The sequence below is a fragment of the Pipra filicauda genome, unplaced genomic scaffold, assembly GCF_003945595.2.
Source record: "Pipra filicauda isolate LSUMZ 115617 unplaced genomic scaffold, ASM394559v2 scaffold661_size620017_pilon, whole genome shotgun sequence".
Classification (NCBI taxonomy): domain Eukaryota; kingdom Metazoa; phylum Chordata; class Aves; order Passeriformes; family Pipridae; genus Pipra; species Pipra filicauda.
The window spans coordinates 485,221-619,970 of NW_024104822.1; the positions used below are offsets into that span (position 1 = coordinate 485,221).

General features: G+C 51.0%; 1 protein-coding gene and 1 long non-coding RNA gene across 11 annotated transcripts; both read left to right on the forward strand.

The window, feature by feature from the left end:
- Positions 1-27,647: 27,647 nt before the first annotated feature.
- On the forward strand, positions 27,648-108,318 carry TCF4 (transcription factor 4). 8 transcript variants are annotated; one of them, XM_039388538.1, is made up of 17 exons: positions 27,648-27,706; positions 29,272-29,368; positions 53,548-53,612; positions 63,633-63,762; positions 64,239-64,288; positions 94,020-94,125; positions 94,896-95,029; positions 95,695-95,827; positions 96,688-96,755; positions 97,607-97,685; positions 99,082-99,158; positions 100,941-101,138; positions 103,881-104,016; positions 104,927-105,089; positions 106,016-106,245; positions 106,514-106,654; positions 107,896-108,318. In XM_039388538.1, exons 2-16 carry the CDS (start codon positions 29,302-29,304, stop codon positions 106,648-106,650), a joined length of 1,773 nt encoding a protein of 590 aa, XP_039244472.1. In that variant the 5' UTR covers positions 27,648-27,706; positions 29,272-29,301; the 3' UTR covers positions 106,651-106,654; positions 107,896-108,318. The 8 variants fall into 8 exon arrangements, with proteins under 8 accessions (XP_039244472.1, XP_039244475.1, XP_039244474.1 ...); XM_039388541.1 differs by having other exon boundaries at positions 104,927-105,077; XM_039388540.1 differs by having other exon boundaries at positions 100,944-101,138.
- Positions 108,319-114,748: 6,430 nt separating this feature from the next.
- LOC113988166 lies at positions 114,749-120,950 on the forward strand. 3 transcript variants are annotated; one of them, XR_003540826.2, is made up of 5 exons: positions 114,749-114,865; positions 117,690-117,876; positions 118,073-118,237; positions 118,696-118,934; positions 120,911-120,950. It is a non-coding gene; the product is annotated as an uncharacterized LOC113988166 (long non-coding RNA). The 3 variants fall into 3 exon arrangements; XR_005566207.1 differs by lacking the exon at positions 120,911-120,950 and adding an exon at positions 120,846-120,886; XR_003540827.2 differs by lacking the exon at positions 120,911-120,950 and having other exon boundaries at positions 118,696-120,260.
- The last annotated feature ends 13,800 nt before the right edge of the window (positions 120,951-134,750 follow it).

The window sequence follows — 134,750 nt, forward strand, 5'->3', positions numbered from 1 at the left end:
CCCAGCCCTATCCCGGGCGCTTCTGTGGGGGCAGCCAGAGCCCCAGGCTGTGCTGTTGGGAAGTGGCCTGAGCCCCCCCCGGAGCGGGAGGCTGACTTGCAGAGCACAGAGGTTCCTCCGGGGCTCGGCTCTTACTCGCAGGAGCAAACTGAGTGTCACTGCCAAGGCCACTGCAGGGCTGCAGCCACCTGCAGTCCCTGGGCTGTGGAAATCTGGGAGCCCAGGGCCTGGCTGGTAAGGAAAGAGATAAAGCAGCCTGGCCATTCCCAGTGGTAACGGAGGCTGGGAGCTGGAGGTGCTTTGGGCAGCCTCGTTCCACGTTACCTCATCTGCAATAGATGTAATAAATCAGAATCTGCTCCGGGGCCGCAGCCACCCGAATGTCACCTGCAGGGGGGACACCCCTGCCTGCCCTTCCCAAATCCAGCAGCAGCAGGGATGCTGCTTGACGTTATCCCGTGGATATCAGGGGTCTGGGAACAAAGTGGGGCCGTTAAACCAGGCAACTTGGGCCTGGCTTGGACTTCAGTGGGAGCACAAAGCCTGCTCAGGGAAAAAAACTGAGGTACAATCTGGCTTCTTCCCACTGGATTTGTGCTCGTGCCACTCCCAAATTCATATGGATTTTTGTCAGAGGCAAACGCAATTCCACGGCCCGAATTCCCAAGGAACATGGAATAGGCACAAATAACCCCAAATTTTCCTCTTTTACCACTTGTTTCTGCAGTAGCCAAAAAATAATGGGATTTAATTTTTTTATCACTCCCCCTCTGTAATTTAAACAGAATTTGGGAATGACTTGGATATTTTCCTTTACTTAGAAAGTCAAAGGGTTTAAGCCCCTGTTTTGGGATCCCAGGAATGTTGTGGAGAAGCTGCTTGATGTTTTTTGGACAGGATCAGCAAATATCTTTCCTGATTAGTGTTGTAATGAGGAATAATTGAAATAATAGAGGAACAACTAAGCCATAGGAACATATAGAGTGGAATTAAGTCGTGGAAGTTTATGCTGTTAATTGCTGGAATCTTCCTTAAATGCCTGGAATCCTGGAGCACTAAAAGCTGTCCTATAAACAATTTTGCTTTGAGCTCCAAATGATTCCTTTCCCTCTTTTTCCCCCCTTCGTCTGCTCTGATAAACAAAGTCGTTTTGGAAGCTTTACAGATCAAACATTTACTCCTCGTGGTAAACTTGTTGTAGCTGGAAATCTGGAGCTCTGCAATCCCGGGAAAAGGGGAGAGAGTCCGGGTGGCCTGTGGTTTTCAGGGATTTAAATCCTGCTGGGATTTAACTCAGCTCCCATCAGCCAACAAAACCCTGCGGTTGTTCCATAAGGAGCAGTTATGGTTTAAAGTGCTTTTCCCGATGTTTTCCCAGATTCCAGGGCGGTGGACACCAGAGAGAAGAGCAGGAATAACCTGGGAATGTTTCCTAGGATGTAGCATGTAAAATTAATACACATGTAAGAGGATGTGCCATCTGCCAGTGGCCACTCCACAGAGTTCCTCGGCAGCCAGGAGGGATGACGCCAGCACATCCCAGCCCCTGCAATAATTCAATTTGCTCTTATTTCTTTGGAAAAGTGGCTGCCTGAGGCGACTTATTTTTGGGCATCTGGGAGATCCAATGTCCCCAAAATCCACCCCTTGTGCCGCTCGAAGGTTTCCAACCTGGGAATTTGGGCCCAAATCCCTGGATTGGTAACACCAACCTGCTGAATTTTTATCACTGAGCTGTTTGCATGGAAAACTTCCTGCCTGGTGCTTCTCAGGTTGGAATGACCAAATGCTTAATTAATTTTTTAATCTTTTCCACCGCTGCTGTGGAATTTCTTTTCCCAGCAAACTACGGGAACTAGGAAAAGCCTGGAAGAGAGAGCTGGGAGGGTTTATTCCTTCTGCCAAGGAGCGGTTGAGCTGTGCCTCCACCGAGCAGGTGGATGGAAACTTGGGGTTGTTTGGGTGGATTTTGGGGCAGTCACAGCACCGTTGGTCTGAGAACCGTCGTGGCAGTAGCTCCTTAACTGCACCTTTCTGTGCTCCCGGTAGTGATGCCTGTAGGAGCTGCTCCCTGTTGTTGTCTGTGCTGATGGGGATCCAGTTTGGAAACTGCTGCTGGGTTTTCTGTGGGCCCTTGTGGAATTTGGCTGCACTTAGCGACTGTAAAGGTTTTCTTGTCGCCTTCCTGGTGGCTCCGGCCCTTCCTGCCCTTTAGCCAGCTCTGGAATATGTGTGTGTGTGACCCCTGCTCTGTCACGTGTGTGTGTGACCCCTGCTCTGTCATGGAGGTGTATGGCACCCTGCTTTGTCATACATGTGTGTGTATGTGGCACCCTGGTTCATCATATAGGTGTGTATATGTGGTGTATATGTGGCCTTCTGCTTTGTCGTGTGTGTGTGTCACTCTGCTCTGTCATGTGTGTGTATGTCCCTGCTGTGTCATGTGTGTGTATGTCCCTGCTGTGTCACACGTGTGTATGTCCCTGCTGTGTCACACGTGTGTATGTTCCTGCTGTGTCACACGTGTGTGTCCCTGCTGTGTCACACGTGTGTATGTCCCTGCTGTGTCACACGTGTGTATGTCCCTGCTGTGTCACACGTGTGTATGTCCCTGCTTTGTCATGTGTGTGTGTGTATCCCATGTATATGTTCCTTCTCCGTCCTGTGTCCATATGGGATCTCTGTCCTGATGCCCTTCCTTGATCAGTGCTTCATTCCCAGATCCAGGGAGGCTCCCCAAGGAGATCTCCCTTTGCATCCTTCCCCTTACACCACCTCAGGCCTGGAGGTCCTGGAAAAGTGTATGTTAAAAACCCAACCCAAATCCCTGTGGAACATCACGTGTGTGGCAGTCAGGATTTCTGCTGGGATCATTTAGGGGTCCAAAACCGGGAAAGCATTGAAATGCCCGAATTAATTCTTAGGCATGGATGTAATCCCCAGGAAAACAGGGATGCAGCTCTTTTTGTTCTATAGCATCTGCAAACCAGACTCTGTTTTTCCTGAGTAAAAGCCAGGCTTGCTTGTGGAAATTTGGGATCGTGGGGCTGACGTGCTCTTCCCCCCGCCTGTACATTTAAATACGCTCGACCTATTTGAGAAACAACTGATCCGAGGCTTTGGTGATATTAAATCCAGCTAAATAAGATTCCCGATGGAATATCAAGGCTCTAATTGAATCTCGGGGGTTCTGGGCCCGTTCAGACACAGCCTTGGAGTTGTTTTGTGCTTCCTGACGTCAGCCCAGAGCGTGATTGAATTAGGGCCCGGGATTGTGGGAGCACCTGCCAGGGCCGCCGGGCTGGAGGGTCCGGCAGCGCTGCCAGGACAGACCCTGCCGGCAACGTCGGCGCTGGGAGAACAACTGCTGTGGAGTGAAGGGGGCAAAGCCATGGGAGCTGCCCCAACTCCTCTGTCCTTGCTGATGGCCCAACGCTGCTCCTGTTCGTGGTGACCGTGGGATGGGACAGGACAGGCTGGAGTATCGGGATCTAATGCCATTACACAAAAGAGACTCATTTCTTCAGGATTTTGGGAACAAAGACATGCAGGGATGAGGCTGGGACAAGTGTCACTGTAATTCCAGCTCCCCGAGGCTGTTTGGGTGGGATTTGGGAGCACTTGTGAGCTGCACTTCCACAGGGTACAGCCCAGTTTTCCTCATTTTTTTAAGGGACAATTGACAGCAGGGATTTTGGGAGAGGAGCAGGGATGGTTTGCCTTTCTGATCAGGCACATCCACCAGCAGAGCTGGGAGGAAGTGAGAGCCTAAGTGTTACCTGAGACCTGTGTCCGGGGTTTGCCCACAGGAGAATCCCACTCTTTGCCTCTCCTGCTTGTCCTGGATGAACTGTTCTCCTTCAAAAACATAAAATGGAGTGTTAAATCCCAAGCAGAGCCCGGCACATTCCTCATCCTGCAGGGTTGGAGCCGGCAGCAAACACGTCGCTTAACTTTGGGTTTCTGCCTCTAATCCCTTTGTTGATTTTATCCTCCTTGGAAAGATCCACTTACTTAGGAAATACTGGGGCTTGTTGGATAAACAGAGGAAAATTCACATTCCTAAAATTAGCTGTCTTGTAAACACCACAAATTAGAGCATTAATGTAGGAACCGGCACGGTCACTGATGGACAGCACAGTTTTGCCCTCTCCTACTGTTTTCCTTTACATTCCATATATTTTTTTCTCCTTTATATTCCATATCTTTTTTCTGATCTATATTCCGCGTATTTTCCCCTCATTTTTATTCCGTGTGTGTTTGGTCTCCTTGCTCAGTGTCTGCCTGTAGAGCTGACATGGTTAATTGGTGGCAGTGCCGGGTGCGCGGCCGCTCCGCGCTCGTGCCGAGCTCTGATTAAGAGGTTTGGGCGGTGTGGAAAACCCGTGCTTCCCTTGGCTGGGGTGCACAGCAAACCCTGGGAATGTGTTGGGATCCAACTAGGAAGTTAGCCTGGAAAAATATCCGGGACCAGACCACAAACCCAGAGTTTGGGGTGGCTTTTATCAGCTCGCCGGCTCTGTTCGCTTGCTCAGGTGCCCAGTACTGCTTCCCTGGATGTGGGACAAATCCTTAGCCATGAAATTATTGGGATTAAAGGGTCATTTTCCTTGTAACCACAGACTCAGTTTAGCTGAGGAACAAGCACACTGTCAAATTAAAAAATAAATATATATATAATATGTTTATAAAGTGATTGTCTAGACAGGAAAAACTCTTCATTATCTGAACGCTGCAGGGCGAGACTGAGTCTGTTGGGGACAAAACTGAGTCTTTTTGGGGCAAATTTGAGTCATTTTGTGGCAAAATGGAGTCTTTTTGCTGAGCAAACCCAGAGTAGAAGGCTCTGCCATGGCCTCGTGAGTGTGATGTAGGGCAGTGGTGACACACCTTCGGGAAATTGGGATTCTCCTGCGTCCGGACCGCAGGGCCGCCTGGATGTGACCAGTGCAACAACTGCTTGATTCCAATGACCCTCTGTAATTCCAGCATTGCCCTGGTTAAGGTTATTAAGAAGAGGTTGTTTACCTAAAATTTAGGAACGGAGGGAGGAAGTGAAACCCCTGAAAGCCCGAAGTGAGCAGATCAAGTGATTCCTATTTGCATTTTTGCCCTCCCGGAATCCCCCTCCCTGTAAGTGCTTGTGGCCACTGAACCACAGTGCCTGACTGCCAGGCAAGGGGGAGCTTTATGATATTAAATATGATATTTAAACTTTAAAAAAATACATGTGCAACTGGTTTTGACCATCTTTTGAAGTGTAAAATAAATCCTGTGACTCTGAGTGATGTTGATAACCAGGGCAGGGCCTAATGGCGAGTTGTTCTTCCCTTAATCCAAAAGAGCAAGAGCTTAAATAGAAAGTGCAGGATTATAAAAGAAGCAGCTTTATTCTTTTTTATTTTGTTTTCGGAGAAAGTTGTTCTGGAAAACAGCCCTGGAAAAATCAAGTTGTGGTGGTGTCCAGAGGGTGGGATGGAGCCATTGCACGGAGTGTGGCCTCGGGAGGGGTCTGGGGGGCCATGTGTTCACCAGGGTCACTTGTGATTTTATTAATAATATTTCCAATCATATTCTGCTGCTTAAGCCTCTTCCCCGCCCGTTGCTGTCGGAAAGACCTCATTCATGAGGAAATTCCCAGCAAAAATGGATAATCTGCGGAATAGCCTCCAATTTGCTGTGAGTTGGATTGAAAAAGGGCAGCAAAAAGCTGAGTAAAGCCAGGAGTGAAGTAGGGAAGGGCGGCTAGAGCAGAGAAGCAGGATCTGAGGGATAGCATTGTTCCCGGGGCCGGGAGCCGGGCAGGGCCAGGGCCACTCGCTCCGTGTCACAGATGGCACCATCTTCCCACTGTGCCCTGGATCACAGACTGGCACCTTAATGGGGCAGAGGCAGCGCGGAGCCTCCCCGGAGATGAGGGAGGTTCATCCCGCTCCGGGACAAGGTCAGAGGTACCTCTTTCAAGGTATCCATCCTCATCCTGCTTGGAAAGCTGGCTCAGAGACTCTGGCCCCGCTTGGAGTTACATGGGATGAATCCCATCTTAACCACCCCCCGGGGCTGCTGAAATCCCGAGTTTTCTGAGGTTTTCCTTTGGTTGTAGACCCCCAAATCCTTCTGATGTCCCTGGAGAACCAGGAGCCCACAGGACAGAGCCTGGCAACCCCCCCCCCCCGCAGTGTTTTCCCTTTTTATTTATGGATTTATGACATTGATCCCATTTATTAAGGGCTGCCACTGTGTTGGTGCTGTGCTTTTCCGAGGGTTAATTGGTTCCAGTTGCAGAGTTAATTGATTTCACTCGGCTCCCAAGGAGGAGATGTGAAACGGAGTCTCCTCCGAGGGCGACACTTCCCGGGAGAGGCGAACACCTCCTCTCCCGTTCCCGGGAGGCACAATCCTCCTTTGTGCCTTCGCAGAGAATTTTCACTGCAGCGCTGCTTCATCTCATCCTCAAAAATTCCCTCCTTTGGAGCAACAGGGAGGTTCTGCGCTAACCAGCATCTCCAGGATTACTTTGGATTTCCTTTCAGCTAGTGACAACAGATTCCAACCCATTATTCCTAGACTTTTGCCTTCCAATAGCTCTGCTCCCATCCACGAGCCATTTTGCTCTCCTGGATTCATTGTGGCAACTTCTTTTTCCCCCTTGAAAAGGGGTTTGATCTCTTTTCTAATTTAATCAGAGTTTCCTGAGAGGACTTTGAGGAAGGGCATCTCATTTAGGGATCATTCCATATTGTCATCAAAAATTCCGGCTGCTTGCCACCTAATCATGCATTTAGGAATTTTTGGGTGGGTGTTCACACTGCTTGTGTCAATCCACAAAGAGCCACTTCTCTGTGTCATTAGAAGCAGTTAATTAATAAATATAGGAAAGATAACATGGAAAAAGTGATCTGGGCACTGCAACTTGGCAACCTGGATTTCTTTCCGTGGAATCATAGAATGCTTTTGGTTGGGAGGGACCTTAAAGCTCAGCTCATTCCAAGCCTCTACCAGGGGCAGGAAACTTTTCCCTTGCCCAGGTTGTTTTCTTGGAATCAGACAAGCTACAGCTCCATAGGTACTTGTGCTATCTCCTTGTATCCTGCCCTTTTATCCATCAGTGGAAAATCAAAGCCCCCGTTTCCTGGTTGCTTCGTTTGAAGCCTCCTCCAAGCTCACATCCCATAATTTGGTTTATTCAGCTCAGTGGTTGTGTTCCATTCACCTCCAGCAGGGATTCGGGGAGAGGGGAGGGATGAATAGGGATGACTCATGAACACAAGTGATTTTTAGAGCTTCTCCCATTCCCTTTGTCAGCTCCCATGGAAAACTGGCATGTTTGGGATCAGCAAGAGCACTTTATGTGCTCTTCCCCCAGAGCTGGAACCCAGATAGCAAAAGCTATGGGAATTTTCCTGCTGACTTGCCTGTGAGGAATTGCTTAATGGAAAGGATGGTCAGGTGTTGGAATGGGTTTCCCAGGGAGGTGTGGAGTTCCCCTCCCTGGGGGTGTTCATGGAATGAGTGGATGTGGCACTTTGTGCCATAATCTGTGGGAAAGGTGGGGATCGGTCACAGGTTGGATTCAATGACCTCGGAGGCCTTTTCCAACCTGAATGATCCTGGGGATAGGTGAGCTTGGAAAAGCAGGGCTCTATTTATTGATTTATCCTCGTGAGCTTGCTCAGAAGAATAATTTCCTCTCTTACTCCACTTGGAATTTCACTGGGAGATGATATTTGCAGGGATTGAAAAGTTGTTTCCTTCCAGCATTTTGAAGTGATTTAAAAATTTTTTTTACATCAATTTGTAAGGAAAACTTCCCTTTAAAAAGACTTCCCTGCCATCCTTCCCGTAATTGGTGTACACTCCACATTTCCTCGTCCTACTGCTTGGGTTCTAAACCCAAGGAATATATCCCTTAAAAAAGTAGGGATATATTCCCACCACATTATCCCGATCCGGCGTAAGCATCTGTGGCTGTAAGTGCACTTCATTCCCCCTAATTAAGTTATTGAGTCATTTACACATTAGGATGTGCTCCAGATTCCACTCTTCCAGGAACGGGTTCTAATTACACCCCCAGTTCTCCAGCTCCGTTAAAACCCCGGGATTGAGCCGAACGATCCCCGGCCCCGGAGCCATGTGGAATGAGGGGGCATTAGGTCAAATTAAGGGAGCGGTTCTGAGGAGCACAACCGGGAGTCGACTCCCCAGTTACCTTCTCCCAGGTCCTGGAGCTCTTCAGGTGCCACCCAAAGGCCAGTCTCCCATTCTCTAATTGGCGCCATTGGTTCCCGGGGTTGTAATTCCTGACATTAATAAGGATTGTGAAGGCAGAACGGTCTTTGTTTGGGTTCTGCTCTTGAATTTGGGGACTTGATATTCTAGAGGTTCAGTGTCCATCCGTGGCCGCCTTGCACATCAAAGCTGCTCCTCAGTGCCTTGGGTTCAATGGCTTTGGGATTGGGTGTCTGCTGACGGGTAGGCTTGGATTCTCCCCTGGGAGGGGGTGAGACCCTGGCACATGTTTCCCAGAGAATCCATGGCTGCCCCATCCCTGGAAGTGTCTAAGGTCAGGCTGGAATAACCTGGCCTAGTGGAAGGTGCAGTGGGCTGGGAATGATCCTTAAAATCCCTCCCAACCCAAACCTTTCCGTGACCCCGTGACTTCTCTGCAAGGCCAGGTCCTGGCGTGGTTGCCAGAGGAAGGGATCCCGCCCTGTGGAATTCTACGCGCGGGAGGTGCTCTGGAGTGGCTGCAGCCTCCCAAAATTCCCCAGCTCTGTGGCAGACTCCGGGGCCTCTTGGCGTGCAGTGGCGCCGGCGAGGGCACCGAGGTGCAAAGGCGGGCGCTATTCCAGGCACTGCCTTCGTGGGGAACACCTCGAACCTTCAGCGGGGAAGGGGAATAACCTACTTCTGTAGCTCCCCCAGGGCTTCCCAGGAGCATGCACTTGCTTCCAGCAGGGAATTCTCTGGAGATTCTAACAGTGCAAACCTTGAACCTTCCCACTGTTGCTGGAGCAAAGAGACTCTGGCAATGATGTCACACAGCATCACGCAGGGATACAGTTGGAGGCATGGATTTAAGGGGATTTAAGGACTTCCCTGCTTTTCCTCCTGTCCTTTTTAAGGAATTGAATGCCAAGATCTTTGGAATGAAGGGCAAAATTTCTTCCTTACACTGGAATTTCTATATCTGGGTTAATATTTACAGATCAACTCACGCTTTCCTTGCTACGTTATTCCAGGCCGGGTTGGACAGGGCTCGGAGTAACCCAGACTATGGAAGGTGTCCCTGCCTATGGCAGGGGGTGGAAGGGGATGATCCTTAAATCCCCTTAAATCTGATTTTGCAAATAATGAGGGATTTTGGTCACTGGAACCCAAGCATTGATATGAAGTGGTGCACGTTTGAATCAGAGATTTTGGGAAGGCTCCAAGGAGACTATGATATGAAAGAAATGGGGTCTTCCATGGTTCTGTTGGTCTGGAGGTGGTCAGGCTTTGTTTCCCAGTCTATTTGAGGATTTTTTTTGGAAAACAGGCTGTTTGGCTACCAGCTGCTTCCCAGGGATCCGCAGTGTGTGAATTATTTTGATATACACCAAATTTTTGATGTAACAGTAATTAACTGTGGTGATGACGAGATGAAGGTGGACATCTCCACAAGCATATTTTGTGGAGGATCCAAACTGACTGTGGCTGGGTGGGGAAATAAAGGGAGCAGCACTAGGGATACACTGGGTGGTTCTTTGAGGTTTTACTCTGGGTTTCACTGCTCACGTGAAGTCTGAAGGCGGGCACCGACTGCAGCGGTTCTCCTGGCACACAAGTTGCTTTCCAAAGGGAAACATCCCTAGTGGAAAAGCAGAGAACCTAAATAGATCTCTTTGGTCTCCCAGGCAGTCCATTAATTTGCTCCAATTAAATATTATCTTTAAGTATTGCGAGTGAACTGTCCCCTGATAATGGCTCTGGACGGCCATTAAGGCCTAATTGCTCCCTAATGGAGTTGGCCTGAACCGTGATTCGATAGAACTTCTGCAGAAGGGACTAAAAGCACCACCAGGGTTCGGGTTTTTTTCCCACTGGTCTTTTTTCATATCAATGGAGGAGATTAAATCCCATTTTCATTTAGTGCTGTGGGACCTGGTCTGGAGAATCCCAGAATCCCAGGGAGCTTTGAAGAGACCTCTAAGGTCATGGAGTCCAAGGTGGGACTGATCCCAGAGCACTGAGTGCCACGTCCAGGCATTCCTTGGACACCTCCAGGGATGGGGATCCACCACCTCCCTGGGCAGCCCCTGCCAAGGCCTGACCACCCTTTCCAGCAGGAAATTCCTCCTGGTGTCCAACCTGACCCTCCCCTGGCGCAGCTTGAGGTCGTTTCCCCTCATCCTGTCCCTTGTTCCCTGGGAGCAGAACCTGACCTCCCCCCCAGCTCCAGCGTTCTTTAAGGGAATTCTGGAGAGTGAGAAGGTCTCAACCAGCTGGGATCATCCTCCCAGTTTGTTCCAGCCACTTGGAGCTGCTCCATCGTCAGCTGGAAAACAGGAGCAGAGTTGGAGAACCAAGTCTGGGTTCCAGGTGTGTTGTGGAATTGAGAACATTTTTAAGCTTTCCCAGTATTTACCCGCTGGATTTGTTGCTGGAGCTCTCAGGGGTGAGCGAGGATTGCTGAGCTCTTGATCTGGGTGACAAGGTGGTGACTGGACAAAGGCTGGACTTGAGTACCTTGGAGGTCTTTTCCACCCTTTGTGATCCTGTGAATTATACCAGGGCTGCAGACCCCATTCCATGGAAGTTTTCTATTCAGTGTTCAGAGTCTAGCAGGGCTTTTTTATGGCAGGAGGGAGATCAATATCCCTCTTTTCTTGGATAGGGCCTCAGTCAGGAGGAGATGTTATCCTGTAAATGGGCTGTTTTTCTGCTCCAGCACTGGTTAATGAGATCCTATCAAAGAAGGGCTTCCTTAAAGGAATGGGAACGCTGCTCTCCCACCGCAGTTCGATAGCAGGACTCCAACCAACCTCCACCACATCATCCTGCTGCAGTTTTGCCTCTTCCATGCAATTCCTGCCATGGAAATAACGAATTGGGCGAATTTGCCTTCATTTTCCCTGTTCTGAATGTCCTGAGATGAAACCATCAGCAGGATGATTCTCAGGGAAAACTGACAGGAGATTTGGGGATTCAGGAGTAATGGAGGAGTTGGTTTTCAGCGAGATTTTGCTTTAATCTGCTTGGTTTTCCCCCAGACATGGTGCAGGGGGCGGGTGATGAGGGCAAGCGCTGCCATCAGCCCTGACCCACTGAACAGCCAGTCCATGGGTTATAATTCCTGGGGCTGTAATTCCAAACCTTTGGCTGCTTGCATTTCGGCTCAGTTTGTAGGATCTAATATTTTTAAGGAGAAAATCCTGGTTTTGGGCGATTTTGTCCATCACTAATTTGAGAGGGGACCAAGACCAGGGTGATGTATGAGCAGGGCTTCCTCACCCTCTGCTTCCCTGCACAAAACACCAGGAGAAATGTGCTTCCAGGGAAAAAATCCCTCATGCAGGAGGAGCTTTTACTTTGGATACCAGGGAAAATCCCTCTGGTGTCTCTGGGCTAACATGGTGTCACCTGGAGCCACCAAACCTGTGGTCACACCAAGACAGATGTGGGCTCATCCAGGGAGGTGCCGGAGATTTCCTCTTCCTTTTCTATGGAAAACTCTTTTCTTGAATCAGAATGAAACACATTTTGAAAATCAATTATCTATTAGTTGATTCTTCCCTATTCCTGCAATATTTGATGGCTTTACCACTTCCAGGGAATGCTGGTTTTGTGCTTTAACGTTGGGTGATGAGGAAAGGAAGGAAAACAAACAGGAATGGCTGTAAAATGGCAAAAATCCAACCAAACACCCCAAAACCTGCAAAGCTCATAGACCTCCAAAGAGGAATTTTTTTCCAAGCAGTTTTCCTGAGCGGAAAACAAGGAATTGGTTTATTTTTAAATCCTTTTACCTCGGGGGTCAGGCGGCTCCTTCCTTCCCCATTCCTGCACCTTTTGCCTGATAATCTGGATTAATTTAGCAAATTCCCAGTGTTTAGTAGGGAAAGGGTAAACCTGGAGCCACTGTGGGTTAAAGGTTTGGATGGGGGACTGTCTTTTCTTGTGCCGAACTCTGCTCCAGTCACACGGAGAAGTGGGATAAGGAGCAAGTGAGAAATGCTTGTTTTTAACAAAAAAAGCTGAAATCCATCATTTTCTCTTTGCTCCGTTTAATTCCAAAGTTTGGGAGTCAAAAAAATTGAGGGCAGGAAGGCAAATATTACTGTTCTTCCGTCTTTGCCCAAGACAAGTGGTTTTGTTTGCTTCCCTGCGACCCTTTTGTAACAGGATTTCCCAGGAATCAGCGTTGTTCTTTTTTAACATATCGAGGGAAAGATTCCCGGGCAAACCAGTTGGATCCCAGTAAAATGTAGGATTTCACGGAGCGGTTTGGAAAATCTCGGTGCTGAGGTGGGTTGGGTCGGAACCACGAGCTCCCTGTGAGTGAGCGGAGCGGGAACAAAGAGGAGGATCCTTCCCCAGGAGCTTAAACCGGGAGTGGGAGACAAGGGAGAACAGATGGAAGGACAGATTGGGGAGCAGGGAGAACAAAGAGCCCGCATTGTTCGGCACTGAGAGCCCGGCAGCTCCACCAGACCGGGATGAGGGAGGGCCGGGAACACCGCGGGAACACCGGGCCAAGGGTGCAGAGAGGGCAGGGAACAGGCATCCCACATGGATTTGGGGCCGGGAAAAACACGGCGCGGCTCTGGGGGCAGAGGTGGGAGATGAGAGAATGCGTAGGATCACTGGGAAAAGGGATGGGATTGGGAGACAACTGGGAGGAAGAGAATAGAGAGGAGGTGGATGTAGGAGGGATAGGGGACAACAGGGAGGGAGTCGTGGCTTCATCTCCCGTGGGAGAGCTGGGATTGCTCAGCAGGGAGAAGGGAAGGATCAAGCGAGACCTTGGAGCAAATTCCAGTGGCTTGAAGGGGCTCCAGGAGAGCTGGAGAGGGACTTGGGACAGGGAATGGAGGGACAGGACACAGGGAATGGCTTCCCACTGGTTTAGATGGGGTATTGGGAAGGAACCCCTGGCTGTGGGGGTGGGGAGGCTCTGGCACAGGTTTCCCAGAGAAGCTGTGGCTGCCTCTGGATCCTTGGGAGCGTCCAAGGCCAGGTTGGAATAACCTGGGAGAGTGGGAGGCGTCCCTGCCCATGGCAGGGCTTGGAACAAAATGATCCTTAAAATCCCTGCCACCCCATTCCAGGATTCTGTGATTTCAATGGGAAGGCTTTGAAAAAGGAGGGAGATGCTTCTCCCTGGTGTTTCCATTTTATCCTCAGCTCCTGTAAACCCAGTTTTTCTCGGGGAAAAAGCGTAAGTGCAGCAGGGACTGACGTCAGCCCGGGCTCCATCCGGCAGGAATTTTGGTGGCATTGGAGTGCAGAGCGCCGGGGAGGGCTGTGATTGCCTCTCTATTCCCGACTCATCCTTCCCATTGAATCCTTAATGGCTCATCAGCCGGTATTTCTACGGATCCCTGCAAATGTTCCCGGGCTCCTCTCGCAGGGACAATGGATCAAATGAGCCTCTGTGAGTGGGGCTCGGATCCTGCAGCTGCCGATGGAGCTGGAATGGAGCCGAGCCTGGAATTCACAGCGCTCCAAAAAAACACTCCAAATGCTCCAGCACTTCTTTCCTGCCCTGTTTTCCTCCCCGGTGCCAGAGAGAGGAATTGATTTACTGGGAAGCGAACAGGGAATGTTTTGGTCACTGGGAGCACCAGATGTGGGGTGGGCTTGGAGTGGGAGCAAATGAATCCAACAAGGAAGGCTTTGTCTTGGGAAGGAGCTCGTGGGACCATGTGTAACAGGCCTGGCCTCCCAGGGAAGCAGGAATGTGCCTCCAGCACCTCGGATGGGGAAATGGAGCCACAAGTTGTGTAGGTTTTGATAAGATTTATTAACATCTCCGTGTTTGGGTAGGGCCATGTTTGTGTGAGGAATCATGGAACGGCTTGGGCTGGCAGGGATTTTAAGGATCCAGCCCCTGCCATGGGCAGGGACACTTTCCTCCAGCCCAGCTTGCTCCAACCCGGCCTTGGACACTTCCAGGGATGGAGGTTGCTCCTCCTTTTCCTTGACTCTTCCCCTCCTCCTTCTCCACTTCCATTGATGGAAACGCTCCCTGGGAGTTGTTTCCTAACAAAAACCTGGGAGCACGGAATCTTAGGACAGTGTTGTGTCTATGTTTGTGAGTGCAAAGTGCCCGTTCCCTGCAGGAAGTGATGGGGGCACCGTTAGGAAATCCTGGGAAGTGGCGGATTTCTGGATTTTCTCCCCTCATTCCGGTGGTTCCTGGCGGCCCTCGGGCTCAGGGCTGATTTGCACATCACACAGATCCAGCCTTTGCTTTACAACTTGCCAAAACCCTCAAATCCATCCCTCTGTTCCCTGCTTTCCTTGGGAATCCAAAAGGAGACAGTAAAGGGTTTCTCTGCCAGCCATACAGGAGTGTCCAATGTCTGCTCCTGCTCTGGAGCCAGGCTGGGAGAGCTGGGGAAGGGAAGGATCCCGGGAGACCTTCCAGGGCCTAAAGGGGCTTCGGGAGAGCTGGAGAGGGACTGGGGACAAAGGATAGAGGGACAGGCTACAGGGAATGGCTTCCCACTGGGTTAGATGGGATATGGGGAAGGAATTCCTGGCTGGGAGGGTGGGGAGGGGCTGGGATGGAATTCCCAGTGAAGCTGTGGCTGCCCCTGGATCCCTGCAAGTGTCCAAGGTTGGAATAACCTGGTCTGTGGAAGGTATCCCTGCCCATGACAGGCGTGAATTAGATGATCCTAAAAGTCCCTCCCAATCCAAACCATTCCATGATTCCAAGGTAGGGACAACTTGGAGCTGGGGGTGGTGGCGCATCCCGATGACCCTGTTCTCTGTGGTGTTTGTTCAGTGGAAAACACGGGGGTGTGCGGGCTGGGACTGGTTTGACTGGATTTCAGGAGGTGGTGGGAACCATCCCGGAGCAGAGGCTGTTGGAAGCAGTGTGTGCCTTCCACACACATCGACCCCTCGTATCCGTGTTTTAACTGTGGGATGTGCTGTCTGGGCACAGGCAGCTCCCGCCCTCACCGCCGCCGTTGGTGGGTGGGGTTATCCCACGGGGGGCCAGGGGATTCCAACTGGGGCATCAGGGAATTGCCCAGCGCTCCTGGCCAGAGTCAGAGTAGGGCTGCAAAATGCTTGGAAAAGGGGGAGGAAAGGAAGGGAAGTGCAAAGGTGCCGTGCCCTCGTTCCTTCCCGCGGATGCTTCCGGAGATGGAGAGCAGTGGGATGGGGTCGGGCGAGGTGACAGCGCTGTCCCCATCCCAAGGGGTCACCGGGAGCAGCCCAGAATTCCCTGTGCCCGGGCATCCACGGCCCTGGCACAGCCACGCGCGTCTGGGCCCCGGCTCCCTTTGTGTTCCAATCCCGCTCCGGATCCCCAGGGAATGCAAGACTTGCTGGAGACATTCCAGACTTAAACAGATGTGAATGAGAGCCTGGAATAGTAGTGTGGGTTTGGATTTTTCCTCCTTTTTTTTGGGAACGCCCACCCGAGTGCGTCTTGCTGTGTGTGCGCGGGAGCTGAGTTAACCGAGGCGTCGTTCCTGGCTGGCTCCATCCTGCTGCGGGGTGGAGCAGATCCCCTTAGTGGGGCAGGATCCTGCTCCAGCAGCCGGATTTGTACAGGCAGAGGGGCCTGGATTTGCACATAGGGATTTAGTGGGATTTTGGGAAGCACGGAGCTCGTTTGTGGCTGCCCCGCCCCTGGAAGTGTTCCAACCCAGGCTGGAATAACCTGGGATAGTGGGAGGTGTCCCTGCCCATGGGACTGGATAAGCTTTAAGGTCCCTTTCAACCCAGAGCATTCCAGGATTCTGTGATCCCTGAGGATCAGGGATCCAGGCACTTGTGGAAATCCTGCTCCTTTAAATCCCCTGTAGAAGTTTGGCTTTAAACCTCAAATCCCGGGAAAAACCAACACATGAACTCAGTGGCAAAAGTGACCAAAGGCAGTGGAGGAAACTCTGCTCCTGGGGTTGGATTCATCCCTGAGCCAAGCTGGAGCCCTGGGAATTCTCCCCAGTGCCATGGCAACATCCAGCTCTGTTTGCAGCTCAGGGAGGGTATTTTTGGAACTCCTGACTCACCCCTTGAAGGTTTCTGCTGGACCAGGGAATGTTTCCTCTGGCTTTCGTGCCACCGGTCAGCAGGGAAAGAGGAGCAGCTCCCTCCTGCTCTGTATCCCAGTGCAGCTCGGAGTGAGCTCATCCCAGAGCCAGCTGGGATCACTGGGAATGCTGGGATGGGCTCCAGGCTGTGGTCTTTGAGTCCAATAAGGGCTGCAGAGTGGATACCCAAGGCTGGAAGTGAAGATATCCAAGGATTTGGGCAGTGGAAACGCCTTGAGTTTAAGGCAGAACAGGGTGCCAGGTTTTCCAGCACCCTTAGGAAATCATGGAATGGTTTGGGTTGGAAGGGATGTTAGGGATCGTCTCATTCCCAACATCCTGCTGTGGGCAGGGACACCTTCCACAGACCAGGGTGCTCCCAACCCCATCCAACCTGGCCATGGAGATGCTCCGAGGGCTGGAGTCCCTCTGGAGCCAGGCTGGGAGAGCTGGGGGGGTTCCCCTGGAGAAGGGAAGGACCCAGGGAGACCTGGGAACCCCTTCCAGGGCCTAAAGGGGCTCCAGGAGAGCTGGAGAGGGACTGGGAACAAGGGATGGAGGGACAGGACACAGGGAAATGCTTCCCACTGGTTTAGATGGGATGTTGGGAAGGAATTCCTGGCTGGGAGGGTGGTGAGTCGCTGGAATGAATTTCTCAGAGAAGCTGTGGCTGCCCCATCCCTGGATTATCCAAGGCCAGGCTGGATGGATCTTGGAGTATTTCATGCTCCCTTTTTCCCTCACTTGTTTTCTCAGCAAAGTCTCCCCTCTTTGTTGAAATTTAAGGAAAAACCATCTCAGGGAAGGCTGGGCTTTGACTCCTGAGGAGCCCCTGAGCTCAGCCAACATCATTTTATAGCTGCTTCCACTTTAATTTGGGAAGCAGCCTATTTAAATATGCTAATGCCATGCACAGCCATTGGAACAGGAGCCAGACTAGAAACTTCCCACTGTGCCCGGGAAAAGCTGCCTCCGGAATTGTTTGCCAACTCTTTTGTTGGGAGTTTGATCCCAAACCCTCACGGACAGAGGTCACAGAGAAAGGGATTGCAGGTGTCCAGCGGGGTTATTTTGCACATTCCAGATGATTTGCTGGACTTTCGGTTTCCCTGGCTTTGTGGGATGGTTTGGGTTGGAAGGGCTTTTAAGGATCATCTTGTTCCACCCCCTACCATGGGCAGGGACACCTTCCATAGCCTAGGTTATTCCGAGCTGGCCTTGGACACTTCAGGGATCCAGGGGCAGCTACAACCTCTCCAGTCCCAGCCCAGTTTTCCAGATTTTTCCTGTGCTGAAGTCACATTCCAGGGAGTGACACCATCTCTGATCCAAGGAAACCCCTGATGTAGCTCCTGTCATTCCAGAGGAACTCAGTTAATTCGGGATTAAAGGAGTTGTTATCACAAACAGGGTTTTAATGCCGGATCAGAGGGAGCTGGGAAGTTTTCCTTCAGAGCAGGGTAGGCTCCCCAATTAAGGAACTCCCAGGAAATCTCTGGAAGCACACGGGGGCCCAGGGGATCAATCTTTGTGCTCTGATTGTTGGCTCCAGAATTGTCTTTATTTCCCGAGCCCTTTGGAGACAAACCTGTCATGAGCTGCCAGCAGGAGCAGCGTGCCCAGACCTAGCTCCCAATTATTTTCCAGGGGTAATTACCAGGGGAGAGCAGCTCCCTGGAAGCAGTTGGTGTCCAGGTGGATCCCTGCACTGCTGCACGTGGAATTCAGCAGTTTTGTCTCCGTAGAAGTGGGAATTAGTGGATTTATGGATACAGACACGTAGGAAACCTGGAGTATGAGCCTTTCAGTGAATCCCCAGCCATGTCAAATTCCATGGCTTTCCCATTCCAGCAGAGGAGCCTTTGATTTTCCCATGACACATATGTTGTGAATTTCCCTGGAGTTGTTTTCAAAAATATTTTGATTGGGTTTGTGTCTTGTTTGTTGGTTTATTTTTGCCTTCTAAGCACAATCAGGGAATTATGGGGTGGTTTGGATGGGAAGGGACCTTCAAATCATCCCATTCCAACCTCTGCCACAGGCGGGGACACCTTCCACTGTTCCAGGTTGCTCCACCTGGCCTTGGGCTCTTCCAGGGATGAGGAATCCACAGCTTTTCTAGGCAACCTTTGGAATTCACCATCCGCCTGAAACCCCCCAAAATACCTGAGAGTTCACCTATTCATGGATTTATGGCTATGGAAGCAAAGTTTAGGGTGTATTTTCGAAATTACAGTAAGGACTGGGAAAGCTCCAGAGTGGAGACACAGTACTGGGGGCTGAGGAAGGAATTTTCAGGGAGTGGTGTCCGATTCCCATATTTAAATATTAGGAACAATGCTCTGAACTTCCTTGTGGGGTTTGTTGCCATCCTGGAGCCCAAAACATAAAGGATCAATAGCTCCAGATATAATGGGATATTCCTGGTGTCTTCCCAAACATCCTCTACAGAGCAAGAGACAGGAATGAATGGAATACTGTGGAATGAAAATAAATGGATTATTGTTTGTGGCCAAGAGCTGGAGAGGGGTAAAACACAGGTTTATGGGAGGGATTTTGGGGAATCACAGGTGTTCCCAGCATGGGCAGAAAAGGAGGGGAGTATGGGAAGGACTCCTGGGAATGGCAGGTGTTGCCGGTGTGGTTGCCCTGGGAAGCTGTGGCTGCCCCTGGATCCCTGGAAGTGTCCGAGGCCAGGGTGAACAGGGTTTGGAGCAACCTGGAATATTGGAAGATGTCCCTGCCCATGGCAGGGGTGGAGCTGGATGAGCTTTAGGGCCCCTTCCATCCCAACCCACTCCGGCATTCCAAGCATCCCTATGAACACGCAGAGTATCCCACACTGGGATCAGCTATCTGGGAAGGACGCTTTGCCCTCAGGAGTAAATCCCGAGGCTTCCAGAGCTTTTCACACCCACATCTCTGGCTTTACTTCCATGGAAAATGACAGCACGATACCTGGTTAAAATTCCTCTGGTTTACTGTGACAGTGACAAAATGGGATAACAGGGAATCCCTCGGGACTGCTGCAAACTTTCCTTAGTCCTGGAGAGAAGGTTGGGACACACACGAGAGACAGAGCAATTAAAGCCCCTCGGGGAAGAGACAGTGAGTCTTGGACTTTGTGACAGGGAGTCGAGGAGAATTTCCTGAAAGCACTCGGAGCCGAGTGGATTCGCCTCGTGCTCGGAGGGTTGGGGCTGCTTAGATATTTATAGGGAAAATCCAAGGAGCTGGGCGTGTTTTCCATTATCCAGATTTCCTATAAAAAATGAATACCCGTCGGCACAGTGAAGCTGTGGCTGTGCTCGCTGCTCCCTGCAGCAAAACTGTGGTGGCTTAGGCTGGGCTTAAATCCTGGCTCAATCCTCCATTTATTTGCCCCACTCAAGTTTTTTATAGGATATAAAATATGGGAGACCAACGGGAATTAGGAATTCAGAGAATTTAAGAGAAAGAAGCATCACTGAATTATTTAAATGAGGGAAAACCCAAACCAGCACCGACCTCAAACCCTTGTACACAGGTGTGGGGTCACACTGGGCACCGTGTGCCAGGGCTTCCCCACCCTCCCCGTATCCCATTGGAAGCACTGGGAAGCATTCCCTGTGTCCTGACCCTCCATCCCTTGTCCCCAGTCCCTCTCCAGCTCTCCTGGAGCCCCTTCAGGCCCTGGAAGGGGCTCTTGGGTCTCCCTGGAGCCTTCCCTTCTCCAGTGAACCCCCCCAGCTCTCCCAGCCTGGCTCCAGAGCAGAGGGGCTCCAGCCCACGGAGCAGCTCCGTGGCCTCCTCCGGACTCGCTGTGGGGTGTTTTTAGAGCCCTTATCCCGTTTTCCCTGGCCAGCCCCTCTCCGGGACATCCATCCCAGGCTGCAGAGTGAGGGCCCCACAGAGTCTGGGGCAGAGCAGCCTTTGGCCCCAGGGGCAGTTTGGATTTAGGGGTCTCCCTTGGGGTGGTCTCCGGGCTTTGCTGGGAATTCTGGGGGCTCCCTGAGCTTCCCCCAGGCCCCACAGGATCCCTAACGAGGCACTTACATCCATGGGAGTGACGGGATGCTCGGAGCCGGATGATTTAGGGCCCTAAGCGCCGTGTTGACACTGGCAATGGGAGCCCTGGAGTGCCTCAGGTCGGATCGCGGCGCGGACACGGATTTATGAGGTGGTTGCAGACAAGCCATTTAGCACAGAGATGCTGACATTTCTGGGGATGCCCAATTCCAGGCGGGAATGCTGAAATATGGAGTTTACGGAGCGATTGAGCAAGTAGGGCCACATTGTTTTGATTCTCCTCCCCCAGGGGAGTCGGGGCTGATCCTGGTTTTGTTTACACAGGAATTAATCACAGAGATCATTCCTGATGGTGGGGCTGGAGGAGCTCATAATTCCCCCAAATTGAGGGCTCAGCTGATCCCATCAATTCCATTTTCCAGTAAATTTTGTTGGGTTTGTTTTATCCAAATCCTTCAAGTTTCATCTCGTTGTGTTTTCCCAATTAATCTGAACCAGATTAATCCTCGTTAATGCTCCTCTCCACACAATGGCTTTTGTTGGGCTCCCAGGCCTGGGGTGTGGGAACTTCCTTCCCAGCTCCTATTCCAGGCTCATATTCAGCTGGAGCTGGGAAACCTCGCACCGCCTTTGGGGCATGGGAGCTTATTCAGAGCTCCTTTTCCCATCCCAGAGGAATTCCTGTGGCACTGTGTCTCCCGCGCTTCTCAAGGTGCTGATGGAAGGAACAGGCCCGTTTTCCAGGCATCCCATGGATGATGCCGTTGGATTGACTTTGTACAGACATGATTTATTTCGGAGCATCTCCGGAATGAAATTCCAGGCTGGGCTGGACGGGGCTTGGAGCAACCTGGGCTAGTGGGAGGTGTCCCAGCCCACGACACGGGACGAGTGAAATTCCCAGTCCTCCCCATTCCTGGGTCTGTTGGGTGGCTCTGTAAGTGAGCACAGAGGCACATCCCAGGCTGTTCGGGGGGAGCTGATCCGTGCACACATCAACAGGATGTTGTTGGTCCCGGAGCTGCTGACAGCCGATGCCGGCAGGAAGGAAGTTTCCAAGCCCTCGGATCGAGCCTTGGCGGCGGCCAAAGGAAATGAGCCATGTCCTGCTCTCATTGTGCTGTGGCCCCGGCATTCCCAAGGGATCCCATCCCGGGCCTTGTCTGGCACAGAGGGACTTGACTCATGTTTTGTTTTGGTGGGTTTGTGACGGGCCCGTCGTTGCTCCCTGCAAACACTCCCTGCCCTAACTGGATTTGCAGCCTCCAGTGATAGTTCTGGGAGGAAAAAACAGGGAATTCTTGTTGATACAGTTCTGATGTCCTCATGGAATAGGCTGGGTTGGAAGGACCTTAAAGCTCAGCTGCTCCAACCCCTTCCACTGGACCAGCTTGCTCTAAGCTGGCCTTGGACACTGCCAGGGATCTGGAGATCAAATATGGGATGCTTCCAGCTGGACAGCCGGGACAGCCCTGCCTCAATGGGTTATGGAAACTGGGATTAGGACCATCCCAGTTACATCCCGCAGCCTGGACTCACGTGGTCCTGGAATAGTGAGTCAGCTCTTGTCATTCCGCTGTTTTTTGGGGGTCCTGGCAGTGATTCCGTGTTTCGGTAGCTGAGGGGATCCCAGGATTAACCAGCCCTTCCTGGGGTGAAGTAAAGCGGAGTTTAAAGATCCGCGTCCCCAGTAGAAGGCTGTGCCTGGCACCCCGATGGATACCTCCAGGCTGCTGGATATCTGCAGGCTGCTTTAAAGCCCTGGATTATCCTGGGGCAAAGCCCAGCCTGGAGCAAAGCGGTGGGAAGGGGGAAGCCTATCCCAGCCCCTCGCCGGTGTTTATAGCACAGGTTTATTGCTGAAGGGAAGACAGATCGCCGGGCGTTCCTCCAAATTCCTGGCAGCTTCCCTTTGCTAGGCACTAATGTTGGGATTAGCGGGTCGTTGGGAAGCCATTACCTTTCTGCACCTCCCTAATTGCTTCTCTCGGGCAGAGCAGAACCGCCGGCTCCTAAAGCTGCTCGTTGTGAAAGGTGGGGTTTGGGGCGGGCTGGATTCCTGTGGAGCTTTGTCGGTGCCTTTTGTAGAGTCTCGATGGCAATCTATAGGATCTCTGATTGTTTGAATGGATATATGGTCAGGTGAGGGACCAAAGCCAGGCCTCTCGGTGCTTGTGTCGCCTTGTAACACTGAGATCAACATGTCAGGGTGGCAGGAGGGATGTGGAGCTGCTGGAGCAAGTCCAGAGGAGCCCACGGAGCTGCTCCGAGGGCTCTGGAGCCAGGCTGGGAGAGCTGGGAATGTTCACCTGGAGAAGGGAAGGATCCAGAGAGACCTTGGAGCCCTTTCAGGGCCTAAAGGGGCTCCAGGAGAGCTGGAGAGGGACTGGGGACAAGGCATGGAGGGACAGGACAAGGGGAATGCTTCCCACTGGTTTCGATGGGATATTGGGGAGGAATTCTTCCCTGTGAGAGTGGGGAGGCTCTGGCCCAGGTTTCCCAGAGGAGGAGGAGGAGGAGGAGGAGGAGGTGGCACCACTCAGCCAAATGATTCCAGAGTGGTTTGGGTTGGAAGGGATTTTAAGGATCAGCTCGTTCCCACCCCCTGCCATGGGCAGGGACACCTCCCACTATCCCAGGTTATTCCAACCTGGTCTTGGACACTTCCAGGGATGAGGCAGCCACAGTTGCCCAGGTGAATAAAAGATAGGTTTAGATTTACATTAGACATTAAAAATGCTTTATTTGGGGATATTAGTGACTAAGGAATGGGAAAAACAGCAGTTGGGATACAAACCCAATCTTACAGCTGTTTCCATGCTCTTTGTGTCTCTTCATTCCACTGATCCCTCTTTGTTTACTTCTTCTAAATAGGGATAATTAAAGGAAATTGGGCCTCTCTCCACGTGGGTTTGGGGCCATCACAAACCCCCAAAATGCTGGCTGGGAGAGGGACCCTGCCCTTTCCACACGGGATGGAGCGACAGGACACAGGGAATGGCTTCCAGCTGGGTTAGATGGGATACTGGGAAGGAATTCCTGCCAGGTCCCTCCCGAGGGAATTGTGGCCCCCTCGGAACAGGAGCTCTGGAAGTTTCTCCTGAGCATATAGGCAGGTTGAAAGGGAGCAGCTGCTGCGGGAGCAGAGGGCAGAGATGAAGGAGCCTTCAAGGGCCCCTCGCTCCAGGAGCTTTCCCTTCCAAATCCCACCTGGTGTCACGGAAGTGATTCCTGGCAGAGACTTCGAGGGCTGGGCATGGAAGGGGGCAAGTTTACCAAAAGTGCCAAAGGATTCCATTTGAGCAATTTGAGTTGTGGTGCCTCCAGAGTCCTGGGAAAAGGCCCAGGGAAGCTGGATCCAGGGAAAGGTGAGAAGCTGTGCAGGGCAGGTGCTGGAGCTGGAGGAGATTTGGCAGATGTGTTTGGATATAACTTTGGAACAGGTTGTCCGGAGAAGTTGTGGATATCCCACCACCCCTGGAAGTGGCCAGGGTGGATGGGGCTGGCATAAAGTGGTCTAGTGGAAAGTGTCCCTGCCCATGGCAGGGGGTGGAACGGGATGATCCTTAAAATCCCTCCCCACCCAAACCATTGTGGGATCGGACGATTCCATTTGGTGTCCATTTTTATCCTGCAGGAGGGACAGACATCCATGAGGAAGGGAATGAAATCCATGGCAGGGGGCTGCAATTAGAGGATTTCCAAGGTCCCTTCCAAGCCAAACCATCCCAGGATTCTAGTTCCAAGCCCTTGCCATGGGCATGGACACATCCCCTCTCCCTGACCTTTTCCCAGTGGTTTATCTTCCCTCCCCAAGGCTGGATTAGAGCAGGGAAATCCCAGCCTGTCCTTAGGGTTTCCCAGTTCCCTTGCTGCGCTGTAAAAATCCAGGTAATCAGTGACTTATGATTCCTATGGAATCGGGCTGGGGGGGATTTGTCCCTTTGGGTTGCTCTTCCTTGCCTGGGAAGTTCCAGATCTGCTCCTGCCGGTGGCCGGTGGCTCCCAGCGTTTGCCGAGGGCGACCCACCCACTTTATATGCAAATGCCCTTTGATATCATTGGCAGACAGAGGCGGCCACGGAAATTAAACTGGAATTAAAATTCCCTTCCCCAAACCCCCCAAACCGAGCACAAAATGTCCTTGCAATCCACTGGATGTCTTTTCCTGGTGGGATCAGATTTCCCTTGCATCCTGTCTGCAGTCAGACCAGGATCCTTTATTCCCTGCATGGGGACACCTTCCACTATCCCAGGTTGCTCCAAGCCCCATCCAACCCCGCCTTGGACATTCCAGGGATGGAGCTGCCACCCTGTCATGTCAGGGAGTTGTGAGAGCCAGCAGGTCCCTCCAAAGCTCTGGAAAAGCTGGAATGATGCAGATGGAGCAGAAAGTATCCGGGTAAGGCTGCCCAACAATGTGGGGGTTTGTGAGCTCACCCCACGGCAGGACAATGGGATCTTTGTTGGGAATATCCAGGCTGGGAACAGTTGAGTTTGTTTACCCTGCTGGTGTTTCACAGCGGTGTCTCCGTGGATATTTGTGCAGGCTTTGGGAATTTCAGGCACCAAAGAAAGGGCCCATCTGATCCCAGGAATGACTTTCTCCTCCTCCCCTCCCCTCCCTGACTCTGTTGTTTGGGGTTTGTTTTCTCCAGTCCTGATATTTGGAGCCAAAAGCTTCTGGAAGAGAAGGGCCCCGGGGTATGTGCAGTTTAAACTTCCCAATCCCTGAGCTGATCCAGTCTCCAGGTTCGCTCTGGTTTTGACACAATTCCTACAAGGAGGATTGTGATTTTAAGGATCATCTTCTTCCAGGTGCCCCAGAGAAGCTGTGGCTGCCCCATCCTTGGAATTGTCCAAGGCCAGGTTGGAGCAGCCTGGGATAGTGGAAGGTGTCCCTGCCCATGGCAGGGGGTGGTACTGGATGATCCTTGAAATCCCTTCCAGCTAAACCATCCATGATTCCATGACTCTTTAAATCCCACCTTTTTGATCATGTATTTCCTGAAAAAAATTCCCAAACCTGCCCATGATGATTCCCTTATTGGAATATCCTGTTGTCTAATGTGGTTAAATCAGGTTGATTTCCCAAATTCTGTCATTCTGGGCAAATAACATCAGCATCCCAGTTTATAACTCTGGGATAAATCCAAGCTCCAATAAGTCCCTGGAGGATTTTTGCCATGACTTTGGAGCCACTGGAGTTTCCCATTCCCAATCACCCCCGTGACAGGACTTGGAAGGACCACAATAAACTCCTGGAATTTGGTTTAGGAGCCTACAAACCTTCAGGATCATCCAGTTCCACCCCGTGCCATGGGCAGGGACACCTTCCCGGCTGGCTGATCCTGGAGGTCTCTTCCAACCATGATGATGATTCCATGAGTTTGAAAAGCTCTGGAAATTTAGGATATTTCCCAAATCCAGCTTCTTCCACAGGTGGAGCTTATTCTAGGGCTCAAAGGTCCATGTCTTCACCTTCTTTTCCCTGGAGCTGAGATAAAGCCTTGGTGTTAGAACAAGAGCTCCGTGTTCCTCTCTGACTGAGGAATCAGGGCTTGGATTTGGGGCTTTTCTTGGGAAGCGCCGGAGCAGGAGCCGATCTCCGCAGATTGTCCTGATGAGAACTAAAGGGCCTTTTTCCAATCAGGGGAATAACCGGATTAGGCCCCTGTGTTGTGTCAGCCCGCCCGGATTCGATTAGGGCCGGGGAAATGGATTTGTCCGTCACAGTTACTTCATTAGGGCCCCTCAGTGATGGCTTGCAGGGAGTCGGGAGCACTCGGCACCTCTGGAGCACAAACACAGGGAGAACTGGGAGAGGCCGGCACGAGACTCCGGGCAAAACGCGTGGCACGCACCGCTCCACGTTTTCTGAAGGAGCACTGGGAGGTTGGGAAGGAATTCCCAGCTGGGAGGGGGGGAGGCCCTGGAATGGATTTCCCGGAAGATGCCCCATCCCTGGAAGTGTCCAAGGCCAGCTTGGAATAACCTGGTCTCTGGAAGGTGTCGCTGCTCACGGGAGTGGACAGTCCTTAAAACCCCTCCCATCCCACCCCATTCCATGATTGTTTGCTTCCAAAAGAACCCAGACTGCCCAGAGCCCTCCAGGTGCTGATGGTGGAAGCTCTGCCCGTCCCAATCCCTGGGATGGCATCCAGTGGTTTTTAGCTCCACAGAGTGAATTGGCTGTTCCACAACACGAGTGATTTTTGAGGATCCTGCTAATTAACCCTCTGGAATGATTGAGTGGGTCTGTCAGGGAAATGATCCACACTTTCTTTCCCTTTTTTTTTTTTCCTGGAGTTTAATTAAATATTTACCTTGGAGTGCCTCGTGCTGTGAACACCTTCATCTGTTCTGGAGATAATGGAATTCCTAATTGGGGGAAAGTGGGAAACTCTATTAATGTGTCAGGGTTTGGGTCTTGGGAATCCCCCGGATTCAGTTCCAGTACCTGGATTTTGAGTGTTCCTCAAATTCCCACTGCTCCCAGAAGCTGGATGGACAGGTGGGAAGGGAGCTGCTGGTGGGTTTTGGTAGCACTTGGAGAAAGTTTTTCCAGCCAGAAACACCCAAAATGTGGGTTTTGAATTCCATTAAAGCTCCTGTTTGTGTGTGGAAAAGGCAAGGGATGCTGGCATTCCCCAGGGATGGTGTGGGGATGTGGGAGTGAGCTGGGAAACAGCACTGCAATGGGCCAAAACAGTGTTTGAGATCAATGTCAATCCCGTTTCCTGAGGTTTGACATAAAAAGGAAGGAATTTGAGCACTTCCAGTGCTTCCATGTGTTTTTCCAGGGAGGCTGTGGATTCCCCATCCCTGGAAGTGTCCCAGGCCAGGTTGGAGCAATCTGGGATAGTGGAAGGTGTCTGGGTGGGAACCAGATGATCCTTTAAATGCCTTCCACACCAACCCATTCTGTGAAAAGCAGAGCAGGAATACTGGGAATGTCCCGTTGTATCCATGGATCTGGCACATCCCACCTCCCCTTCCCTGGGTGACCCTCGAGTGTAAAACACACTCTGCCCTTTCCCCTCCAGCTTTTCCCGTTGGACAATCGCATTTCACCTGTCTGTCCATCCCTGTTTTCTGCCAGAGATTTGGGTCGGGTTGGAGCTGTGTCAGTGACGCCACTCCCGAGTGTCAGGAACTCAATCCAGTGCTGGAATTGCGCCGCTCCAGCCCCCGTTCCTGAGGGTCCAGCTCGTTCCCGCCGCGCATTTCAATGAGTTAATTGGAGCTCCGGGTCAGGAGCCGCTTCCCGGCCCTCGGTTCTTAATTAAAGGCACCGGGAGATTAATTTGAAGCGTTAATTTAAAAGTGCCGGCACAAAAGGCAGGAATTATTGCCACTAAAGAACTTCCTTGTCCCCAGATGTAGAAGACAGAACCAGCTCAGGGTCCTGGGGGAATGCAGGCCATCCGAGTCCATCCCGGGTAAGTACATCTAATCTCCCTCCCTCAGCCTGGGAACGTGCAATCCAGGACAGACGGGCCCGGCCGCTCGGCTGCTCCTTCAAGGGCCTTTTAATATTCAACCTGTGCCTGGGCTCGGATCCGGCACCTGCTCCGGGGGAACTGGAGCATCCCGGGCCCTGGGAAGGTGTCCCTGCCCACCCGTGGGATGGTCTGTAAGGTCCCTTCCACCCCCAGCCATCCCATGATTTTTAGGGATATTAATTAGCCGTTTATTGCGGGGCTCCCTCAGCCCTGGCCCCACCCGAGCGCAGCCGGCACAGGCTATTTCCCAGGGTTTCACCCCCTGCACTGGGATTTTTCGGGATTGGGGGTGTCCCCAAGCCTGAGGGGAGGGCCACCCCCCATCCCTGTGCCAGGGCTCACATTCCATGGCCATCCCTGGCCACTCCATGGCCACTGACCACCCCTGGCCATGCCATGTTCCCCCCAGCCATTCCATGACCACTGACCTTCCTGCCCCTGTTCCCAATGGAGCATCCCAGCTCTGCCCCTCCTGCCTCTGTTCCCAATGGAGCATCCCAGCTCTTCCCTTCCTCCAGGCTGAGCATGGCTGGTGCCTCAGCTCTGCGCTGCTCGTTCCCTGTTTATCCCCCTTTATTCCCTCCAAACCCATAGAGAACACTCAGGGTGGGCAAGAAGTGGCTTCTCTCTTCCTCGTGCCCTGAGTTAAATTTGTTCTAATTCCTGTTTAATTGTTTTCCCATTAATTGGAAGGCTCAGGGCTCCAGCAGCTCTGTGCCCTGGAACGGGGAGGAGGAGCGGGATTGGGCCCTCCATCCCCTCTCCACCCCCTCTCCATCCCCTCCTCATCCCCTCCTCATCCCCAGTCCAGGGTCTTTCCCTCAAGGCGGCCCAGGGGGATCCCCGATTTCCCTATCCCTTGCAGGGGAGGAATCCCAGTACCTTTTCTTCTCCATCCTGCTTTGCATCCCTGACGTCATTCCCGCCCGGCACGTTGATTTTTCTCCCCTTTTTTCCCCCTTGACACTTGTATTGCTTCCCAGGGAAAAATGTTTTGAAAAGGAAGTTGGGAATTGGCACACACCGATTATTTCTGCCTCCAAACCCCTGAATGAAGTTGGGAGATAGAAAGAAAGGGAGCACGAGCCTGGGAGGAATTTGGGAATTTGAATCAGGGCTGGGCATTAACTGCCAGAATTATTCCACAAACGGCCTGACCTCGCTTTTCCCTGCTGGAATGGCATTCCCACAGCGGGAGACTCGGCTTCTCCTGACTCTTTCTTCCATATTGTGAGCAGGAGGACCCTTCTGAGAGGGTTTATTGCCCAGCACAGAATTCCAAGAGCATCATCCCAGTCCTCCGTTCTCCCCATGGTAAAGTCGATTTGTGGTGAACCAAAACATTGAAACAGCATTAAAAACTCCCTGTAACGTGACATTCCAGGGGAAAAAATCCAGGGAATGATGCTTCGTAGAGCAGGTTTAACATTTAGCAGGGAATACGGGCTTGGGGGTCGGGGAAACGCTGCTCCAACACGTGTTTTATCCTGGTTTCCTGGCAGAACTATGGAGATGGGACTCACTACGATCACATGGCCAGCAGAGACCTCGGCTCCCACGACAATCTCTCTCCTCCCTTTGTCAATTCCAGGATACAAAGTAAGGACATGGAATTTTCTACTTTAATCTGGGGCTGAAATTGAGATATATGAAGCAGAAACAAAATCCAGAGGGTTTAAATCCCTCTTCATTCCTTAGAAGGGTGGGAACATGGGATATGCCTAATTTTTCCTGTTTTAAGGTATAAAAATGTGCTGTGGTGATGCTTATTATTTTTTATATATTATATATATATATATATAATTGTGTTTTCTTGCTGGGCTTGGGATGCAAAATTTCCCCAGAGAGGTAAATGGTGTTTTCCTGAGGCTCAGCTTCTCCTTGCCTGGTTGGACACTCTGGGAACGGGATTTTTAAAGCAGAAAAGGCTTTTTGAAAATACAGTAAATAAATAGTAACCCAAGGGACCAAACAGCTGGTGAGGGACACTGGGAATGTTGTTTGGAGGGGGACAGATCGCTGCCTGCTGGGATCTGGACTCCAAATCCTTGGATCTGATTGAGGGGAGCCCAGGTGGGCAAGAGGCACCTGGATTGTATCAGTCCCAGTGGGGAATCCTGGGATCAGCTCTGGGCTCGCCAGGTACAGGATAATGAGGGGCTGGAGCGTGTGCAGGGAAGGGAAGGGAGTTTGGGAATGCTCTGGAGCAGCAGGAGTGGCTGAGGGAGCTGGGGGGGCTCAGCCTGGAGAAAAGGAGGCTCAGGGGGGACCTTCTGGCTCTGCAACTCCCTGATGGATCCCAGGGGGAATTGGGCCCTGCTCCCAGGGAACAAGGGACAGCAGGAGAGGGAAGTGCCTCAAGTTTCACCAGGGGAGGGTCTCCTGGAAAGGGTGGTCAGGCCTTGGAAGGGGCTGCCCAGGGGAGCAGGGATCCAGGTGGATCCCCATCCCTGAAGGTGGCACTCAGTGCTCTGGCCCGGGATCAGTCCCAGCTTGGACTCCATGGATCCTGGAAGGTTTTGCAGCCTCAGGACTCCTGGGATTTGGCTTTGGTCCCCCCGTGCGTGGCCGAGGAGAGGCTGGGATTGGTCAGGAGTGACTGCTGGCTCCCGCAGTTAACTAGGGTGATTAAAGTGAAGAGGTGATGTCAGAGTGTCCCTCCACCTCCAGCTGGGCCAAGATCCTGCCCCAGTTCCCTCAGAGAACTCATCCGGCTCCGCTTTACAGCCCTGAGCCCGCTCCAAGGAAAACACGGAGCTGGGGCTGCCATAGATCACTCCACAGCCCCCCAGCCGTCCCTCGGCCTGTGGGATTGGGAAAGAGCTGGGAGTTGTTGAGCAGTGCTGGAGCTTCGAGTGGTTCGTGCGGGTTCCCAGCCAAGGCACGGTTACGACAGTTTGGGAAAGGCTCGGGAGAAGCCAAGAAAAGCAGGGAAATTTCACCACTCCCTCCTGCACTCACGCCACGGGGCTGAGGGAGAGCACAGGGAGCCAGGGAGAGCCGCTGCTGCCGCTTCCCACCTGAACATTTACCTGCAAACCAGCAAGCCTGGAAGCATCTCGCCCTCTCCTACCTGGCCTGGGCTTCCTGAAAAATCTCAGTCCTGCTTCTCCCAGTTTTAAGGAAAACAGTGTTTTCCCTTGGTTTAAGAAATATTTGGTTTATAAAAATGCAGTTGGGGGCACCTGGGGAAGGAATGCAGAAGGATTCAGGATTCCAGAGTTCCTGATAAGGGATTTTGGGAGCATCCTCATGTTTCTAGAAGGTCCTGCTTAATTGCCTTGGAGGGGTTTTCCCGGCTGTGATAGTGGGATGGGTGCAGGTGTCCCTCCTGCTCCAGCATTCCCAGGGAATGGGCTGGGAGAGCTTTGTGTGGGAGTGGGAACCCATAAGCAGCAGCAGGACCGACGCTGCAGTTATGGATATCCAGGATGGGGTCTGGGAGTGTTCCGTGCTCCGGTTGTGTCGGCGTTTGGGATTTTGGGAGGAATTTCTGTGCAGGGCTCTTCACTTGGACCAGACTGTGGCTCCGACTCCACTTATTCCAAATGGATTCCCTCATTTCCCTTCCCCTGGCAGCGCTCTGGACTCTCCCAAGGAAAGCTTCCTGTCAATTTGGGTGTCAGGATCCGGCTGTGGGTTCCTTTCCATCCTTTCTCCCCTTTCCCTTGGCAACTGATCCAGAGCCTGACAATCCTCCCCCTCAAAATGGTTCATACTGGTGTGTTCCGTCAGCTCGGCTGGAGTGGCTCCTGCTGTGGGATGGGGGCTGTGGAATCATGGGATTCAGGTTGGAAAAGCCCTCTGGGATCATGGAGTCCACCACTAACCCCTGTCCCCGCGTGTGGCACGTCCGGCATCGCTTCTCATCGCCCCTCCCCTTCCCAGGCGTCCTCGTTGGGAATGCTGCTTGTCCTGCTCCTTGGAATACCCTGTTAAAGGGACGGGAAATCATTTCCCATTGCTTTTCGACCCTGCGTGACTTCCTGGAGCATTTCCCTGCAGGGAAGTGGTTCAGTGCTCCTGGGGGGATTTTGGGATTGTCCTGTGCAGGGCCGGGAGCTGGACTCAGTGACTCCCTTCCCAGTGAGGAGATTCCAGGATCCTGTGATTCCAGGGAGGTTCCAGGTGCTGCTGGTTTAGGTGGTGACCTCTGGGTGATAATTTGTCGTGGTTCTTGTGGTCATCATGTGACAGCTGCAGGTTCCTTGGAATTCCATCCCTCTCCTGGCTTTGCCTACCAGGAATATTTAGGTTTGTGCTTCCAAGTGCTCTGAACATCCCTAGGAGAGCCGGAATTTTGTGCAGATTAGGGAAGTTTCTCCAACACAGCGTTAAAAGGCCCCGCTTCCAGTTGCTAAACTGTCAGCGTCTGGGCAGGAATTTTCCATGCTGGGGCTCTGACTCAGCCGGCTCTGTGGTTTTTTACCCTTCTGCAGGACTGATTTCAACATTCCCTCAAGTGGGATTCCATTTCACCTCGGCACTTTTGGGATTTGCTCGGTTGGGAACATTAATTCCCTTTCACACCACCTCTGTTATGTCAGGTGGCTCCTGCTCTGCAGCTGGAGCAGGGAAGGGGCACCAGGAACCAGGAGGGAAGCAGCAAAACCTGTCCAGGAATTCCAAGGTTGGAAGGGGCTTGCAGCACCCCGGGGTGGTGGGAGTTGTCAGGGTTGGAATGAGGTGGGATTTAAGGTCCTTCCAACCCAAACCAATCTGGGATTCTGGGAACCTAAAAAGGTCAGGAAAGGCCTTTGGAAACCCCAAAACTGGGAATTCCAGGCTCTAGTGTTCCTTTGAAGTGTTTTCCACTCATGGAGCTGATCCAGCCCAGCACCAGTTTTAGGAGAATCATGGCATCATGGAATGGTTTGGGTTGGAAGGGACCTTAAAGCCCAATTTATCCCACCCCCTGCCATGGGCTGGGACACCTCCCACTACCCCAGTCTGCTCCAAGCCCCATCCAACCCAGCCTTGGACACTCCAGGGACCCTCCATCCTTGGAGACCTTCCAAAGTCGTGATTTAATGCCGAGTGGAACCTGGAAAGGTGCTTTAAAATGCTTTGTGGGAGCCACAAAGCTGGAAAGAGAAACACATTCCCACTCCAAGGCAGGAGTTAATAGATTTGTCAGTGCTGCCAGTCAGGATTCCGGGCCCGGCATCCAACTCCAGCCGCTCGACAGTCCCGGAGAAAGGAGATGACAAGGACATCTCCATTTCCTTGGGAAGAGCAGAGATGTGTACATAGAAACTGGCTGCTCTGGCAGCTGAAACGTGAGGTTGGCCTGCAGAGTTTGCCAGGAAGTTTACATTCCTTGGGATCTGGGCCTCAGACAAGCCGAGTTGTTTTGTGGGACAGGCTGGAGTTGTCCTCTCTGAAGGCAGCAGGAATGGCCTCCTGCCCAGAATCCTGGTCTCCTGTCCATTATCCCAGACTCCTGTCCATAATCCCGGTCTCCTGCCCATAATTCCAGCCCCCTGGCCAGCTCTCCCATTGTGATGCCAGGCTTGGAGCTGGATTTATCCCCTGGAGAGGGAAACAGCTTCTCCAGTGACATCCAGAGGTGCTTTAGTGGTTAAGGAGCTCCTACTCTTCCCAGGGATTATTGGAGCTTGCCTTTCCAAGCTTTTGTTGGTATTGGTTGCAGAGGGAATTTTGAGCTCCCACCTGTCTGGGCATTAAGAGAAACCTGGAAGTGACTTCCTTAAATATTCATGAAGAGGGAAAAAGTCAATCTGGGAAGTGGGACGTGTCCCTGCCCATGGTGGTAGGGGTGGGAACGAGGTGGGATTTAAGGTCCCTTCCAACCCAACCCATTCCAGGATTCTATGAATGAAAAAAAATAATTCAAATAATAATAATTCAGGTAACAATAATTAAAATAATAATAATGTAAAAACAATCATGTAAAATAGTAATTTGAAAAATAATAATTTAAAATAATAATTTAAAAAGGAATAAACCACCCAATAATTAAAAAATCACAAAAAAACCAACCAAACAAAACCCAACACCAAAAAACCCCAGGGGTTTCTGACTGAATTCCAGTTTCCTGGAGTTTCCTGGATGAAGTTTCTGTGGCTGGAGTGTTTCTTCCTGAGCCTCACCCAGGGATCTCGGGGCTGTTCGGGGGGACACGCCGGGTTGGGATTTGCATTACAGCTGGAAAATGGACATGTGGGAAAATCTGGGAAACAAAACCAATTTGGTGAATTAGTGGGTCATTTCCATAGGCGGTCACGGTCCGTTGGGCAGGGAAAAACAATGGGTTTGTTATGCTCCTGGTTAAAGCCCAGAGTGGCCAACAAAGCCCAGTTTAATTAATAAGCGCTCGGAGCCCGTCCCCGCAGTCTGAACTTCCCAGCCTGGAGAGGTGGGGAATTCAAGGAGGAGCTGCAGGCAGAAAAGCAACTTGTTTTGGGGAGCTTTGGTGGATTCTGCTGGAAAATGATGGATCTGAGGGGTGGGGGGGCTGAGCTGTGCTGCTGGTTTAGGTTTAGGACAAGCTTTGCGCTGTGGTGCTTAAAACTAAGGGCTCCCTGAATTCCTGCCGGGATTTTCTGTCTCCATCCAAGACAGAGTGATCCTCCCTTTCTGTGGGAAAATGTGCCGCTCTGGAAGCAAAAAATCCTTTGATTTTTATAGTTAAAGTGTGAATTCCCGTCCTCGGGATTGTTCCGGGAATGACTCTTCCCTCGGCTCTCTGGCTGCATTGGGATGGAGGCACGGAATAGGTCAGTCCAGTCTGAGGGATGACAGGAGGGTCCAGGAATTCTCTGCAGCCTCATGCCAGTATATCCCTCTGCCATATGGTCGGAATTACGGGCAGCACCAGTTCTCCCACCACACAAGGCTGGGGGGACACTTTGATCCTGGGACACGCGAAAGGAAAAGCTCCGGAGCATGGATTTAACGGGAACCAGCAGCACTTTAATTCCATTATATTCCTTTCTAACAAAAATCAGAATATTCCCATTTATCCCTTTATCCCATAGACTTTTGCTGCCTTAATATTCCAAAAAGGAGGGATGGGGAGGGATATTCTGGGAAGCAAACCCGCCAAATAGATTTGGGAAAGAAGCAATCAGGCCAAGGATCAAATATTGCAATGCTTGGCTTTGTGGGTGTTTATGTTTATATTTGGGGGAATTATCCATGAAAAGCAGGTTGGATTAAAAAAGAATGGAAGGAAAGGAAACCAGGAATAAAAGGTGTAAAATTCCAAGTTCAGGGAAGGTGTGGGATGAGGTTTAGTGTTAAAAGAGGAGCTGAGAGCAAAGGGAGAGGCAGGGGGTGAAGATAAACAATCCCGACAGATTATTGTGATGCAGAAGGAGCATGAGGCCGGAACAGGGAATTTTTAGGACCTCTCAGAGCTGGAAAGGGGAATTTATTGACAGATGATGTAGACACTGCTGAAAAATAAATGGATTTTTCGCCTCAGTGTTCACAAAAGAGGACGGGGAACAGATGCCAGAATCGGCTCTAAATTTCCCAGGAGAGAGGTGAGAAATATTGAAGGAAATAGGGATTATTCCAGACTGGGGGATCACACGGTGGGTGAGAATATCAGTGGAGGGATTAAACTAGAGAGGAGACATCCCAGAATCCTTAAATAAGAGCAGAAAAGGACTATTCCATGTTTATCCAGCCAAACACCTTCTGATCATCCTTAGTGCCCTCAGCATCCACAGGGCAGGGCTAAATAGGATTTTGGGAAGGAATTTCTGGCTGGGAGGGTGGGGAGATCCTGGCACAGATTGCCTGGAGATGTTGTGGCTTCCCCATCCCTGGAAGTGTCCAAGGCCAGGTTGGAATAACCTGGGATAGTGGAAGGTGTCCCTGCTCATGGCAGCAGGTTAGAACAAGGTGGTCCCTTCCAACCCAAGCCACTCCATGATTTTATATCCTTCCCCCTGCCTTACCTTTCCCCATTACCTTCTTGATTTCCATTTCCAGGACTGGCCCCATTGTGCGCTGAGCATCCAAAAAGCATTTAAAAAGAAATAATTAAACAAAACCCCCTCAGTGGGATACTGAGGGCTGGGGGGGGCTGAAAAAAACCCTCAAAGAGTCTGAGGGTTCTGAAGGGCGGGAAACCCCTCACGGGGCTGAGGGCTCAAAATGGCGGGAAACCCCTCACGGGGCTGCCGAGGGCTGGGGGGCTGAGGAGCGCGAACCCCTCACGGAGGCTGCTGAAGGTTGCAGAGGCTGCAAAATCCTTTGAGTGTCTGCTGAGAAATGGTGAGGTAAAAAACACTTAAAAGGGTCTGCTGAGGGTTGGGTTGGGGGGCTGAGGGGTCTGAAACCCCTAAAAGGGTTTGCTGTGTGTTGGGGGTCTGAAACCCCTGACGGGGTCTGCTGAGGGCTGGGGGGTCTGAGAGGCACAAAACTCTTTGAGGGTCTGCTGATGTTTGAGGGGAATGAGGGGTCTGAAACCCTTGACAGGGTCTGCTGAGGGCTGGGGGGGGTCCGAAGAGCAGGAAACCCCTCACGGGGCTGAGGGCTCAAAATGGTGGGAAACCCCTCACAGGGGCTGCTGAGGGCTGGGGGGGCTGAGGAGCACGAACCCCTCACAGGGGCTGCTGAGGGCTATGGAGGCTGAGAGGCATAAAACCCTTCAAGGGTCTGCTGAGAAATGGTGAGGTGTGAAACCCCTAAAAGGGTCTGCTGAGGGACGAGGGTCTGAGGGGCCTGAAACCCCTCACGGGGTCTGCTGAGGGCAGTGCGGACCCCCCTCATGATGATGGGCAGTGGGGACCTCCCTCATGATGGGGGCAATGTGACCCCCCCTCATTCCAGGTGGCAATGTGACCCCCCCTCATTCCAGGTGGCAATGTGACCCCCCTCATTCCAGGTGGCAATGTGGACCTCCCTCATGTTGGGGGGCAGTGTGGGCTCCCCTCATGGTGGGGGGCTATGCAGACCCCCCTCGCGATGGGGAACAATGTGATCCCCTCGGGAGCACTTGGCTTCCACAGGCTGGATATCTCTGTTTTCAGATCCACCTGGGGAGTTGCTTTCCTGCCCCCATCCTGGTGGGAAGCCGTGTTAGTTGGGATCTAGTTTGTAACCCCATAAGTGCTGTCAGAGCGTGGCCGACCCAGCGTGTCCTGTTTGCCTCCTCTGTTTCCCCATCTCGGCATTCCCAGGAGGATTTCTTGGAGTCAGCCCCCCCTCTTTGCCTGGCAGAGCGAGTCTGTGCCTGGCTTTGATATTCTTTTTCCATGTGGGATGGTTTTGATCCCGTTCTCAGGAGCTGTCATCACCCCCCCCAGCAGTCACGATCCCGGGCTCCGCTCATGTGGCGCACACCTGGAAAATGTTGGGAAGGGCCTGGGCTTTGAAGCTCGGCTTGTTCCCTCCACATATTTGTTCCATTGTGTAATGGGATTTGCTGAGGAGACAGGGCTCAGGGGAACAGGCTGCACTTGAAAGGGAGGGAAGAGAAAATCCAGCAGAAACCGGGTGGGAGAGTCCTGCCACAGGGATGAGCCCTTGACATTGGAATGGGCACTTGGACATGGCTTGGACATGGGCATTGGGACACGGTTCCTCTAGTTACAAAAACCCTAAAAAGTTCCTCCTAATACAGTTTATTTTTTATAGGATCCTGGATGGGTTGGGTTGGAAGGGATTTTAAGGATCATCTCATTTCAACCCCCTGCCATGGGTAGGGACACCTTCCCTAGCCCAGATTGCTCCAAGCCTTGTCCAACCTGGCCTTGGACATTCCAGGATTGGGCATGCACAGCTGTGGATGTGGATGTGGCACAAGGGGATGTCCCTCTCCTCCTGACCGGAGATGGATGGTCTGGGATGGGAATGAGGGTGATGAGGGATTTTACGAGGTTTAAACATGTAAAAAGGACTTTAGTGATGGATAAGGAAGGAAAGAGGGTGGTGGGAACCTGCAGCTTCCCTGGTGCATGGAACGGAACATGGGCTCCAAAGGGAATGGCAACCTGGGCTGTGGAAATCCATTAGGAATGCTGGGAGCCTCCTCGTGTCTTCCATGCTTAGTGTGGACTTGTGTTCCTGCTTAATGGGGAGCAACACATCCTGGAGCTGATGGGAAACAGCACATCCAAGCTCCCCCAATCCCAAAATAGGGTTGGTTGGTCTTTTGGGAGTTTCTTTTCCCTCCCAGTTCCCGCCCCCCAGAGTTGATGGTGTGAGATCCATTGGGAAGGGTGAATAGAAGTCAAAGGAAACTCTTTTGGCACTCTGGGAGGGCCAAGGGAGCCACGTCCCTAATCCTGCCACGGTCCTCGTCACCTTATTATTAGAGCTGTGTAAATCTGGCAGGGATTTGTGTTTGCCAAATATACCCCTGGCCTAGATTTGGGATTATATTTGGAATTCGGGCCAGTTTCCACGCCTGTGCAGTCGGGAATTTTTGCCAGTTTGGAGCATCACCACAGGAAAGGGGATAATGAAGGACAGAGGAGTCAGGAAGGGAGAGAGCTAAGAGTGGAAGGCAAAAAGGACAAAGGAATGTGGAGCACATTCCTGCTTTTCCGCTTGCTCCTTCCTTCCAGATCCCTAATTTTCCATTTCCAGCTCCATTGTTGCCCATTTAGAGGAATTACAGAAATTCCAGTCCCTCTTGGCCACGGGAAGGTCCTGCTGGGGTGGGAGGAGCGGATTTTCCTCAATTAAGGGCCGTAAAGCTGTGACTTCCCAAGGTCAGCAAGGGAATCCAAGGAACAAATCCCAGTGGGAGGTGCAGGGTGGGTGGACAGAGTCCAGTCTGTGCTGGGGTTCAGTAGCGATAATTATCCATCTCCTCTGGCTGCACTGGGAGGGTGGAGAGGGATACTGCAGAATATGGGTCCTTCTGCAGTGGTGATTCATGGATTATGAACTTGGAGAGGTTTAGATATGTCATAGGAATCATATGGGAATGTGGACCTGGAAAACTCCATTATAGAACCATGGAATGGTTTGGGATAGAAGGGATTTTAAGGATCGTCTCATTCCAAACCCCTGCCATGGGCAGGGACACCTTCCATAGACCAAGTTGCTCCAACGTGGCCTGGAACAAATTCCAGGGATGGGGAATCCACGGCCCCTCTGGGCAACCTGTGCCAGGGCCTCCCCACCCTCCCAGCCAGGAATTCCTTCCCAATATCCCATCTAAACCAGTGGGAAGCCATTCCCTGTGTCCTGTCCCTCCATCCCTCCTGGGATGCTCCTCGCTGCCAGGAAAGGGATCTGCAGGAATACAGGAGAGAATTCCCAGCCCTGGGAAGTGGAGGCAGCAGAGGCTGGGGCAGAGGGAACCCACCATCATTATTTACCTGACTTGGAGCTCTACCTTTTCCAAAGGACACCAGATCCCTGCAATTATCTGGGAAGGGGGAGGAGATGGGGTTTGGGTGCCTTTGATGTGGAGCTGCATCAGCTCAGCTTTGGGGAATTTCATTTGAAAGGAGCCCTTCACATCTGCTTCTTGTGCTGGAGCCAAAAAAGGGGGATTTATCCCTGCCAATGGGGGGATCCTGGAGGGTGAGAGTGACACAAACCCCTTCCAGCCCTTCCCAGGAAAAGCAGGGGATTAATAATTGGTTAGTTTGGAGAACGGGGCCTTTTCAGCTCAGTGCCTTTGTGTCTTCCTTGAATCCTCTCAGAAATCCCGTTTTTCCTTATATTATTAATGCAGCAGCTGTTGCAGCTCAGGCAACTTCCAGAGAAATTCTAGAGGAAAAAAAAGGGGTTTGTTTCCATTTTGGGAGCTTTAGTTTTGCTTGCTGCAGTTTCTGGATAGGGAGCAGGTATCCCCAAATCCCATCGGGATGTGGGTGCATCCCCCAGGTCACCACAGGGGGTTTGATCCTTCATCTCTTTATTCTTTAAGCTTCCAAAGGGCTTTTTCCTGGTTGGTTTTCCAAAGACAAGTTGTCTCTCTCCCCCCTCCGGTTGTCCAGATGATGCAGCCACAGCTGGCTGACATTTCTGTGGATCTTCCCAGCCTTTGTTGGGAAGTGGGCAGGTCACGCTCAGGTTGAGGTGGGTGCCATGCCCTGGATTCATCCCTGTTCCATCCAGGTGGAAGGAGACGAGGGACAGTGTTGTGCCAATGTCACTCACTGCTGCTCCTCCATGGAATAGGTGAAAATCCCTCCTTCCTGCAGCATTCCCCTTTCCTGGGGCTCAGGAAGGAGGAGCAGGGATGCAGTGCTTGGAATGTGGTCCCTCCTTGGTGTCCATCTGGGGTGAAGGGGGGGCTCGAGGGTGCTGGAGCCCTACGGGAATATCTCGGAGTGGGAATTAGGTGGGTCATGATATCCATGTGCATCACGAGGTTTGTGCTCGTCCTCGGAGGTGTCCACCTGGAGAAGGGAAGGCTCCAGGGAGACTTAGAGCCCCTTCCAGTGGCTAAAGGAGAGCTGGAGAGGGATCAGGGACAAGGCATGGAGGGACAGGACACAGGGAGTGGCTTCCCACCGGTTTCGATGGGATATTGGGCAGGAATTGCTGCCTGGGAGCGTGGTGAGGGGCTGGGATGGCGTTCCCCTGGAATGCCATCCGGGATGGCTGCCCCTGGATCCCCGGCGGTGTCCGAGGCCAGCTCGGAACACCCCGTCCTGGCGGGAGGTGTCCCTGCCCGCGGCAGGGGGGTGGAACGAGCCGGTCCTCGACCTCCCTCCCGACCCGACCCTTCCACGCCCCCCGAGGGATTCCGCGCGGAGTGCCGTGCCCCGCCGCTGCCCGGGCCGGCCGCGGGTCGCGGGTCGCGGGTCGCGGGTCGCGGGTCGCGGGTCGCGGGTCGCGGGTCGCGGGTCGCGGGTCGCGGGTCGCGGGTCGCGGGTCGCGGGTCGTGGCGGGCCGGGGGCGGGCGCTGCGGGCCGTGTGGAGTGTGACAGACTGTGAAATGGGGCGTCGCCGCGCGGCTGCGCCGCACCTGGGCCCTTCAGCTGTGATTGATCGCGCCGCTCATGTGGAAGGGGCCCATCTGCTCCGCTCCGCTCCGCTCTCCCTCCCTCCCCGCGCCGCCGCTCCGCTCCGCGCCCGGCCCGCGCCCGCCCCGGCCCCGCGCCCCGCGCTGCCGGCCCGGCCCCGCGACTCTTACTGCGGCGGGGAGCTCTCTGTCCCCGCGCCAGCGCTTAATTAAAACCGCTGACATCATGGCGGTATAATTAAGCGTGGCATTAATTAAGCTGGAATAACGATTTTTTTTTTTATTAAGAGCTCCGCTTGCGACGACGACAAAAAAAAAATCCCAAATAATTCCGTGTAAAAGCGGGAGAAAGCCATCCCACCGCCGCCGCTCCCGCGCTGGGGAAGGACGCCCTTCGGGGGGCTCGCCTCGGCGTTTGCGGGGACGGTCGGGGGGTTGTCGCCTTTTTGCCTATTTTTTCTGCTTTTGCCCCAAAAGTGCTGATCGGCTCCTGGCATTCTGATGGCTAATTATGCATCGGAGAGCTTCGACAGCTGCATTCATCATCATAAAATGTAATAATTAATGACATTCCAACAAAGAAAAATATGCAAATGAGCGCTCATTAGCATTTTCATATTCAGCTTTGATAATGCTTTTGCTGACAAGGTTGTAATTAATGAAAATTCATGTCGCAGTCAGGAGATTGGATCGGTTTCATTCCGCTCACAATTCCCAAATGCTTGCATTATGGAAAATCGGCGGCTCTGCCAACTTTTTCAGGGAAGGGAAAAAAAACACAACACACACACACACACACTAAAAGCACCAGATGCAAATGAAGGGGAGGGAGCCGTTAACTCCTTCCAGCCCTGGCCCCCTCCCAAAAAAACAGGGAAGAAAAACAACCCCAGCAGGAATACGGGAATTGCAGGAAAACTTTTCCCTCCCCTTTATTTTCCCTTTGGTTCTCCCTGCGTGCGAGTGAACTCGGAGGGAACGAGGTGCTGCCGGTGTGTTCTCTCCTGGCCTTATCCAGTTCATTCCCGGGTGCATCCAAGGGTTCCTCATGCCTGGACAGATCCGTCGGCATCGCTGGGGTGGTGGCTCGGTGTGGGGAGCAGGATCTGGCCGTGATCCTGCTGTTCCTTGGTTCAGGATCCATCCATGCTCCTGTTCCTTGGGACAGGATCCGGCCCCAGCTGCTCCTGCTCCTTATTTCTGGCATTCCCAGCCCTTCCTCTGCCCTTTGGTTCCTTACAGGGACTCCAAGAATTCCACCTTTTGCCCCGTCCTACTGTTGGTGGGGCTGTGTCAGGAAAATGCCGTGGGCTCCCCAAGGTCCTCTGGTGCCAACACAATTCCAAAGGAAAAGAAAGTAACAGGGAATTGCAATTCCCGGTGTTGGGATTGTTTGTATTTATTATTCCCTCCCAAACCAATATCTGTGTGGGAATGGGAAGCATGAGGAGGAAAAAGGTGACGCTGCTCACAGGGATGAGCTGCCTGATCCAGAGCAATTCCACCATTCTCAGTTCCAGGAAGAGCTCTTTCCCATCGATTTGAACATCAATTCTGCCCAAACAATTCCATTTTTAAGCACTTTTTAATCTCAAACTTTAGAACTTGATTTATATTTGAATATCAAAGAATTCGGGAGGTTTAAATGATCCGGGTTTATTTTTCCGGGATAATTTCCCTTTGGATGGGCAGAATGCCCAGGCAGATGGTGCAGTGGCACCTGTAAACAATCGGAATGGAGCCGTTCATCCCGGCATTTCTCGGAGCTTTTTCATTCCCTTCCATACAATAAAACTGGGATTGGGTCCTTTTTTCCCCCAAAATTCATGTTTTGGGCTCAGGAATAAAAATCTGGGATTAGGAAAAATCTGGGATTAAAAAACCCTGGGAATGAGGAGGGATAAAATAAGTCAAATCCACATTTAATTGTCTCCACACAAAATGGTTTCATTTTAAAAATTCCAGATTTGGGTAAAAAATCAGAACCAACCAAGAAATTTCCCCCCAAGTCCTTATTTTATAAGGAATATATTTGCACAGGTTGTTCCTTTGCCATTGGAAACTGGGAATGATTCTGCTAAGACACATTTCCTATAAAATCCAGTTGATCCTTGTTTTCTACCAGGAATTTGGGTTTGCCTTGTGAGGGGCTGGATAGATGGAAATAGTCCCTTTGAGCAGGAGTAAGGTGAGGAATATTTGGATTTAAAAGCTCCAAAAAACCTGGGAATACAATATCTAACCTCAATAAATATCCCACAAGCTCCTTACAAAATATATCCTTAAAAATTAATGTATTATTGGTGGTTTTCCTTGGGAAGAGCTGAACCAAAAAATGATTATTTAATTTGATTTAATTTATAGGGAATGGGTAGCAATGGGGTCTGGAATGGGATGAGGCCTGAGAGAGAGGTGGCAGAATTTAGGGGTGGTTTCCAAGGGGAAAAGGGAATATAATGGATTAAAGGAATAGAATAAATATAAATGAAGTGAAATAATTGGGTAATTTTGATAATACTTGGGGGAGTGAAGCCCATTCCCAGCCCCATCCCGGCAGGCTGTGGGATTCCCATGGGATCCAGTGCTTTAGCAGGGAAGAAGAGGGAATTATCCCAGGTTTTTCCAAACCCTGGTAAAGGATAAATCCCCTGGACTGTCTCCTTAAGAAGAAAACAAAGAATAATTCCAATTTTTCCCTTTTTAATTTGTTTTCCCTTCTTTTTCAACATCTTTTATTAAAATCATGGATGAAGGAAAATAAATCCTTCCCTAAAGTTTTTATCTCCTTAATGGCTCAGAAAACAGGGAATTTGGGAAATAAACCCCGGCCACAATTCCCAATTTTCTAATAAAATGTGGAAGTTCAACCCTGGATTTAGCAGCTCCTTGGGTTTTCCATTTAATCAGGAATTCAGCATCGATCAGGATTGATAGTGGCATCTCCAAAGCTTTATTCCAAGGGTGAGTTCAGCTGGATTCCTCTTTCCCGCTCCCATTTCTGCTCCATGGAATCCATGGCTATGGATAACCAATGAAATATCCTGGTGCAGTGAGTTTATTCCATGATGCTGTAAGAAGTAGGATATTCCACAAACCCCTAAAAATTCCCTATTAAAGGAAACATCCATTTCCAACCATTTTTCTTCCCAGTGGCTCAGGGATGCCAGGAATGTTTGCAGGAGCCAAATAATTGGGATGTGCCCAATTAAACAAGAAATGGTTTAAAAGCTGCGTCCTGGGAGGATTCCCTGGAATTTTTTTGGGGGAAAACCAGTGCAATTGCAACCCAAAATAAAGCCATCTGAAATTTTCAACATCCCAAAGGAAGGTGGGGTCACTCCATTCGTGCCTCTGCATCCAGGAGGTTTTCCCATGGGAGAGCCAAGGGTGACCCCGATCCCAGATCAAATCCAGCAGTGTTGTCCCCAAAATATTTTGGTTCTTCTTTTCTTGTAGGGAATAGCAACCAACAAATAAATCCATTATTCTGGAATATTAAATTCTCCCATCTGCCCAAGTTCCTACTGGAAAAATTCCTTAAGGAATGAGAGTAATTGTTTAATAAACTTTTAATCAATATTCAATAATTATTCATTAAAGTGACTCTTATTCCTATTAATGATTTTTTAAATCCCAATCTCCTGACATAAATTCTGATTATAACTTGAATTTCCACATCAGCTGGGAATGGGCTTTCCTGGGAATCCTGTGAGGCAGTACAACCAAGGTTCTCCAGGAAGCAATTCCCAATATTCCCCAGAACCTTCCTGCTCCTCCCAGTGTGGGCCCTGGAAGGGAATCCTGGCAAAATCCAGGTGGAATTCAAGAACTTTGGGAATGTAAGCCTTAAAAACAGTGGGAAAATCAATCCTGAAGCAGCTTCTGGAAGTCCTTCCATCCTCTCACGGAACAGATTCCCCGCAGGGAATTCTGGAAACCCTAGCTCCTGTTTTCAGCACCAAATGATTTCAGGACTTCATTACAGGCAGCTCATTTGCATATTCCCCCCTGCTAATTGATACCTTTGTTATGGGTGTGATCCGGGATCGATCTCCATAGGGGAGGGTCAGCCAGTATTCCCAGGCCATGCCGAGCAGGAGTTGGGAAACCTCATCAATACCTGGGATTTGGGCTCTTTGGGAGGCAGGCGGTGACTAGAAAGGGCTCATTTGCATATTTGATTTTTCAGGATTTGATAATCAATCCCCCCGTGGAAACTGGCGTCCCTGGGACGACATTCCTGGTGGCGACTCATCCCCACGGAACAGGAGTTTGGGGCTGTTTCCTTCTATTTTGCCAGCTTTATTTTTTCCTTGGCCTTTAGGAATGGAATCCTGGAATGGGTCGGGTTGGAAGGACCTTGAAGCTCCTCCCACTCCAGCCCTGCCATGGAAGGAACACCTTCTATGGACCGGGGTGCTCGGAGACGTTTGTTATCCTTGTTATCCTTGGGCTTGTGGCTGTTAATAACGGGAATGTCCTGGAGTTAGCCAATTCCCAGGCAGAGCCATTCCTGGAGTGGGAATTTGGTGCACCTAAATCCTGGAATCTGGGGACAAAATTCTTGTGGGGGCCCGAAAGCACTTGGAAAACACGGGAAGGCCTCCCCAGTCTCCCGAATGGAACGCGAGTCCAACCAGGGAAAGTCGTGAGTGCGACTCCTTAATTGTGATGCATTTGCCGAGTTTCCCGGCTCCGGCGTCGGCCCCGCTCCGGTGCCATATGGTCTCCCATGGAACATTTAACTTGTCAGATATAATGGATTGTCCTGGAAGCAGATTTTCGCTCGGAGCACTCGGCTCCTCTCTTGCATTTCCCCTGGAGCTCCGGGGCCGCGGGATGAGGGATTGGGCCGGAGCCGCCGAGCGGAGCCGCGCGCTCCGTTCCCCCGGAGAGGGTGACCTATATGGCAGGAACGTTCCCGGCACTCTCCCGGCCGCTGCCCTGCCGGGCAGGATGTCACGGCTGCTCCGTCCGTCCGGGCCCGACAGACTGTGCCACTGGGGTGGGGGAGAGGGCTCAGGAACAGGGAAGCCTCGGCATTCCCGCTCCGGCACCAGGAGGCTCCCCGTGACCTCCACGGAACGGAGCTGCCTCCAAGGAGACCTTGGGAATCGAGGGCGGCTTCCAGGGATACTGCAACCTAAATGACAGGGATATTGTGGGATAAGGAGCTCTGTGGGGTAAAGGGCTGTGGGTGTGGGAGCGATTCCGTGGATAGGGAATCACTCACAGGAGTTCTGGGGTTGGAGGAGGCAGTGGATGAGTCTCCTTGGTGCTTCAGAGAACCGTGGAATGCTTTGAGATAGAAGGGATTTTAAGGATCATCTCATTCCATGGGCAGGGACACCTCCCACTATCCCAGGTTATTCCAACCTGGCCTTGGACACTTCCAGCCATCCAGGGGCAGCCACAGCTTCTCTGGGAATTCCAGCCCAGCCCCTCCTCACCCTCCCAGCCAGGAATTCCCTCTCAATATCCCATCTAAACCAGTGGGAAGCCATTCCCTGTGTCCTGTCCCTCCATCCCTTATCCCAAGTCGTCTCCAGCTCTCCTGGAGCCCCTGTAGGCCCTGGAATTTGCTCCAAGGTCTCCCCAGATCCTTCTCTATGAGCAGTTTCTATGGAGTCTCAGCCCAAATCATTCCCAAATTCTCTGGGAATTCTCTGTCCGTTCCCACGTGTGCAGGCCTGGTGAGGGGGTGCGTGCCCTCCACTGGCATTCCTGACCGGGCACTCTTGGGAATCTCAGCCTGTTCTTTGGGGTTTATCCCACCATTCCAGCTGCTTTCCCAACCCCTGGGAAGCTTGGGGTTTGTGCTGTCCCTTGAGCTGGTCCATATGATCCCAGATGTTGGGTTTTAAAGGCAAAATGATAACAAAAACCAATCCCATGTTTTTGAAACTTGACTTTTATAGATTGAAAATTATTAGAAATAAATAGGATTTGTGTGGGAATGACAAACTGAGGCTTTAATCTCCACATGAGCATAATTTCCATTTTTATAGGAATGTCTCTTTCCTTCTCTGCTGTGAGGATGTTGCTGTGGGTGCTGAGGTCCCTGGGATCATGGAATCCTGGAATGGTTTGGGTTGGAAGGAACCCTCTCATTCCAAGCTCCTGCCATGGGCATGGAATCTTCCCTTGGAAAAGCTCCCTGGCCCTTCTGTACCATCCTAAATACACCAAAATCTTGAGGTTGCACCTCTCTGGTCCCTTTGGGAAAGAATTTCCCTGGTTGTCATGAGAAGGTGTTGATCCCAAATCTGTTCCAGGAGGTCTGTATCCATGGCCACATCCAGGGGGGTTGGCTTGGGAATCAACCCTTCCAGGCAGGCCTGGCTTACAGAGCCGAGCTTTGGAGCCCAGACTGGAGCTGGAGGAGGGTTTATCCTGCCCTCTCCATTCCATGCCTTTGGATCCTTATCTTCCTTGTTTTAAAGGATCCTGGTGGAATCTGTTTTCCAGCTACGGGATAACGATCTCCTGAACTACAGCGGAGGGTTAGTGCTGTATCCCCATCTCCTCTTGGAGACTCAGCTGGGATAAACTCATATCCACTCAATCCCTAAGTGTTCCTTCAGGGCTGGAATGTCATTCCAACATGCTTTTGTCTGGGATTTTTATGGAACCTTGCTCCTTTTTTATCATTTTCATTCTTTACTATTAAATAGCCCTTTGGATTTTTATTATATTCCCTTTCCTGACACCTCTCTCCCTCCCAGCCCATTTTCCCTGATATATCCCAGGAATAAGAAGGATAAACCACTATAAATATGTTTTCCTGGAATTTTCCTCCTCTCTCCGCCTGTTTCCAGGTGTTCAGGCCGAGATGATCCTCATTATCTCCTCCTGTCTGGAATTCCACACCAAGGAGGAAGAGGAGACTAAAGGTGTTTAGGGAGTGACTCCAAATGAAGGATTGTCTCCCAGAATTCTCCTTCCCATCGTGGAATCTCAGATTCATGAGGCCTTTGGGGTGGCCTCGGGCCCTGTGGCTCCAAGGAATCTTTAGGGCTTCCCCACCTCCTTAAATATCCCTCTTTTTCCATGAGAGTGGGAAGAAACCGTCAGTTTGTTCCAGCAAATCCCTAATTTAATTCGGGAAGTTCATTATTCTGCTCTCAATTAGTGCCTGGATTTGATATGCAGTTTATTAATCCCTGAAATTCCTGGAATATTATGGATTGGTTGTTGAACTGTGGGACTAAAGGACAGTTTAATATAAATCCGGGAGAATCTGCTCCTCCACATTCCCTGTTTATATCATCATTTCTACAATTCCAAGGCCAGTTTTGCCACTTACTTAGTTTGAAAAGCACACGGAGAAATCCCAGATTTCCCTATAACCGGCACTGGGATTGGATCAATTAAAGAAATCCAGGGAGCAATTGGCCTTGGTCTTTTGGTTTGGATTCCCTATTTCAGGAATTTTGGATTCCCTGTTTCAGGAATTGTGGGCAGTGCTAAAAAATCTTAGTCTGGAATTTTCCTGGAGTGAGGAACAAGCACAGGAGGGGTTGTGGAGGTCGGGCCCATCCCTGTCCTTGAATTCCATGGGCCAGGCAAAGCTGGTTGGTCTCATATTTATGGATAGACAGGGATCCATGGATGTTGTATGTACAAGGAAGGAATTTGGGGATGTTGGGGAATTAACTTTCCCTGTTTAACCAGTGAGTCGGTGTTGAAGCCCCCCTTCCACGCCGGCATTCCCTGCTTTCGGTTCACACTCTGTAGCTTTATTGTCCCATGGGTTTCGGGATTTAATTTCCTTGGAATTTTGTCCCTTTGTCCTGCCTTTGGCTGTGGCATCGGAATGGCTCTGCCAGACGCCTCCGTGTTTCCTGGGCGTCAGGAAAGGGCCAAATTCCTCATTCCCAGTAAAAACATCCCATTGCCCTCGTGCTGTGCTGAATTCCCACTGAAATCCTCAGGATTGATGCCTTCCCTGAGCTTCGTGTCCGGTGTGTGGATCCCGTGGATCAGACCCCATGGGGTTCCTGTTGTTTCATGCCCATTGTCTCAATCTTTGCCCCAAATCCATGAGATTTCTCCCGGATTTATTGCCGGGGCTGGATAACCCGGCTCAGGCTTAGCCGAGCCAGGCTTACCGGCCCCTAAACCCCAGGAGAGCAGGAACAACACGTGGCCCCCCCGGCTGCTCCGAGGGGACGATGCCACGGACTCCCTGTCCCTGTGCCAGCCCCGAGCCCGCGGGACCTGCCCCGGGATCCGCCGGGAGCCTCCGGAGCCGCTCGGAACGGCGAGCGGAGCACAGAGGGGCCGAGCCCCAGCCAGCTGTCAGTCCTGGTGCCAGGAATGCTGCTGCTTCCAGTAGGACTCCAAAAAAATTCCACTCACGGGAAGCTGTTTCGTATTGATTTTATCTTCCCCCCCCTTCTCCCCTTTTTTTTCCTTTTTCCTCTTTTTTCCCCTTTTTTTCCCCCCTTTTTCGCCATTTTTGCCCCCCTTTTTTTTCCAGTATTTTTTTCCCCCTTTCTCTTTTAAAGAACAGAATATTCCAAGGTTGTGGAAAAATAGGAAAACTCTGCGCTGACTCCTCTGCTGAGAACATGGGTGGGATATTTGGAATTCTGATTCCATTTGTAATTCCATTTTTAATAGGAAGCCCTTGGGAAGGTGTCCACGGAGAGGGCAGGACATATAGAAATTGTATTTACAGATATAAATTATATTGATATAAAATGGTATTTGATATCTAGTTTATATTTCTCTAGCTATATTTCCCCATGGGTGAGGTGCTCACAGGTATTGGATAAATGGCCTAAAATTCCCACTTATTTCAAGGAGGTTTTCCTTGGGTAATTCCTAACTCCCTACAATTTTCAAGTTGATTTTTCTGCTGAAATGAGGTAGGGTTTTAATCTCTCAGGAAAACAAATTCCTATTTTTTTGATGGATAACCTGGCAGTGAGCGGAGCCCATCCCGGTGGCAGGAAATCTGGGATGCGGAGATGTTCACTCTGCATCTCCTGCAGCCCAGCTTCAGAAAATCTGGGATGCAAAGCCAGGGATTGAGGTAGAATTCAGCTGTTTGATGCTTCCCACAAGTTCCCTGTGCTCCAGCCAGCAGCACCTGTGTGTCTATTCCCGGGGGTCTGGGGAGTTCATCCTGTGCTCCCTTTGCTCAGGAGCTCATCCCAAATATTTCCCAGCTCCGTGGTGCTTAATTCCTGGTCTGATTTTGGAGTTCCTCTTTAATTTGGCATTAAATTTGTCTTTAATTTGTGTTTAATTTGCCGGTGAAGGGAATCGATAGGGCTCCGTTCCCGGTTGAGCTGTTGGAAATCGGAGGGAATGATCCTTAACTATCCAAAATGCTGAAAATCCAGGGATAAAATAACAAATACATTTAAGCAAAATCTATTTGGAACCATTAAAATTCCAATGCCTGATAAAAGGCCTATTTTTGTTGTCCCCAGCCAGGTTTTCCTGCCTGACCAAGCTCAAATCCCAAATTAAAATATTGCAGTGGAATTCTTCCCTTAAAAATTATTTTCAATATGAAATCAAGGGAAATATTGAATTAAAATATTTGAGAGAATTAATTTCCCTTCCTTTTCTCTGCTTATGGAAGAGTTGCCTCGTCCCTCTCATCCTGCTTCCCAGAAAACAGCCAAGGTGCCCTTTCTCCAGGGCAGGGATTGGGATGACTTGCATTTATCCTTTGGAAGTTGCTTCTGTTTCCTCCTGGATTTAATCAGTTTTTCCAAGCCCACTGTGGTTCAAGTGGCTCTTTATGGATTTATGGAATGATTTGGACTGGGCTGCTTTTATAACAAAAGCACACAAGGAAAATTTCGTAAGAAAGGGGTTCCGGGAAGAGAAGGCAGCTTTTTTCCCGGAGGTATTTAGGGAGCAGGGAGTCGCAATTCCAAGTGTGCCAGGCAAGCGGGAGCGGCTCAGAGTTCTCCCTTTGTCTGTGCCGTGATTGGCATTGTGGCCATTCACTGAACATCCTGAGATTCCCCCCACGCTCCGGCGCTTCCCTGCCTTCCCCAAACCCACCCAAACTTCCTCCCCGTGCCGGCCAACTTCCAGGCAGAGCTTTGTTCCCCCAGCCCCAGATCCTCCGGAGCGCCGAGCCGGGAATTCTCAGCACGTTGGCACAGCTAAAAATCCACCCCGGCCCTTCTCCCCCTTCCACCCTGGCGATTTTCCCCCCATGGCGTGGGGTTTTTTTTCCCAAATCCGGCGAGTGGGGCCTTTTCTCCGGGAAAACACGGCCGTGGCCACTCAGCCAGGAAAAGCGGGAGCACAGAATGCTCCGCTCCTGCCTCTTTTGAGGAGTTTTAGCCATGGGGCTTTGGCACTGCCACCCTTGTCTTTGTGCCAAAAAATATCCGCAGCGGCTGCCGCATTCTAGTACTGGAGGCTTGGCTCGAAAATTCCGCAGTGGATGCGGCGGGAAGCCACGGCGCTGAACGCTTTGCTTTCCCCCGAACCCTCCCGCAGCCGGCGGGGCACCTGCACCTTCCGCCTTCCCGACCCTCGGAAAACGCTGAATTCCCGGGAAACGGGGGCCAATTGAGGAGCGGCTTTTCTCGCCCGAGCTGTCATTGTTTAAAGAGCCGGGTGTTGTCACAGGGCTTTTGGGATGTGCCGCGGGAGCGACGGGAGCGGAGGTAATTGGGAATGGATAATTTATAGGGAAGACGTTCCCCCTTGGCCCACCGGGAATGGTTTGATGGTTACGGGTGAGGGGAAAATCCTCAACTCTCCACAAACTCTCCATACAACCTCCACACAGAATCCACACAAAATCTCCACAGAATCCCCACAGAATCCCCACAGAATCCCCACAGAATCTGCAGCCGGGGCTTTTTAACAGTTCCCGGAGTTCTGCCTGGGTGTGGGGTGTGGAGGAGGTGGCTTTTGGGAAGCTCCCAGCGGCCGCCTCAAAACTCGCTCCGGAGCTCCGGAGCGCCGGGTTCGGTGGGAGAAGCGGCCGCTGGAGATGAAATCTTTCCCGAGGAGCACAAGCCTAAAAAAAAAAAAAGCCAAGTCAATCTCCCGCTGGCTGCGGAGCCGCTTTGGTACCTCGGAGCCTTCGACAGAGCCCTGGCCGGGTGCCCATTGATGTCATGGAAACACTCAAATTACCGGGAATGATTCACGTCTCCGGCGGTCCCTGTTCCTCCCCCACGCGGGCGCAGCGCGGCCGAGCCCTGACAACTTGTAATTTGCGGGGGGTTTATTTTGGTGCCGGGGTAAATATTTCTGCCCAAACTCAAATTAAGCCGTGGCTGAGACGATGGCAAAGGGGCTCCTCAGGTGCTCCCGCTCGCTCCCCTCAGCCCTTGGTTCCTTGCGGGAATTTTTTGCCCCCCCCAGTCCCTGCCGCTCGTTGTTCCCAAAGACTTCCCGGCCCTCTCGGGGCGATGGGAAGCGGACGTGGATTGAACTGTCCCATCTCGGTGTTGAACTCGTGGATTCCCTGTTTGGATTTCATTGTGGTTTCAATCCTGACTTAGGTCCGGTATTCCCGAGCGGAGGGTTATCCATGATCTTTGAATACCCAGCTCCGAGTCCTTCCCAAAGTTAGGCCTAATCCCCCATCCATCACAGCAATACTTGGGAGATGCTCGGGTATTTTATATGGAAAACAACAAAACCGAGGAAGAAACAAAAGACTCTGGAGACTTAAATTGGGATGGGGAGAAGGAATTTTGATTCCAAGCCACTTGGAATAACCAAACTGTGTCCACAAAGGGCCCTCAGAGCTGGTGGATGGATACTAAAGGCTCCTGGAGTTGGGATGTGGCCACTGATTTCGGGAATGATTTCAGTGAGCCCCAGCAGCCTTTGTCTGACGGTCTGCCTCGCCTTGGCTTCTTTATGGAATGTGGCTGGGATTGGGAATATGGAGCCCGGCAGCAAACCCGGCTCCTGGGTACGGAGTGTCACCAGGAATCACAGGGAGCATCCGCTCCTTCGTGCCGGGTGCTGCACACGGGGCTTTCCTGCCCCAGCCTCGGAACACAGGGAATTTTGGGGGGGATTTTTCCTGCCTCTGGATGTTTTGTCAGCGGTGCCTCCCCCCTTCCCCTGCTGGGCTTCTCCTCTCCCGAAGGGTGCTCTTTCCCTGGCAATGTGTTTGGGATCAGCTCTCTTGCCTGCTCTTTGTCTGGGAGCACGTGGGGCACTGCTGCTCAGCCACCACTTGGTGCTTGGCACAAACCTCCTCTTCTCTCCCTCCCTTCGCCCCTTCGATCCCAAAGAATCCCCCTTGCTGCCCTCTGGAAAAGCGGCACGGCCGAGGCTGCGAGTCAGGCTCTGGGATGGGAGAGTTCAAAGCTTCCTGGGAAAAAGGAGAGGGAAGAAAAAAGGGGCTTGGAGCGGGCACAGAGATCCCCACTCGGCTCCTGGCCCTTCTGGCAAATTCCCAATGCCCAATCCGTGTCTCTTTCCCAGGTGGATCATGAGAGAATTTTCTCCTGGGAAAGAGCAGGGAAGCATATCCCCAGCAGCTCCTGGAAGCTGGGAGAGCTGGGAGGTGGGAATGTCTGCTGCCTGGTTGGGAGATTGGCTCCCACCTTCACCCAGCCCATGGAATCCCATCAAATCCCAGGTCCAGGAGCAGCACAGCCAGGATTAGGAAGCTTAATTCCCATCACCATCACCAGGAAGTTTAATTCCCATCCCATCCATCCCAGCAGGAAAACTGTGAATCCCTTTCTGTGCATTCCAGTGGCAGCAGTGCCTGGTTTATCCATGGAATATATATAAATACACATGGAATTGGCATTGGGGAAATGGGATGAGCGTCACCTAAAGCACTTGGAGAAGCTTTGTGTGTGTTCCTGTGCTATCCGTGTATTTACCTGGATTTTCCCTCTCTTCCCAGGTAAAACAGAACGAGGTTCCTACTCATCATACGGACGAGATTCCAACTTACAGGGCTGCCACCAGGTAAGTGCGAATCTGCTTGGAAATTCCCACTGGAAAGCTCCTTCCTGAGCTTTTCCAGCCAGGATACAGCTCCTGGAGGCTCGGCTTGGCTTGACCTCCTCCCACCCCAGTCAGGGCTGCTGGGAGGCATTCCTTGTGTCCAAAATCCCAGCCTTGGGAATGCCACCAGTGGGAAGAGCTGGTGTTGACTCGTGGCTGCTCCCCAAATCCCGCTTTCCCTGGGATCTGGGGCAATGCCGTGTGCACACGAGGTTGGAAATACGATTTGCTGTCCCTTTTTGTTTGGGAATCGCTTTTGGCCGGGAGTCAAGGCCAGCAGGCGAACGGCAAAGCCGCCCCATGGGAGCTCGGGAAAGAGGGAGGAGTTCCAGGGAATGCTACAATTCCAGTGTAACACAAAGGTATGGCGTGTGTGCCTCTGCTTCCCTGCACTCGGAATTCACATCTTTTCAAGTCTCCGGAGGAATTCCCGGCCTAAAAACACTCTCTGTGGCCAAATTCCCGGCTTTGTTCCCAACCAGTCGGGTTTTTCTAAGGACACTTTCTCTCCTCATTCCAAGAACAGTGTTAATGGTGGGGTTTAATCCCTCTGCTCCTTCCTTTCCCTTTTCCGAAGGGTGGCAGCTTTAGAAAAGTATCCGAGGGATTTAATGGCTTCCTTAATATTCCAGGCTTTATAGGCTTCAAATTCACCCGGGAGAACTCAGAGCAAGTGCCAAAATGGGGATATTTTAGGCTTGATCCCTGCTTTCCGTGTTCCTTGGGAATGTGGGGAAAGGGTCTATCCTTGTGTTTTCAGGATGAGGCAATTTGAGGAATTCCTCCGGAATTCCTGGGTGTGTCGGGCTGTTGTGTGACCATTCCCACCACATTCCTGAGTGCCAGGCTGGCACTGGGAGAGTTGGAAGGGAAGGGAAGGCGTGGAAGGGGCTGCCCAGGGAATGGTGGAGTCCCCATCCCTGGGACTGTTCCCCAGATGTGTGGACGTGGATCACAGGTGACCGTGGATGGTTGGACTTGATCTCAGAGGGGTTTTCCAAGCTAAATAATTCCATGATTCCAGTGGTGCTGGGCCTTGCTTAGGTGGGATCACACATCCTCAATTCCCTGGAGAAAAAGCTGGAATGATGTGGTTGGGGTTTGTTCACTCCAATAACTCGCTTTCCTTGTGTTTTGATGGCAAAATTCCTGTCAGGATCATCCTTCTCCTTCATTTTCCCTTCTGAGGTAAAAACCAGCCCAAAGCTGCGTGCAGGGATAAAATAATGGGATTTGGGGAGCCACAAAGGCTGTTCCAAGGGCAGGTTGGATGGGGCTTGGAGCAACTTGGGATAGTGGAAGGTGTCCCTGCCCAGTGGAACGAGATGATCCTTAAAATCCCTTCCATTCCATGATTACTTTGTCCATACAGGAATTATGTGATGGTATTACTGTGACTGTGGGATGGGGCAGCTACAGCTTCTCTGGGAATTCCAGCCCAGCCCCTCGCCACTCTCCCAGCCAGGAATTCCTGCCCAACATCCCACCTAACCCAGTGGGAAGCCATTCCCTGTGGCCTGTCCCTCCATCCTTTGTCCCCAGTCCCTCTCCAGCTCTCCTGGAGCCCCTTTAGGCCCTGGAATTTGCTCTGAGGTCTCCCTGGATCCTTCCCTTCTCCAGGAGAACACCCCCAGCTCTCCCAGCCTGGCTCCATGTCTGAGGGGCTCCAGCCCTTGGAGCATCTCCGTGCCCGGGTTGGATGGGGTTGGGAGCACCCACGGAAGGTGTCCCTGCCCATGGCACACGTGGCACTGGAGAAGCTTCCCGACCCCTCCCACCCCAAACCATTCCAGGATTCCATGACACCCACGGAGGGACCATCCCACTCCAGAGGTCCCCAGGATCCCCTTTGGAGCCTGGAATGTCCCAGGGAGGCCCCCAACCCCCCCCTGCTGTCCCCAGGCCCCTGTGGCTCCTTCCGGTGTCGCTCTCACTTCCCCTTCCCTGCTTTATTTGGGCCTGGCGTTCCTGGTTTTTTGGGTTGGTTGTTCCTCTCTCCGGGGGTTTTCCCTGTCACTGTGGTGGGATCGGGAGGGGCCGGCAGGGGGTGTGGGATGTGGGATGTGGGTGGGATGTGACCCCTCGGGCGCAGGAGCAGAGCCCAGGACTCCCACACAGGGATCTCAGGGACTCCCAGAAATGCAGAGCTTGGGTCCTTCCTGAAGTTCCTGACGGAATTTCACCCTCCATCTGTAGTTTCCCAGCCCTGCCTTGGTGGCTTGGAATTACTGGCTTCCTTGGAAAAATTATCCCTTATTTGTAATCCCTCTCAGGAAGGAATTCCTGGCTGTGAGAGTGGGGAGGGGCCAGGATGGAATTCCCGGAGAAGCGTGGCTGCCCCTGGATCCCTGGGAACGTCCCAGGCCAGGTGGGATCACCTGGCAGGTGTTCCTGCCCTGCTTCCACGTTTCAAACCCTTGGGAAGCACTGGTTTTCCCCGGCTCCTCTCCGTTCCCTTGTTAGTATGTACTCCCAGTTGGAATCAATCACTCTGGGGAGATGGTTCCGTGCTGACCAGTCTTGGACAAGCTTTGCAAAATGATTGATTCCCAGCCCAGCTTTGGAAAACTTGTGAGCAGCTCCATGTGGAGCCGGAGCCAGTCCCGCTCTGGCTCCTGGCAGCGCCGGGGGCTGCGGGAGCAGCCATTCCCTGCAGGCCCGGAGCTGGGAGGCACATATGGAAGTTTCTACTCCCTGTCACGTTTGCTGGGCATGTGGTGCCTCCCTGCTATCCTAACGCCGGGACTGACGGGATGGAGCGCGTGCGGAGCGGCACGGATGGCTCCGGAATTACAAACAGCTTTAATCGTCCTTTTCCCGGGAAAAGGACGGTACTGGGAACCGAGGCCGTAGCTCTGCGTCATTCCCGTCTCTGCACCCTGGGAAGTCCATTGTGGATCATCGCGGAGATGATCCAGGAGCTGGAGCCACTGCCCTGTAGAGCCAGGCTGAGAGAGCTGGGAATGTTCACCTGGAGAAGGGGAGGATCCAGGGAGACCTCAGAGCAAATTCCAGGGCCTAAAGGGGCTCCAGGAGAGCTGGAGAGGGACTGGGGACAAAGGATGGAGGGACAGGCCACAGGGAATGGCTTCCCACTGGGTTAGGTGGGATGTTGGGCAGGAATTCCTGGCTGGGAGAGTGGCGAGGGGCTGGGCTGGAATTCCCAGAGAAGCTGTAGCTGCCCCATCCCTGGAAGTGTCCAAGGCCAGGCTGGAGCACCCTGGGCTAGCGGGAGGTGTTCCTGCCCATGGCAGGGGTGGCACTGCATGATCCTTAAGGTCCCTTCCCACCCAAACCATTCCACAGGGAGGGCTCTTCCCTGTCCCAGGGAGCTGGAAGGGCTGTGGATGTGATTCCATAGAATCCCAGAATCCTGGTTTGTGTCCCATTCAGAGACAGGGAATCCACAACCCCTCTGGGTGACCATTCCCAAATCCATAATGCTGGATCATGTCAGGATGTGGAAGCAGCTTCTCCTCTGAGGATCAGGACTTTTTTCCCTATAAATTCCTGCTTCCCATGGGAAAAAGGGGGACTCTGTTTATATTCCCAGCCAGTGAACAGGAAAAGGTTAAAAATCCTTGGAGGCTCTTGAAGCTTTTTGGCCCTGACATTCCTTTGGTCTCTCAGATGTTTTCCAGCGACTTTGGTTCCAAACGTTATCCCTGTAATTTCCATAAAATACGGGTAGCTCTCCGAGCCTTCCCTGTGTTCTCCCATTCAAAGGGAAAACACGGATTCTCTCATTAAACTTGGGAATTCAGCCACGAAACCCCTTGTTAAGGGGGAGCCAGGGTGGGATGTTCCCCCTGAGCCAACCTGAGCCGGCATTCCGGTTGCAAGGCCTTTGTATCCAATGTTTTCATGGGAAAACAGGATGATAAGGACCTTGGAAGGTGAGCAGGGCCAGGCTTTAAGGATTTGTCAGAATAATTTGCCATAGAGGAACATTTTGAAGCACACCCTGGTAGAACATCCCCCCTGGATCACCTTGAAAGGGAACCGAGGCAGAATCCAACAGGGTGACAACTTTTTAGTGGGTTTTGCCGAGAAAAATATTCCCAAAATATTCCTTTCTGCATCTCACTGTTCCTCAGCGTCCCATCCATCCCCTCCAGAAGTGGTGACACCTCCCAGAGGGTTTAGGCTTGGAAAAAATGGGATGAGGGCCCTTGCAGGTGTTTGGAATTTCAGCCTGGCACAGAAATGGTGCGTGGAAAACAGGGATACCAGGATATGTGTCTCATAATTTATAATATATAGGAAAATCCTGATAAAAATGAGGCTTATCTGGAAATTATCCCACCCCTTATGGTGCCTTTTTTCCCCATCCATTAATATTGTGGGACTGTCTATATTTCCATATCTTCCTCCATGTATTTCCCGGGATTTTGGGGTGGAAAAGGGACTTTTTGCTGAATCCAAAGACTGATGGAGCTCAGCCTGTTTGCTCCAAAACTGGAGCTGCTTTGTTTGGGAATTTGTGAGGGAATAGCTTGGGAAAGTCACCCAGGTCGGGAGCAGGGGGAGAGGAGCAGGAATTTGGCAGGAAAACGTCAGAGCCGCTCCGGTGATCCAGGTGCAGTTGGGCACCTGCACGGGGTGAGTCCTCCCAGCTGGAAGGTCATGGAACACATTTCGTGCTCCCCTTTTCCTGGGAAAAGCCCTCATTAAACAGGGTGGGAACGGCAGGATCGCCGCATCCTGACCGACATTCCCGGTGCCAGAGCGGAGGGAACAAAGCAGGGAAGTGGTGCTGGCAGGGAGATCAGAGGGATCGGAACGGGAATAATGGAGGGAAAGAGCTTTGATCTTTAATAATGTCAGGAATTTTAATTGGAGGGACGGAGCAGCAAGAAAAGAGCGGGATGAGCCGGTTTCCTGGGATAAAGGGCAGGAATTCCTAGGAAATAAGAAATAATTGTAGGATAAGCCATTGGGAAGTTTATTGGCAGAAGGAATTGCTTTAAATGGATTCATTGGGGCTCAATCTCCTGACAAATGGGTAGAAAAGCAGGAAAGGTGTCGGTGTTCCCGGCGGATCCAGGTGTGGGAAGGGGAGCGGGAATTGCTGGGAGCCTCCTGCTCTCTCTGGAGGCACTTCCAGCCTCACAGGGCCACCTCTCCATTGGAAAGTGGATATTCCTGCTCCCACATTCCCACTCCAGCCGACCTGGGGACCTGAGTACCTGCAGGTGCGGAGCATCCCGGGATTCCCAACATGCATCCCTGCTCCTCATCCTCCCCCTGCCCAGCTGGGAGAAACCAGGGATGTGATCCGGTGCTTTTCCCTGATCCTGCCCGGATGCAGCTCCTCCGAGGCTTTGGGAGAAGGGCCCAGCTGTCCCTGGAGCTGCATCCCGGGGCTCAGAGGGGCCCGGGAAGCAGCCGGACCCCCGGGATGCTCCGACCCCAACCCTTGGCAGCCGTTCAGGGAAGGAGCTTCAGCTGTTCCCGACTCATCCCATTTTCCTCCCGCCTGTGACATTCCAGGCTTGATGCCGGATCGATGCCAACAAAAAATATACCAGGAATTCAAAATGCAGGGATTTTTCCCTGATCTGTGATTTTTGATTCCAGGTTCCCTTTAATCTGAATTAATTTCATTAGTAAAATTCCGCACTCGAATCCCACCTGTTTCTACAACAAAGGAAAAATATTCCAGCTTTTTCTAAGGATGATTTCCAGATTTTTCTCGACCTCTTCAACCCGAGACAAATATTCCAGTGAAATCCACATAATTTTCCTTTAAAAAGCAGCCCCTGAGCTTTGCAGCAGAAGCAGCAGTTGGGTTTTTCCAGGAGGGATAATTTCCTTTCCATCTGGATGGATTTGGTGGATTCTCTCCCTCTCCAGCTTTAACTCTTTGTCTCGTTATTCCCGTTTTGGAGGCAGCAGGAAAAAAAAAACCCACAAAGGTGCAGACACACCATAAAAAAAAAGGTAAAAGATTGGAATTAATGAAAAATCCAGGGCTGGGGCTCCGGGGGGAAAATCCTGGGAATTTAGGATTTTGCTCTGTTGTTTATTTTGATAATTTTGGGAATTGTTTTTGGCTCCAATTCCAATCTCTGGACATGAAACCCTCTATGAGGTCCCTTTGAAACCTTCTCCTTTCTCCCGAAATGGTGACTCTGATCCCAACAGATTCCCGAATTTCCAGAGCTGGGATTGGGAGTGGGGAGGCCCTGCAATCCAATGGGGGTGCTTTGGAAAGGTTTGAATTTTTGGACCAGAGCTTGTTGGCCCTTTTATAGGATTTTGGGATAAATACAGGTATATTTTCATCCCAGTTTTCCTCCCCATGCTGGCTGGGAACCCTGAGGCACCGGGAGCCGAATTCCCAGCAATTCCCAGTTCGGGAAGAACCAACCAACTGGTGCCTCCCAAAATGACCGCCTTAAACTTGCTCCCCGTGTTTCCTTGTCCTGTAAAAACCCTCTTTGGGATTTCTTTTCCCATAGAAACCTCTGGAGCCTTTTCTGAGGAAGAAGTTGGGATGAGGAAGGCTGGGCTCCGTAGGGGACGTGGCTGTTTCTGCTCCTTTCCTCCCCCGGCCTTGGAAAAGGCTCTTGGTGTGCTTGGAGTTGTCCCGGAGTGGAAGGAGAGAGTAGCTGGATTTAGGGATTCATCCCGAGCCTCCCAGCCTTTCCCCCCCCAGGGATAAACCCGGCCCAGCTTTAGCAGGAGAGTTCCCGAGCCCAGCACTCCCTGACCATTCCCGAAATTCCCTTCATTTGCAGGCAATGTTCACCGGAAATCAGTGTTCACCTGGAAAATCTTTGAGACATCCCTTAAAATCCCATTTATTTGCCAGGAATATTCACAAGAAATCCATACTTATTGTGAAACGGCCCAAAGCATTCCCGAAATTCCCTTTTTTTTCTGATATCCACAATGAACCAGTATTTATTGTGAAATGATCCAAAGCCTTCCCTAAATTCCCTTTATTTCCAGAGAATATTCACAATAAACTAATGATTATTGTGAAATGACCCAAAACATTCCCTAATTCCCTTTATTTCCAGAGAACATTCACAATAAACTGATATTCATTTGGAAACACTCCAAAACATTCCCTTAATTCCTTTTATTTTCAGATATTCACAGTAAATTAATGTTTATTGTGAAATGATCCCAACCATTCCCTAAATTCCTTTTAGTTCAGATATTCACAGTAAATTAATGTTTATTGTGAAATGAACCAAAACATTCCCTAAATTCCCATATTTTTGGATATTCACAATCAATCAATATTTATTGTGAAGTGCTCCAAAGCATTCCCTAAAATCCCATTTATTTTCCGAGAATCCTCACAATAAGCCCATGTTCTTTCAGAAACACTCCGAGACATTCCCAAAAATCCTGTTCTTTTCAAAGATTGTTCTCCATTTCCCTTTTCCCTTGGAGTTCTGGCACCTCTGTCTCTATTATTCCCTATTATTCTGCATTATGTGAGAGATTCCCAAGGTTTTTTTACTGCTGCAGGTGTTGTTTATCACCGGAGCAGCCTCGTGGCAGGTGGAGATTATCCATGAAATTAGAGAGAGGAGGGAAAACGATGGGATTTGAGGTTTTGGGAGCTCTCCAGGAGGCAGGTGCAGAAGCAATTTTCCCAATCCCTCAGCTCCTGTTTGTCCATGGGATGAGAGGAGATGGGATGAGAGGAGATGTGATGAGAGGACATGGGACGGGAGGAGATGGGATGAGAGGAGATGAGTTGGGAGGAGATGAGTTGGGAGGACACAGGATGGGGACACGGGATGAGAGAACACGGGCTGAGGACGTGGCGTGAGTGGAAACGGCCTCGGGCCGTGCCAGGGGAGCTCCAGCTCGGACAGCAGCAGGAATTGTTCCACGGGAAGGGCGGAAGGGCTGCGGGGGGTGTGTCCCGGCCCCGGCTCCCCGTGTCCCGCCGGGAAGGGGCCGCTGGAGCCCGGGCTCTGCCGGCCCGCTCCGGGGCCCTCGGGGGGCACCGGGGCAGCCCCGAGCGCGGCTCCCGGCGCCAACAAGGAGCCCTTTGTTCCCGGGACGGCAGCTCCCGGCGAGCCGCGGGAGCGGGGGCACCCTGTCGCCGCGGGCCCGGGGCCATTTGCATGTGAATGGCTCCCAGCGGGGCACACGCGGGCCCCGCCGCGCCGCGAGCCAGCGGCACTTGGGGAAGGGCGGGATCGGCCCCGGGCCGGGGGCGGCGGAGGGCGGCTCTTGGCGGGGACCGGGCGCCGCTCCCTGCGCGCCGCGATCGGGCCTGGCTGCGGCCCGGACCGTCGTGCCGGGCTGCGATGGGCACGGGCACTGCCTCCCGGGCCTGGATGCGCCCGGGTCTGGATGTGCCCGGGCCTGGATGTGCCCGGGCACTTTATCCCGAGCTTGGATTTGCCCGGGCAGTTCCTCCGGCCTTGGATGTGCCCGGGCTTGGATGTGCGCGGCCAGTTTATCCCGGGCTTGGATGCAGCCGGGCACTTCCCTTGGGGTTGGATGTGCCCGGGCACTTTCCCCCGGGATTGGATGCTCCCGGGAGGATGCTCCCGGGAAGTTTTCCCGAATTCTGGAGCGAAGCGAATGCTCAGAATCCTCTCCCAAATCCGTATTTTCCAAATCCATCCTGAAATCCCTGGTTTCTTGGGGTTTATCCCGTTGTTTCCCGGGAATAAAGTGGGTGGAGTGAGGTCCTCGCTGCTACCGTGCCAGAGCCTTAATTGGTTTGGGAATTCTGGAGTGCTTTGCATCCAGTTCCCAAATATTAGTGACATTCCAGCTATTTCCCTGGTTTGATCGTTCCTCCCGTCCAGCCCACTGGGGGGGTTATATTTTATATATATTCTAGATGTATTTGGATATATTTTACATATATTTTTATATATTTACATATATTTTCATATATATTATATTTTATATTTTACATATATATTTTATATCTACTTTATATATTTTTTATATTTACGTGACATATATTATACATATTACATATATTTTATATATGCCGTATATATATTTTATATCTACTTTATGTATATGGTATATGCTTTATATATTAAAAATATACTTTATATATATTATATATAAAGTGTATATATTTTGTATATGGGATATATTTTATATATAATATAGATTTGATATATATAATATGTATTTTATATATAATATGTATTTTAAATATAAAATAAATACTTTATATATTCTACATATATTTTATCTATTTCTATATATATTCTAGACATATGTATATTTATATACTATATATTTATATAGATTTTCATATCTTTTCTATATTTATATTTATATTTATTTATATATATTATATATAATATATATTATATATACCACACATTTTTAATATTTTTATATATTTTCCATATTTATATTCCTTTTTCTATATTTCCTTTAAATCTTAGACCTTTTCTATAGATTTACAGATATTCTATTTTTAGATGTACTTTACATCTCTTTTATCTATTCTTACCTATTTTTGTCTAGTGGGCTTATCTTACATATTAGATACGTTTTAGATGCTTTTTAGATGTATTTTATGTATTTTATGTATACTTTAGAGATTTTTATATATATTATAAGCCCTGATAGATTTAATTCTCAGATTTTTTCCCAAGACAACGGATCTGCTTCACCCACACGGAAGCAGCAGAATTCCATGATTTTAATTTTATTAACATTATTATTAAATCCCTGCTCTTCCTTCCCTACAAAACGCCCTCCAAACATGCCCGCAGAGCTCCCAAAGTTTTCCAAGCACTAGCTGAACAGTCCCTGAAATTCCTTGAAGCCCCGAATTCCTCCTATTTCCCAGGCGTTCGGTGCGGGCGAAATTCCGGTGGTGTCCCCTTTAAAGATCCGCCCGTTCCCACGTTTCGCTCCGCTCCCGAAGGTTTCCTTCCCGGGTTATTTTTAGGGATGAGCAGCTAATGATGAGGGAGGTCGCACGGATGGATCCTGCAAATCCCTGTTCCCTTGAATCCCTTGCAGCAAAGTCTCCTGGGAGGGGACATGGACATCGGTACCCCCGGAGCGCTGTCCCCGTCCAAGCCCGGCTCCCAGTACTACCAGTATCCCAGCAATAATCCGCGCCGGAGGCCTCTGCACAGCTCCTCCATGGGTGAGTGACCCCTGCACCTCTGGCCTCGCGCTGCTGCCCGAGGAATCCCACTCTAGCCGAGCGACGGTTGGGAAGGGACACAATAAGTGCTGCGGAGCGACGCTCCCGGGCGTTATTGCAGCCTCGCCGAGCCTTCAGAATTCCCTGTTTTCCCCGAGCCTGAGGCAAAACCTGCAACTCGTAACACCCACATCCCAAGTATTAACCATTTCCCTGCATTTTCCCCCTGGAATTCTTTATTCCTTATTATTTCTGGGGATTTATTTCTTGTTCTTTATTTCTTGTTCTTTCTTTGCTTGTTCTTTATAATTATTGTTGCTCGCTGCAGTGGGAAAGGCACGAGCCGGCAAAATCCTGGGGCAGAAACCAATGGAATCCCTAAAAATCCTGCTGGGAACAGAGTGGGGGAGAAGTCACTGAGATCCCTAAAAAAATTCCTGCTTTATAAAGCAGCTTTTCCTCCCTTTTTTTTCCAGAAGTTCAGACAAAGAAAGTTCGGAAAGTTCCTCCGGGTTTGCCGTCCTCAGTAAGTATCGCGCACTCCGGAGGCTTTGTTTGGGAACAGGGGGATGGAAGGAGCCTCTTCCCGAGGGATGAGGCTCAGGGAAAGGTAAGGAATGCCCAGAGCCTCGGCCTGGAAAGCTTGGAGCCAGGAATGTGGCGCTCCAGGAATGTGTTCCCCGGGAATGTGGCTCTCCGGGAATGCGGTACCTGCTCCGGGCACGTGCCCTTTGTGGGGCTGATTGATGGATCGGCGGCGGGAAGAATTAATGAGGAATTCCCTGGGAATCGTCCCCGGGATGCAGGAGAACTCCCCTGGCGTTCCAGAGGGATGCAGGATGGCAGCCCCGGCATTCCAGAGCTCCGGGAGCTGCGGGGGGGGGGGGTCCAGGTGCCAAGCGCTGCCTTCCAGGTGTTCCAGAGGCTCATTAATGCCCCTTATCCCGGTTTTCCCCCCGAATTCTCAGGAATATCCCCGAGCCCCTCAGTCTGTTGACGATCACAGGCACGTTTTGTCGTCTTTTCCTGGAATTTTTCCATTTTCCAGCCAGAAATCACTGAGTTTCTCCACTAAATCCTTTGTTCCACGCTGCTAAGAATTCTACAATTAATTCCAATTTCTGGATTATTTTGTGAAATCTTCGTGGGGTTTTTCCCCCCAGAAGCCATTCCAAAGTGCTTTTATTTCAAATCCATGCAGATCTGCGGAAAAGCGAAGTTTTGTGAGAAATGACCCAACATTTCAGTCCCAAAATTATGGCTAAAATTGCATTTGATTGGAAGGTTTGAATTTTTTTATTCCAATTTTTTCATTATCTTTAAAATATATTAATAATAATTTGCATCTTATTTGCAAATCAATATCAAATAAACCCCCCAGGAGGGAAAATCTTCCCTTTCCTGCCTGAGAAATCCCATTCTCTGGGCTCTGAATCTGATTATTAGTGGCAATTAATCCGTGGGAATACGTAATAAATTAACAATAGAATATATACAAATGAATCTCCCATGGATTTGGTGATTTTATCCGGAATCCCTGGAAATTGGCAGTTGGCAAATATGTTTATAAAATATATCTAATTATAAAGCTCTAAATTATAAATATCAAGTTGCTAAATTACTTTCATTAATGATCACTTTATAATCAATAAAATTCCAATTAAAAGAGGGAAATACATAGAAACATCCACATTTCTTCCCATGGATTAATCAAATCCTGATCCAATGGATCAAATACAAACATTGTCAGTGGTTAAAATACAAGATTATAGAAATATTCAAATACAGCCCCCAATCAAGGAATAACATCCATTACTTGGAATTAAAAACCAAGTCCCAAAAGTGCCTTTGGAATTTCTTTCCCTCGGGGCTTTTTGGGGCTCGATTTTCTTGGACACTTGAAATGCTTGGAATTATGTCATGAGGAAATCTGCCATCCCAGCTATTCCTGAATATTGGAATCCCTCAAAACTCCATTTTCTGGGAACAAATGGATCAAAAGGTAGGTCCTGGAAGGGGAATAAAAGCACGGAATGATGGAAATAGGGACTTTTTGAAGGGGAAATGGGGAGATTTGGGGCATTTTGGGTTCTGATATCCTGGAATCACCTCTTTAATTTGGAATTTAATTAGGATGGATACACGGATCGACATCCTTAGTGGATGGGGTGGGAGTGTTCTGGGATTTCTCTTAAAATGTGGCTTTTCCCATGGGATTTGTGCCGGGAACAGGGAGCAGCATCGGTGAATAGCCCTCACTTATCGGGGTTACATCAGCAGCAGGTGGAAATTCCAGGGATACACAGGAATAAATGTGCTGGAGCAGCTCCTCCTTTATTCGGGAAGCAGCAGCGAGTTTGGAAAACAAAATCCATGAAACAACGGGAACAATCAGTTGGCAAATAAGGAATTCCAGGTGAACGGGGGGAGACTCTTAGGAGGGGTTTCAGGGGGTGATCCCAGGCCGGGATGAGCTGGAATCCAGGTGTGGATTCCCAACACTTGGTCAGGATGTGGCTGCGTCCCTCAAAACCCGCCCGCTTTTCCAATGCTGTGGGATGTTCCCGGTCGCCGCCGGAATCTGAAGTGCTCTGGGGTGGGGGTTTGGGATTGGCTTCATCCAGCATATTCCCAGGGTTGGATCTTCCCAGGTGGAGCTTCTCCCACCTCGTAGAGGTTTTCCATGGTCCTTCTCCATGGACACTTTTCCTTTACAATTCCAAGGCCTCCTGCTCCCGGGGCTCCGTGGGCAGAGGCATGGATGTGGTGGATCCCAGTTTCTGGCAGATCCCACGTCCTGCTCGGCCCATGGAGAAGGGATCCATGGAGAAGGAGCTACTGCAGCTTCCCCCCCACTGGGAGCAAACCCTGAGTAGGTGATGGCGCCGTTCTGGTACCCCAGCTCTCCATCTGGCCGGATCCTTGGAATTCCAGGACTAGAACTGAGGGGGATGTTTGGAGAGCCACTTTCCTGGGATTCCCTGGAGGTGATTCGTGGTGGGAATGGGTGATCCTGGAGGTCTTTTCCAATCTGAACTGTTCTGTGGTTCTGTCCTTGTTCCCTCCCTGAGCAGCTGGAGTGTCCCGGAGTGTCCCCAATCCCGGGATGCTCGGGTAGGAAAATTCCTCAGGTGTGGAGGCTCCTCACATGGAACCATCTCCTTGGAAGTGGCTCCTGGGTGAGGGACCTTTCCCTAAAATCCAGCCTGGGTGAGGGATCCCGCTCCAGGGGTCTTTGAGGATCAGTGGGATGGGTGAGGCCTCCTCGGCACAGAGAGGCCTTCCTGGACACAGATCCAAGGAAAGGAGGGAAAATGGGAGTGAAAACTTGGAAGCACCTCCGTGGTGTTGTTTTAAAATGGATTAAGAGACACAAAAATTCCCATAAAAATTATTTGGTAGATTTTAAGGAATTGCATGGGATATCCCCAACATGGAAAAGCGACTGGAATGGGATGTGGATGCTCCAATATTTGTATTTTCCTGGGAAATCGACCCATTTTGGGATATTGAAGTATTTTGGACTCCCAAAAAATCTCTCTCAAATCCAGGAGTGAATCTTCCCGGTTGGGATTAGTGGGATCTGGTTTAGCTGGGACAGAGACTCCCTCTTCAGTAAACTGTGGGAAGTGCACAAGGATTCAGGAAGGATTTGTCAAAAAAATTCCAGGTTCTTTCAGAATTCCTGCAAAACCAGACCCAGGGGCTCCAGGGCAATATTTTTAAGGAAGTTCCTTGAAATTTGGAACCAGGAATTCTGTTTGTTCTTTGGGATGAGGGTCCAGAAAATACCTTGGATATAAATTAATATTAATTAAATATAATGAATAAATATTCAAATCTGTAGGAATTCCATATCCAGCTTCCAACACTTTGTTTCTCTAATTACATCATTTATAATTTGATTTTCTTGTGGGAATTCAGCTGAGTTTCCCAAGTGGAAACCCCAGGACTTAATTGAATATAGAAACACTCCAATCCTCTCTTGGATCTGGCTCTTCCCACATGGATTCTGGGGGCAGGGATGGATTCAGTTCATCCCTTTATTTGATTCCTCGAGGTTTTTCTTCCTATCCAGAAGGGATTGGACATGGGATGGGAGTGGAGGGCGGGATGCTCAGGAAGGAGTTATCCCTGGAAGGGAGAAGAATTCCTTCCCAATATCCCATCTAAACCAGTGGGAAGCATTCCCTGTGTCCTGTCCCTCCATCCCTTGTCCCGAGTCCCTCTCCAGCTTCTCCTGGAGCCCCTTTAGGCCCTGGAAGGGCCTCCAAGGCCTCCCTGGGACCAGGACCAGGATTAGGAGCAGGAGCAGAACCAGGGCTGGGACTAGGACTGGGAGAAGGAGTGGGATCGAGACCAGGAGTAAAACCAGGATGAGGATTAGGACCAGGAGCAGGGGCTGGGAGTGAGAACCAGGCCAGGAACAGGACCGGGAGCAGGAGCAGGACTGGGAGCAGGATCCAGGAGCAGGACTTGGAGCAGGAGCAGGATTAGGAGGAGGACGTGGAGTGGGAACAAGAGCAGAACTGGGATTAGGACCAGGAGCAGAAGCAGGAGCCGGAGCAGGCCTGGGATCTGCAGCAGGTGGGACATTCCCTGTTCCCCTCTCTCCTCTCAGTTCCCAGACCCCTCCGAGGCCCAGCTCCTGTGCCAGCCCCGTCCCCTTCCCCCGCTCCCGCGGTGCTGCAGCCCCTCGCTCGGCGCTCCTGGTTCATTTGGGATTCAGGGAGGGTGTTTTTTGTGGAAAGGCGTTTCCCTCGCTGACCCCGGAGCATCTGTTCCGATTATTTTTTTCCCGAGCCTCCTTTGGCATTGGGGAAGTGTTAATGTCTCTCGGATCTGTTGAACGCTATTTAGGGATATTTATGATCACCTCTTGCTTTCCGGGGGGAAAGTGTGCCGGGATTTTTCCTTCCCAGGCAGCCGGGGAAGGCTTGGGATGAGGGAACAGCTTGCTCGGAACATGTGCTTCCCGTGACAGTAAAAAGAACAAATCCCATCCAGTTGGGGGAATCGATGCGCAAAGCGGGAGCTTTAGGCCTGGCCTGGCCTGGAATCGCTTCCCAAATTCCATGTAAAACTCGGTGACGGGGATCTGTCGGTGTTTTCCCAGCGGTTTCGCTGCTTCCAGCCTCCGCTTTTCCCTCTTAAATTGGGGAAATTAGAGCATTGGATACTCCTTCCTGATCCTAAAAGCAAGGAGGAATCAGGAAGGAAGGGCTTGGAAAAGTGAATGGATTCAAAGGGAGGAATTGTGAAATCCTGAAATGGTTTGGTTTGGAATTATAGAGTCATGGAATGGTTTGGATTGGAATCACAGTGGGTTGGAATCATAGAATCCTGGAATGGTTTGGTTTGGAATCACAGTCCTGGAATGGGTTGGGTTGGAATTGTAGAATCCTGGAGTAGTTTGGGTTGGAATAACAGTCTTGGAATGGTTTGGCTTGGAATCACAGTCCTGGAATGGTTTGGGTGGGAAGGGATTTTAAGGATCATCTCATTCCACTCCCTGCCATGGACAGGGACACCTTCCACTATCCCAGATTGCTCCAATATGGCCTTGGAAAATTCCAGGGATGGAGCAGCCACAGCTTCTCTGGGCTTGGGAATATTTCCTGCCTTTGCACTGCTTCCAAGACCTCGGAAAATTCAGGAGGATGGAACTGGGATGGTGCTTTCATGGGATCATGGAATGGCTTGGGTGGGAAGGGACCTTCCAGGGCCATCTGGTTCTATGATCCCATGGGATGTGCAGTCCCACCAGTGGGATAAAGCTGCTCCTGAGGGTCCCTGTGTCAGCCCTGAGGGTCCCTTTGGATTCCATTCCCATGGGATGGCCTTGTGCTTGGGAATGACCCTCCTGGGACCCCCAGCTGTGTCCCAGCATCCCAAGAGCTTGGATCAGGATCCCTGGGAGCTGCCAGGACTGTCCCAGCACCCCAGATCAGCCTCAGAGCCATGGACAGAGCTGGGAATAACTGAATTATGCATGGAAGCAGGACTGACCGGGAATTCTAAACACCACTGACAGGGAATTCTGTCCCCTCAAACCTCAGCCTTAATGGATATCTCCAATATATCCCGAATTTTTGCTCCTTATTACCCTACGGGGAGGGGGGGTGTAAGCTGCTGCAGCTCATCCTTCAGGATACCCCCTAAATCCCTGCTTCCCTTTGCATCCTTGTTTTCCTTGGAAAAAGCAGCTGGGAAAGAAAGAAAGGCACTTTCCAGCGCCTTCCCCCAAGTAGTTCCCTCACCCTCTGATTTCCCGACCTTTCCAGAAGATTCCTGGAACATTCAACCTCCTCAGGTGACAACAGGGAAGGGGGGGGGTTCCCTGTGCAGCTAAGTGATTCCAGGAGGATGGAGAACAGAGGGAATCGCCCCAAAACCATTAAAAACCGAGCAAAATCCCGAGATTTTTTTTGCCGGCTCTGGAATGCGATTGCTGGGATAATTAGCGCCCATCTCCCAAGACTTCCCGACATTCCCGGTTCACCTCCCCGCCGCCCTGTTAATCCCCCTTTTCTCCCCGCCCGCGATCCGAGCGGAGACGTGGGATTGCCGCGCAACAGGTCCCCCCGAAGATTCCCGGGAATCCGCAGGTTCCCCCCCCGCCCCAAACTTCCCCCCTTTTTTTTCTTTTTTTTCCTGGCGTTCTGTGTTTGTGGGAAAAAACCCCCAACCCCCAAATTTGGAGCCTCACCATAAGGGCTGCTTTGCATTTTTAATTTAGTAACTAACATATGCATACATTTGCATATTAATGAGTTGCAGATGAAATCATGCATACATAATTGCCTCCTCACCGTGGGGAACGCTCCTCGCGGCCCCCGCCCGCCTCCCAAACATTCCCGATCCCGACCCCTTGGAAAGGGCTGACACCCAGCCGGCCTCCGCTCCTGGCCCGAATCCCGAACCACCCCCCCCCGGCACGGCAAAGTGGCGGCGGGCGCCCCGTTTTCCCTGGATTTTGCCCCCGCGCCGAGCGGCTGAGGATCCGTAATCATTAATGCATCTCCTAATTATGCAGCATATGTCGGTTAACCCCTGCCCGGCCGCTCCCTTCCCACCAAACTCCGGCACTGCGGGCGCATCCCGGGATTCTGCCCCCTCCACCGCCCCCCCTGCCAGGGCAGAGCCCGCCATTCCGGGCAGATCTGGGGCTTCCTTGGCACGGGTGTCACAGGAGCGGCTGAGTTCCTGCTGGAGTCCTCGCCTCCGGCCAAGGACACAGCCCCGATGTTCCCAAATATTCCCAAACATTGCCCGAATTATTCCGAAAAGCAGGGAGGGAAGGCGGCTCGATCCGCTCGTCCCTGCCCGCAGCCACCCTCAGGCTCCGACGCCCCCGGGAATTGTCTGTGCTTCCAGCCTGGAAGCAGCACCTGGACACGACTTCCAGCTTCCAGACGCACAATCAAAACCTGGATTTGGGCTCCTGACAAAAAAGCGGGATTTGGGTTGTTGGGAGTCAAGCTCCCAGAATTCCCTACGTTTTGGAAGCAGGTTTGGCTTTGCCTCTGGGTTTGTCCCTTGCTTGGAGGGCCTGAAATCCCTATTTTTTTAATGGGATGTGGGGTTTTATGGAATTAGTGACTTTTTGGAGCTTGAGGAAAAAATAAACCCTGGAAGAACAGGGAATACTGAGGACTCTGTAAATCCCAGGCACTGCTACACTGGATTCATCAGTGATTTAGCAGTTGATTCCCTTTTTCACCTGATCCATGAAGTGTTTTTCAAGGAAAAACAGTTTTAGAGGAATTCCAAGCTCATCCAGGCTGATCCAGGGAGACCTTGGAGCAAATTCCAGGGCCTACAGGGGCTCCAGGAGAGCTGGAGAGAGACTGGGGACAAGGGATGGAGGGACAGGCCACAGGGAATGGCTTCCCACTGGTTTCAATAGAATATTGGGAAGGAATTCCTGGCTGGGAGGGTAAAAGTTGTGGATTCTCCATCCCTGGAAGTGCCTGAGGCCAGGTTGGAACAACTGGGGATAGTGGAAGGTGTCCCTGCCCGTGGGAATGAGATGATCCTTAAAATCCCTGCCATCCCAACCCTTGTGGAATTCCATGTCCCACCCCTGCCCTGGGCAGCCTCCTCCAGGACTTCACCACGTCATTCCAGAGGGATTTTTCTTTATTCCAGTGGGATTTGGTTTTCCTAAAGCCTGAAATCCCAAATCCAGGCCGTGGTAAAACATCCATGACAAAGCAGGAACCTCCCATCCCAAAATCCCATGTCCCAGATGAGCCCTAAATCCACTTTCCTGGCCTTTTCCATAGTGAATCCCACATGGAATCCCTGTTCAGCCCCCAGTCCAGGTAGAATTCCTGGGGGATGCCCCCTTGGGCTGGAGCAGTGTGGAGAAGCTCCAACACCCTGAGTTATCCACCCTCCTATCCACAAAAAAATAGGGAATTTCGCCTTGGCTTTTTTCCCCTGGGGGTTTCTCCTGCAGCATTCCCATTCCCAGCTCTTAGCCGGGTTGGAAACAGTGAAGGAGCTCCCGGGATGATGCCCTTCCCAAAGTCTCTGCCTGGAAAATCTTGTTGGAAAAGCAGGAACCCATTCCCTCTTCCAGGAGATTCGTGATCCTTGTTGTCCTTGTCCTCCTCCTCCTCCTTTTCCTTCTTCTTCCCAATATCCTTCCCCGAGATGCTCAGGATTTGTGGGATGGGACCCCAGGATATTGATCATATGAATCCCTATTTATTTTAGGGATATTTATCTCTGGATATATTTATTTAATTACTTACTTTAAGGCTCCTTCCTTGATATTATATTGGGATTTGTGGATATTGGGATTTGATTCGTGTTTTTTTTTATTTTAATTGATATATATATATTTTAGGGATATTTATGACAATACTTTTGGGAATATTTATTTGATATCTCTGTTTTTAGGGATATTTTAGGGATTTTGGAGGATATTGACTTCTGAGGATTATTTATTCCATATTATCCTTCATTTTACAGGCATTCATTTCGTATCCAGGTTTTTAGGGATGCCTCAGGCATGGATTTGGGATACTGCCTTTTAGGGTTATATCTGTTGTTTTTGGGGGGATATTTTAGGATATTGGCTTTTCAGGGTTATTCATTCTATATTATCCCTCATTTTAGAGACAGTGAATTTATATCCGTGTTTTTAGGGACTCTTAGGGCTGTTTTTAGGGATTCTTAGGGATATTTTTCACATATTGACATTTATTCCATATTCCATTTGATTTTATGGACATTTCTTTTCTGGGGATATTTTTAGGGGTGTTTTTAGGGATACTTCGGGCTGTTTTATGGATTCTTGGGAATGTTTGGAGGGATACTTGGGGCTGGGTTTGATATATTGACTTTTGGGACTATTCCTTTGCTCTTCTCTCTCATTTCCCAGATATTTATTCCATATCCATGTTTTTAGGGAAACTTTAGGGCTGCTTTGGGGGCTCCTTTAGGGGTGGATTTAGGGCGAGTTTTGGGGCTGCTTTGGGGATATTTTAGGGCTGTTTATCCCATAGTTGATTTTATAGACGCTTCATTTGGAGCTGCACTTTTAGGGGATTTTAGGGCTGGGTTTAGGGACACTTCAGGGCTGGTCTTAGGGATACTTTCAGAATTTTTAGGGATACCCAGGGCTGTTTTTAGGGGTACTCAGGGCTGGTTTTAGGGATACTTTAGGCCTGGTTTTAGGGATACTTTAACGGTTTTTAGGGATACCCGGGACTGGTTTTAGTGCTACCCAGGGCTGTTTTTAGGGGTACTCAGGGCTGTTTTTCAGGCCACCTTAGGGCTGGTTTGGGGGCCCTTGGGGGCCGTCGTTGGAGCTCCCGCAGCGCCGCCGTCCTGCCCCGGCCGTCTCCCTGCCGTTATCCCGCGTTCCGCGGCAGTTCCCGGTTTTCCCTCGGCCCGGCTCGCTGGCTCTGGGGCCGCGGCAGCTGCGCACAAAGCTGGGAGCGAGCCAGCAGCGCCCGCGGCCACATGGCCACCGGCCCCACAGCCACCGGCCCCACATGGCCACCGGCCCCACAGCCACCGGCCCCACAGCCACCGGCCCCACAGCCACCGGCCCCACATGGCCACCGGCCCCACAGCCACCGGCCCCACATGGCCACCGGCCCCACAGCCACCGGCCCCACAGCCACCGGCCCCACATGGCCACCGGCCCCACAGCCACCGGCCCCACATGGCCACCGGCCCCACAGCCACCGGCCCCACATGGCCACCGCGGGGACACCGGGAAAAACACCGGGAACTACACCGGGAACCGGGGCAACCACGGCGGGCAACAACAGCGCGATAGGGCAGGGAAAGCGGGGAGAAAGAGGGGGAAAGGGGGGGGAAAGGGGGGGGAAGAGGAGGAAAATAGGGGAGGAAGGGGGGAAGAGGGGGAGAAAGCAAAAGAAGAGGGAAAGAAGATTAAAAATAGAGGAAAAATAGAGGGAAAAAGAGGGGGAAATAGGGGGAAATGGGAATGGGGGGAATAGGGGCGCAAATGGGGGGAATAAGGGAGAACAGGAGGGAAATAGGGGGAGGAAGGGGGGAAGAGGGGGAGAAAGGGAAAAAAAGAGGGAAAGAAGGGGGAAAGAAAAAATAGGAAAAAGAGGGGGAAAGAGGGGATATAGGGGGAATGGGGAGGAATGGGGGGAATAAGGGAGAAGAGGAGGGAAATAGGGGGAGGAATAGGAGGAGGAAGGGGGAAGAGGGGAAGATAGAGGAAAAAAGATTTGAAAAAGAGGAAAAGAGGAAAAAAATAGAGAAAAAGAGGAAAAAATGAAGGGGGAAGAGAGGGGAAATGGGGGGAAATAAGGGGGGGAAAGGAGGGAAAATAGGAGAAAAATAGGGGGGAAGGGGAAGAAAGAGGAAAAAAGATTAAAAGAAGGGGAAAAGAGAAAAATAGAGAAAAGAAGGGGAAAGAGGAAAAATATAAAAAGAAAGGGGGAAAAGGGGAAAAGAAAAAAGGAAGAGGAGGGAAAAGGGGGGGAAGAGGAAAAATAGGAAAAGGGAAAAAAAGAGATGAAAAAGAGGAAAAAAGGAGCAAAAGTTGTGGAGAAAGATTAAAAAGGAGAAAAAAGGGGAAGGGAGAAAATGAGGGAAAAGAGAAAAAAGGAAAAAGAGGGGGAAGAGGGAAAAGAAGGGGAAAAGGAGGGAAAAGGAGTAAAAAAAAGGAGAGAAAAGAGGAAAAAGGGGGATAAGAGAGAAAAAGAGGAAAGAAAAAGAGGAAAAGAGAAAAAGTGGGGGAAAGGAAGAAAAAAGGGGAAGAGGAAAAAGGGGAAATAGGGGAAAAAAGAGAAAAATAGAAAAAAGAGATAAAATAGGGAAAAACAGGAAAAAAGATGGAAAGGGAAAAAAGAGGGGGAAGGGGACAAAATAGGAAAAAAATAGGAAAAAGAGAAAAAATGAGGGAAAAGGGTAAAATAGGGAAAAGGAGGAAAAAACAGGGGAAAAGAAAAAAGAGGAGAAAAGGGGATAAAATAGGAAAAAAATAGGAAAAATAGGGAAAATAATGGAAAAGTGAAAAAAAGAAGGGAAAAAGGTATAAAATAGGCAAAAAATAGGGGAAAAAGTATAAAATGGGAAAAAAGAGGAAAAGTGAAAAAAGAGGGAAAAAAGGGACAAAATAGGGAAAAAACAGGGAAAAGGAGAAAAAAGAGGGGGGAAAGGGATAAAATAGGAAAAAAGAGGGGAAGAAAGGAATAAAATAGGGGAAAAAAAGGAAAAACGGGGAAAAAAAAGAGAAAAAAGAGGGGGAAAAGGGATATAATAGGGAAAAAAGAGGGAAGAGGGGATAAAATAGGAAAATTAGGGGAAAAGGAGTAAATCGGGGGGAAACCAGGAAACAGCAAGGAAAAAAGGAAAAAATAGATAAAATAGGGGAAAAGGGATAAAGCACGGGGACAGATCGGGCAAGAGGGGGCAGCGGGAAGGTGGGAGCGGCGGGAGCGGCGCGGGCAGGGCCGGGAAGGGGCGGGGAGGCTCCGCGGCCGCATTCCCGGGCCGGCCCATTCCCGGCGCCAGCGCCATTCCCGGGCCGCGGGGGCGGAGGGAGGGGCGGGGGCGGAGGGAGGGGCGGGGGCGGCCCCGGCGGGGCCGGGCCGGGCTGAGCCGAGCCGGGCTGAGCCGAGCCCCGCGGAGCCGAGCCCGGCGGAGCGGGCGCGATGTACTGCGCGTACCCCGTGGGCGGCGCGGGCGGCGGCTCCCTGCTCTACTGCTGCAGCGGCAAGGCGGTAAGATCCCCTTCTCCCCTTCTCCCGCTCTCCCCTTCCCAGCGCCATTCCCGGCGCTGCCCGCGGCGCTCCGCCGGCCGCGACCCCCTCGCAAAAGTTTGCCCGCGGCCGCCGAATCCCGGGAAAACGGGCGGAAGGGGCACCGCGCCTTCCCTGCGCGGCGCTCGCCCGAGGGGAGGGGAAGCCCCGAAAAGAAGGGAAAGCGAGGCATTCCAGCCGCTAAAAGAAGGGAAAACAAGGCATTCCAGCCGCTAAAAGAAGGGAAAACAAGGCGTTGCGTTGCAGCTCCTGGAACGAGGCGTTCCAGCCGCGCTCCTGCTTTTTGCAGCTCCCCCCCCTCCCGCCCCGCGCGCTTCCCAACGCGGGGAAAAAAAAAAAAAAAAAAAAAAAAGCAGGAAAAGCGGCTGCCTGGAGTTGGCGCAGCCCGGAAGGTCCGCACTCGCCATCTGGAGGGGCTTTGGGGGTTTCCCCGCTGGAAGGTGGTCGGGGATATTTGGGAAGGCTCGGGGAAGGTGGCTGGGAGGGTCCGAGCGCGGTGGGGAACGGCAGGGAAGAGCGGAGGGAACAGCTCCCAACTTTGTGGGGTCGCTCAGCCCGGTCCGGAGCGGAGTCGGACTGGGAGGGAACTGGGACGGAGGGAAGCGGGATCCATGCCCGCATCCGTCGGGAAGTGGCGGCATGTGGGATGGGGCCGCGGGGAAAGGCTCCCGGGCAGGAACAGCTGTGGGAAGAGCCGGGCTGCATTATTTCCCTCATTTCTTTAATTTCCGTGGATTTCTTGGCCGCCTCGGGGGCCTTTTGTTTGGGATATTTTGGGAAGAACGCGTGGCAGGAATGCAGGATGCGGCGAAACTCCGGGAATTTGCGCAGGAAAAGCGGGCAAAACTTTAAATTGAGGAATCCCACATTCCTCAATTTCCCCCGAGGCTTTTATTTCCCCTGTTTTATTTTAATTTTCAAGGAGTTATTCCAATTCCAGAGCTTGACATTCCCATGCATGGAATTACACGGGAGCTTTCCGAAAGTTCCCGAGGCTGTTGTTTATCAGGAGTAGGGAATAAAATCCGGGAGCAGCGGTCACGGGGGACAATTCCCGGCACTTGGAGCAACTTTGTGCGTGCTTGGATTTTCCTCTGGGGGCCGGGGGGGGGGAAAGAAGGAAATAGAGGTGGAAGTCCGTGTGTTTTGGGATTTTTTCCCCTGGATTTATTTGTGTCTTTTTCTTCGGGTTTTTTTATGGAAGTAACTAAAGGTGGAAAGCAAAATTCCCAGGTTGCCCGGGGAGTATTCCCTACTCCGGGATTGCCGACCCCCGTGACATCCCAGGCCTTGGCCCCCCACTCTTTGTGTTTTCCAGAAGGTGGGAATCACATCCCAGCCGGCTCCAGCCGGGATGCTGTGGAAGAGACGCCTCGGCATTCCTGGCCATTCCCGGCTCCGGGAAAGCACAAAGAGGGAAGCGCCGCGGGGGGAGCGATCGTGGCCACCTCCTCCCCTCCTCGGGAAGGGGTTGGAGCATCCCGGTGTGTGGGTTTTTGGGAATTGTGGCCTGGCATTGTTCTGGCACAGCCTGGGCATTGTGCGGCTCTTGACGCCGTGCCAGCGGCGCGCCGGGATGCCGGGAATGAGTATCCCAAATCCCGGCGCTGCGCTGCCTCCACACGGACAATCCCGAATCCCTGCTTTTTATCCCGGTTTCCCCCCCCACTGCCCAAAAGTCAACTTGTTTAAATCCAGCTGGAATTTAAACCCGGCAGGTTTTCCTGGGAATAAACAAAAGACAGGGAAGGGGGGGGAAAAACCCGCCAAATCGTTCCCTAAAAAACCCCTTGCCAGTGGAAGTTGAGGAGGGAATTTGGGGACAGGAAGCATGAAAATGGCTGGAAAAAGAAATTCCAGGCAGGATTCTCAGGACAGATTTTCTGAGACTTGCTTTTTTTCCCATTTTTTTTTTCCGGGCTCGAAGGGAATTTTAGGAGGGAGACACTTTGTGCCTTTAACTCTTCGCAGCTGCTCCTCGGCAGGAAATTTCCCCTGCCCATTCCATGGATTTTTGGGATCGAAAAGCTTCAGCTTAGGAGATAATGAAGTGTAGGATAAATGAGTTAATTGCTGGAATTAATTAATAGTGGAACAGAGGAATAATGGGCTTTTCATTCCTGTTTTTTTCCCTGAAATCCTATAGAAAAGCAGGATGTTGTTCGTGAGGGACCCTCTGGAAGCTGAAGTGAGAGGAATTTTGTGTTGTCTGGGATGAAAGTGGGATTTGGGCTGTTTGGGCTGCAGGATTGCTGTTGGACTCTGGTTTTGGGGGATTGCTCCCTTTCTGTTGCAGCTGCCAGGGAGTCTGATTGTTATTTGCTCATGGAAAACACCTGGGAAGTCATTTCCAGGTGCTAAAGAAAGAGGGGGGAAAAAAGCAGGAAAATCTTCTTGGAGTGGGATATGAGGAGTTTTTCCTGTTGACATTCCGGCTGCTCTTCCTATTCCCAAGCTTTTCAGTGCCCTGAAATTCCTGGAGGAGACGGATGCTCCCTGCCCTCATTCCCAAGGAGGGTCATAATTCCGTGTTCCCTCTCCGGAGTGACAAGTGAGGAGTCGTGAATGGCACGGAGCTGGGAATGGGAATGGGGGGGGAACTTCCCTTGGAGGAGAGAATTTCAAGGAATAAAAAATGGGAATGAGAGCCCTGCACCCCCCCAGGCTTCCCGGTGGGAATGTGGGATCATAAACCCCCCACTGTTGGTGGAAGTTCCAAGAGGATTCATGAAGGTTTCCCAAGGTCGGGAGTGGGAAGCGAAGAAGGTGGAATTGTGCCGGGAGTGGGGAGGCATCCCAAGGCATGGGCAGTGGGATCAGTGCTGGGGGAACGTGGAGCTGTAAATGTACGGAGAGATCCATCGGCACCTGTGTCCGCATGGAGAGAGAGAAAAACGGATCAGAGATTTACAGGGGCAGGAAAACTGGGAGAAAAGAGATGGCAAAGGAGAGAAACGGGAAAACAGAGCAAGGGATGGACGGAAAGAGAGAGAGAAATGTAGGGAATATAGACATGTGTTTATAGGTATATGGGAGATATATTTATAGATCTATTGAGGTGTATTTATAGAGAGAGAAATGCTTACACTCCTCAGGTTCTGTGTGTATAATACAAGTATATATAAAATAGATATAAAAATAGATATATAAATATAGAGGTAAAAATGCTGGAGCTCTTCAGGATCTGTATGGAAAATAAAAGTATATAAATATGTATATATTATATATATGCACGCATAAAAGAGCTTGAGCTCAGGTTCTTTATGTGTCATTGAAATATATATATTAAAAATATATATTTTAAAATATAGAGGTAAAAATGCTGGAGCTCTTCAGGATATGTATGGAAAATAAAAGTATAAAAATGTATATATAAAAATATATAAATATATATATAAAAGTGCTTGAACTCCTCAGGTTCTATATGTATAAAATAAATAGGTGTATTATATATTATATATATACGTATATATAAATGCTGGAGCTCTTCAAGATCTCTATGTAAAATAAAGGATATAGAAATATATATATATAATATATTAAATATACATATACAAATATATATATATATAAAGTGCTTGAGTTCCTCAGGTTTTTTATATATACACATATATATAAATATGTATTTATGTATATAAATGCTGAAGCTCTTCAGGATCTATGTGTAAGATAATAAATTTATATAAATATATATATTAAAGTGCTTGAGCTCAGGAACTATGTGTATAATATAAATATATATATATATTTTATATATCTGTATATAAATATATCAAGCTCTTTTGGATCCAGATGTAAAATTTAAAAAGTTATAAATATATACACATAAGTATATATATGTATATATATATATATATATGTATATATATATAAAAGTGCTCACAGGGTCTCTGTGTGTAATATAAAAAACTATATAAATGGGCATAAAAATATATATAAATAGGTATGAAAATATCTAATGTAGATATCAAATGAGCTCAACAGGGCTTCTATTTATAATATAAAAATAGATCAATAAATATGTATAAAACAGGGATATTCAAGTGCTGGAGCTCTGCAGGATCCATAGGGATAATAGTAAATAGATATCAAAGACATTAAAATATAGGGGCTAGTTGGATCATATAAAAATACGCATCTCAAATCTGAAAATATATCTAAGTACAGGAGTTAAAATGCTGCAGCTCTTCAGCTTTGCTGTGATGGATGTAAAGATATAAAGTTATAAATATATAGATTAAAGTGCTTTATCTCCTCAGGATCTTTGTGTATCTTAGAAATAGATATATAGATACATAATTATATAAAAATATAGATATAAATGCTGGAGCTCTTCAACAGCTATGTTAAATATATATATAAAATAAATAAATATATATTTTATATATGTATATAATATATTTTTATATATATATAAAATATACAGAGATACCAAGAAGAGTTCAGGTATTTTTATATCCATATATTTGTATAATATAATTTAATATATAATATAATATATCATACATATTATATATATTATATATATTATATACATATAATATATAAAGATAAGGAAGATATAGAAAGATATATAAGAGATATAAAGATCTGGAGATATCTTTATATAAAGATGCATAAGATTTAGGTAAAATTTATTTAAAACTCACATTTTTATGAGTGTTGTCTCTATAAATATACAGATAAATATATACGTAAATACCTATAATCTATAGATTAATACCTATAAATCTCTCTATAATTTATAGAGAAATATCTGTAAATCTATGGATAAAGAGCTTTAAATCTGTAAATTTATAGGTAAAATTCTGTAAATCTCTCCAGTCTATAGATAAATCTCTCAAAATCTCTGTATAAATCTGCAGATAAAGATCTCTAAGTATCCTTGAAAATCTATAGATAAAGATCTATAAATGCCTAGATAAAGATCTATAACTATCTCTATAAAATCTACAGATAAAGATCTATAAGTCTCTCTATAAATTTATAGATAAACATCCATAAATATAAATCCATAGATAAATATATATATTTATAAAAATCTAGAGATAAAGATCTATAAATCTACAGCTGCATATCTGTCAGTCTATAGGGAAATATCTATAAATCTCCATAAATCTATAGAGAAATGTCTATAAATATCTATAAATGTGTAGATTAATATCTCCAAATCTCTATAATTCCTGGATAAATGTCTGGAAGTCTCTCTGGAATCTATAGATAAATCTCTCTATAAATCTATAGATAACATCTCTAAATACCTCTATAATCTATAGAGTAATTTCCATAGATATCTGTAAATCTATAGATAAATAGCTATATATCTCTCTGTAATCTCCAGATAATTATCTATAACTCTATAGATAAAGCTCTATAATCTATAGATAAATCTCTATAAATCTCTGGATAAAATGTCCAAAAATCTCTGTAAATTTATAGATAAATATCTAAAAATCTCTATAAATCTCAAGATAAATCTCTGTAAATGTGTCTGTAAATCTCTAGATAAATATGTACAACTGTGTCTGTAGTGGATAGATAAATGTCTAGAAATCTATGGATAAATATGTAAATATCTATACATTTATAGATATCTATAAATCTTTGTAATTTATAGATAAATATGTAAATATCTATACATTTATGGTTATCTATAAATCTCTGTAATCTATAGATAAATTTGTAAATATCTATAAATCTCTAGATAAATATCTATAAATCTCTAGATAAATGTCTATAAAACTCTACAAATTTATAGATAAACATCTACAAATCTCTATAAATCTATAGAGAAATCTCTACAAATCTCTACAGAAATATTCCTAAATGAGTCTATAAATCTGTAGATATATATCTATAAATGTGGCTGTAAATCTCTAGAGAAATCTCTGTAAATCTCTCTGTAATCTCTAGATAAATGTCTATCAATCTATAGATAAATAACTATAAATCTCTAGAGAAATCTCTATAAATGTGTCCATAAATCCATAGATAAATATCTCTAAATCTCCTTGTAATCTATAGATTAATATCTACAAAGATCTATAAATCTCTCGATAAATCTCAATAAATCTATAGAGAAATAGCTATAAATCTCTAGAGAAAGATCTATAAATGTGTCTATAAATCTCTAGATAAAGAACTATAAATCTCTGGATAAATATCTATAAATGTGCTTATAAATCTGTAGATCAATATCTACCAATATCTATAAATTTATAGAGAAATATCTATAAACCTGTAGATAAATAATTGTAAATGTGTCTGTAAATCTCTAGAGAAATATCTATAAATGTACCTCTACATCTATAGAGAAATCTCTACACATCTCTATAAATCTATGGATAAATATCTATAAATCTCTAGATAAATGTCCATAAATCTACAGATAAATAACTATAAATCTTTGGAGAAATCTCTATAAATGTGTCCATAAATCCATAGATAAATCTCTATAAATCTCTCCATAATCTATCGATTGATATCTACGAAGGTCTACAAATCTCTAGACAAATAACTCTAAATCTGGGGAGAAATAGCCACGAATGTGTAGCTGTAACTCTCTGGATGGACTCTAGCAGCGTGTCTGTGCATGTCCTGATCGATCTCTCCATGAATCCGTGGGGAAATGCCTGGCAGTCTGTAGGTGAGGAGCTCTGTGAATCCGTGGATCCGTCTCTCCCGCTCTCCCGCTCCCTGAGCGATGACTCTCCCTGAGCCTGCCCTGGGATGGCCCCGCATCTCCCGAGCGATGCCGATAAATCCCAATCCATCCATCCGTCCGTCTCCCTCAGTCCCTGTCAGTCCGGAGAGAACTTGCTTCCTTCCCTCAGCTTTTATAAATTCCATGGAAATATCTCTCCATAACATTTCTCTCTGTGTCCGTAACCCCCCCCCCCGGCTGGGATTGGGAGCCAGAACATCTTCCAAAGTTTTCCCAAAATTCCTCGATTTCGCTGGAAAATCCCTCCGCTCCCGTTGGGAATGACAAACCAAAATGCAATAATTCCCATTCCAGCGATAAAATTCCAGGTATTTTCCACACATTTCCCCCAGGGGGTTGTGCTTTGGGATCTGGAGCAAGAGAATAAGTGATCCTGGATTTTGGAGCCTGCTGGAATAGCGGGAATAGCTTTTAAGGCCTGGAATTCTTCGTTATTCCCTTAAAAAAACCACTTAGTGGCTCATTCCCGCTGGATTTTATGGGAATCCAAGCAGCCTCATGCTGGATTGGGAGGGATTCGGGGAATTCTTCCATCTTGGGATGCAGAGGGAATCATGGAATTAGAGCTACTTCGTGTGTGCTGACAGAAAGGAAACTGTGGGACGACACCTGGGAATATTTTAGGCCTCAACATGGGAATTCTGAGTGGAATCTTGCCATTTGGAAATGGAATTTTACCCTTTAGGAGTGGAATTTTACCATTTTTAATGGAATTGTATCATTTAGGAATGGAATTTTACCATTTAGGAGTGGAATGTTGTGATTTTTGATGGAATTTTATCATTTCCAAGTGGAATTTGGCTGTTTCCAAATGGAATCTCTGCCCCTGGAGGACCCGGAAAACCACGTCGGGGTGTTGACATCTTGGAATAATATCCGTTCTGATCCTCCTTTTTTGTGGGAAGGGCTGGAATGGGGAGTGAGGGGGGTTTAACAAAACCTCTGGAAGCGCCTTTTCCAATTGATCTCCAGGAAATTGTTCCCAGGGATTGTTTGTTTCCTGTTTCGCCCAAAGTCTGGTTTCAGTTAGGCTCGGCTTTACTCGAGAGACCGGGATTGGCTTCTTTACCCTGGGAATTCCTTGGGAAAAGGGAATATTTTCACCTCTCTGCGTCGTTTTCCTCCTGATTTTCAGAATTAGTTTCTAATTCTCCCAGTTTTTTAATGCTTCTTGGAAGTTTTCCAGCCCCATGGGATGGGAAGGACCCGGAGCAGCCTCTTCCTGAGCCCCCCCACAGCTGTAGGAAAATCCTCTGGGAACTGCAGGGTGGCTTTTCCTTCCTTTTCCCAGGTTTTTTTTCCTTTGGGAAAAAAACAAAAAGGGAATTAGTTTTGTGAGGATGCTTTAGGGAGAATCCAGCTTTCCCTCACTTTTCCCTATTATTTTTCCTTTGGAAAAAAAATAGGGAATTAATTCAGTGAAGATGCTCCAACTCTTCCTTCCTTTTCCCTATTTTTATTTTCCTTAAAAAAACCGGGGAATCACTTTTGTGCAGATGTTGGAATGAGAACCAGCTTTTCCTTCTTTTCCCTATTTTTTCCTGCATTAAAAATTAGGGAATTAGCTTTGGGGAGATGCTCTGGGGAGAATCCAGCTCTTCCTTTCTTTTCCCTATTCTTCCTCCTTAAAAAAAAAAAGGAATTCCTTATTATTTTTTTCCTGAAGATGTTCTGATGAGAATCCACTTTTTCCTTTCCTTTCCCTATTTTTTTTTCCTTTAAAAAAAAGGGGGGGGAATTAATGTAGTGCAGATGCTCCGGCATCAATCCAAGTTTTCCTTTCTTTTCTCTATTTTCCTGCCTGAAAAACCTGGGAATTCTCCTTGTGCGGGTGCTCTGGGGAGCTGGTGGGATACACAGGGGTTTGGGATCGAAAGTGCCTGGATTTGTTATTGTTTGGGAATCAAAGGAGCGTCTCTGCCGATGGATCGTTACGTCAGCACCGATCCCGGCGCTCCTTTTTATGGGAAGAAATTCCCAGGCTCGTTAAAATTGCTTCAGGAGGGGGGAAGGGGCTCCTCAGGTACCTCCAGATCCTCCGATCCCTGTCAGCCCAAATTCCAGCAGCTCGGATGTTACTTTAGGGATATTCTCCCTGAAATCCTGGAATTGCTTTTTGCAACTTCCTGGATTTTAGAGCTTCCATTAAGTTGGTTGGGATCCTTCATTTTCCAGGGATTTCTCCTTTTTTCCTGTGGTTGTTCCCTAAGGCTTTGGATGCTCCCAGCTTTTCCCGAACTGAGGGATTCCTGGAAAACCCAGTGTGCAGGGCACAACATTCCAGGTGCATTTGAACCTCGCAAGCAGGGAAATACAAATATCTGGGATTTGTGCTGTAGAATCAGAGCTGGGAATTTTTCCCCTCTGGAATTGCGTCAGCTTTGCTTTGGAAATGAATAATCCTGGGAAAAAAACAAACCAGGAAACCTTCCCAAAGTTGCTGTGGAGGAAATTCCATCCACTTGCAGCTTTATGGGGGACATTGTGCGGGATGAAATCCTGCTTTTTTTTGGGAATGGGAAGCAGCTGGAGTGCGGAGAGGGAGCCTCCAGCCCCCCGGGTCACGGGAAGCGGAGCTGAATCCCACTGTTCTCCAGGCCTGGCGCGTTCCCGGGACACGGGGCCGGTAATTGGAGAGGCCGCTCCGGGAATGTCGTGGAGCAGCTGGGCCATTGTGGGAATGAAAGGGCCGGGAACGATCCCTTTTTTCTTTGCCCTTTTCCTCTTCCCTTTTCCCATTTCTTCCCTTTTTTGCTTTTTTCCCTCCTTTCCCTCTTTCCCACATCCATAAATACTGTGGGATCGCTCCAGATCCCAACATCCCTGGATGTGGCCACTCTCCAGCATTTCCATATCCAGCCTGAGCTTGGGAACTGTGGAATTGTAATCTGGGAAGAGATAAATCCCAGGAAATCAAATTACACCTGGCAGGATCCCATTCCCTATTTATCCCCCTTACTGACACACCCGGATCTGTGGGATCCAGGATGTGGATCTGGTTGTAGCCAGGTGGATGGCTTGGAATGTTTAATGGATTGGTTCCTCTTGGAAGGGTTGGAATGTTCAGTAGGTTGAGTCCCTTCCACCTCCACTGGTGAAGTCTCTGTAACCCGGGAATGCTGGAATGGTTTGGGAGGGAAGAGACCTTAAATCCCATCCCATTCCATGGGCAGGGACACCTCCCGTAGCCTAGGTTGCTCCAGCTGGATTCCAGGCTGGAATCCACAACCTCTGAGGGTTTACAGGGATGAAGATCTCTCATCCCTGGTGCAGGAATGAGTTTGCTTCCATACCATGGGATCAGTGGGAATTTAACCCTTTCCCTCCCCATCTCAGTCCAGGCTCTCCTGGGATATCCTCCCACAAAGTTCCTGGGAGCAGCAAGTTCTCCTGGAGAACTTTGGATCCCAATTTTTGGAATATTTCTGTATCCACATGCCAAATCTGGTTCATCCCTGTATTTCCTTTACGCAAGGAATTCCTCCAGCTAGTGTTGCATAAACTGGGAATTCCATTGGCCTCTGGCTCTGGGATAAGACACACTGGAAAAACCCCATCGCAGCTTTCCCTTGGGATAATTCCATTCCCGGAACCTCATTCCTAGCCCTTAAAAATTCCCTTTCATCCGGAAGCAAAGTCTCCCAGCCCCTCTTTTCCCGGAGCCGCTGGGCACCGGGAGATAACGGCTCCGGCAGCTGCTCCATCCCGGAGCTCGGGATGCTTCACACACTCCGTGCTTTTTCCCGGGTAATTATGGTGTGAAGAGGCGCGTTCGGTTGTTCCCTTTGGTTCCTGGTATGCAAATTCCCGCTTTTTAACTTCGGGAGGCCAATTTGCATTAATATTTCGGTTTCCTATGGAAAAAAAACACCCTCATCCCCCCGTCCCCCCCCCCATCCCAACAAGTGCATCTTAATGAGGAAAAGAAACGTCGGGAAAAATAAAAGATATGGAGCTCATTAAAGGCCTTTCAGTGAAATGTGGGATCGGCTGCCAAAAATCATTAGATGGAATGAATCAAACGGGATTGGGGCCGGCAGCGAGGCCTGTTCGCATCTGTGGGGTTCAAAGTCCTGATCCATAAAACAGGAATTTTGGGGGCTCTTATTTCCTGGTTTTTTTTTTAATCCTCAGCTTTTCCATGCCTAAGCAGGGATCATGGAATTGTTAGGGTTGGAAAAGGCCTTTAAGATCATCAGTCCCACTGTGGGATTAAATCCTTCCATTTATAGGATCCTCTGGAATGTTAAACCCAAGAAACACTACCTTGCAATGGATATTTTATTCCCAAATGCCATCCCAGAGCCCGGTTTTCCAGCTGGTTTTGCATTGGCAGGAAGTTTTCCCCTCACGACCTTGAACCAGAGGCCGAAGGGACACTGAGGGATCGCAGCATTCCCACGGGTCTCCGGCAATTCTCCCGGTCATGGGGGACCTTTTTATAGGCTTTTCCAGAGTTTTCCAGTATTTGGGATGCCTGTGAGTATAAACCCTTGAGTTTTCCCAAATTGAGGATATCTGTGTTATAAAACCCCCACGGACACATCCGGGGCTGTCGGTGCTCCCTCATCCCAGGAAACTGCTGGATTTCCAGCCAGGTTTCTCCCAAAAATCCCCTTTTCCCAGGAGACACCTTTCCCATGTGTTTCCTCCTCCAGCAGCTTTTTAATTTCAAAACAAATTCATATTTTTTAACATTAATCCGCTTTCCCCCCAGTGTTTTGGCGCGCTAACACTAACACTCGATCCCGAGGCAGCTCCTTCTCCCGGCTGACGGAAGGCAAGGATGGGGTTAAGGAATTCTTTCCATCCTTGCTCCCGAACCTAATGGAGCTTAATGAGCGGTCAATTAAACCCGAATCCTGGCTTTGATCGGCCCCCCTTCGGAAGGGGCTCCCTTTGGTGGGCTCCCACCATCTTGAATTCCTCGGGAAGCGGGAGCGTAAACAAGTTTGGAGCCGCTTCTTTGGGAAGCGCTCGGCGCTTACTTTCTGTTCCCAGCCTTTTCCCCTCTTTTTCCTCAGAGCCCTCCAAAGGGGATTTTTTCCCCCCAAAATGCTGCTCCTCGCTTTACTCCTTGCCCTAATCCCTATTTTCTCTCTGGGAATTTTCAGGAATAACGTGCATTTTAGCTTTTTATTTCCTGTTTTATTGGTTTATTTTTTTCTGCAAAATAGGGGTTTAAAACTGGGACCAACCCTTGGCATTGCTGGGAGAGCCCCAGGAGCAGCAGCCCCGAGTTGTGGTGACACCGACTGGCAAGAATTTTAATATTTAGGGAATATCTGGGGCCTTTCAGAAGCAAATTGGATCCAGAAATCAGGATCAAAATCCTGGGGGGTTCTGGGATTTCAAGCCCAGCTTTAAATCCAGCTGGAACAGGGAGAAACAAAGCAGAGTTTAAATTGATGTCAAGCTTTGGAGCAGCAAAATTTGCTTTGGAATGAGGAGAAGCTGGTTGGGATCTCTAAAATATATATATTTTTATAGGATATAATCAGGTTTATATTTATTCCTGCCTTGCCTGGAACTGCTGTTATTGAAACAGTAATATTCCTGTTTTGATTAATTAAATAGTTATTAGTTAATTAATTTTAGCTGCAAAACTCGGAAGGAAAATGATTTTGGGGGGTTTTTTGGTGGTTTGTTTGAATGATTTGATTTGAATTGGACTTTTGTTCGGCCCAGCCTTTCCCAGTTCTCTGCGTGCGGCTCTGACTGGGAATGGTTCCAGCTTCCCAGCGTAAGGGTTATTTTTAATTCCTGCCCATTCCCACATGACCGAGTTTAAGCCGGAGTCAAACTCGAGCCTAAATCGCCGTCTTAACCCCCCGAGTTTCCCTTGGTGGTGTTTAAACCCGGAATATTCCCGATAATCTTGGTATTCATTGATTTTACTCCAAACCCTGTGGTGCCAAAATCTCTCCAGCTGCTTTTCCAGTGATTCATCCCCAGAAATTCCAGTGGTTTGAGCTTGTGAGGGATTTTTGGAAGCTTAGTTCTGCGGGATTTAGGCAGAGCTTAAAGCGGGAGCCTCCTTGCATCCCACATTTGCTGTCCTGGTGTTTGCTAAAGCGGAAATCATCCTCAAAAAAGTGGGAATAAGTAACTTGTGTGTTTTCCAGCTGCTTTTCCCTCGCTACAGGCTCGGATCGTGGGAGGGAACGGCCTCGGCTGGATTTTATCTTTCCTTAAATGACACCTTTTCCAGCTTTTCCGGGTGAGAATCCGAGGCCTGAGTGATAATGAAGGGAAAATTTCCAGCTGGAAAAGAGGGAAAAGTCGCTGCTCTAAGTGCCTCTCGGCCTTCCCGGGCGCCACATCCCTGAAGGGCTGATTAGGCAGGAATAATTGGGGCTGATAGCGGGAGGAAGACAGCAATTCCAGGTAATTAGAGATAATTTCTTTTCCTGGAACTTGGGGCTGTCTCCCTGGATCAGAGGAGGGTTTGCCAATGGATTTATTAACGGATCCCGACGTCTCTGCTGACGGAGAAAGCGAACGGTCGCTTCCCTCGGTGTTCGGCACCTGGAAGTGCCGGAGCCACGTTCCCGCCCTTCCCGGACCAGAGGGAATTTGTGCTGAGGGCACGGCTCAGGATTCATCCCCCGGGGTGGGGTTGAGGTGCTGGGCTTGGAACAGGACCCGCCTCTTCCTAAAAATCTGACTCTGGGAAGGTTCAGCCCAGTTTGGGATCCTTTCTGCTCATCAGACTTTCATTTCATGGGATTGTGGGATCAGGAAGTGCCTTGGATGGGAAGGTACCAGAAGGATCATCTTGTTCCACCCCACGCCTTCCGCAGACCAGGTTGCTCCAAGCCTTATCCTTGGACAATCCCAGGGATGGGGCAGCCAACTCCAACACTGTGGAAAGGGTGCCCAGGGCAGGGATGGAGTCTCCATTCCTGCAGGGATTTAGGTTGGACATGAGGGAAAATTCCTGCCTGGAAAGGGTTGGCCAGCCCTGGCAGGGGTGGATCCAATCTCCTCACCCATTCCTTGGTGTTTTCCTGTTGTCATTCCTCTCACTCTCTCTTTTCCTTCCCTAATCCCTGTTGGAAGTGTCATGCTGGGACCATTCAGCGAGCTCAGCCTCCTGGTTTTCCAGGATCCCAGAATTAGGGATGTGTTGGAGCAGAATCCACCTGAGCTGGCTGGGGGGTGATTTTGCTCCTGGACTGCTTTGGGAATGACCTTGGATGGAGAAATCAATCCAGGCTGGACAAGGCTTGGAGCAACCTGGGAGAGTGGAAGGTGTCCTTACAGAACGAGATGGGCTTTCCAAGCCCAACCATTCCATGATCTTGTGAAGGATCAGGAAGCAGAGTGTGGCTGGAAAAGCTGCGGCTCTGGGCCGTTCGTGTTGCTTTTCCAGCCGTGTCCTGCTGCGCAGGGATGACATCAGGGCAGAATTTTTTTCTTCCCTCTCTAATTTCCTTGACCCCTTTTTAACTCCAGGCGTTTCCGAGTGCAGGGCTCGGCCTTCCCATCTGGAAAACATTTGAGCCAGCAGGATCTGCGGCTTTGGAGGATCCCGGAGAGTGGGAGAAGGGAGGAAAAGTCAAGCAGCTGATGTTTGGGGGGTGCTGGGATGGCATTCCAGGGGGGAGCGGAGAATCCCGGGATAGGGGAAATGGAAGGATCATCTCATTCCCAGCCCACACGTCTTCCATAGTCCAGGTTATTCCAAGCTGGCCCTGGGCACTTCCAGGGATGGGGCAGCCACTGCTTCTCTTGGAATTCCATCCCAGTCCCTCACGACTCTTCCAGCCAGGAATTCCCAGTGCTGGTGAGGGACTTGGAATGAGGACCTGGAGGGACAGGACACAGGGAATGGCTTCCAGATGGGTTAGGTGGGATATTGGGAAGGAATTTCTGGCTGGGAGGGCGGTGAGAGACCGGGATGGAATTCCCAGAGAAGCTGTGGCTGCCCCTGGATCCCTGGAAGTGTCCAAGGGTAGGCTGGAATAACCTGGGCTGTGGAAGGTGTCCCTGCCCAGAGAACTGGATGATCCTTCAATCCCTTCCACCCCAGAGCATTCCATGCTTGTGATAATCCCAGGATTAAACCTGCCATCCCGGGAGGTTCACTGTGTGCCGGACAACCGGCTCCAGCGGCAATTCCGGGGTTCTGGAGTGCTTTGGGTGTTCTGATCCCAGCCTTCTCCACCCCCTGTGCTGGACAGGTGCCTTTCCTTCCCGCTCCACTTGTTTTCCCACTGCGCTCGGCAGGGCCTGGAATCTCATCCCGCTCCGGGCTCCGGGGTTTTTTTTTTCCATGTGCTGCTCTGCGCCAGAGCTCAGCTGCTCCCAATTACCTTTGCTGGCCCTGGGAGTGTTTGTGCCGGGAGAAGGCTCTGGAAGCGCCGACATCTGGTTGGGATTGGGGCCCTCGCAGGTCAGGCCGAGGTGGGTGGGTGCCTTTTCCTTCCGGCCCCTTCCAGCCCGCGCCGGGAATGCGCTTCCCTGGCTTTTCATCCGTGCCCGCCGCCCCCGCGGCCCGCTCCTCTTCCTCTCCCCCCGCTCCCCCGGACACATGTGGCCCAAATTAAGGGACCTGCTGTTGGAAAAGCGCTGGAAACCTGGAGCGGGTTGGAGGGGGGGGTTACTTTGGGGATTTTCATTGAAAATGAGGGAATTTCACACTGAAATGAGGGAATTTTGCACTGAACTGAGGGATTTTGTCCCAAGCCGGATGGGGAAGAGCGAGGACAGCACGGAGTGTGTCCCTCAGGGGTTGGAAAGGAGGAAAAATGGGATTTAGGGAGTATTTTTTTAATTACTATTGGAGTTTTCCCCCCGTCTTGTTTGTCCATGTGGGTGCAGCATTCCCGGGCTCCGGAGGCCGGAGCGGGAAGAACGAGGCCTGTCGTGACCAAGGAAGTTGTGGCACAAAGGGCAGGTGACCGGTGGGAGGATCCAAGGGAGCAGCTGGAGCTGTGGCAGGGGATAGGTTGGATTTTGGGATAAGGTTCCCCACGAGGTAGTCAGGCACTGGAACAGGGAAGTGCTCATGGCACCGGCATTCCAGGAGCCTTTGGACAACGCTCCCAGGTGGGATTTTAGAGTTGTCCTCACGGGGCCAGGAGTTGGGACTCCATAATTCTTAATTTTCCAGCTGGGTTGGGTTCCCAAACACCTGCAGCTGTTCCAGGGTGGATCCCGGAGGCATCTCCTGGTGCTTGGTGATTCCCACCGGAGACGGATATCCCACTCCCGGTTCACCTGGTAGCTGATAGGACTTCTCAAGGCTCTTCATCCTTAATTTGGGAAGCTTTGAATCCACAAGACACTGGGGTCCATCCAGCAGGAGCACTCCGGGATGCTCAGATGGAAGCAAACCCAGGCTCCATCCCCAGGAATTTAAAGAAAAGGTGTTTGGGATTTGCTCCCAAAATGGCTCCAGTGTGGTGGGATTTGCTCCGGAATGGCGTGTTTTTCCGGGATCATTCTTCACCATCTCCTCAAACCTCCCAGGTGAGTCAGGGAGTTGCTAAATTCGGGTTTTCCAGATGGATATTGATGTCCCTAGATCCAGATTTGCCATCAAATTGGGAATGAGGCTGGGATGGATGGATGGATGGAGAACCATGGAATGGTTGGGGTTGGAAGGGATTTTGAGGATCAGCGCTTCCACTGGGAAGGGACACCTCCCACCAGGATGCTGCAAGCTGGCCTGGGACAATTCCAGGGATGGAGATATGCTGGGGAGGCCCTGGCACAGATTCCCAAAGACTCCCATCTCTGGAAGTGTCCACGTCTGGGTTGGAATAACCTGGTCTGTGGAAGGTGTCTCTGCCCATGGAATGGGATGATCCTTAAAATCCCTTCCACCCCCAGCTGTCCTGGAATTCTGTGGTGCCTCCCACCGTCTCTCGGGCTTTTCCAAAGCCTCTTCCCTGTATCCCTGACCCTCCCTCTCTGGGATGAGGAGAGCACCTGGAGCCTCATTCCCAAATCCTGAGCAGGCAGTAGGATTTGGTGTTCCGTGCAGTGCATCCATGCCCTTAATCCAAAGAAATGGTGGCATGGGAATGGAACTTCCTCTCCCGTGATCCTGGTGCCTTGGGTGGTGTCTCATCCCAGCCGGAATCTCCCGCTCCATGATCCGGGATCTGGTGGGCGCAGAGTGTGTTTCCTCTTGATTTACCCATCCAAAGTCTCCAGCTTTCCTGGGATTCACTCCCACTTCTTTCCTTTGGAGCGTTGGCCCCACCACGGAGCCACCGCTGAAATTCCCAACCCTCCGGATGTGCCGCCCGGCACGCGCCTCCAGGAACTCCAGTGGGATGTCCCTCCGCATCCCACCCCCCCGCCCCTGCTCTCCCTGGTTTTGGGGGGGTTCTGTGGAGAGGAGCCCCTTCAGCCCCGGGGTCTCTTCCAGCTGCGCTTCCCTGGATTTCTCTTCCCTATTCTCCGCAAATGCCGGGAGCGGGCGTGGTGCCAACTCCTGGGAGCTGCTGCCGCTTCAAAATGGAGGCAGGAAGGGATCCATTTTCATCCAGGAGATGACAGGGATTCAGCCTTCCCGACCATCTGGAGAGCGGGAGTGGCAGGAATCCATCCCACCCTGCACAACATCTTCCCTGCATCCAGCCGGCCTGGCTCGGGGGATCCGACCTTCAAATTCCCTCTGGAGCTCAGAGGGAGAATTCCAGTGGCTGGGCTCTGGTGACTTAGGGAAAACTGGGAGTGAGGAGTGTTTGGCACCCGCTCCCGGCTTTTTGTAGCAATGACTTGAGTCGTTCTGGGGAGAGGCGGAGTTTTCCCCCCTGGAGTGTCCCCGTACTGTGTTGGTGGTCTCGTGCTGCTCCAGCTTTTTCAGACTCCTTTCAGGCTGGATCCCTGGGAATTTCATATCCCGGCATAACACCATAATTCCACGTTGCCAGTACTGGCACGGTCGGAAAATTAACGTGTGTCCAGCTGAAAGCCGGGAATTTTGGAGCAGTTTCAGTTGTGTGCCAAGGTGGGCAAAGGCCACATGCTTTCATCCCAAAAGAACTCCTCATTGTTCCCAGTTCCTGTTTATTTTAAGCTCCGGGAGGCTCGAGGAGGAACATATGTCCATCTGCTGCCTAATTGGATTTACAGAACCCAGACTTGGACAAATATTCCCGCTCCAAGCTGGAAAATGTCAGCCTGGAGCTGCTTTTGAAGCTGGGAATTGACTTTCCAGTCACCCGGGTTTTGCATTCTGGGGGGATTGGGAAGGGATTTCGCCGGAAAACTCGATTTTGAGGGCTAAACGAGCCTTTTTTTTTCCCCAGGTTTATGCTCCCTCAGCCAGTACTGCCGACTACAACAGGGATTCTCCGGGTTATCCCTCCTCCAAACCAGCAGCCAGCACTTTTCCCAGCTCCTTCTTCATGCAAGGTAGGAAGGAAACGGATTTTCCAGCTTTTTTTCTCCAGGTTTATATTTAATTTGTCCATAGCTGAGCCATTTTGGGATCGTTTCCCTAAAAGCCCTGTCTCCATATCCTTGTTTCCCTACACGTGGAATTAGAGCTATGGGGTTAAAATGAGGCTGAATCCTGAATTTTTCTAGGTCTTGCTGCTTCCAGGTTGTCATGATTACATGGAAATGCAAAGGAATTTGGGATAAATTAATTGATAACATTCCCAGAGTTGGGAAAGATCCATGTCAAATTCGACTGCTCGTTTTTTGCCACATTGAGGGCAAAATTATCCACTTTTTAAGGATTAGCATCATAAAATCATGGAATTATTAGGGTTGCAAAAGCCCTCCAAGATTATCAAGCCTGACCATCCATGGCCACCACTATCCATGTCCCCACATGCCACATCCACGTGTTCTTTGGACACTTCCAGGGATAGAAACCCACTACTGATTATTCCAGGGCTTGAGCACCCTTTCCGTGAAGGAATTTTTTCCTAATCCTTTTCATTTATTATCACCCCAAGAGCTCTGAAGCTCCTCTGGAATTCCAGAGCTGGAGATTACCAGGATTCTAATGATATATCAAAGATTTACCCTTGGAAGTGTCCGAGGCCAGGCTGGATGGGCTGGGAGCAACCCGGGATGGTGGGAGGTGTCTCTGCCTGTGGATTAGACGGTGTGGGATGTGCCTTCTGAGCCAAAGCGCTCCACGATTCCCTGATTCCCTGATTCCTGTCTTGCAGATGGCCACCACAGCAGCGACCCCTGGAGCTCCTCCAGCGGGATGAACCAGCCTGGCTACGGGGGAATGCTGGGCAACTCTTCCCACATTCCCCAATCCAGCAGCTACTGCAGCCTCCACCCGCACGACCGCTTGGTGAGGATCCCGGGGAAGGGACAGCGGGATGGGATGGGGGCTTCCCAGAGAATCCATGGCTGCTACAGCCCTGCAAGTGCCCAAGGTTGCAGCAACCCACGACAAGGGGTGGGATTGGAGGATCCTTTAAATCCCTTTCAACCCAACCCATTTTAGTGCTGGGACACTTCCAGGGCTGGGATCTCCAACCTGGAGGTGTTGGAGCAGGTCCAGAGGAGGCCACGGAGAGGCTCCGAGGGCTGGAGCCCCTCTGCCCTGGAGCCAGGCTGGGAGAGCTGGGAATATCCACCTGGAGAAGAGAAGGCTCTAGGGAAACCTCAGAGCCCCTTCCAGGGCCTAAAGGGGCTCCAGGAGAGCTGGAGAGGGACTTGGGATGAGGACCTGGAAGGACAGGACAGAGGGAATGGCTTCCCACTGGGTTAGATGGGATATTGGGAAGGAATTCCTGGCTGGGAGGGTGGGGAGGGGCTGGGCTGGAATTCCCAGAGAAGCTGTGGCTGCCCCATCCCTGGGAGTGTCCAGGTTGGAATAACCTGGGCTATGGAAGGTGTCCCTGTCTATGGGACCGAATGATCCTAAAAATCCCTTCCAACCGCCCTCGGGACACCACGAGCAGCGTCCCACCCTCTTTGTAATCCCAGCATTCCCTGTTTTTCTCGGCACAGAGCTACCCATCCCACTCCTCAGCCGACATCAACTCCAGTCTTCCTCCGATGTCCACGTTCCACCGGAGCGGGACCAACCATTACAGCGCCTCGTCCTGCACCCCCCCGGCCAACGGCACCGACTCCATCCTGGGTGAGCCCCGGGAGCAGCGCTGGGAGTCACCGCTGGCGCAGCCCGGGAATGGTTAAAGACGGGAAATGAGAACCCCCTGTCTGGTCTCTCCGGGAGCGATTCCGTGATGAAGTGACGGGGAAATGGGGACACATGGTTCGGATTACACACGTGATTCCGTGCGGGATGGCGGAGCGGCACTAATGCCGGAGGAATGGAGGGTGGGGTCGACCAGCAACAGATGGACGTGGGGGTTTTTTTAGGATCTGGGAACAAAGGAGGAACTAAACCAGGCTCAGAGGCCGAGTTCTCCCAGGGGTTGTGGATTCCTGGTCCCTGGAATTGTGCCAGGGCTTGGAGTTAGGCTGGTGGAAGGTGTCCCTGCCCATGGAACGGGATGAGCCGTGAGCTTCCCAATGTGGAGGATCTTCCCGGTGCCTTGCTGCCTCCTGGCTTGGCTTTTCCAGGCTGGAATATCCCTGTTTTTGAGTTCCTGCCCTGAAGGAACCACCCTCTGCCATCCTTTCCTCCTTGAGGGACTTGCCAGGTCTCTGCTCCCTTCTTGGGGCTCTTTCCCAATCCCTGGAAGTGTCCAAGGCCAGGTTGGAGCAACCTGGTCTCGTGGAAGCTTTCCCAGCCCATTAACGGTTGGAATGATGATCCCTGTGGTCCCTTTCCAACCCAAGCCATTCCATAAGACTGGGAAAAAAAATCTCTAATAGAGTCAAGTGAGGCTGAATTAAATTAAAAGTGACTCTTCTCTAATTAAAAGCAATTAAATAACAAATTAATTAAATAAATTAATTCCTGAAGGTGGAGCAGGAGTAGGAATTTTGGGATGTTCCCCTGGCTGGTTTTACATGGAATTTTTTGCCTTGCAGCCAACAGAGGAAGTGGGGCAGCGGGAAGTTCGCAGACTGGTGATGCCCTGGGGAAAGCACTCGCCTCTGTAAGGAAACATTTACTTTGGAATTCCCATGTTGACCCCTTGGGAAGGGAATTTGAGTCCCAGTTCTCCAGCTGGAGTTGCTGGAGATGAGCAGCAGATCGCCCCCCTGGAGCCCGTGCTGGCTGGAATAGGGGATAATCAGGGAAAGGGGGTGTTGGGAAAGCTTTAGAGGGAATTTTAGGGTAGGATAGGAGTGGAAAGAGGGGAAGGCTTGAGGTGTGCCAAGTCCATCCCACTTTTCCACAGGAGAGGGAACCCAGCAGCAGGAATGACTCCTGCACTCCCAGACCACCCTCCAACAGGATTCCTTTGGAAATCCCTGGAGGTTCTCTCTGTTCTATGGCAGCTCCACCTCTCCAGTTCATGTGGTGGCTGTTAAAGGCAGCAGTTCCCATGTTTTTCTGGGATAACTGGACACAGCGCTTCCCAGCTCCCACTGGGATATTCCCGCCCCGTTCCCGCTATCCCAGTGGCACTGGCTGCCCTTTAACCAGGACCATCCCTATTATTTTCTGGGCACAGTGGGTTCCTTTGAGTTCTCATGACACTCGTTCATAAAATGAAGTCGAGACAATAAAATGGTGTCGGAGCCGATCCCTGAAATCCCAATCCCTGGAGTCCCTTCCCGAGGGACTCGGTGTCCAGCTTCCTCCTCTCCTGTGCATCAAAGAGCTGACTGGCACAGCCGAGAGGCTTTCAACTCTCCTGGAATTAATTGACTGGATCGGAAGGAATTTTCCAGCCTGTCCTGCTTTCATTGAAATGAATGGAATGCATAAGAATTCCAAGCTTTTTTTTTGTCTGGATCGGGTTGTGACGGCTTTAGATTAATTGTGTATCATCTTTTAAAGATCTATTCTCCAGATCACACCAACAACAGCTTTTCATCAAATCCTTCAACTCCTGTTGGTTCTCCCCCTTCTCTCTCAGGTATTGTTATGATTCTATTTTACGGAACGGGTCCTCCTAAGGTGGGTTTTTTTTGGGAAGAGATCCCTACCCGAGCTCAGACCGGGGTGTCCCGCCTCGGTGTCCTGCCTCTGGTGCAGAGAGAAGGTTGTTGCAGCTCCCAGTGTACGTGTCTCCCAGAATATCCCAGGTTATCCCTGTGGAGCTTCCTGCACCTCAGGGACATCCCCCAGGAATGGTGGGGCGATGGTTTGGAGCTAAGTCCAGGCAGTTGGATTTTAGGAAGGTTTTTTTAGGATCAGGGAGGTAAAACACTGACACAGGTTGTCCAGAGGAGCTGCTCCATCCCTGGATTTCTCCAGGGCCAGGCTGGACAAGACTTGGAGCAATGTGGGATAGTGGGAGGTGTCCCAGGGTTGGACTGAATGACCTTTAGAGGTCCCTTCCAACCCGGTCCATTCCATGATTTTGTGATCCTGGACTTTATTGGAATATTTGCATTCTTTCCCCAAATCCCGAGGCCTGGGGTTGTTCTCATGAGCATCAGGAGGTGGAAATAGTCCTCGGACTGGCATTCCCAGTTTTTAATCCGTGACCCTTTTCCAGCTGGCTCCTCCTCCCAGCAGCACATCCTACCTCCCTGGAGATCCCACTTGGAGCCCAGGTGTAATCCAAGATCCCTTGGATACCGATTAACTCACTGGGAATCCGGAGCCGGAGCTGAGGCCACCGTGTCTCTGTAGGGCAGGGAAAAGTGGGATCATCCCTTGCTCTCCATGGGGAGCTCCTGATCCTCTCACGTGTTGTCCCACTTCCCAGACATTCCTACGGGGATGAGACCCTTTGGGAAGGAGGGATGGTCAGGGCAGGTCCAGGAGGGCACCACACCCACCTTCATCCTGCAAGATCGAGATGAAACCTATGGAAGCGACAGAGGGACCACCTGACCTGGCTTGGGGGGTCCCACACCCCAAAAAACAACTTCCCACCCTTATTTTCCCTGGAATTAGCCCAAAATTTAGAAGGGACTGTGTGTCTCCTTCCTTTCCCTATGGAAGGGGCTGAGCCAGAGGGAGAATTCCCTGATAATTTGGGCTGTGCTGCTTCCCAGTGGGAAATAGGGATAACCCAGGGTCAAACCAGTATAGAAAATTAGGGAATAGAAGTGGATTGAAGGAAGAGCTGGAATTGTTTCCTTGGCAAACTCCTGGAGAGCAGGAATCCCTTTTCCTCCCAGCGCCGTGAGGCCGAGTTAGAGCTCCAAGCGCAGGAGTTCCGCCGAGGCTCCCGCAGAGGAGCGCCTTGGGAAGCTCCGACTCGGCATAGGCCATTCCCACGCCTCGGAAAAAGCGTCCCAGAAAAGTCGGGAACGTTGCGCTCGCTGAGTTCCAACGGTAACTCCGATTTTACTTATTAGCAGGAACAGCTGTTTGGTCTAGGAATGGAGGTCAAGCGGCATCATCTCCCAATTATGAAGGTCCCTTACACTCCCTGGTATGTTCCAACCGGTGACCTCCTTCCTGCGGGAATTCCTTGCGTTCAGTGATGTCGTGCTCCATCCGCCGCTTCCTCCCATGCAGGTTTTGCGCGCCCGGAGCGGCCCCGGAAATCTCATCCCTACGGAAGTCGCGTGGTGGAGCCGGGGCGGGGAGGGTTGGAGGTGCTCCCGAGAGGGAAAGGGGGTGTTGGGATCTGCTGGAAAGGGGGTGAGGAGCAGGAAAGAGGGTGAGGAGGGAGATGGGGGGAATGGATGGGTGGGTGGATGGATGGGAGTAGGAAGATGTGGTGGACTCAGGATGGTGCATCCGTGAGTCCTGTGGGGTGAGGGAGAGGATGGTCAAGGATCCTCATGGAATGAGGGAGGTGATGGTGAGGGATTTTCTCCTCGTGGAATGACAGAGATGATGGTCTGGGGTCCCTATGGAGTGAGAGAGATGACGGTGAGGATTCTCTCCATGGGGAATGAGGAAGGTGATGGTCAGGGGTCTTCTGCTCATGGAATGAGGGAGATGATGGTCAGGAGTCCCCTGGAATGAGGGAGGTCATGGTCAGGGATCCCCATGGAATGAGGGATGTGATGGTCAGGGGTCTCCTGGAGTGAGGGAGATGGTGGTCCTGGTCCTCTCCCTGCCGAGTGGTGGAAGTGATGGTGAGGGGTCTCTGTGCAGTGATGGAGATGATGGTGCTGGTCCTGTCCCCACGGACCAAGGGAAGGGATGGTCTCCGTTGGAAGTATCGGGGAGTTTGCCGGAGTCAGGAATTAGGATGGGCTGGTTTTCCACCCCAGTCCAGAAATCCTTGTGCTGATGGAAGCCAGTGTTTCCAGGCTTTCCTGTGGAGGTTCTGGAGAGCAGGGGATGGCTGGGGGCTTTGCTGAGGAGCTCCAGCAGCTCTGCCTGGTTCCCTTGGCAGCTCAGGGTCCTGGGGAGGTTCCACAGCTCTTGAGATTGTCCCGTTGGGATTCTCCAGCATCTGGAGACTTGGGGACTGTCCTGGTGAAGTTCCAGGTTCTCCAGAACTTAGAAAGTGTCCTATTGAGGTTCCAGGTTCTCCAGCGCTTGGGAAGTGTCCTGTTGAGATTCCTTAGCCCCTGGGAACTTCAGGACTGTGCTGTTGAGGTTCTGCAGCACCTGGAGACTTGGGAAGTGTCCTGGTGAGGTTCCAGATTCTCCAGCACTTGGGAAGTGTTCTGTTGAGATTCTTTGGCCCCTGGGGACTCGGGAAATGTCCTGTTGAGGTTCCCCATCCCTTGGGAGCTCCGACCTGTAGGGATTAAACCCCCGTGGCTGCAGGACCTGGTAGTTCCTCCTCCTCTCTGTGTGTGATCCTGGGATTATTTGAGCGGGGAGGAAAATGGCAGCGAAACCTCTTTGTTTCTTTCCTTCTCCTGCTTTTCTTTTTGATTTTCCTTTGGAATTTTCAGTTTTTGAATCCTTCTTTTACCTCGCTCTCACTCCAGCTCTGCTGAGACCTGGAGGGCGAATGCTGTCCTGGCCTGATTCATGTTCATGAGGAATCATTGAACCTGTTTTGCCCATGAAAATCAAAGCTGGACTCGTTAACATTCCTTAGGGCTCAACACTCCCCGGGGTTCAACCTTCCCTAGGGTGTGGCATTCCCTAGGGAAGCAAACCCGTTCCTTAAGAGAAAAAAAATCCAAGGAAAACCTAGCAAATCCAAGGATAATAAGGTGGAAGCACAAGGGGCTGAGCAGGGAGGCCTGGCTGTATCCTGGGGCGGGCTCCTCACGCCATTCCCGCTTTTCCCGCCCCGCAGCAGAGCCGGATCGAGGACCGGCTGGAGCGGCTGGACGACGCCATCCACGTGCTGCGGAACCACGCGGTGGGAGCGGCGCCCATGGCCGGGGCCCACGGGGACATGCACGGGCTGCTGGGCGCCCACAACGGTGCCATGGCCGGGCTGGGCGCCGGCTACGGCACCGGGCTGCTCTCGGCAAACCGCCACTCCATCATGGTGAGCGGGCACGGCCGGGTGGGGCCGGCGCGAGTGTCCCGGTGGGAGAGGAGCAACCTGGTGGGGCGGGAGTGGCTCGGGGGAAATGGGAGCGGCCCAGGGGGGCGGGAGTATCCCATTGGGATGGGATGATCTGGCTGGTGTAGGATGATCCCAGTGGAAGCTGCCTCATAGGAATGAGAGAATCCCAGTGGGACAGGAACATCCCATATGGGCAGGAGTGTCCCAGTGGGAGCTGCTCCATGGCAATGGGAACATCCCAGTGGCACAGGCAAATCCCAGTGGGGCAGGAGAATTCCAGCAAGAGCTGTTCCATGGGAATGGGAGCATCCCAGTGGGACAGGAGCAGCTCAGTGGGACAGGAGTATCCCAGTGGGAGCTGCCCCATGACAGGAGAATCCTAGTGGGATCTGCCCCATGGCAGCGGGTCAGGAGCATCCCAATGGGGCAGGAGAATCCCAGTAACAGCTGCTTCATGGGAATGGGAGCATCCAGGTGGGACAGGAGCATCCCATTGGGACAGGAGCATCCCAGTGGGACAGGAGCATCCCAATAAGAACTGTTTCATGGGAATGGGAATATCCCAGTGGGACAGGAGAATCCCGGTGAGGCAGGCGGATCTCAGCAAGAGCTTCTCCATAGAATTGGGAGCATCCCAGTGGGACAGGAGAATTCCAGTGGGGTGCGTGTATCCCAGTGGGACAGGAGTATCCCAGTGAGAGCTGCTCCATGAGAATGGGAGCATCCCAGTGGAATAGGAACATCCCACTGGGACAGGAGAATCCAGCTGGGGTAAGAGAATTCCAGTGGGGCAGGAGCAGCCCAGTAAGAGCTGCTCCATGGGAATGGGAGCATCCCAGTGGAATTTTCTGTAGATACAAAGGGATTTTTCTATAGGAAAAAAAGGGAGTTTTCTGTTGGGAAAAAAAAAGGAGTTTTGTGGCAAAAAAGGTTTGGGTTTTTTTTTTTTGGAGAAAAAGGGAGTTTTCTGTTGGAACCAAAGTTTCCTGTGGAAAAAAGCTTCTGAACTTTGCCTTTTCCCTGCTTTCATTCCCCTCTCCGGGTGTTTTTTTTGGTGCTGATTAAATCCTTTCCTTCCCTTTTGATCTTATTTATAGCCCGGCCAGCGCTCATCTGGCAACTATTATGGGATGGTGGGCACATGAAAGGGCCGGGGAATGGACTCATTTGGAATACACACATCCAACGGGATGGGATGGATTTGCTGGGGGGGGTTAAGCCAGGTTTAGCTGGGCTTGGCTTTGGAATCAGGCCTATCTCAGCCCTGGGTTAACACACAGCACCCTTTCAATTCCCTGCTGGATTTATCCCGTGGGATAAAGGACAAGGAATGTTGCTGTGGTGGTCCCGGCATTGGGAAGTTTGGGGGTGGAAGGGGATGGGCTTGGGGTCCTTCCCAATCCAGATGAGTCTGGGATGAGGGAGCAGCTTCCTGGTGGGAATGTAGTGGCAGTGACCCCCATTCCTCCTGGATTTCTATTCCTCCTGGATCCCATTTCCTCCTGGTCTAGGGGGCCTGGATCCCAATTCCTCCTGGTTTTGAGGGCCTGGATCCCAATATCTCCTGGACCCCAATTTCTCCTTATCCTGGAGGCCCAAATCCCAGTTTTTCCTGTCCCCCCCCCCAGTTCCTCCTGGATTCCAATTCCTCCTGTCCCCGCTAATTCCTCTTGGTCATTCCTTCCTTGCCTCCATCACCCCTTTTCCTTAGGGAAGGTGGAACCCTGAGCTGGCAGGGAGGTATCCCTTTGGATTTGGGATTGGGTGGTTAATAAATCCCTGTGGATGTGTCTCCTGATGTCGGGAATGCAGCGACACAGGGAACATCAGGGGCTGTCAGGAGGCTGAGCCACCATTCCGAGTGCGCTGCCAACTCGTGATTCCCGACGGATTTCCTGGCTCCAGGGAGGAATTGTGAAGCCCCCAATTAAACAGATGGGCCTAGAGATAATTGTCAGCTGTGCTGGAGAGGGGACAGATGGGAAGGAATCCGGGAGGCACCTTGGGAATGGGAATGACATTTTACCTGCCCAAGTGTCTGTCACGGCCACAGACCATCTGTGCCCTCCGTGAGGACCATCCCAGGGCCGGGGCTCATCCCGAGGGATCTGGGGGCTTGGACTTCCTGAGATTTCCCTTTTGGGGAAGTTGAGAGCTGGATTTTATCATTGGTTGTGGCTGCCCCATCCCTGGAATATCCAAGGCCAAGTTGGACAGGGCTTGGAGCAAACTGGGATAGTGAGTGTCCCTGCCCATGGCAGGGGGTGGAATGGGATGATCCTTAAAGTCCCTTCCAACCCAAACCATTCCAGGATTCCATGACTTAAACCCAGTGCCTTTGGCACCTCCAAGCCTCAGTGGCAGAGAAGGGTTCTCCCAAATCCCAAACTTTGGGATTGAAGCCCTGGAAGAGGCTGCCCAGGGCAGGGGTGGAATCCCCATTCCTGGAGGGATTTCAAATCCATGTGGATGTGGCACTTGGGGACATGGCCTTAGAGGCCTTTCCCAACCTAAATAATTCCCTATTCCAACGAAAAGCTTTTGGATAAACAGCTCAGAATTCCCCCCTTGCAAAACCTCTGCACCAAGTCTTTCCTCCTCAAATCCCGGGCGGAATTCTACACCCCTTTGGTGGGCGAGGAGCATTGAGAGTCTCAGGGGTTTTCCTGAGCCTGCGGGTGGAATTCCAGGGGTGTCCTGAGGGCTGCCCATGTCCTGCAGGTGGGAGCGCACCGGGAGGACGGGGTGAGCCTCCGCGGGAGCCACTCGCTCGTGCCCAACCAGGTGCCCGTCCCTCAGCTTCCCGTCCAGTCGGCCACGTCCCCGGACCTGAACCCGCCCCAGGATCCTTACAGGGGTGAGTGGACATTCCCGCATCCCTGCTGGAATTGTTGTGCTCTGGTGGGACTCTTCAGTGAGCTCGGCCTTGTGGTTGTCCAGGATCCAGGAGCTGGGGGGTTGGTTTGGAGCGAAATCCACCTGCGATCCCTGAGCTGGCTGGGGGGTGGTGGTTGCTCTTGGAATGAGCTGGGAATGAGCTGGGATGGGTAAGGGCTTGGAGCAACCTGGTCTTGCAGAAGGTGCTCATGGAAGAGGGTTGGAATGAGATGGTCCTTAAAATCCCTTCCAACACAAACCATTCCATGATCTGGGATGGATAAAACCTAGGCCAGGGCTTGGAGCAACCTGGTCCAGTGGAAGGTGTCCCAGCCATGGAAGAAGGGTTGGAATGAGGTGATCCTTAAATCCTTTCCAAGCCAAACTGGCCAGGTTGGAGCAGCCTGGGCTAGTGGGAAATGTCCCTGCCCATGGCAGGGGTTTGGAATGAGCTGATCCATAAAATCCCTTCATCCCAAACCTTTCCATGGTTCTATGATCCCAGGAAGTGTTCAGGGCCAGGTTGAAGCAACCTGGGCTAGTGGAAGGTGTTCCAGCCCATGGAAGAAGTGTTGGAATGAGGTGATCCTTAAAATCCCTTCCATCCCAAACCATTCCATGATTCTGTTATCCCTGGAAGTGTCCAAGGCCAGGTTGGACAGGGCTTGGAGCAACCTGTGGGAGGTGCCCATGGAAGAGGGGTTGGAATGAGAGGATCCCTAAAATCCCTTCCAAGCCAAACCAGCCAGGCTGGAATAACCTGGGCTAGTGGGAGGTGTCCCTTCCCATGGCAGGGCTTTGGAATGAGCTGATCCATAAAATCCCTTCCGACCCAACCCACCCCACCACTCGGGTGCCCTTCCTGACCCGCCCTCCCCATTTTCCTGCAGGAATCCCGACAGGACTGCAAGGCCAGAGCGTCTCGTCGGGCAGCTCCGAGATCAAATCCGACGATGAGGGCGACGAGAACCTCCAGGACACCAAGTCTTCGGAGGACAAGAAACTGGAGGATGACAAGAAGGATATCAAATCCATTACTAGGTCAAGATCTAGGTAACGGGAGAAACAGTGTCGCTTCATTTAATTCCTGCGTGGATTTCGATGAAGTGAACGGAACAGGCGGAATCGTGGAGCGCCTGGCCCGGCAGGACCCGCCACTTTTGGGGGACCTGCGCTCCAGGATGGCCTCCCATTCCAACAATTCCCAAATTTGGCCACTGAGAAATGATGTTAGGCCAAAATCGATTGATTAGGCTCTTAGCCCTCTTATCCCATGCTTCCAAATTGGAATACGGTTGGATTTACTTTGCTTTTATGTATTATTTGTCATTCCCAGTCCTTGATTGCTGTAAATTCTGAGGGTTTGGAGCCTTAGTAAATTCTGAACGGATTTTTGGGACGTTTAGAGCTGGATTTTATCATTGGCTGGGGCTGCCCAATCCCTGACATGTCCAAGGCCAGGTTGGACGGGGCTTGGAGCAACCTGGGATAGTGGAAGTGTCCCTGCCCATGACGGCAGAATGGGATGAGCTTTAAGCTCCCTCCCAACCCAAACCGTTCCAAGATTCCACGATTTAAACCCAGAAACCTTTGGCACCTCCAACCACCCTCAGTGGCAAAGGGTTCTCACAAATCCCAAACTTCGGGATTAAAGCCCTGGGAGAGGCTGCCCAGGGCAGGGGTGGAATCCCCATTCCTGGAGGGATTTTAAGCTGTGTGGATGTGGCACTTGGGGACATGGGCTGGTGTTGGACCCCATGGCCTCAGAGGCCTTTTCCAACCTAATTCCCTATTGCAACAAAAAGCTTTGGATAAACAGCTCAGAATTCTCACCTTGCAAAGCCTCCACACCAAACCCTTCCTCCTCAAATCCCTGGCCCAGCTTTGGTTGGAACAACGAGCGGCTCGGGAATTCTTGACTGTGGAGCTTCTGGCCGATTGCCCGTCGTTCGAAAATGCCGTGTGCTTCCGTCCCGCAGCAATAACGACGACGAGGACCTGACCCCGGAGCAGAAGGCAGAGCGGGAGAAGGAGCGGCGCATGGCCAACAACGCGCGGGAGCGGCTGCGCGTGCGTGACATCAACGAGGCCTTCAAGGAGCTGGGCCGCATGGTGCAGCTCCACCTCAAGAGTGACAAGCCCCAGACCAAGCTCCTCATCCTCCACCAGGCCGTAGCTGTCATCCTCAGCCTGGAGCAACAGGTCCGAGGTCAGTCCCGTGGGCGGCGCCTGGGAACACGGGGGTGGAACACCGTCGGTGGAGAACTCTGGAGTGGTGGGACTCTGTGGTCTCAGGGGGCTTTTCCAACCTCAAGGGGCTGAGAATAGGGGGTTTTGAGTGCCATGATGAGACCATAGAGATGTTTGAGCTCCCCGAGGTGGAAATTGGGATGTTGGAGTTCCATGATGGGAAAATAGGGATGTTGGAGCTCCATGAGGTGAAAATAGGGATGTTGGATGTCTCCTTTCCCTCACAGAACGGAATCTGAATCCAAAGGCTGCGTGCCTGAAAAGAAGGGAAGAAGAGAAGGTCTCCTCGGATCCGCCCCCGCTGTCCCTGGCAGGACCCCACCCTGGGATGGGAGATGCCTCCAATCACATGGGACAGATGTAAAAAGGTATGATTGGGATCAGTCACTTCCGGGATGGACCATTCCCACGTGTTCCTTGTGGGGAGGGATCATTGTCCTGAGTTGGAGGTGACCACAAGGATCGTCCAGTCCAACTCCTGGCCCCTGGACAACCTCAAAATCCCACCGTATCCAAACGCTCCTGGATTCCCTGGGAATGGGGATTCCAGTGCCCAGCAACCCTCTGGATGAAGATCTTTTCTCTAAATTCCAACCTGACCCTGCCCTGGTGCAGCTCCAGGATGTTTCCGTGGGTCCCATCGCTGGATACCCAAGGGAATGGTGGGAAGTGGGTCAGGAGAGGGTGAGGTTGGATATGGGGGATGGATGTTAGGGTTGGAATTAGGGATGGATATTACTGTTGGATGTTGGGAATGGATATTAGGGATGGATATTGGAGTTGGATATCAGGGCTGGATATTAGGGTTGGAAATTAGGGATGGATAGTACTGTTGGATATTGGAGTTGGATAATAGGATTGGCTATTAGGGATGGATATTAGGGATAGGTATTTAGGTTGGATATTAGGGATGGGTATTTAGGTTGGATATTAGGGATGGGTATTTAGGTTGGATATTAGGACTGGATGGATATTAGGTATGGATATTAAAGTTGGATATTTGGGTTGGATGTTAGGACTGGATGGCAGGGTTGGATATTTTGAATGGATACTGGGCTTGGCTATTAGGGATGTATAGCAGGGTTGGATATAAGGATTGGATATTAGGGATGGATATTAGGGATGCATATTAGGGTTGAATATTAGGGTTGGAAATTAGGGATGGATAGTAATGGATATTTGGGTTGGAGAGTAGGGCTGGATATTAGGGCTGGATTTAGGTATGAATATTGCTGTTGGATGTCGGGTTTGGATTTTAGGGATGGATATTGAGTTTGGATATTGGGGTTGGATATCAGGGTTTGAGATCAGGATTGGATATCAGGGGTGGATATTAGGGTTGGATGTTAGGACTGGAATTAGGGATGGATATTACTGTTGGATATTAGGGCTGGAAATTAGAGTTGGATAATAGGGCTGGGATTAGGGATGGATAGTAACAGATATTTGGGATGGATATCAGGGTTGAAATCAAGGTTGGATATTCAGGATGCTCTGACCCTTCTCAAGGGACTTTTGGGGCCCTTGATTCCCAGGGCAGTTTCCTGGGAAGAGGGTGGACCAAACCCCTGCCTCCCCCTTCTGATGGGCCCTTTCCCTTCTCCCACAGGTCCAAGTCGCCGTGTTCCTGCCCGGAAAAGCGAGAGACCACTTCCTTATCCGCTGTATTCTCTTAAATCCCACAGAAACACTTCTCCTTGCGAAACCCCTTTGTTTTGTAAGATAAGACAAGTCTGAGCAGTTCTGAATCCCAGACGCAAGAGATTCCAGCATTCCCGAGGGAAAAAAAACCACAAAAAACCCACGGAACCCAACGAGAAAAAAACGAAACAAAAAAGTGCAACTTTTGGAGGGATGACTCTCTTTGAACATATCAAGCAGAATGTCCAACTTGGAATTCCGAGACTGAATGGCAATCTTTTTCCACACTGTGGGACAATGCATTTGTGCCTAAAATTCCTTGGTTTTTTTTGGGTTTTTTGGGTTTGAGGTTTTTTTTTTCAGTTTTGTTTTTGGGGTTTTTTTTTGGTGGTTTTTCTGGTGGTGGTTGTTTTTTTTTTGGGTTTTTTTTGGTTTTTTTTTGGAACTTAAAAAAAAAAAAAGGGAAAAAAAAAAACCATAAAAAAAAAAAAGAAAAAAAAACCAAACAAAACAAAGAATTTGTAAAAGCCTGAGGATTTAAAAAAAAATATTTAATTTAAAAACAAACAAACAAAAAAAAAAGGTAAACTTGCAATAATGATAAAAAGTGTACTTCTGAAGAGGGGAAAAACGAGACAAAAAATGAGGGAAAACGACGGAAAATGAATTTTTTTTGTTTTGGGGGTTGGTGTTTCTGCTCTTTATCCGCTGGAATGAGATATTTCCAAAATATTCCTGAAACCAGCAAAAACGTCCCAACGAAACGAAACGGAAAAAAAAAATAGAACCTGAGAATTTTAGCCATTCCTTAGGGTAGGAGAAACAGATGGATCTTATAGACCTATGACAAATATATATATATATATATATAAATCTATATGAGAAATTTAGTGGAGATGATGGGTAAGGTTTTGTTCCTTCGGTTCCGACTTTTTTATTTTGGCTCCTGTAAAAAAAAAAGGGAAAAAAAAAAAGGAAAAAACCATAACAAAATGACAAAAAAAAAGGAGAATAGGATTAACTTTTTTAAGAAAAAAAAGACAAAAAGAGAGCTTTTCCTGTAAATACGGAATTTTTCAAGGGGGGACTTCTCCCCCTTCTTTTCCTTGTTTTTTTTTTTTTTTTTCTATTATTGTTATTTTTGGGTTTTCCCCGTTTTCCTGGAGCCTGGAGTGCCGACTCCACGCCAAGCGTGTGGAACCACCGGCCCCTCCGTTTCTTCCCATCCATAACAAATTTCCTGGGATTTTAGGGGGCAGAGGGTGGGGGGGGGTGGTGTGGGGTGGTGGGGGGGGGGTTGGTGGGGGGGTGTGTGGGGGTGGGGGGGTGGTGGGGGGTGGGGGGGGTGGGGGGTGGGGGGGGGGTGGTGGGGGGTGTTGGGGGTGGGAAATTTAAAAATACAAACAAAAAAACAAACAAAAAAAAGCCGGATTTGGGCCCCGTTTTTTCCCGGGATTTTCCGAGGTGCAAGGTTAGGATGCTACAATGTTACCACTGTGCCTTCCAATGTTTCTCCATCGGCAAAACATCCCATCCTCCGAGTGGCTGATTCCGCGTTCCCTCTTTGTGTAGCGATTCCAGGGGCTGGGAGGGGGAGGGGAGGGAGGGGGGAATTCCAAGGAGTGGGATGGATTGACTCCACGTGCGGACTTTTCCCCCCCCCCCGTTCGTTTTCCTCGTTTCCGAGTGGATTTTTTCCCCCCCGAGCGCCTCATTTTTGTTGTTGTTTTTTTTTTTTTTTTTTCCGTGGGAAATGCCAATTTTTTGGGTCCTAACGAGCCTTATGAGTCCTAAAGCATTAAGTTGCACTTTGTCCAGGAGGGGGTTGATTCCCGGAATTCTCTGGCCAGTACAAAGGAAGTTTTTCCCGACCACGCCGCCGGTGGCACCGCAGCTCCGAAGTCTCGGCACAACCCGACTTCCAGAGTGACTCCCAATCCTGAGTGACTTTGGTGTACAGAACCACGCCAGTGCTCATTAAATATTTATCAGCATCCCTTTCCGTCTCCAATCCCATTTTTTTCCCAGCCCGGCGTGGCTTCCCAATCCAACCCCCCTCTCCCCCTTTGTCCGAGTCGAATTCCCGCTGAATAAACGCCATAAATCCATCCCCGAAACAGTCTAAACGTTCCATCTGTTCTCCTGGTTTGCCAGTTTTCCAGAGGCCTGGGAACAAAAACAAACCAACCAACCACAGACAAAAAGAGAGACGTTTGTACATTTTATGCAACAAAACCCGGCCCGGCCGGATCGTTATTTTGGAATTGTGTATGTAAAAGTTCTATTTTTCCATGTAGATTCTCGTTATTCCGTGTTTTCCTACATTGTGTCGGGGTCGGGGCATCGCGGTGGGTTTTTTTTTTTCCAGTGGATCGAATTCTGGGTGGTTGAATGAACAAAAAAGAATCCCATGGAGTGTCCTTGAAGGGAAAGAAAGAAACGGAATTTTCCCGCAAAAAACCGAGAAGAACAAACCCAATTCCCCACGTGCTCCCGGAGAATCCATTCAGGAAACTTCCTGGCTTTTGAGGTGTTGATAAGTTGCCAAAATGTGGAGGTGGAGTCAACTGGGAAAAACCAAGCCTGGGCTTAAATCCAGGCAGGAATAAGGCTGGACTCGGAGCTGGGCTTAGCTGAGGGAGGGTGAGAATTCGGGAATTCTGGAGCTGGGAAGAGCATGATGCCAAGGAACACGAGCCATAAATCCCATTTCCCAGGAGGTCTCAGCCCTGTTGGATCATGTTGGATTGGGGTGTCCGAGTGGGTCACTCCGCCAGGATCAGGATTGGGATCAGCAGGAAATTGAGATTTCAAGGACTGAAATGCTGGAAAACCCCAACTTGATGTTTATTAAACCCAATTTGTGGATGGAAAAGAAATGAGGAGTTTTGGGAAAAGAAATGAGGAATTTCATCCCTGGAACTGGAAAAAAGCCAGGGAAAGGTTTCCTTGTTCCATCCATCCGAGATGCTCCCTCAGCCAGCCTAGATGGAAGAGCTGAAGATCCCGCTCCGGATGAGCCAAGATTTAACAAAACCACCCCCCTTGAGTGTCTGATCCATGATTTTTCCATTTTTTCCCAGCCCAGGGAAGGCCTGCGCGTCATTCTCCGAAGCCATGGAGGTTTTTATTCCCCGTGGGAACAAAACCAGGCTGAAAGCTCCCTGAGAAAAGGCAAAATCCTGATTTTTTTAGCAGCTTTTTCCTGCCTGGATCCACCTCCACATGGCAGGAATTTATGGATCTGCTGGATTGGGAATGTTCAGCTGGAGCTGCGCTGAGCTGCAAGGACGCTCCAAGTGCCAGCAAGGCAACTTGTAGTGATTCAGTCTTCCGAGGTTTTTTGGGATTGTTTTCCAGGATTTCGGGGGGCTAGGAGGGGGGGAAGGTGCCGGAAAGGGTGGTCAGGGAGAACTTATCCATATCCAGACTCCAACAATCCCGAGCAGTGCCAGGAATGAGGAGATTTCAATGGAAAGAAGCACAAACTCCCGAGGAAAAAAAGCAACAAAATTAAAAAAAAAAAAAAGGGGGGGGGGAATTGAAAAAACCCGGAGGAAAAAAAAATCAGGAAAATTCCAACTTTTCCACTAGTTGACTGGAAAAAAAAGAACTTGGAGGTGGAAAGGTGGAATAGTGAGAAATTCCAACACAACGAGGCACCGGGGCCTGGGAAGGCCCAAGTTTTTTGTTCATTTCTGACTTTTTTGGGTTGATTTTGTTTTATTTTGTTTCTTCGGGTTTTTTTCCCTTTTTTTACTTGTTTTTTTGTTTTTCCTCCGGGACTTGAAGTCGCCTCATGTTCGTGCAGTGCTGGGCGTGGCCCCTCCTCATTTTCGAGTATTTTAGCCCTTCTGTAATGGTGAGAAATGATTATGAACTGTGGCCTTTTTTCCTTCTTGTTACTTGTGATGCAATTTCGGTGAAAAAAATAAGAATTAAAAAACAGAAAAAAAAAAAGGTGAAAAAAAAACACTGAAAAAAACCTAAAAAAAAAAACCACAAACAAAAAAAAAAGCGAGAGGTTTTACCATGTATCAGTGCCTGGCTTTTTGTTATAAAGCTTCGTTTGTCTAGTGCTCTTTTGGAATAAAATAGACGTAGGACACCCTTGTAGGATGGAAAAACTAGAGAATCCACCTCAGTTTACCGACAAGAAAAAAAAATAAATATATTTGGCTTATTTTTCACAGGAGCGATTGCCTTTTCTGCCAGGAGAAAAGAGAAAGAGAAAGAGAGAGAAAAATAAAATAAGGGGAAAAATATAAGGGGAAAAAAATAAGGGGAAAATATAAGGGAAAAAATAAGAGAAAAAATAAGGGAAAAGATGCGGGGAAAAAATAAGGAAAAATACACGGGAAAAAAATAAGAGAAAAAATAAGGGAAAAAATAAGAGGAAAAATAAGGGAAAAAAGGAGATTAAAAAATAAGGGCAAAAAGTAAGTGAAAAAAAGAGAAAAATAAGAGAAAAAGGGAAAAATAAGGGAAAAAAGGAAAAAAAGAGGGAAAAATAAGGGAAAAAAGGAAAAAAGGGAAAAATAAGGGGGAAAAGGAAAAAATAAGGGAAAAACTATACAATAAGAAAAATATAAAGGAAAAAATAAAGGGAAAAACATAAGGGACAAAAAGAAAAAAATGTAAGGAAAAAAAGAAAAAATAAGGGAAAAATCGGGGGGAAATAGGAGAAAAAATAGGGGGGGAAAAGAGGAAAAAAAAGGGAAAATATAAGGGAAAAAATAAGAGAAAAAAATAAGGGGAAAAATAAGGGGGAAAAAAAGGGGGGGAAATAAGGAAAAAATGGGGAAAAAATAAGGGGAAAATAATAAGGGAAAAAAAAGGGAAAAAGTTATGGAGATTGGTTCCATCTGTGCGGGACTTTCCGGAGCAATAAAGGTGCCCTTGGGACAAAGTGACACCGCGTCGCTCCTTGTGGAGTGGGAGTGGGGTGGGAATGGGGATGGAAAGGGGAACTGGGTGGGAATGGGGAGGGGATGGGGATGAGGTGGGAATGGGGAAAATGGAGGGACAGGTTGGGAATGTCTTTGTTCTGTTATGGAGAATACATGGAACATGTGGAATACAGGGAATATAGGGAACATATTTTATCTATAGGATATAGAAGATATATATATTTCACATATAGGATATAGGGAATATATTAGATATAGGATACATAGCATATATTTTTTATATAGGATATATTTTATATCTAGAATATATAGAATATAGGGAATATATGGAATATCTTTAATCTATAGGATATCTAGAATACATGAAATATATTTTATAGATAGAAAAACAGATAATATCGGTAATACAAGTAATGTGTAGAATAGTTATAGATTTAACAGATAATAGATAACAGGTGACATGGATATATAGATAATGTAGATGTATAGAAAAGAAATTATACAAAGAATATAAATAGTAGATGAGAAATAATATAGATAATATAGATAATATGAATTATAGATATTATGGATAATAGATAATATCGATGTATAAATAATACAGAGAAGGGATTATAATAGAGAATATAGATCAGAGATAATACATATAATATAGATAATATATATCAGAGAATATAGATAATAGTAGATATCATAGATAATAGAGATAATAGATGATAAGCTTTATAGATATAGATAATAGATGATAATAGAGAATATAGATCTATAGATAATATAGCTAATATGGCTATGTAGATAATACAGATTATAGCTGATGGTAATAGATATTATAGATAATATGGATAGTAGATAATAGAGATGTATAGATAATACAGACATTAGATGATATTAGAGAATAAATACAGATAATGGATAATATAGACAGATATATAGATAATATAGGTGATGATAATAGACTATATATCGATAATTGATTATATATATAAAACATGGATAATAGACAATATTAACATATAAATAATACAACTAAGGGATTACAATAGAGAATATAGATAATACAGATAATGGATGATAACAGAAGAATATAGATAATCTGAAAATTGATAATATAAGTAATAGATGATAATAGGTGATAATATATAGTATAGATATATAGATTATAGATAATTTTTATGTGATAAATAATGACTAATATAGGTATATAGATAATACCCATAATGGATGATAATAGACAATATAGAAAATATGGATTACGGATATATATGTATCCATATATATATATATAAAATATGTAGATATTACAGATAATAGATTATAATACATAATATAGATAATAGATAATATAGATAACAGAATATAATTAAAGATAATACAAAAAATAGATGATAATAGGGAATATACATACTACAGATATAGAGATAGTAGATTAGATGGATAATACGGATAATAGATTATAATCCATAATACACCGCCCCCAGATCGCGCCGGCCCCGCCCCCCCGGCTCGCGCCGGCCCCGCCCCCTCTCCCCGCACCGCCTTTCGCGCGCCCGTTGCGCGCGCCCGCCCTCCGCGCTCGCTCTGCGCACGCGCCGCTCTGAGGCCCGGCGGCGCTCCGGGGGGTCGCGGAGGGCGCGCGGGACCGGCGGGACCCGGAGCTGTGAGGGCGGGAGGGGCTGGGGGGCTGCGGGGGCTCCGCTCCGCTCGGCTCGGCTCCGCTCGGCTGGACTCGGTTGGACTCGGCTGGGCTCGGCTCCGCTCGGCTCGGCTCCGCTCGGCTCGGCTCGGCTCGGCTCGGCTCGGCTTCGGCTGGGCTCGGCTCTCGGCTCGGCTCGGCTCGGCTCGGCTTCGGGCTCGGCTCGGCTCGGCTCGGCTCGGCTCCGCTCGGCTCGGCTCGGCTCGGCTCCGCTCCGCTCGGCTCGGCTCGGCTCGGCTCGGCTCGGCTCCGCTCGGCTCGGCTCGGCTCCCGGGGCTGGCAGGGCTCACTGTGGAGCGCTCGGGAGGAGCACCATTCCGTGTGGGGGCTCGTCGGTAAGTCCCCCCCTTCCTCGGGGAATGACCCGTCCTGCGGCTTCTGGAGGGCTGAGCTGAGCTCGGGACAGGGCGGGGCCGCTCGGATGGGCAAAGGCAGCCTCCTGCTGGACCGCTTTTCAGTCCAAAACGGGAGGGAAATTTTGTCCACTGCTTAGGGAGCACGATTTTGGGGCTGAATCGTTCCCAGGGACGTGTCAGGTTGAACGAGGTGTTTCACATTAACATTGAAAGGGCCCCAAATGCTGGGATTTGGGTCTTTCCGGCGATTGCTCGGTGGAAGCTCTATGGAGAGAGGGGAGTCACGGCAGCTGTGCTGTCCCACACTCGGAGGGCAGGCGGCGTCGCTTCCACGTGTGCTCCCAGAGAGCCGCCGCCTCTTCAAGGCCGGGACAGGGGGAGCGGCGGGCGGATTTCTTGGCCGCGCCAGGCGGAGGGAATCCCTCACCCCCCGGCCCGGGGCCTGCCGGGGAGAACCGGCACCCGCTGCTGCCCGTGCCCGGGTGCGCGTGCCCGGTGTCCCGGCACTGCCGGGTCCTGCCCGTCCGTTCCTTGTGGCGGGACGGCAGCGGGGGGAGCGGGGCATCCGCGGTCAGGGGCCGCGCTGCCGCGGGGGGGGGAGTCGGAGGGGCCGGTGGCCCCCCAGGTAAGTGCCCCCCTGCCCGCGGGTGTGCGCTTGAATAGCTGCGTCATCCCTTGGGAGCTGCAGCCCGGGAATGTGTGTTTTCCAAGGCTGCGGGCTCCTGGCATCGATGGGGACGGGACAGGATGTTTGGGCAGGAGCTGGGGGGTGCCCTTGGGCAGTCCAAAGAAAGGGTGTTTTATGGCGTTCCCAGGAACTGCTCCAACAGCTGTAGACTTCCCCCTGCCTTCTAAGGCTAAGGATGTGGTGACAGCAAGAAGACAATTGGTGGGATTGGAGGCCACTTGCTGCCTTTTGGTCAGATGTGTAACTTGTGTAATGGGTGTGTTTCCTAGGAGAAAACATTCTGTAGTAGCCGTATGGTTTCCATAGACACCAAGTGAGTGCCACACCCTAGCGTGAGCCTTCAGGCCCTGCAAGTCCTCCCGCAGACTTGGTGAAGTACTGAAGTGTGACCTGACTGCTGGGAGTAAGGATATGTCTGGAAAATGGTAGTGCTGCCTGCTGAGCCGCTGTTTTTAGAGAAGAGGGTCCTGTGTGGCAGGTAGCAGACAGTGGACATGGCTTAGTTGCCACGTCTGTCATTGATGGGCACGGCAATCTACAGCTGTGGTTCTTGGAACAGTGGTGGCTCGTGGCTGAAGTGCTGCTGTTTGAGAGGGCAGCGGTGGTGTCTGCTGCTGGGCAGATGCCTGGGAGTGGGTCATATCCAGGGGGCAGTGTAGGCAACACGAGCAGGATGTTGGAAGATGTGAGATTTCCTTGAAACTTCACCTGTTTGTTAGCCTTCCTCCTGTGGCTCTGAGTCTCTTCCGTAACTTGTGACCTGTGTCAGGTGGTGGGGTTTCCTTGGTTTGGTTTGGTTTTTCTTGATCAAATGAAGAGGGTGGGTTTTACCACGAGAAGGATTAAGGAGGTTGTAAGAAATGTTGGAGAGAGTTGTCTAATGTTTTTGTCAGGGCATCCAAGCTGTCTGCTGTCAGTGCAGAAAGGAAGGCAAGCTACAGGGTTATTCTTGGCAAAGGGATGAAATAACTTTTGTTGTTGATTGGGCTTTTTATCGTTCTCAGAAATGAAGGAAATACTTCCGAAAGGCAACGTCGGTCTTGCAGGACGTTTATTTTTGCCAAGCTGCGCTCCGAGAGTTCTTGAGGTCCTTGGGGGGTGAGTGGGGGGCGCGGCTGCAGTGCCGCTCCCGGCCGTGTCCGCCAGGCGGCGACTGCGAGGCGGGGCCCGGCGGGAAGGAGCGGCCGCGCCGGGGCCGGGGGAGATCGACACGGGAAAGGTTCATCTCGGGCTTAACAGCGACACGTCTTCTTCTGCCTGGCTTTTCACCCTCTCTCTCCCCGTGTTGTGCAGAACTTGTCGTTGCCAGCCTGCCTCGCATGAAAAGAGATTGGTTTGTTAAGGGGAAATATAAGTACGTTGTTTTAGTAGGAAGCCTCGTGCTTTCCATCGAGATAAAGCAGAGGGGGTTGTCTGTGGGGAGAACCTATTTTCTGTTTGGGTTCTACTGCACAGAATCAACATCAGTTTAGAGGATGCCTTTAAGATCTTGGATCTGCAAGATCTTGGAGCACATGACTCTGTTTCCCTGCACCGTCCCCGAGAGGTCTAGTCTTGGCAGTGGCTGGAATTCTTCCTGATTTCTCAGCCTTTTGTTCTGGGCTAGAACAGTTCTGGCAGTGGGAGCAGCTGATGACAGGTGTTTGTCATAGACCCTCGAAAGCCCTCCCAGTCTGCTGTGTTTAATGAAACAGCTTGAGTGTTTTGTCACTGGCTTCTTAGGGCTTAAATCCAGAGTTTGAAACGTCCTAAGGATGCCTTGTGGTTGAGGGAATGTCTTCCTGCTGAATTCAGCAGGCATTCAGTGAATTTGGGCTTCTGTAGATGAATTTAGTCTAGTGTTGTGGTTTTGTTTGTTTCCATACTCGGGACAGTGAACCAGATGTTCTTTTTCCCTTGCCATGGGCGCTCTGAGGAGACCAAATGTCCAGAATGGTGCCGGTGACTTGGCTCGTGCACCTGCCGGGTGGAGGAGCTGGTTTGGCTCTGCACAGCCCTGCTCTGGAGGCCGGCAGGGCACTCTCTGGGTGCCCTGCAGCGCTGCCCCGGGAGCAGAGCAGCCCATGCTGGGCAGTTCCTCAGGGCAGCTCTTGTGCTCTCTCTGGTCCTTTGCAGCGGAGGAGCCGGACCAGCTGCAGAGCCCGTTACGGTCGAAGCGGCTGAGCTGGTGCTGGCCGTGCCAAAGCAGAGGAACCGCCCAGGCCGCCAGAGATGCTGAGGAAGGGCCGACGAATTGGTGGTTACCGGGACAACCCGTGGGCTGTAGCTGAGCTCCACCCACCGCCTGTCCAAGGAGCTGCAGGTAATGGAAAGCCGGCTCGTGACCCCCAGCTCTTAAGGGCTTCACAGAGACGGTCGGGTCCTTTCCTGAGCTCGTTGGAAAGAAACGCCACTGCTCCTGTTCCTGCCGGGCCCGTGTGGCTGCCTGCCTGAAAGTTCCTTTGTTTTTCTTTGCCTTGCTTTCCCCTCCTGCCCCACTGCTCGGTGCATTTCTTCAGCTGAGGAACAAAGTGAAGCGGGAGCGGAATGCCAGGCTGCAGCACCAGAGGGAGCGTTGGAAGGAGCGCAGCTTGGAGGCAGCGGTGCTGGAGAAGCGTGCCAGTGAGCTGCCAGAGCGCCTGGGGAAGAGAAAGGCAGCTCTGCCCCAGGAGGAGAATGTACCGGTAAGTGCAGGAGTTGTCCTAACAACAACAACATGAATTTTGTTGCCTGGACAAGTCTGAAGTAAAAACTTGCTTGTGGGGAGGGCAGGCTGTTCAGATGCTGGACCTGTTGTCTTGATCCATGTGTAGTGGAAGGCTTGTGGCATTAAAGTCCTTTTTGTGGGGCATTAGTGTTAACCTGCTTACTCTTTACAGACAAGAAACCTTTTTGTGCTGTTGTGGGTTGTTTTTTAATAAGGGGTTTTTTTGTGGTGTTTTGTTTTGTTTTGTTTTGTGGTTTTTTTTGCTATTTCTACCTCAGGTTTATAATTCTTAAAGGTTTTTCATAAAAGCCTCTTTAACCTTGGAGTATCATTTGCTGCTTGTTTTCTCCTTTGTGACTTCTGTTTCAAGCTCTGATGGATGGATCCTGCGGCCTAAAATTCTTGACGTGTTCGTCTTTTTTTTTTTCCCCCAAGGTTTCTTCAGGTGGGATTTCCCCACAGCCAGTGGCTTCTGCTCCAAGGGGAGTGGCAGCAGTAGGTCCTTCTATCCAGTCCTCTGCTACGCCATGTATTGCTTCCAGACCTGAACTTGGGGTGAAAGCAGCATTCTCGGGTGGGACACGAGCCTTGCCAGGCAGCTGAGGGGCTGCTAAAATCACAAAATCTGCCCAACGTGGGAGCTGGGAACCGCTGACAAGCTGAAGCTCCTGCAGGTGAGAGCTTACAATTACTAGTTCTTATCCAGACATGTTTTGGTTCCCCTCACAGCTCTGTTTTGGTGTTTTGGGTTCTTTTTTCTGTTTCTTTTTAAAGCAAAGACTTATTTGCAATGTGAGTCTCACTACTTGCAATTTTTTTTTTTTAGTTCTCTTAGTGAGCAATTTGAATTGTTAGACAGCGTGGACTGCAGAAGGATTTTTCAGTAAACTGATTGTTTTTTAATTTATTGTAAAGCTCTCCTAAAAACTCTACACCGGTGTGTGTTCGCTGCACCTGCCCTGGGGGCTGCGGGGAGAAGCAGCTGGGGGGGGTTTGCTCTCTGCCCCTTTGCCACCTTCCCCTCGGTTCTCTGGGACTCCAGGGAATCCCAGCTCCCCTTGGCTTCTCCGGGGGCCTCGCGGCAGGGTTTCCAAGTGTGGCGCTGAGATTTTCTGGCCTGGGAACTGATGGCTGTTTCGGGGCACGTCTCAGCGGGCAGTCTGTCTTTGAACGCTTGCCGGGGCAGGAGAATTGCGGCGGAAGAAAGCAAAGGAAGCCCAGAGCCTGGAGTAGGCAGGCCCGGGCCTCTGGTGAGCCCAGGCCTTGCTGCTCGGTGCCGATTGTGCCCGGGGCTTGTTCCTCACCATTCGGTTCCAAATGAGAGGGGAGCAAGAGGCAGAACAGCCCGCTGCTGCTGCTGCTGCTGCTGCTGCTGGGGCTGAACTGTCTGCAGTGCCCGGGGGCCGGGCAGGACTTGGCCCCGATGCCTGCATTGCTCTGCAGTGGCCAGGGAGGGGTCCCAAAAGTCACCCCCCCGCCTGCTGTGCTGCACAGCAGGGGCTGGCTGGGCCGGTTCCCGGCCGGGGGAGCCCGGGGGAGGCCGTGCTGGGGCTGAGGGGCTGCTGCTCTCTGGGCCTCTCGAGCTTTGCCTTGGAATCCCAAAGCCTGTGCCTGCGCGGGGGAGAGGAGGCAAAGGTGACTGTCAATTGGTTTGTTGTGGAGTGTTTTGGGGCCGAGTTAATGCTCTTGGCTTGTTGTGTGTCAGTTCCCAGCCTCGGTCAGGGCTTCCCGGGGAGCGTTGCCGCTGCTGCCGCCGCTGCCGCCGGGAGAGAGAAGTCCTTTGGGAAGCCGGGATAAAACCAGCAACTCTGTGAATTGCTCGCCTTTTCCTAGGGAAGGGCAGGTTTTCGGGAAGAAAGGCCCGTCCTCGCGAAAGGCGCCGCGGGTCTCGCAAGGGGGGGGGGCGCGGCTGCAGTGCCGCTCCCGGCCGTGTCCGCCAGGCGGCGACTGCGAGGCAGCGCCCGGCGGTCGGGGGCGGCGAGCGGCGGTGTTTGGTCAGTGCCGGGCTTCTCCGAGCTTCAGTCCGGGCTCGGAGGCGTCCTAAGGATGCCTTGGGGTCGAGGGAGTGTGTTCCTGCGGAGTTCAGCAGGCGTTCGGTGAATTTGGGCTTCTGCAGGTGAATTCGGTCCGGTGGTGTGGTTTTGTTGGTTTCCGTCCTCAGGACAGTGACCCACAGGTTCTTTTTCCCCTCGCCGTGGGCGCTCCAAGGAGACCAAAGGTGCAGAATTCTGCCGGTGACTTGGCTTGCGTTGCCAGTCCGATTGCCAGGATCGAACAGGGACGGAGGTTCCTCCCGGACAAAAGGGGCCAGCGCAGAAAGCTCGGGCTGCCCCGGCAGTGCCCGGGCTGGCCCCAGCACCTGGCAAAACCTCTTAGTGAAAAGGCAGGGAACGACTGCGGTTGTTCTGCCCTTTCTTTAGCCAGGGACTGGAACACGGACAAAATCAAGGGGCTCTTTGACCTGGGCAGGCTCCCAGCATTTTTCAGCCTTCCTTCGCAGGGCATTCTCACCCTCTGAAAAGCTGAAAGGCTTTAACAGCTGGAGACGCGCCTGCAGCTGTGCAGATTAATGTCCTTTCTTTTAGGAAACGAAGGGGAAGTTTTCCTGTTGTGAGCCTAAATACCGAGTCTACTCTGTTTTTTCAAGCAGGTGACGAAGCTTATGGAAAAAAAGACCAAAGGCCTCGAGGTGAGTCCATTCTACCCAGTTCTGCTTTTCTGGGATCGGGTTGGGAAAATCACGTGAAATTCTAAAAAGCTTCTCTCCGTGTTTTCTAGTTGTTTTTTCAGCCTTGGTGTAAGTTTCACGTAGAAAAGGGCATAGAATTGTTAGAACAGAGAAACACGACTTTCTCGGGAGAGATGGAAGAAAAGGCTGCTGATTCCAGTTCTGCTTTTCTTGTCTTCTGTTAGACTGTCATTTTCTCTCCCCTACTGTTCAAATAGGCAGCAATTAATTGCTCTGCTGAAGAGTTTGCTGTACTACGTGTCTGTCAAATTGATGCCTTCAACTCAAGATAGCACCTGCTCCTTAGTTACAAAAAGTTCCTCACAGGAAATTTTCAGGCGTGCCCATAAATCTCCTGGCTGTTTGTTTGGGAGAACAGGGTTTTCTCGTCTGTAACAGAACAGTCGTGGCATTTGCTATGGAATGCTGGTGGCAATCTAGTCAGAAGAGGCCCCCGTGCTTCACTAATTTTGCCTTTTTGTTGTTCAGGGTGACTTCTTCCCAGGGATGTTCTTCTTGACCCCCCGGGGCAAATGGAGGTATTCACCTGGTCAGCGTCAGGAGCCATCCTAACTGAGGCCTCGGTGAGTGCTTTTTGTGTGACCGGACGGTGAAGCTGTGGGAATGACCTGGCTATTTCTCAGTGTGGTCCTAATTAAGGTGTCTTTTACTCCGTGTTCCCAGGCTCCCTGTTTCCCTTCGGTGGCCGTGGGTGTGCCGGACGCCTCTGGCAGGACTAACCCCGTGGCTTTTCTGTCCAACGTGCTGTGCTGTGCTGTGCTGTGTGTGCCCGCAGGTAAGAAAAGCTGGGAGTGCAGTCCCTCTGCTTTGCTCGCTGTGTCTCTTGGGGAGTGCTTTTGGAGGGGAATCCCAGAGCGATTTGGTTTGAAGGGGACCTTCAAAGGCCAGCCTGTCTTCCGTGGGCAGGGACACCTTCCACTGTCCCCGGGTGCTGCGAGTCCCATCCAGCCCGGCCTGGAACACTTGCAGGGATGGGGCAGGCTCAGCTTCCCTGTGCAGTGTGCTCTAATATCTCTCCACTGGCATCCTGAAAAATGTCGTCAGCGTGTTTTGTTGGACGCCGGTAAGCAGGACCCGGGTGAAGAGGACATTCTCTGAGGTGCTGGGAGAAGGAGGACTCGTGCGGGCACCTCCAGAGACAGCGGGAACGGGAGCGTGCTGCGGAGAAGGAAAATTCCAGGGGGTGGGTGCCGAGAAATTTGTCCTTCCCTCGCCCTGTGCTCTGCACTCAGCAATGGGTCAAGTGCAGAAGTTTCCTGGGGACCCTGGGAAATGATGCCGGGTCTGCTAAGAAAAGTGGGGCCAAAGGAGCAGGACCTGGGTCTGCGAGCGTGGGAGAAACAAGGGCCGGGTCATCCTCTGCCTCCGGGAGGGAGGGCAGCAGGAAAGGCCACGGACTAAAGCACTGAAGTGCCGTTCCCCAGGGAGCCCCTGCCCAGCACTGAACTTGCTTGTGCACTTGCTGTCCCTTTCCCAGCGGAGCCGAAGCGTCGGGTGCGGGTGCCGGGGGGATGGAGCTGCCAAGGACAAACTGGGAGGGTGTTTGCGAGGGAAGGGGGGAGAAGGAGCTCCTGACGTGCTTTTTCTCCTTCTTCATCCCACAGAATTGCCACGAGAGGAAATACCTCAGAGGGGCTTCCCTCCGGATAAGCCCTGAATATGCCAGGAGGTTTCAGCCGGGAGGAAAGGAGCTGTGGAAGAAAAGCAGCCTAAAAATAGCCAGTGGGGATCATCAGGTTTTCCAGCCAAGAAGCACAAGGAGGGAGATGAGGGAATCGGGTTCCAATTCCTAATGATTTGGTGGGTGCAGGAATGATTTGTGTGTGTTTTCCAGTCCCTTTTGATTCCTGAGATGGTTTTAAAATGATGGCTTTAGCAATCAACTAAATCGGAGATGTTGTTTCTGGGAGGAAATGGTGCCAAATAAATGCAGAGTTTTGGGTCAGGTTTTGGGATGATTGGGGTCAGTTTTGGGTCAGCTTTTGGGATGATTTGGGTCAGGTTTTGGGGTCAGTTTTGGGTCATTGTTTGGGGTGATTTGGGTCGGTTTTGGGTCAATTTTTGGGGAGCACTGGGTGTTCCTGGGGGTTGTTGGGGAGCACTGGGTGTTTACTGGGGAGCACTGGGAGAGAAAATGAAAAATAAAGAGAATAAAAAATAAACGAAATAAAAAAATGAAACATAAAAAACAAAAGAAAATTAAAAAAAAAAAGGCAAAAAAACTAAAAAGGAAATAAAATGAAAATGAAATAAAAGAGAAAAAAAAAAAGAAAAAAAAAAAAGAAACCCCTTCTTGGGCACCCCGTTTCCTCTCCTCCCGCCCCCCGACCCGTAAATTGCGGGGTCATCACCCCTCAAATGTGAGACGGGGATCCCAAAATGCGGGTGGGGGAACCCCAGGGAGCCGAAAAAGCGGAGGGGGAGCCGCAGTAAGAAAGCGAAGCCGGGCGGTCGGGCGGCGGGGTGGGGGGGCAGGCAAGGTGGCGACGGCGGCGCGTGCGCAGTCGTTGGCAAGACGCCGGCGATCACGTGGTAAGTAAGGGCAGCCAGGAGCGGGACCGGCGACGCATGCGCAGTGGCTCTCGTGGCGGTGCAGCGCTCCCCGCTCGAGTTAAGGGCCGGTTCCGGCGGCAGGGCGGGACTGGCGGTCTCCCGTCTCTGGCGGGGTGTGTGTGGGGGGAATAACGTGAAGATTTTTTGGGGTGAAAGCGCAGAAATTAGCGAGGAGGGCCGGTAATTTGGGTAAACTCGGTCACCGGAAGTAGAGAGCGACCGGAAGTCCTCCAAGGCCCCGGCCCGGCAGTCCGCCAAGCCCACAGTAAAGATGGCGCCGCCGGGACCGGAACGACCACACTAAAGATGGCGGCCCCGGCCCGGAAGTTCGCCCCGACGCCACACTCAAGATGGCGCCGCCAGGACCGGAACTTAGCCGAGGCCACACTCAAGATGGCGGCGAGAGGCCCCCGCCCTGGCCTCAGAGAGGCGTCTATCCTGTTGCCTGACCTCCGCCGCGACCCGGACGACCCCCGCCCCGCGCCCGCAGCGCCGTCTCGCCGCGCCGCTTCCCGCTGTGGGGACGGGGCGGGGCGCTCGGCGGCGCCGGGCGCGGGCGGCAGGTTCGCGGGCGGCGGCAGGCACCGGCGCGGGCAGACCCCTCTCGCGCCGCGGCGCGCCGCGCACGCGCGCCGATCTCAGGCGGTCGCCGTCCGCCCGCCCCGTTCCGCCCCGCTCCGCTCCCGGTCGGTCCCGCCGTGCCCCGGACATGCTGTCGGGGCTGCGCCGCCGCCTCCCCCCCCCGGAAGCGACCCACGGCGGCAGATCCGACGTCGGGCTCTGCAGGAGATCGTCGCCGGGGTAAGCGGGGGCCCGGCGGGGGGGCGGCGGCCGCTCTTCTGCCTCTCCCGCGGCCAGCGGGGCCTGCAGGCAGGGGAAGCGACGGGCAGCTTTCTCGCCTCTGCGGAGAAACTTGCACCTGCGTGCCGCCGCAGGGCCGGGTTCGGATGTGCCCTGGCATTGCACACGCACCACACCCCCCCGCGGGGAGGGTCTGCGCTGCCTCGGGGACCCTGTCTGTGCTGCCGGGAGAGAGAAATCCTTTGGGAAGCTGGGCTGGAAACAGCAACTCTGTGAACTGCTCAGCTTTTCCTAGGCAAGGGCAGGTTTTAGGGAAGAAAGGCCCGGACGCGCGAAAGGCGCCGCGGGTCTCGCCAAGGGGGGGGGGGCGCGCGGCTGCAGCGCCGCGCGCGGCTGCAGTGCCGCTCCCGGCCGTGTCCGCCAGGCGGCGACTGTGAGGCAGGGCCCGGCGCTCGGGGGCGCTCTCGCAAGCGACGCTTGCCCTGGGAAAGCGGCGGGGTTTGGCCACTGCCGGCCTTCCCCCGGAGGGCCCGGGCTGGCCCAGCGCCTGGCAAAACCTCGTAGGGAAAAGGCAAGCAACACCTGCGGTGGTTCTGCCCTTTCTTTAGCCAGGGACTGGAACACAGACAAAATCAAGGGGCTCTTTGACCTGGGCAGGCTCCCAGCATTTTTCAGCCTTCCTTAGCAGGGCATTCTCACCCTCTGAAAAGCTGAAAGGCTTTAACAGCTGGAGACGCGCCTGCAGCTGTGCAGATTAATGGAGTTTCTTTGAGGAAACGAAGGGGAGGTTTTCCTGTTGTGAGCCTAAATACCGAGTCTACTCTGCTTTTTCAATCAGGTGACGAAGCTTATGGAAAAAAAGACCAAAGGCCTCGAGGTGAGCACATTCTACCCAGTTCTGCTTTTCTGGGATCGGTTTGGGAAAATCACGTGAAATTCTAAAAAGCTTCTCTCCGTGTTTTCTAGTTGTTTTTTCAGCCTTGGTCTAAGTTTCATGTAGAAAAGGGCATAGAATTATTAGAACAGACCAACTAGACTTTCTCGGGAGAGATGGAAGAAAAGGCTGCTGATTGCAGTTCTGCTTTTCTTGTCTTCCCTTCGACCGTCATTTTCTCTCCCCTGCTGTTCAAATAGGCAGCAATTAATTGCTCTGCTGAAGAGTTTGCTGTACTAAGTGTCTGTCAAATTGATGCCTTCAACTCAAGATAGCACCTGCTCCTTAGTTACAAAAAGTTCCTCACAGGAAATTTTCAGGCGTGCCCATAAACCTCCTGGCTGTTTGTTTGGGAGTACAGGGTTTTCTCGTCTGTAACAGAGCAGTCGTGGCATTTGCTATGGAATGCTGGTGGCAATCTAGTCAGAAGAGGCCCCCGTGCTTCACTACTTTTGCCTTTTTGTTGTTCAGGGTGACTTCTTCCCAGGGATGTTCTTCTTGACCCCCCGGGGCAAATGGAGGTATTCACCTGGTCAGCGTCAGGAGCCATCCTAACTGAGGCCTCGGTGAGTGCTTTTTGTGTGACCGGACGGTGAAGCTGTCTGTGGGAATGACCTGGCTAGTGCTCGGTGTGGTCCTAATTAAGGTGTCTTTTACTCCGTGTTCCCAGGCTCCCTCTTTTCCTTCGGTCGCCGTGGGTGTGCCGGACGCCTCTGGCAGGACTAACCCCGTGGCTTTTCTGTCCAACGTGCTGTGCTGTGTGTGCCTGCAGGTAAGAAAAGCGGGGAGTGCAGTCCCTCTGCTTTGCTTGCTGTGTCTCTTGGGTAGTGATTTTGGAGGGGAATCCCAGAGCGATTCGGTTTGAAGGGGACCTTCAAAGGCCAGCCTGCCTTCCGTGGGCAGGGACACCTTCCGCTCTCATCCCCCGCTGGATGCTCCCAGTCCCGTCCAGCCCGGCCTGGAACACTTGCAGGGATGGGGCAGGCTCAGCTTCCCTGGGCAGTGTGCTCTAATATCTCTGCACTGGCATCCTGAAAAATGTCGTCAGCGTGTTTTGTTCAACGACGGTAAGCAGGACCCGGGTGAAGAGGACATTCTGTTAGGTGCAGAGGGAAATAATTCTCCTTTGAAGCCAAATGGATTCAGGTTTGCACGAGTCTTGTCTGCCTTATGTTTGAATTGCTTTCTATTCTAGGCAGTTGTTTTAAATTAAACTTTTATTTTGTGTCTCCCCCCCAGTATCCTGTCCAAGACAAAGCTACCTTTCCTCGTGGGAATGGACTGGCCGGGCTTTGGCAGTCTGGCCCCTCGAAAGCCTTAAGTGACCTCTTCCAACAGGGGAAGACTGAAGCAAGCGGTGCCAGACAGAACTGGAGTTTCTGGAGAATAAAAGCTGGAAGCGTGCCCCCGAAAATCCCCCCGGCTGGTCAGCGGTCTGACTTGCACGGACCGGTGGCCTTGGCCAGGGGCGGTCCTGCGGGAAGCGCCTTTGCCCAGGCTGTAATTTTAATTTCCATTGGATGCTTGGCAAAGCCCCCCTGGGTGAGCCCCAGTGCCTGGCAGGAGCGGAGCGGGCTTCCAGGGAGGTATTCACCTGGTCAGCGGCAGGAGCCATCCTAACTGAGGCCTCGGTGAGTGCTTTTTGTGTGACGGGACAGTGAAGCTGTGGGAATGACCTGGCTAGTGCTCGGTGTGGTCCTAATTAAGGTGTCTTTTACTCCGTGTTCCCAGGCTCCCTGTTTTCCTTCGGTCGCCGTGGGTGTGCCGGACGCCTCTGGCAGGACTAACCCCGTGGCTTTTCTGTCCAACGTGCTGTGCTGTGCTGTGCTGTGTGCGCCTGCAGGTAAGAAAAGCGGGGAGTGCAGTCCCTCTGCTTTGCTCGCTGTGTCTCTTGGGGAGTGATTTTTGAGGGGAATCCCAGAGCGATTTGGTTTGAAGGGGACCTTCAAAGGCCAGCCTGCCTTCCGTGGGCAGGGACACCTTCCGCTCTCATCCCCGGCTGGATGCTCCCCGTCCCGTCCAGCCCGGCCTGGAACACTTGCAGGGATGTGCATGCTTCATCCCTGGGAGTGTGCTCTAATAGAAATCTCTGGCAACTGGCATCCTGACAAATGTCGTCATCACGTGTTTGTGGGTTGGACGCCGGTTAAGCAGGACCGGGTTAAGAGGCATTCTCTGAGGGGCTGGGAAGAAGGAGGACTCTTGCTGTCACCCCTCAGAGAACAGCGGAACGGATCGTGCTTCGGAAAAGGAACATTCATGGGGTGGGTGCCGAGAAATTTGTCCTTCCCTCAGCCCTGTGGCTCTGCACTCAGGCATGGGCAAGTTCAGAAGTTTCCTGGGGACCCCTGGGAAATAATGCCGGGTCTGCGAAGGAAAAGTGGGGCCAACAGGAGCAGGACCGGGGATCTGCGGCGGGGGAGAAACAATGGCCGGTCAATCCACTGCCTCCGGGGGGAGGGCAGCAGGAAAGGCCACGGACTAAAGCACTGAAGTGCCGTCCCCCAGGGAGCCCCTGCCCAGCACTGAACTTGCTTGTGCACTTGCTGTCCCTTTCCCAGCGGAGCCGAAGCGTCGGGTGCGGGTGCCGGGGGCATGGAGCTGCCAAGGACAAACTGGGAGGGTGTTTGCGAGGGAAGGGGGGAGAAGGAGCTCTTGACGTGCTTTTTTCCTTCTTCATCCCACAGAATTGCCACGGGAGGAAATACTTCAGAGGGGCTTCCCTCCGGATAAGCCCTGAATGTGCCAGGAGGTTTCAGCCGGGAGGAAAGGAGCTGTGGAAGAAAAGCAGCCTAAAAATAGCCAGCGGGGATCATCAGGTTTTCCAGCCAAGAAGCACAAGGAGAGAGATGAGGGAATGGGGTTCCAATTCCTAATGATTTGGTGGGTGCAGGAATGATTTGTGTGTGTTTTCCAGTGCCTTTTGATTCCTGAGATGGTTTTAAAATGATGGCTTTAGCAATCAACTAAATGGGAGATGTTGTTTCTGGGAGGAAATGGTGCCAAATAAATGCAGAGTTTTGGGTCAGGTTTTGGGATGATTTGGGTCAGGTTTTGGGGTCAGTTTGGAGTCACTGTTTGGGGTGATTGGGGTCAGTTTTGGGTCAGGTTTTGGGATGATTTGGGTCAGGTTTTGGGGTCAGTTTTGGGTCAGCTTTTGGGGTGATTTGGGTCGGTTTTGGGTCATTTTTTGGGGAGCACTGGGTGTTCCTGGGGGTTGTTGGGGAGCACTGGGTGTTTACTGGGGAGCACTGGGAGAGAAGATGAAAAATAAAGAGAATAAAAAATAAACGAAATAAAAAAATGAAACATAAAAAACAAAAGAAAATTAAAAAAAAAAAAAGGCAAAAAAACTAAAAAGGAAATAAAATGAAAATGAAATAAAAGAGAAAAAAAAAAAAGAAAAAAAAAAAGAAACCCCTTCTTGGGCACCCCGTTTCCTCTCCTCCCGCCCCCCGACCCGTAAATTGCGGGGTCATCACCCCTCAAATGTGAGACGGGGATCCCAAAATGCGGGTGGGGGAACCCCAGGGAGCCGAAAAAGCGGAGGGGGAGCCGCAGTAAGAAAGCGAAGCCGGGCGGTCGGGCGGCGGGGTGGGGGGGGGCAGGCAAGGTGGCGACGGCGGCGCGTGCGCAGTCGTTGGCAAGACGCCGGCGATCACGTGGTAAGTAAGGGCAGCCAGGAGCGGGACCGGCGACGCATGCGCAGTGGCTCTCGTGACGGTGCAGCGCTCCCCGCTCGAGTTAAGGGCCGGTTCCGGCGGCAGGGCGGGACTGGCGGTCTCCCGTCTCTGGCGGGGTGTGTGTGGGGGGAATAACGTGAAGATTTTTTGGGGTGAAAGCGCAGAAATTAGCGAGGAGGGCCGGTAATTGGGGTAAACTCGGTCACCGGAAGTAGAGAGCGACCGGAAGTCCTCCAAGGCCCCGGCCCGGCAGTCCGCCAAGCCCACAGTAAAGATGGCGCCGCCAGGACCGGAACGACCACACTAAAGATGGCGGCCCCGGCCCGGAAGTTCGCCCCGACGCCACACTCAAGATGGCGCCGCCAGGACCGGAACTTAGCCGAGGCCACCCTCAAGATGGCGGCGAGAGGCCCCCGCCCTGGCCTCAGAGAGGCGTCTATCCTGTTGCCTGACCTCCGCCGCGACCCGGACCCCCGCCCCGCGCCCGCAGCGCCGTCTCGCCGCGCCGCTTCCCGCTGTGGGGACGGGGCGGGGCGCTCGGCGGCGCCGGGCGCGGGCGGCAGGTTCGCGGGCGGCGGCAGGCACCGGCGCGGGCAGACCCCTCTCGCGCCGCGGCGCGCCGCGCACGCGCGACGATCCCACGCGGTCGCCGTCCTCCCGCCCCGTTCCGCCCCGTTCCGCCCCGTTCCGCCCCGTTCCGCCCCGTTCCGCCCCGCTCCGCTCCGCTCCCGGTCGGTCCCGCCGTGCCCCGGAGATGCTGTCGGGGCTGCGCCGCCGCCTCCCCCCCCCCCCGGAAGCGACCCACGGCGGCAGATCCGACGTCGGGCTCTGCAGGAGATCGTCGCCGGGGTAAGCGGGGGCCCGGCGGGGGGGCGGCGGCCGCTCTTCTGCCTCTCCCGCGGCCAGCGGGGCCTGCAGGCAGGGGAAGCGACGGGCAGCTTTCTCGCCTCTGCGGAGAAACTTGCACCTGCGTGCCGCCGCAGGGCCGGGTTCGGATGTGCCCTGGCATTGCACACGCACCACACCCCCCCGCGGGGAGGGTCTGCGCTGCCTCGGGGACCCTGTCTGTGCTGCCGGGAGAGAGAAATCCTTTGGGAAGCTGGGCTGGAAACAGCAACTCTGTGAACTGCTCAGCTTTTCCTAGGCAAGGGCAGGTTTTAGGGAAGAAAGGCCCGGACGCGCGAAAGGCGCCGCGGGTCTCGCCAAGGAGGGGGGGGGGGGCGCGCGGCTGCAGTGCCGCTCCCGGCCGTGTCCGCCAGGCGGCGACTGTGAGGCAGGGCCCGGCGCTCGGGGGCGCTCTCGCAAGCGACGCTTGCCCTGGGAAAGCGGCGGGCTTTGGCCACTGCCGGCCTTCCCCCGCAGTGCCCGGGCTGGCCCAGCGCCTGGCAAAACCTCGTAGGGAAAAGGCAAGCAACACCTGCGGTGGTTCTGCCCTTTCTTTAGCCAGGGACTGGAACACAGACAAAATCAAGGGGCTCTTTGACCTGGGCAGGCTCCCAGCATTTTTCAGCCTTCCTTAGCAGGGCATTCTCACCCTCTGAAAAGCTGAAAGGCTTTAACAGCTGGAGACGCGCCTGCAGCTGTGCAGATTAATGTCCTTTCTTTTAGGAAACGAAGGGGAAGTTTTCCTGTTGTGAGCCTAAATACCGAGTCTACTCTGCTTTTTCAATCAGGTGACGAAGCTTATGGAAAAAAAGACCAAAGGCCTCGAGGTGAGTCCATTCTACCCAGTTCTGCTTTTCTGGGATCGGGTTGGGAAAATCACGTGAAATTCTGAAAAGCTTCTCTCCGTGTTTTCTAGTTGTTTTTTCAGCCTTGGTGTAAGTTTCATGTAGAAAAGGGCATAGAATTGTTAGAACAGAGAAACACGACTTTCTCGGGAGAGATGGAAGAAAAGGCTGCTGATTCCAGTTCTGCTTTTCTTGTCTTCTGTTAGACTGTCATTTTCTCTCCCCTACTGTTCAAACAGGCAGCAATTAATTGCTCTGCTGAAGAGTTTGCTGTACTAAGTGTCTGTCAAATCGATGCCTTCAACTCAAGATAGCACCTGCTCCTTAGTTACAAAAAGCTCCTCACAGGAAATTTTCAGGCGTGCCCATAAACCTCCTGGCTGTTTGTTTGGGAGTACAGGGTTTTCTCGTCTGTAACAGAATAGTCGTGGCATTTGCTATGGAATGCTGGTGGCAATCTAGTCAGAAGAGGCCCCCGTGCTTCACTACTTTTGCCTTTTTGTTGTTCAGGGTGACTTCTTCCCAGGGATGTTCTTCTTGACCCCCTGGGGCAAATGGAGGTATTCACCTGGTCAGCGTCAGGAGCCATCCTAACTGAGGCCTCGGTGAGTGCTTTTTGTATGACTGGATGGTGAAGCTGTGGGAATGACCTGGCTAGTGCTCGGTGTACTCCTAATTAAGGTGTCTTTTACTCCGTGTTCCCAGGCTCCCTCTTTCCCTTCGGTGGCCGTGGGTGTGCCGGACGCCTCTGGCAGGGCTAACCCCGTGGCTTTTCTGTCCAACGTGCTGTGCTGTGCTGTGCTGTGTGTGCCTGCAGGTAAGAAAAGCTGGGAGTGCAGTCCCTCTGCTTTGCTCGCTGTGTCTCTTGGGGAGTGATTTTGGAGGGGAATCCCAGAGCGATTCGGTTTGAAGGGGACCTTCAAAGGCCATCCTGCCTTCCGTGGGCAGGGACACCTTCCGCTCTCATCCCCGGCTGGATGCTCCCAGTCCCGTCCAGCCCGGCCTGGAACACTTGCAGGGATGGGGCAGGCTCAGCTTCCCTGGGCAGTGTGCTCTAATATCTCTGCACTGGCATCCTGAAAATGTCGTCAGCGTGTTTTGTTCAACGATGGTAAGCAGGACCCGGGTGAAGAGGACATTCTGTTAGGTGCAGAGGGAAATAATTCTCCTTTGAAGCCAAATGGATTCAGATTTGCTCGAGTCTTGTCTGCCTTATGTTTGAATTGCTTTCTATTCTAGGCAGTTGTTTTAAATTAAACTTTTATTTTGTGTCTCCCCCCCAGTATCCTGTCCAAGACAAAGCTACCTTTCCTCGTGGGAATGTACCGGCCGGGCTTTGGCAGTCTGGCCCCTCGAAAGCCTTAAGTGACCTCTTCCAACAGGGGAAGACTGAAGCAAGCGGTGCCAGACAGAACTGGAGTTTCTGGAGAATAAAAGCTGGAAGCGTGCCCCCGAAAATCCCCCCGGCTGGTCAGCGGTCTGACTTGCACGGACCGGGGGCCTTGGCCAGGAGCGGTCCTGCGGGAAGCGCCTTTGCCCAGGCTGTAATTTTAATTTCCATTGGATGCTTGGCAAAGCCCCCCTGGGTGAGCCCCAGTGCCTGGCAGGAGCGGAGCGGGCTGCCAGGGAGGTATTCACCTGGTCAGCGGCAGGAGCCATCCTACCTGAGGCCTCGGTGAGTGCTTTTTGTGTGACGGGACAGTGAAGCTGTGGGAATGACCTGGCTAGTGCGCGGTGTGGTCCTAATTAAGGTGTCTTTTACTCCGTGTTCCCAGGCTCCCTGTTTTCCTTCGGTCGCCGTGGGTGTGCCGGACGCCTCTGGCAGGACTAACCCCGTGGCTTTTCTGTCCAACGTGCTGTGCTGTGCTGTGCTGTGCGTGCCTGCAGGTAAGCAAAGCGGGGAGTGCAGTCCCTCTGCTTTGCTCGCTGTGTCTCTTGGGGAGCGATTTTGGAGGGGAATCCCAGAGCGATTTGGTTTGAAGGGGACATTCAAAGGCCAGCCTGCCTTCCGTGGGCAGGGACACCTTCCACTGTCCCCGGTTGCTGCGAGTCCCGTCCAGCCCGGCCTGGAACACTTGCAGGGATGGGGCAGGCTCAGCTTCCCTGGGCAGTGTGCTCTAATATCTCTCCACTGGCATCCTGAAAAATGTCGGCAGCGTGTTTTGTTGGACGCCGGTAAGCAGGACCCGGGTGAAGAGGACATTCTCTGAGGTGCTGGGAGAAGGAGGACTCGTGCGGGCACCTCCAGAGACAGCGGGAACGGGAGCGTGCTGCGGAGAAGGAAAATTCCAGGGGGTGGGTGCCGAGAAATTTGTCCTTCCCTCGCCCGGTGCTCTGCACTCAGCAATGGGTCAAGTGCAGAAGTTTCCTGGGGACCCTGGGAAATGATGCCGGGTCTGCTAAGAAAAGTGGGGCCAAAGGAGCAGGACCTGGGTCTGCGAGCGTGGGAGAAACAAGGGCCGGGTCATCCTCTGCCTCCGGGAGGGAGGGCAGCAGGAAAGGCCACGGACTCAAGCACTGAAGTGCCGTTCCCCAGGGAGCCCCTGCCCAGCACTGAACTTGCTTGTGCACTTGCTGTCCCTTTCCCGGCGGAGCCGAAGCGTCGGGTGCGGGTGCCGGGGGCATGGAGCTGCCAAGGACAAACTGGGAGGGTGTTTGCGAGGGAAGGGGGGAGAAGGAGCTCTTGACGTGCTTTTTTTCCTTCTTCATCCCACAGAATTGCCCCGGGAGGAAATACTTCAGAGGGGCTTCCCTCCGGATAAGCCCTGAATGTGCCAGGAGGTTTCAGCCGGGAGGAAAGGAGCTGTGGAAGAAAAGCAGCCTAAAAATAGCCAGCGGGGCTCATCAGGTTTTCCAGCCAAGAAGCACAAGGAGAGAGATGAGGGAATGGGGTTCCAATTCCCAATGATTTGGTGGGTGCAGGAATGATTTGTGTGTGTTTTCCAGTGCCTTTTGCTTCCCGAGATGGTTTTAAAATGATGGCTTTAGCAATCAACTAAATCGGAGATGTTGTTTCTGGGAGGAAATGGTGCCAAATAAATGCAGAGTTTTGGGTCAGGTTTTGGGATGATTTGGGTCAGGTTTTGGGGTCAGTTTGGGGTCACTGTTTGGGGTGATTGGGGTCAGTTTTGGGTCAGGTTTTGGGATGATTTGGGTCAGGTTTTGGGGTCAGTTTTGGGTCAGCTTTTGGGGTGATTTGGGTCGGTTTTGGGTCAATTTTTGGGGAGCACTGGGTGTTCCTGGGGGTTGTTGGGGAGCACTGGGTGTTTACTGGGGAGCAATGGGAGAGAAGATGAAAAATAAAGAGAATAAAAAATAAACGAAATAAAAAAATGAAACATAAAAAACAAAAGAAAATTAAAAAAAAAAAAAGGCAAAAAAACTAAAAAGGAAATAAAATGAAAATGAAATAAAAGAGAAAAAAAAAAAAGAAAAAAAAAAAGAAACCCCTTCTTGGGCACCCCGTTTCCTCTCCTCCCGCCCCCCGACCCGTAAATTGCGGGGTCATCACCCCTCAAATGTGAGACGGGGATCCCAAAATGCGGGTGGGGGAACCCCAGGGAGCCGAAAAAGCGGAGGGGGAGCCGCAGTAAGAAAGCGAAGCCGGGCGGTCGGGCGGCGGGGTGGGGGGGGCCGGCAAGGTGGCGACGGCGGCGCGTGCGCAGTCGTTGGCAAGACGCCGGCGATCACGTGGTAAGTAAGGGCAGCCAGGAGCGGGACCGGCGACGCATGCGCAGTGGCTCGCGTGGCGGTGCAGCGCTCCCCGCTCGAGTTAAGGGCCGGTTCCGGCGGCAGGGCGGGACTGGCGGTCTCCCGTCTCTGGCGGGGTGTGTGTGGGGGGAAGAACGTGAAGATTTTTTGGGGTGAAAGCGCAGAAATTAGCGAGGAGGGCCGGTAATTTGGGTAACCTCGGTCACCGGAAGTAGAGAGCGACCGGAAGTCCTCCAAGGCCCCGGCCCGGCAGTCCGCCAAGCCCACAGTAAAGATGGCGCCGCCAGGACCGGAACGACCACACTAAAGATGGCGGCCCCGGCCCGGAA

Excerpts from the sequence above, each read along its gene's own strand:
- TCF4 (XM_039388538.1), top strand. The coding sequence starts at position 29,302 with ATGGCCAGCAGAGACCTCGGCTCCCACGACAATCTCTCTCCTCCCTTT. Across the intron at positions 53,613-63,632 it reads ACTTACAGGGCTGCCACCAG|CAAAGTCTCCTGGGAGGGGA; the intron begins GTAAGTGCGAAT and ends AATCCCTTGCAG. Across the intron at positions 96,756-97,606 it reads TGGGGAAAGCACTCGCCTCT|ATCTATTCTCCAGATCACAC; the intron begins GTAAGGAAACAT and ends CATCTTTTAAAG.